We start from the raw sequence: 119181 nt of genomic DNA on the forward strand, positions 1-119181 counted from the left end.
CCACGCCAACTCCGAAGGCTTCAGCCATGTAGCCCAGCGTCAGCGAGCGGTAGGACTCCAACAGCTGACTGTACGCCTGGATCCGCATCTCCCGCACGTAGTAACGGTAATGAGGCGCAAACAGCCAGTCTTTTTTCATTTCCTGTTCAACAATTGCTAAAAAAAAAAAATGCAAATACAAATGCATTAACCCAAAATATCTCAAAATACGAGCCCTAAAGCCCATTTGAACAATAGCAGAAACCCGTAAATACCGGTGTACGTATCAGCGGTATCTATGATATCACTTTAGCGTCTGGCTCATCGCTGGGGTAAAGAAGGGTAATTAAAGGAAAGAAGGCCTGAGTATTATAGAAAAGTCAGGTAGAGCTTCTTACCCAGAGACTGGAAGAAAACCCCGTAGCGACATTCATACAGCGAGAAGAGATACTGGCGGACTGTGGGTAAACTGTGCAGAACTTCCAGGATTTCTGCACCTTTAATAACCTAAAAAAGCAAAATCATTTTACAAAAGAGAAAGAACCGAGGCTGGGGACCAGAAAGCCGAATTCCCCTCTAGCAACTGAATAAACTAAAGCGGTCCAATAATTACACTTGGTCACTTTAGTCACGGCGGCCCCTGTCTGAAATACACAACATCACAGATGTAACCGCCGATCAGGAGCACATCGCTAACAACGTCAGCCAGGAGAAAAAGCGTACCTTCTCCCTTAGGTCTGGCCGGTCGAGGGCAATCATGCTGACGTATACTGTATAAGTGACAAAGGTCTTATAATCCATCAGCTCGTAGGACGTAAACGTGGACACCGTATCGAGGAAGAGTTCGGCTGCTTGCTTGAAGTCTCTGATGGCCACGCAGTACAGGCCCTGGTACACTTTCAAGCGGTTCCTACGGTCCCAATCACCCCCTTCCTCGATGAGGCTTTGAAAATATCAAAATACAAGAGTTTGGTACCAAAAGCACACGGACTGCAGAAATGACAATAATAATAGTAATAATTTAAACATTCCGTAAGGCTACAGCTATTAACAGCTTTAAGCAGGATGATCCAAAAACACGCACATACCTCCTGGCTTTCTCCGTGTTCCGTGTAATGAGGTCACTGTCCATGTAAAATAATCCAATTCTCAACAGGTAGAAGACTATGTCCAGGCGGTGCCCCAGAGCCACGGTCTTATCGTAGGTCTTTCTGAAAGCTGTCAGCGCTCCCTCCTAAAAGACGATACCAGAACGTTTAATCGCGTGCTTGAGCTGTCAACCAGCAACTTGGAACATGACATCAAGGTTCATCAGATAATACCCCCCCCCCGGTGCAGGGGTACTTCATACAATAAAAACATTTTAAAATTCTAACACCCCTGCATACTATGCAACCCTTTAAAAAGAACCCTAACATAAGCCCATGCCTCCTGCTACGAGCTTTGGGTAAAAGTACCATTGTGCTAGATGGCAGCTAAGGTCTCTCCTCCCTCATCTCTAGACACCCTACTTACCGGTCTCTCCTCACTCACCTCTAAAGACCCTCCTAACCAGTCTCTCCTCGCTCATCTCTAAATATTCCTTTAGCTCACCTTTTCTAGTCCCTCTCCTGAGATACTTATACTAGAGTGTCTGCTCCATCCCTAACAGCAGCTCTTACCTCCTGTATAATATACCCCAACTCCCTCTAGACTGTAAGCTCCTACGACCACAACCCTCCACACCTGTAATTCTAGTAAGTTGAATTGTTGTTATTTAATATGCACAACAATAAACAACAGCCAACATTCGATGGAGGTGTCGAAATGACAAAAGGAGACGCCCCTACCCCCGTCCTCACCTTGTCACCGATCCTACAAAGGTACTCGGCCCGCGCCATCATGGCATCTCGGATCTCGCTCTCGCCCAAGTTCTTCTCAGCGTCCTCGAGTTCGTCGTCCAACCTCTTCAGCTCCTCCTCGTTGGCTTTCTTCATTTTGTTCAGTAAGTCCGTGTCTGTCTGCCAGTCGACCTGTTTGCAAAGACCCTCGTAATACGGCGCCATGTCTGCCGGCACAGAAAGAGGGGAGACGTTCAGAAACCTCCGGGGGCTCTGCTGTCATCAAAGCCTTTTATGTAAAAATATATATTATAATATAACAAAACTAAGCAACAACCGAAACCCAGGATTTTATGCCATGAATATTTATTAAAGAGCTTTCCAGGAGTTATTGGGGTCCGGCAACAATCTGCCCCTTCTCGCGGTCACTGGGGTATCACAATAACATGGTCCTTTGTGTAGCTACTGCGGCGTCAACAACCTGCCCCTTTCGTGTAGTTATTGGGGCATTTCAATAAACTGCCCCTCTTCTATAATGTCCCGGGTAACTTTACATAGTGTGGTTTGGGGGTGCATATAATTTGCCCCGGTATAACCGGTACTTAACCCCTCCCTTCACTCGTTACTCAGCAGTATCTGTCAGCTGGGCCCCTGTCACCGGGAATACCCCATAGCAGTGCCGCTGTCACCCCCTCCCTAAAGCTTGTCCTCCTCCAGCCGCCCCAGGAAGCTGCCAGCCCCTCCACCCATCTCCATGGCCCCTGGTGCCGGTGTTCTCACTGTTGCGGGTGATGGCCTCCATGAGCTCGGCCCGGATGTGGCTGTCCCCGCGGTGCTCGGGGTGGGTGAGAAGGAACTTAAGCTGCGCGATTCGGAGGTCGGGGTTCTTGGGCAAACCCTCCTCCTCCAGGTTCTCCAGCGGCATCTCGGCGGCGACAACGGCAGCAGCAACAGGGATCAAAAACCGGGTACCGGACACTGACTCAGACACTACTTCCGAGCTCTGCAGCGGAAACTGCAACCAACAATACGGGACCAGAGAGACGTCTGGGAGGACTGACTCATACACCGCAGGGAGATATCACAGCATCACCTGCTGGGCATTAGCCGGTACTGCACCCCATAGTGAGCTATCACCATCTTTCGGACACTAGCAGGTACTGTGTCCCATGTAGAGGTATCACAGCACCACCTCTTGGACAGTGATCGGTACTGCACCCTATAGAAACCTAGCATAGCACCACCTGCCTGGAGCTGACTCACACTGCATACAGCATAGCGCCACCCACTGGACATGGAAGTGATTGCCCCAAAAGCAGTGGGTCCACGACACACGCAGGTAACATATGTTTCGCAGCCCACATATTTCTAGAGTAACATGGGGAGTCACAGAAACATCCAAGGCTTCAGACGTATTTTAGCGTTATAGTCGCTATATAACGCTTATATGACTGACCAGGACAAGATAACTGAAGGTTCGTTCTACTTACACTCATACTGGAATGTAAAGGGCCCCTATTACCACCGTAAGGATACATATGTGTGTGTGTGTGTGGTAATGGTTAATACAGCGAGGGTATTAAACATGCATGGGATAGACATACGGCTCCTGAATCTAAGACGAGACCAACGACTGATTAAGGTTTGGGTCTTTACAGCAGGAGAAGCAGAAGACTAGACGGGGGCCGAATGGGGCCGATCCGAATGTGGGACGAATTCCCTGGCTGGACCGAATGAAGCGTCGCAGACAAAGATAGAAATAATAATAAATAAATAGCTGAACGGTACCCATGTTAATCCTACAGTAGATATTTATTATATGTAGAAAGTTGAGATTTTTCCCATTTTCAGATACAGACATTATGAAGAAGCGTCTTTCTATTTGTTCTGCATCACAGTTTGGCATTCAGATGGTTTGTATAAGGAGTTAAAACACAACAAAAAATATCTCCATAGTCGCTGTTTACCCCCCTGGATACGGAATAAGAGGCATTAGCGTAATCGCTGCGGTGAGGTAATAGCGGATGGCCAGCAGGTGGCAGCCTCACACCTTGTGGCAACCGCCTGTCTCATTCTCTGTCGTCATAAAACGTTCCTGATACTTTACCCCGCGGATTAGATCTGTAATGATTTGTTTTCGGGAAATGTCGTGTAAACCCTATTGCTTGGTCTTCATGAATTTTCACATACTTGACATGTAATTGGTGGCAGAAGAATACTCTGAACATTATTAATAATAAAAATATTTCATATTACCGCCCCCTGATGCCCCTCTTTCCTCCCCTGATGCCCCTCTTTTCCAGGAGGTCAGAATGTTTGCTGGGTATGAGGGGATCGCAGGGTTCTACAGCCCTAAAATCCCAGATAATGTGTATAGAAACAGCAGGGAACGGCTTTATAAATTAAATTACGATGTAAATAAAACAATGTTATTTATCTAAATGTCTCACAAATTGTTACACAAATACGGATCAATTTTGGGCAGTATGGGGACTTTCTGACTGCGCAGAGTCTCACCTAACTTACAAAAACCTAATAAATAGAGACCTCTCAGTTTTGTGTGAATATACAAATTATTAATAATAATAATAATAATAATAATAATGTTACACAATAATACAGAAGGTTTAGGCTAGTTTGTACCCATGGCGCGTCATCTGTCACCTCTTTGCAGACAGAGAGACGTTTATGTAAAATGAAAGATCAAATATTAGATAGATTTGTGCTGTTAATTTTAAGAACTTGATTTATTTCAAAATATATCTTACTAAAAAAACAGGAGTTGCAATGATGTCCCATAAAGGGTTAAAAGCATTGGTAAGTTAATAACAGTCTCTGGTTTATTAGTTATTGATCTCCGGGATTAACCTCGGGAAATGTGTGCCGGAGTCTCCGAGTTCATTGCTTATGAAACGTTCTTACAAGCGAAGCCCTCTGCGGGCCACCAAAACCTGCGCAAGTAGCGCCGACTCGCTGACATCACAACGCACACCACCATGCTTATTGTCATATAAATATCACGTTATCTTGCAGGTCAACGACCTAAACTTAGCTTCGGTAGAGGGACAGGTGGACGTGGCCGGGGCAAGAGCTGGACAAGAGGAACAAAGACCATGGAGAACCCTGAACCTTGACCCAAGACTTCCCCAAATGTTTAATCTTAAAACAAATAACAATGTTACCCCCTGTGATACATTTAAAACAATAAAACCTAAAATCAAAGTAAATGTTGCCAGTCGTATTGTCCCTTAGTCTCTTTAATAGACATTTCTTCAACCCCATCCCCCGAACATCTTGCAATCCAATGACAAGAGCTTTAAGGTCCTATTTGTCAAGAGCTGAGATGTCTCCTTTTTGTTTTTTTTGGGGGGGGGGATGACCATTCTTCTTCTGGTCTTGTAAACGGTATTTTTATTATTAATAATTATTATTATTATTATTATTATTATTATTTTAATCAGCGTTGCTCGATAAGGAGATCCCGTGACTCTGATCTCATGGATTCTGCAGATAATGAGTACTGTGTCGGTATAAAGATATTTGCCTCGCATTAAATAAAGATTTTTTTCTAGGGAAGCTCCGGGAAATCTTTTTTTTGTCATCAGTCTATTGTGAAAGGAAGATGTCACAACAAGACAGGATGAAGAGACCTTCTGCGGCTGATCGAGAGGGTTTCAGGAGGTCATTTAATGACAAAAGCAGCCGCCTTGGCTCTGGAGATGAGACGCATGCATCACTGTCTGGTGAACAGCTGGCGAGCCCCCCATACAAACGCCATTCCATACACCCAGAGACGTGCGAGCCACGGGGCTCTAATGTGGGATGAAAAATAATGTGATTTCCGCCTTAAATACAGTCTGTGGGGTATAAATAACAATTTTAGTACAAGAAACGTGAAATCACATTCTTAGATCCCATTGGGATTACATTTTTTTTTACCTTTATCTTTAAATTCCACAACTCTTTATAGAAATCAGGTTGTTTTTTTTTAATATAAAGCAATTAGTTAATTATTTCTACAGATATATAACGTTCCAACATCAACCCGGGTTTGGACTTAGAAAAATTGCTATAGTATTTTTTGTTTTTTTATGACTTTGGTGCAAAATGTTTCATCACCCAAGGTGGAATTGTTGTCCATTCTTCGTCAACATTCTACCCTCGTAATTTACCCGTCTTGAGAAGATTCTGCCATTGGTCGAGTAAACTCGACTGTTCCTTGGAATGTTTGGGAATCATTAACAGTTCCGTAATCACCAGGTTGGAACACGCGAACTGCAGTGCCCCCTACTGGCCAGAATCAGCCATGGTCGGACCTCACCCACTGCTTCTCTCTCATCTTTTAATGGATTTACAAATTTTATGTTATGGCTTCAGTACTTTAAATTGGTTTAAAGTCACCGTACCTAGACCTCTTACCTGAAAGACTAACTCAACGTCCAGGGGCCCCCATTTGTACGTAAGAGATAATATATTATCCATCAGCCATCGATTCCACGTTGTTTTCCGCTTCATGTGTTTTCAGCTAAAAAAATAAAAAAAATATTCAAAGTCAAAAAAATGACAAAGTGCATAATATATGGTTTGGCCCATAAGAAAAGACCTGGGGAGATGGAGCGGTGCTGTGACGGGTGGGAGCGGGGCGCGGGCTTGGGGTGGGTTGCCTTGGGTCAGCATGATGGATCATGTCGGTGGTGCTTAAATCCGTACAAATTGGAGCACAGGTGCACCGACACAGCGCATGTTGGTGATATTAAGGGAGCAGATTAAGGAACAACTGGACTCGAAGCTGGCGACCCGGGTCACGGAGACATTCCTTTGAAAATGAAACAATAATTCCTGGGGGTTTTTTTCTTTTTAACCCCCCCCCCCGTCTCTCTTTGGACTTTGACAATTTTTCTGGAATGTTTCCCAGAAACACAATGGCGTCCATGTTAATCGGCAAGCGATTACCGCTGTATAAATTATAGGATTCCGCCTGGCAGTTTGTGGATGATCTAGGATTTTAAACATTAGATAACTTAAAATATGAAATCTGATTTAGTCTGATCTCTCCAGACTGCGATGTTTTGGGTTTTTTTCTTCTCTTTTTTCCGTTACATTGCTTTGTGTCTATAAACCTTTGGAATGTTTCTGCGACATTCCGGAAATCTATTGCGTGAACGGTCAGTAATTGAAACATTTTAGAACAAATGTATCATATATATATATATATAAAATGCACAGCATTAATAATTCACATGGAAAATACAGAAACTGTAAAAGCAAAATTTGAAAAAAAATAATTTTCATTTATTTTAACCTGTAATTGGAGGATTTTGGTGAAGCGCTAAATAAATATGACATACGTCATACACAAAACCCATCAAAAAAGTATCACAAACAACCATGTCATGCATATCATCTTTTTTAAGGGGATCTATATCTTGCAGACTATGAAGCCTGTGCTGAGGATGATGGGAGTTAGTTACTCGGTAACTTTGTATCCGTTGGGTAAACTTAAAGTAGCCTTTTAGATATATTAACGTTTAGATGTTTAAGTAAAGTAAATCACTTCTGTGCATTTTATTATCATCCGTTTACTCGCGATTAGTTCTGCGACAATTAAAACAAAATGTCTCAGTCGGCAGGGTTAGTTTATCTGCGATTTTAAATAAATTGGTTAGATTTATTAAAAAAAAAGTACTGAATAAATCGAGATGCGATTTCCAATCCTGACAGGCCTAGGAGAAATCCCGATGAACGTAGTTTAGTAAATAAGCCAAAGAGTTATTCATTCTTGGGTCTTCTGTTTCGATCTACAACACAAAATGAATTCAAGATTTTTGTTACCAGGCATAGCGGATATAAATGGGTTAAAAAATACTTGATATTTTCATGGAAAAAACTCATAGAAACCTTCTTTCTCCCAATGGCGGCACTGGGTGTGGCCTAATTATGGCCCAGCCTACTTCAGCTTGTGCTCCTCCCATCTTTCTCCGCCAACTTCCTGTTTTCCTCCCGTCTTTTATTTTCATGGTGAGGTTGTCGGTGGCTCTTGTGCCTATAAATAAAACCAGAGACACAAAAACAGAAAAAAATATCAAATTCTAATTTTTTTATGTTTTTTTTTTTAATTTTCATCCATTTACATATTTTAAAGGCAGGAGCAGCTCTGGATCATTAGTATTCCGGGTTATTTGGTCTAATGATGTTTTTGGAAAACCTTTTTTTCTTTTTTTTAACTTCCATTCTCATTGTAAGGATATTGTTTGTGCAGCTTGAAAGGAAGAATTTTTAAAATCAAGGAGTTTCTTCCACATCTCCGTAGAAATGTTTTACAATAACAAACACTTTCTGGATCTTTGGAGGTCCGCGTTTCTACCAGGATAAACATCTGGTACATATCGGGGTTATACGGCTCCGAGTTCCAGTTTATCTGATAAAAGTTGGATGTATTATATGTTTTAATATATATTATAATATAAATTGTTTAACTTGAGTATTTGAATTAGTGTATGTGCCCGAGTTTGACCAACATCGACGTCTTTGCCACGAGTGAGAAGACTTCCGTTCAGTGTTTGAAGGTCGAGGAGTGTCTGGGTGGTCGTCGTTATTGACAGACCTACCTCTAAGGGTTTGTTCCTGGAATTTGGAGGCTGAAACAAAGAAATTGAAATCTAAATTACTTAAAAGTGCGCAAGAAACTAAGGAGAGAGGAAAACGACTGGAAAATGACAGTATACCAAGCAGAGAGCATTACGAGTGAGAGATAAGTATCAAGTGGATTTGGCCACTTTTTGTTTGCTTATGTTATTGTGGGCTTCAGTGAAACCCAAGCTACCCACTTTGTTATTTCATTTTTTATTAAATAAAAAGCAATCATCGAATATGATGAAAATACCCAAAACATATTATATTAATATTTAGTTTCACACATTATTTTAACCCACTATAGCTTAAAGGGTTAAGATCCCACAACACGCAGGCTTTGCACACTATGTTTGTCTCCACAAATTAGAGCGACGCAACCTGTTTCCTCTCTTCCAGAGATGTCTACTTTGGACTGGTTAATCGACCTTCTAAAATTTGAATTAGTGCACTGTCCGGAGAGAATTTGGACCCGTCCCTAAGCGTTCCGTCTTTGGAATCGACAGGAATGACATAAGCGTGTCCTCTTATTTATGGCGATGCGGCTGCCAAAGCCAGGAGCTTGAACACAAATGGAAATATTTATGCTAGTCCAGGAGAAGATTATAACGTAATCTGCGTAGACTTGTGATTCACTTCTCAGCCGTGATACAATGTAACACGAGGCAGATGTTCTTTAAGCCTCAGTGTGACAGAAGGCAAGCGACACCCGTAAGTCTTTCCCGTCCACTTCCAGTACGAAAAGGTTTTTCTAGGTATTATCTAGAACATCTGTACAGTGAGTAATCTCAAAACACAAGATCTGCTAATTTGATTTAACGGAAAAACTAATCCCCAGCCCTCATCATTGGGGGAGGATTTCAGGATCTCCTCAGATGAATGATCATTCACATCCTTGACTTCAATACATTCACCTTTGCAAGTGAAATCCTTCAGTGAGTAGGGAATTCTTAATTAAAGACACACATTTGATCATTTTGACCTACCATTCAGCAAATATTATCTTTTGTTTATTAGTCAGAGACAGGGTTGGACTGGTGACGACTGGGCGGCGCTGGCACTTTAAGGCCAGCGGCTCCTGATGGCAGTGTGGCCGATGGCCGGATACAAGCGGCTGCGTGCTATGGTATTATGCTCACTTAGCGTGCGCTTAATCCCAATTGTGGAGATCAGTAATGAGTATTTATGATCTTATTTTGCTTGTTGTGTCCTACTACAACCCCCCCATCCCATATAGCTAGGGGCAATAGATACATGGCGTGTGTTCTCTTGGAATTACCTCAATCTAATCACCCCAAATAAATTGCCCTAATAAGGAAAGAAATACAGAAAATTCTGCTGGCAAAATCCATGAGACCCGAGATTATATGACCCCCCCCCCGCAAGGTAAGAGACTTGGGCTGGATGAAAATATCCAGGACTTTTATTGCCTCAATTTACAGCCGGATTAAGAGGAACCCATTTTTCTATTAAAACAAATTCTATTAAAACAAATGGTTGAACCCGAAAAAAAGCGAGGAAAAAAACATTCACAGGATTAAAAAAAATAAATTGAAATATTCAGGACATCCCATTATTAATCTCTCCAACATCACAAAGAAATCCCCCCCCCCCCGAAGCTGTCTACTTTTACCATATTCTAATTTACTAGGACTTTGTCTGTTCGAGGAACAAATTTGGGCATTTTCCCATTGTAAAAAGAAGAAGAAGATAAAAAAAACTCCTTTCCTTTGTTGAGAAATCTAAATAAATACTTTCCACAAAAAAAAAAAAAAGGGATAAACTTTCTACTAAATCCAAAGAAAATGATTTTACGGGCCGGTTCCAACTCATTAAACCCTCTGCATGGGAGAACATTCGCTGCAGAAGGATTGCCCATAAATATTGTGGTTTTCTTTAAGGCTTTCCAAGTGCCACAAGGAGTTTAAAGTCTTTTTTCATTAAAGCTCTGGACCAAGGCTGCCTCTAAGAAAAAGGCACAATCACAACTGAGATTTACAATCAGTGTCCGTCACAAGAGAATCCCATTAAATAGAACACGATCTTCATGGTGATGCAACCAGATCTACGGAACAGAAACATTTTTACGGTTTCGGACCTCGAAGGAACACATGAGTAGCTCGGTACCCTCTCCCGGTCTTGGAAGAACCTTGGGAATCCTTAATTAACACGATGGATACCTCCTAACCCAACTGAGACAGGAAAGGGGTAGATGGACCATAAGTCAATAAGGTTGACTATTGGCTGATAGAATGTTGACTAAGAAAAAATAGTTTCAAAGGAAATCTTTATCCTTCAACAGACCCACCTCTGAAAGCCAAGTTAAAGGAATGACCTTGACTCATACCGAGTAAACCTCACATTATAGAAGAAAGAAGGACATGGAGGAAATGAGAAGGTAGGGATTGAACTGGTTTTGGAGAAACACCAGATCCTCACATTTCGAAGAGACGTTTGTAGTCACTAAATGTTGCAACCAACCCGCAGCTATGGCCTTAAATTGTCCATATTACCCCGACGACCATAAGCGTCTGTAACGCGATGTTCACGAATATACAACGAACCCGGATTCCGTTACCTCTTACATTTATTTACTGTTATCCGATACAAAAGAGAATTGAACGAGGCCTGAAAGCTCAGATTGTGTAAACACGCGGCAGACGCTCTTTGTGTTTCTAAATTTACGCAATGTTTTGGCCCAAATAGGCCACCTGCCCAAACGAGTGTTTTCCGTTGGCAACTGTCTCGGGGATATCGTTTTGCATTAGCGAGGGGACCATCTCTTCCTCTGCTTATTTTTTTGCACTTACTCTCTGTACAAACGAGGCTTTTCTTCTCTTTCATCAAAAATTGGCTCAGGGTAGGTGAAATAAATCAGTATAATCTGCTCAATATGTCCGAAGGGAGGCTAGGCGGAATGTTGTTTTTTTTTTATGTTTTTTGATGTGCCAACATGTTGGAAGCGATGAGATGGAAATTAATACACAAAAACAATTAACATTTACAACAACAAAAGGTATCGATGTCCCCGAAGTTCTGGAGTTGCATTTCCATGCATAACAATTGTTGAAACATTAATTTAGTCATTCAATTCGGCCCCCGTCTAGTCGCCCGTTTCTCCTGCTGTAGAGACTCAAACCTTAATCAGTCGTTGGTGTCGTCTTAGATTCAGGAGCCGGATGTCTACCCCATGCATGTTTACATTCCCTTACTGTATTAACCGCTACCATCTCTGCTGGGAGGCTGTTCCACTTATCTACCATGCTCTCGGTAAAGAAAAACTCCCTTCCATTCCATCTAAGCCTCTGACTCTTGTATTAGATTATGTATTAGTCTCTTGTTCTAACATTTTTGTCTTTGAAATAAATTTCTCTCCTGTACTTGCCTGTATCAGAGGGATGACCTCATACATTTTCAGCCCATGCAGAAATATTAATAATAATAATAATAATAAATGGTAATATATATTTTTTTTAATACCCGATTTAATAAAATCTTCAGTGTTTTTCTCATATGTTCAAGACGTCTCCCACGGATGTCTTTCGATCGCTCCTTTCCACTGCACCTTCTCGTTAGTCTATCGATCGAAGCTTTGATAAAAGTTATTAAAATGTGTTTCTGCTTTTTTTTTTTTTTTTTTTTTTTTTTTTTTTACACCCAACTAATATTGTTTTGGAAGCAAAGAAATGTTAACTCCTCAACGGATATATCTTCATCGGACTTTCTCCAGGCGCCGAACAGTGGAGACAACAGCTGATTATTATTATTTTATTATTATTTATTATTGGGTTTTATTTAGTTTTTTTTTTATTAAACTACATCTGTGTCTTAGCAAAAGTTTATTTTAAGCCTGGATTTCCTTTATAGGCTCAAAAGCAGGGGGGTACTTGGCCAAACTGGATGTATCGCAGGAGAAGCTGGAAGGGATACAATTATCCCCCCAACCCTTTGCCTCTCATATCACCCATAAAAAATGGCGTCCAAGACATACAACGCATCAACCTAATGAGAAATGTTCCTGGCCTATGCAGCTCGATCACAGAAGTCATTGGCTACCCCTGGGCTGGAGCCAAAAACTTTTTTGGAATTGGTTTCATGTACTCCAGCTCGTGGGGGCCAACAGCTGAATAAAAATAAATGAAAGCAGGATTTTAATTAGATTTTTTTTCCTTATTTTTGTTTCCCGGGGGATCTGCTTTGCAGAATTCATTTACGAGGCTTTATCCGTGGAGCCGGAATAGTTCTCGATTGTCTTCTAGTTAATGTAGAGCAATACGAGATACATTTTATTTAGCTGTAAAAATCAACATTCTAGAACAATACCTATTTTAGCTTTCTACGTGTGTTCAATCGGCGTCTTTTTTTTTTTGTTTTTTTTTATACGTCCTCGGAAAATCTACAATAAAAAAAAAGAAAGAAGCCACAATCGTCTGTTCCATTGGCCTTATAAGTATATTAAACGTCGAATATTTTCCAGACCAACGTGGTTTTCATTACCCTTAAACATTTGCTTCCTTAAGTGGGTGTTTTAGAAACATCTGATCGCGTTTTTGCCGAACTCGCATTTGAGTAACCTCATGAACTTTCTCAACTTTTGGGAAGTTCCGACGATCGACGCATCCTCGCCATAGCAGACATTTTTGAGGGCGCATTCATCACTCAAGACTCCTTCAGAACTTGTTCCAACCTCAGAATTAATCTCCCGCCGTGTCCCGAGCGTGTATTCCTTTAGTCATTTTTTATCAAACACGTTTCCAGCAGACCTCGAATCTCCCGTATCAATTATCTGTCTGAGCCGCGTCCCGCTCGGGATCTTCTTCACTGCCTTCATTAGATGTTCCTATCACCGATCAAGAATGATGGAGACACTTAATGGAATATTTCTCTTTCAACATGAAGACGCAACACGTCCAGGGGAGCTGATAATGTTTATCGTGTAAAAAAAATCTTAAAAACCTGTTGAAAGTCTACGGCGTTGCGTCAGATACCTCCTTACACCTGATCATAAGGTGAACCCTTGTCTCTATAGCACTACCTGGCCTCGCTTCTCGCTGAAGATCCTGGGATTTATCTATTCTGGGCACGGGGCAGACTGATAGTCGGTTATCACCAAGAAATTATATCTCACAATGTATATTTTAGAGATGGAGACCACGGGATTTTCTCAATTTTAATAAAATCTGACATATCCCAGTTCCATGCATATAGTCACACGGCGAAGGTCTCAAACATGGACGTCAGTGTGAAATCATTATCAATATCTAATGCGTTATAAATAGAGGAACGATCGTTGAAAATAATGACGCCTACGTTGAAAATAATCACTCGACATCGGTTCGCTTGTTATCAAGGACAATGAATATGCTTTAATAATTTCATCTGAACAGCAAATGATGTCGAACACCTTTCAGATACAAGATAACGCAGTTCAAGGCATTTAAAGCAAAATATAGAATTTTTTTTTGTTTGTTTTTAGTACAACCGGGTACGGTCCGCCCCCGACGCGAATCCGGTATCCTTTGTTCCGTCTGAGATGACCGGAGCGTTCCTTCACTCGCGCGTTAAATGAAAGCGGGTGGAATTGTCTCTAGTCACAGACGCGGATAACAATTCACAATATGATGCGGAAATAACACAACCGTCGGCATTTCCCGTTTTTTTTTTTCTTCTTCTATACAGTTATTAGAAATTTCACATCGTAACAATACTGTACAGAAATGAAATGAAATCCTAAACCGGGTTTTCGGGTTTTATCCCCATTTTTTCCCCCCGATACAGACCTGGTTTGGTATTTATGGGTTGGGGGAGGGGGGGTCACCAACGAAGACTATGTGTCCCCCCCACAATGAGAGATCAGTAAACGGAAATATGCCGGTATAACTTTCCGTTCATTAAAGCGACTTTAACATTCATGCCTTCTCGACCGAAGAAGGAAAAAGTCACTATTGATCATGACATCGGATCTGCGGGATCTAGAACGTCTGGTTCTTGTTCCTCAAGGAGCTACAGAATAAGAGAACGCTAAAAAAATAATTTTGTTTGTATATTTTGGTGCCTTCATTGAAGAATATTTAATTTAAAAGGGCATTTTTTTTGGGGGGGGGGGGGAAGCGGTATATCCTGTGGATTCCTGCTCGAGAACAGGCCTCCATCTGAACAGTCCTGAGTTAAAACGTCAAACTTTCAGTAAACTACGGCTGAATAAATGTAGGTACTTTGGTAAATTCGTTTTTTTTTTAATTTCTTGGGTTCTTGATGGCTTATGTTGCCGATAATGACCTTTTTTACAGGAGTACGAACACACATATATATATATATATATTTCTATAAGGTGCTAGACTCCATAAATCACACCTGCCAAGCAACGGTTTCTCCGGATGGCCTAGAAAATACTGTCATTTCATAGGTTGGTTTTTTTTGTTTGTTTGTCTGTCATATTGCTTAACCAATAAAAATAAAAACTAGCCACATACCCTAGTGTATAAATTACAAAATTTACAGGGAAAAAAAACAAAAACAAAAAAAAACACCAGCCAGGCATGCAGGTCCAATTACCGCTAAGATTCCTAGGACATAGAAACTCATTTCGATATTACAAAATACAAAAATAGTTTATCGGAACTTTCATTTACATTCAATTTACAAATGAGAGCATAAATAACTTAAAATACAGGGGAACATGAGCGTGAAATAATAATAATAAAAAATGAATAGGAGCGTAAATCGGGGTACGTGAGCAGCATATATATTGGGGTACGGCATACATTCCAAACCAGAACATACAGTATATTCTCATTTAGACAGAAGCATGGCAGTATTTTTTTTGTATTTTTTTTTTGGCGCACTGAACTACTGAGGTTTTTAAAGTGAAATGTGCAAAAAAAAAAAATAATTATTAAAATACAATATTCACTATATCAACCGATGTGACTGTTTATCTCACCTAATTACCATTGGATCATGAACTCTCGTTTGGGCTTGATGTACGCGTTACTTTAATACTCTTTCCGCTATAAAATAGGGGTGTTCAAAATAGAGACCAGTGCAAGTCCGTGGGTTATTCATTTGGATTTCCCGCCCGTGGATATTGCCGTGTTTGACGACCCCACTATGAAATGATACAGTTTTTGCTTTTTCGACGTTTCCTGCTGTGTAGTTGGCCCCGGCCACCCAAGGTGGAAGACTTGGGTATGCCGCCTGAACATTGGCCGTACTGATGTATAAGGTCCTCGCTGGTAACGTATCGGAGCCGGGTAGGTTGCGGGATTGGTTCTCCTAAGAAGTAGCCTTCGTTGTCTGATTCGGAAGAAGAGGAACACGTGGAGCACCAGTCGTACTCATTCATCTGAGGCCCCCATCTTTCACAAAGGTGGTTTTGTAAAGCAAGGTCTGACGCGGTTCTCTGATACCGGTTGTACATCTCCCGTCTGACGGCTTGATCCATTGGATCTCTTCCACCTCTTTGTTGCATGAATCGGTCGTAGTCCTCCCTGGTCCTCACCAATGGTTTCTCTTTAAGTTTACTGCACTGGTCGGTGGCCAAATGAAGGGCATTATCAGAACGAGAGCGCCTTGACCTCCTTTGACGATGGTGACGGTACTGCTGCTCATTATCACGAGTCTGGTTTCGTCTCCTGGTCCGCTCGCTCATTGGCGTCATTTTAACGTTCGGCTGAGCAGGCATTTCGTTCATGGACATACCCGCATCGAACGTGTATCCGTGATGCAGTCGCGCATGGGGTGGAAGATCCCTATACTTGCCCGGGTTCGTAAGACTGAGATTTTGGGCCATGTCTTGATACTGTTGTGCGGAGACTAAACTTCGGACCGACTCAACGCTTCGGAACTGAGAGGAAGAGTTCAATGTCCCCATGGTGCTGAGTTTTTCCGACACGTTCATCCCGGAATCTTTGCTCAAATCTGGCATTGAAAACCGAGACAAATGCTCTTGGCGTTTGGGTCCTCCATCCGCAGAAACACCTAGAGAAGAAAGAAAAACAGAACAGAAGTAAATTCATATCCTATGAGTCTTATAAAATTATAACCCCCAATAACCCCCCAAAAAATAGATCGCTCAATTAAATATTTAAAATTAAGCCGCTGTTTAAAATATAACCAATTTAAGCACTTGATTGCCACTTGAGTGGCCAACCCCGATGAGTGACACCTGGAGCCTACACAATGCAATTAAAGCATTCATGTTTAATCTCACCCAAAACTCATTGTTTAGTGAATAATCCCAAAAGGGGGGAGGAATTTGTATGTGATGAACTTCCCGGAGCGAAGGTCAACGATACCTAATGCTCCAAGAGCAGAAACCACAGAGTTCCTTTAATTAGAAGCCATTAACGCAACTCCCGCCATTGTGTCATCACGTCGAAACCCGACACTTTGCTTTTCTAAATATTTCTATCATGTGTCCCTGTCCTCGTTATCACGGTGCAGACAGAATGGATCAACCAGGAGCCCAAATTCTTACACCGTGAAACCATAACAGCCTATCCTCACATACACTGACATCCCTCATTATGGGTAACATGGTGTAAGTGCAGAGCTATGTTGACAGTGTACTCTGGACTTGGCATCTTTCATGACGTCTGCAGGGCTAACAACGGGTGCTGGTAAATTTTTGAAGCCCTTTAAATTAAGAGCTCCGTTCTTCTCCAAGGCACAGGGGAACAGGTGGGTTTTTTTGAACCTCCCTTGCTTCAACCGACACATAATATGGGGCATTAGGGGAGATGTTGGATGACCTCTGTGCTATGTTTATTTTATCTTTAAAGACTCTTAATGTAAATGAAATAGGAGGTATAATTGGGCTCTATCCCTCTCCAAAGTGAATTACCTCTATCACACATAATCCCCACTACGTTAACGTTATTTTTGCATAGACAAGAAGAATTTGACTAAAAAAATATTTTGCAAGTTGCAGGCGAGAACATGTGAGTTCCAATTCAAATGCCTAGCTCTCATCTGCAACTTACACATGTTAAGGTTGCGTGTATTTACGAGAATTAGTGAATTTGCCGGTTGCTTTGTGTTAGCACGCAAGGGAGGTTGACTGATGCCGACCCTGGTCAGCCGAGTTAACCCTGAATCGACTTCGACCCCAGGGAAACGTCTATTACAGGGGACCAACAGACAGAAGGATTTGTTTAATGATATTTTGTAATACAGCCAAATCACAAATGGAAGAAAGAAACAGATGTTTCTGATCTTAAAGCTGGTTCCAATTTTTCTATTTTCATGGTTGACGATGAAACATTTTAATGAAAAATGCCTGATCCCCAACAATGAAGGAAATACAACTTCCCTGCTCAGATATGATTTAAATACACATCGCAAATAAAGCGTGCTTTGCTACTTTGTAACAACTGTAAACTACAAACATAGCCCTGAACAAACACTTGTCCTAGGCTCAGTGGAATTGCCCCCTGTAATCATCATGGGAGGAATGTGGAGTAGCCTTTTTCTTTTGTTTTTCCCCATAATCGGTTTGTTCTACCCGTTTGCAGAGACGCGCAGACTTTAGTGACTAAACTAATACTAATCAGCAACCCGGTTCTTCAAAGGTTACTCTGAAGAGTCAAACAAAGTCTTATGGCTTTGACTAATCATCGTCCCTTTTAACTTCTGCAACATATTCTTCCTTGGCAGGGATTTATGAAGGGCCGGTCAACGATGCATATCCCCCAAAACAGTATCGACAAGCCAACAATTACTTCATTTTAGCTACTTAACAAGCTGAAGTGATGCTGTATAATTTTTTTTATCCAGAACATGCTTAGATAAACATAGAAACATGGACCCATCCGGCCCCCGTCTAGTCTGCCCGTTTCTCCTGCTGTAAAGACTCAATCAGTCGTTGGTCTCGTCTTAGATTCAGGAGCCATATGTCTATGCCATGTATGTTGAAATCCCCTCACTGTATTGACTACTTCTGCTGGGAGGCTGTTCTACTTGTCTACCACCCTCTCCGTAACATGAAATAAGTAACTTTTGGCATCCCTGTTTGGCCTGCATTCTCAGAAACTGCCTCATGTTTGGTCATATGGAATGCCAACTAAAATAGAATGTTTCGGCCATATCTCCCCTGGGTGCATTTTCCAACCAATAAGCAGTTCCTTGGGCTCCTCATCAGTCTACTTTGAGATGGTGACACGGATTCCATATTTAGCAGCATAACACTTCCAAAAAACATACCCTCCAACATTTCCAGTGGCCAAAGAGGGCCATTTTTGGGGAGGCATAACTGAATACAAGATGGCGGCCAGGGCTTTACTAAGACCTTTTAGGCATCTTAATGACTTATCGCTAACTATTTACGGAACTCGGCACCAAGTTTTTTTTTGACACATTTTACTTACTAATAACTAAGAAGGACACAAAGACAGGAGAGAAGGGACTCAACCTTTACGAGGCCGTACGGTACGCACGCACAGCTTACAAAGACTGATATAAGGATCCAGGGCGCTGAGACTTATTTTCCTTCCACAATAAAAATTCTTTCAGTTGGTTTTAAGCCAAAAATGTTCTTGCGGCGCGTCGGAGCATCAGGAATCATCTGATTTCAATCCAAAACAGAGATAAGTCATTCCTGATGCAGTTCAGCTCCTTGTTCTAAAGCCTCACGAACACGGCTGTGAATAAAATCTCTCGAGTCGCAAGAACCTCCTGATATCCCCCATCACGGGCTGCATTATTTTTCATCACAGATGTCCCACAAGTACCCCAAAACACTTTTACTTATGTCACAAAAATTTATTTATCCTCCAATCAGCATTTTAATAAATGTTATACTATGTGTTTTTTACTCAAGTGTATCAGAGGCCAATGAGGAAGACACATCATGTCTTCAGGATGATTCTAAAAACATCGGTCATTCACTCACAATGTCACTTGTTGGATTTAATGAAGATTTCTAGATCTCTGAAATGAGTATGTTCCTCGGGGGCTGAACTCTAAATTACCAATTCGGAGTTCCAAATCTCTTTGTCCCTCTTTTCTCCTCTTCCGTATCTACACCCTGGAATTCCACCGCACCAAGACGCACAATAACGGACCTCAATAACAATGGCAAAACACCGCGCAGATAGCTTATCGTGATTATCTTTTAGAGAGTTTTACTTAAAAAAAGCTGGAAATAACTCATAAAGTCACCTCTAATAGAATGTTTCGCCCCAGGTACAGCCAGTAACAAAGTATCCATCTTTGGCAGAAATGATGGATGGTTTAGGTGTTTCAATGTTCTAATCCACCAGCAACCTGTTAATGGTTATTAGTTGGTATGGGTTTCGCAGGGATGCCTTTTGAGGATTTTACGTACTCGGAAACGTCAAAAGAAATTAGTTGGGAAGCTCCGATCTCCACTTTGAACTTTTAAACGCTTAGAGAAAAAAAAGAACATTCTGTGAGGTCCAATTTTCCCGCTGGTTACACGAACAACTCATTGTTGTTCCAACTATTATTTATTAGGTGAAAGGGTTGGAATTCATTTAAAAAGCAGCCTCCAAGCGGGAACGCACGGTTCATCAAGACGAAATGAAAAAAACTTCTATGTTTCCAATCTATGAAGCGTGTCATCGGTTTGAGTTTTTTGGAAAATCAAAACTAAATCCTAGCAAATTAATAAAAAGTACATTATAGGAGCTCAACGACGTCAAGGAAAATGTTGCGTTGCTTATGGGGACGTATCCAACACACAAATATTTTTCTGCTGAAGGTTATTAGGGCTTTGTTGGTTGGGTTTGAAGCCAAAATGGCTCATTAATAAAAAATAAAAAAAATTGTGATTTTTCATCTGTACTTGTATGTTTTTTATTGTGTAACGTTAATAAAATCTAATAAATGCTATCGACAGACCATTAAATGCTGTTGCCAAGTTCTCCAGTGTTTCAGAGAGAGGCACTCTGTGTTACAGGGTCACCGTACCCAAGGCTGGGTCCCCTGTTTGAGGGCTGAGGAATCACCAGTCAGTCCCTCATACGGATAGCACTCAGCTATCCACGGATCATCCAGACCACCATTCGTAGTAAACCAAGAAGAACTCTCTTTATTACAAACACACAGAACTTTATACAATCTCAATGCAATGTGTACCGAACCCAACCCCCAATCCCATCAGCCACATCCCATCACAAATCCCATCAGTATACAGGGGATGTATCAGGTGAGGGGATTACAGAATACAATGAGTTCCCCCACCTGTGTTATCCCCCCTGTAGTGCGGGGGCCGTCTGGGCAGACAGGGCTGTGCTGGCTGATTAAGAGCCCCAGCCAGATTATAGGATCGTCTCTTTGAAGGCTGGGGCTGAATCCACATCAGTCTCTGGGCCGGTTACACAATAAACACAATATAATATATTACCGGGTCACGGTATACAGAACCGGACACAAAAGTGCTCCGTGACCCGGCTAAACTTCATATGAGCCAGCTAGCCTGGCCCTGTCACAGATCTCCCCCTTGACCAACGGTCCGGCAGACCAGGCAGATCCACACGGGTCTGCTGCAGGCTGTCCGAGTGGACAAAGTTCAAAGGTGCAGGACTTAGTTCATGGCGCCCTTTGTCAGAAGCATCCAGAGAAGGTGGGCCAGGGCCCTGGTTGCCCAAAAGGATAGTCAGTAGTCCTCTTTGAATTGGAGGACGGTCCCAGCTCAGCCGGGGGCACATGGCTATCCCCCTCACCGGGGTAACAGGGGCACGTGGAGACTCTTGCTCCCTAGTCTTGGGAACTGAGTCTGGGGCAGCTGCCAGGCCAGGGCGGTTGCATGGAAGGAAAGCCCTGCTGATCGGGCCGGGGGCACTCGGGGAACCAGGGAAACACGTAGAGGTAGTAAGCGAGGCCTCTACCGGGACACTGGAGTGACCTAGGGGACACTCTGGGACAGGAACAGGTGCCCTTACAGGGTTATTGGGCGAGCTAAGCAGCTCTGCGGGGTACTCAGGGGACCCAGGGGAATACTCCGGGGCAGGGACAGGTGCCAATACTGGACCACCGGGAGGGTTAAGCAGACCCTCAATCTTCCTCTCTGGGACAGGTGCCTCTGCCTGGGCACGGGGAGAGTCAGAGGAACACTCTGGGACAGTGACCTGGGCTTCTAGGAGGACACTTGGGGAACCAGGGATCACTTCGGAGAACACAGGGATAGGAACCAGGGCCTGCGCCAGGCTACTGAGAGGACCCAGGGAACTCGGCAGCCCCTCTGGCGTCCTCGCTAGGTTAGGGAACGGTGCCTCTACCGGGTCACCGGGGACTTCATAGGGAACCTCTGGGGCAGTGACCCGGGCTTCTTCCAGGACACTCGGGAAATCAGGGGGACAATCTGGGGCACTGACTTCTACGGGAATAGCTAGGGGTTTGGTGAGGGGGATTGTGCCACTTACTCGGGCGGTGGGGACAGTCATCTCTTCTGCCGGGGTAGAGCAGCCAGGGTTGTTGGTGGGGACATGGGTCGGAGCTTTTGGCTTCCTCCTCCGCTTCTTCTTGCTGGCGAGGACCTCGGTTCTTCTCGCCAGGGCAGGGGCCGCTGAGTAGGTGAAGAGAACCTCGGTCCCACTCCTGCAAGTTGTAGTACCATGCTCCCAGTCTCCTTGTAACTCCTGAAGCTCCACTCTCCGCAGCAATTCTTTATAGTCCCTCTCGAGCTGCCATTCCTCTTGGACCAGGCAATCCATAACAGCCTCCAGCTCGGGGGGAATAGCATAAACCAGGACTTCTGCACGGTTGTCCCAGATTGTATCCCTGCGGTACTGGCAGGGGCTTCCGAAGGACAAGTCAAATTGGAAGGCATCATATATCAGTCCTGGGTCGACGGGGCTATACAGCATCAGAGGGTCGCTGTGGTCTTCACCTGCTAACCGCTGGGAGAATCCCTGGTAGCGGCTCTGGAGGTCGAGCTCTGCATATATGAGACCCCTCAATTCGTCTTCCCACTCCGGCAACGGGTTCTCCCCCAGGAGTGGAACTCGTATATCCCACATTGTCCAGTACTGTGCCCAGTATGATTCGAAGTGGGGATGGGAGAAATCATCCCTCCAGTCTGCAGGCGCAGACTCTAACTGCCATTGCTGGTGTTCCAGCTCACACACCTCGGCTGTAACCCGGTCTGTCTCATCCTCTGGTTCTCGGAAGGGTTGGATATCCTGGTATGATATTTTGGTGTTCTGTTCCCCTAGTCTGGGAGATACAGACCCACTCTGGCTCAGTTCCTGGTGACACATTTTAATCACCGCCGTCACTTGCTCCGATGTAGCCCCTCCTGGGTACAGGGATAAGTGCCATAGAATGTTCTTTTGTAGAGCACTCAGTCCGAGGCTCTCCTCTGGGGCATCCTGGTGCCGGTCCATCTCTCTGCAGTCCGCAATCAGAGTGGCCTTTCCTTTGCTACAAACCTCCAGGAGCTCTCTCGGTGTCTCTCGTCTGCAGTCCCAGTTGGTGGTTTGGATTTCACCCAAGTCGTGGGATTCTTCCCACCGCTGCCAACCAATGTTACAGGGTCACCGTACCCAAGGCTGGGTCCCCTGTTTGAGGGCTGAGGAATCACCAGTCAGTCCCTCATATGGATAGCACTCAGCTATCCACGGATCATCCAGACCACCATTCGTAGTAAACCAAGAAGAACTCTCTTTATTACAAACACACAGAACTTTATACAATCTCAATGCAATGTGTACCGAACCCAACCCCCAATCCCATCAGCCACATCCCATCACAAATCCCATTAGTATACAGGAGATGTATCAGGTGAGGGGATTACAGAATACAATGGGTTCCCCCACCTGTGTTATCCCCCCTGTAGTGCGGGTGCCGTCTGGGCAGACAGGGCTGTGTTGGCTGATTAAGAGCCCCAGCCAGATTATAGGATCGTCTCTTTGAAGGCTGGGGCTGAATCCACATCAGTCTCTGGGCCGGTTACACAATAAACACAATATAATATATTACCGGGTCACAGTATACAGAACCGGACACAAAAGTGCTCCGTGACCCGGCTAAACTTCATATGACATATGAGCCAGCTAGCCTGGCCCTGTCACACTCTGCCTACACCATAGCTTGGAAAGTCGGACCATAATAAAACAATGATGTCATCTGGCGATTAAAACCTTATAAGTTAAGCTTATTGCTAAAGAACACCCAAGGTGGGCAAAATATGCCCCCTGCTTATGCAGCTACAATTATACTATAGGCGAGACTACACATATGTAACCTCTGATGCTATATATGGGGGGGGGGGATACAAAAACCTAGCCCTGCCAGGTTACGGACGGGTAAAGGAATGATGTAGAAACCTTTCAAAGTGACATATTCACTAAAGCTTCTTTTTAAATATTTTACGATAGGATTAACTGAAAACTAAAACACAAAGCCTTCTTCTAAGAAATGTAAGAAAAATGAGAAAAAAAACAAAAACCTTTCAATGAAAAAACAAGAACAAATGGAATGCCCTCAAAACGGACCTCAAGATATCGTCTTCAACCATTCAACATACCTGTGTGTCGCCCATCATGTTCAGACAGTTTATGTTTCATAGGACACACTTATAAAAATATATTTAAGGTTAAGATGGCTCTCTGGGATCGGATTGAGTAAAGCTAGAATAATTTGAAAAGTCTCATCAAGGAAGAGGAAGCCACCCCAAGAAAGGGGGCGTCACCTTCGCTACAAATAAATCTTTACATTAAGACCCAGGGGGTAGTAGAAGCATTATTATTATTATTAAACACTCATCCACAGACACCAGACAAGCCAGAAGTCTTGTTTTTCCCTCAGAAATCTCATGGTGCTGCCACAACCACAAGGGATTCTGGGTAGGCGCATGCAAATAAGGCCAACAATTATCACCATTAAGATCCAGAAAGAAAGGTTCTTCTATTCTGTTCAACAGATGTGTTTGAGGGAGGTCAGGGTCCTTTGTTACAATATTTCAGATTAGTTCGTGGAATTCCATTGGTTATTCCACAGACCAAGCCAATTTCTATCTTGGCGTCAATAAGGAATAATTCCCATTTTCAAAGACAATAAAGCACTTCAGAAAGGTTTTTGGATAAACATACTAACAGGGATGTGACACCTGGCCTTTTTCAGCATGGACTATATGGCCGCGTCATATCATTATATAAATGTGGAGATTCTGTACGGTTAATTCTTGACTCTCGCAGGGACAACACTCTAACGGTCTAATGTTTCTAATTAGCGGATACATTGTAGTACTAAGTCTATGTGCCTCCGAGAACCCGTTTTAAATTATATTCTTGGGTGTCCTCGTAGAACCGTTCTCCTGCTCGAGAAAATCGAATGCGATGGCTTTATTTTTCCATAAGCGACCGATCTGCACTCCGCTCTCCAAACAAAACTTGATTGCAAAGCAAAATAAAGGAAAGTAAATATCCACAGGAATTGAAACATACTTGGCACGTCTTTTCAAAAAGCGACCTTAAACCTTTTGTCTGCCTGAGTGTAACAGATGTACAGATGCTACACCAGACCATTCCTCCACTTTCATTATCTTCTAAAGTAGAAGATTTGCAATGGAGTCAAATTAGGACAGAAGTTCATTCCAGTTGAAAACGGCCAACTTACGACGAAAAGTACAGAAAATAAAGAGTTCTAAGTATGTTCCTAATGGCTTTTCTTTTTTTTTTTTTACGGGTTAAGAATAATTGTATCTATGGTAGAGATTCTATTACAGGCGATTGCTATTTTATTCTAGAAGAGAACTTGAAGAGCTCCAGGTTGTCGTCCGACTTGGTCATTGTTATACATATTTAAATGCAGAAAAGTGATGGACAATCCCTTCCCTGAGCAAAATTAGTACAATTACAATTATGAAGGAGCTTGAGACCAGCGTGCATATAACGTTTGATAAGAACATTTGCAAGTTATTGAGTGTTACCTGTGACGTTAGAGAGAGCAAGAGATTCCATCGAGCCTCTAGGTGTTTGTTCTGTTGGGGTTAATCCTTCGGGGAATTTAAGTGCGTTGATGGGATGCCTGCTTCGACATTGCTGGGCGTTCATTCCCTTCGCGTCTTCAAATTTTGGAACCCGGAGGCTTGATCTGGCCTCGTTGAAGCTGTGGTTGGACGCGTCGCTAAAGCTTTCCTGTTGCCTGAGCCGCCCTTGGTAATAATCCTCTCTGCCGTCCTGGGAGAAGCTCTCGCTCTGTCCCATCATCGACAAACTTCTTTTCTGGTTGTTGAAATGTTTTGCCCACATATCAGGTTGGGCGCCGGCTCCGTGTGGGCTGTTGTAAGAAGTCCTAATGTTACACTGGCTGAGTAGTTGCAAAGGGCTTTGTGACTGGCTTCTTTCAATCTTATTACCGTAATGGTAGAGTTCATCTCTGCTCCTCCATAACTGATCCCTGTTCAGGCTTGGGTTTTGACTCGAGACGCTTAGTAAATCCATCTGCAAAGACAGGGGATCCACGTCGGTGGAATGCCGATTGGCGGCTGCGTGTAACTGGCCGCACTGTTTCATGTTGCCCTCTTCCAACTTGGCCTTGTTCTTGCCAATTTTTGCGCTACGTCTAGATTCTTTCGCCCTCGCGTTCTGAAAGGCGGAATCAGAAGAGTCCGACCCGTTTGGATCGTCGCCTGAACTACACGCTCTGGAACAAAATATCTGCCCCTGCTTGGGTAAAAAGGGACGTCCCAGCAGAGACTTCTTACAATGAGCGCAGCAAAAACAGTTCTCGGTTGCGTGCCAGTGCTGGCCATCGTATGTCATCTGACCTTGGTCAATACCTGCGAGAGGGAGAAGGAAAGGTCATGCAAGAGACGCTTAAAATCACATTTAAAACCACAACACAAAAAGGTAATATCCAGAGTATTTGTAACAAAGAGCCCATTAGTTTCTGTTTAACGCACATTAGCTCGGTTATCTTGATTACGAACCCTCCAAAAAAAAAAACCCAACCAGAGATGGGTGACCGATCCCTCCGATTTATACTATGGCTTGTTAAAATTGGCTCATTCCTCGGCTGACCATATGTTCGGAGACACAAGTTCAAATTCTTTACCCCGCCAATAAATCCAAGCAAAGTTGGGACGTAAATGAGACTTCCAAAAACACATATGGCAAAGCGTCTCTTTTCAAATGAAAAGTCAACAACAGACCGTGCTGCGAGAACGGCCGGAGGTGGGAATCGCGAGAAGTTATTGTTTACGGGGAAAGACGCCGGATCAAAGAGCGTTTATACTCTCGGTAAGTGTGGGAAACGCTGGCTGGGTGGGCCACCCGATTTCTATTTGTCCTGCGAATATACATCGTACTCTCTCAACCTCCTTCCAAGGACAACACAAGTATACAAGACCAAAGGGTCCGTGATTACCGGTGTATTCCCCGCTTCCTGATGTCGAATGTATGTTATGATCATGGTTACATTGTTACTGTAAAAGAATGCATCACAATCATAATGTTGATAAATCATGGATATGGTCACGATCACCCAGCTTAGATATTTTTTTTTGTTCAATTTAAGCTCAGTTTATATGAAAGAAAACTTCAAACACGGAGATCTCTTTTATCATCGGTGTATTTCAGGGTCACAGATCAGATCTTCTATTTGTCTTCTGAAAACGCCAAACTTTCAACTTTTCTTCTGTGGCTCTCCAACACTCGTATTACCAACTTTCCATAAGATTCGTTGATGGCCCCTCAAAAAAGTTCCACTTTCAGGTCACCTACATGATTTAGCCCCGTTCGGCCCCGTCTAGTCCTGCTGTAAAGACTCAAAGCTTAATCAGTCATTGGTCTCGCCTTAGATTCACGAGCCACATGCCTATCCCATGCCTGTTTAATACCCCTCACTGTATTACCCTCTACCACCTCTGCTGGGAGGCCGTTCCATGTATCCACCACCTTTCTACAATCTTCTCTAAACCAAAAGGATGCATTGAGGCCCCTGAAAGAAAAGGGACTGGGGGCAACAATATATATTATTAAACCGCAATAAAGAATGAATCAGGCCAAAAGATTATGGACCTCATCGTTGCACCCCCCACAGATTTATACAATTTTATATCTGTTTAAGATGCAATGTTGCCTTAGCAACCAGCACATCACAATTTATTTATAGAACCTCCGAGCTGCGGAGAGTTATCCGGAACGATAATGTATTCAGTACGACATAATACTTTCCCCTGGCAACGAGGTAACTGCGGAGCAGTCAGTATTAATGATTTAAAAAGAGCCGGCTCTTATAAATCTCATTTATTCCGCGTTTACCACCTCCTTTGTTTTCAAGCATTCTATCGCGTCGTTGGACGCTCTGCCGGTTTCTACGGAGTTAAAATAACGGCGTGGTGATATTGGCTGTGATTCTTCTTTATTGGCTGGAGATTCGAAGGATCTGCGTTGTCTCCGGCTGGGGCAAACTTCCAGTTCAGTTTTTGGCTTCTGGGACATTTTTGGGTTATATGAAAAAAAAATACACTTTCGCAGCAATTCACGTGATTCTGCTAATAGCAGAGCTTGCGGAAAGTTGGATTTCAGATACAATTTAAAGATACGATAAAGGATAAAGATACATTTTATATTATATCCAGAACAACTTTTTACTTTACATTAATGGAAATATTTACTCAACATGCATCCCAACTGTCCCGCTTTGCGCAGACCAGTCCCGATTTCGCCATTCTATCCTGCTGTCCCACCGAGCTCAGACAGAGGTAGATTTGGTACCGGAATCCTGGGGGCCCCGATTTCATTCTCCGCTGTCTGGGTGAGGAATTGTATGCTGCCAGTTTGAGTGACATTGTACCCCCCCCCACGTCCCAATTCAGTAGGGGTATAAATTGGGAGATATGAGTTTATAATCTAATATCTAAACTGTAAGCAAAATGTTGCTAAATTTCTACTGAGACTAGAAAGATCCCTGTGGTCAACTGGCAATGGCGAGATAGTCCTGTGGCTTTAAGGCTGGTGGCCGGCTGTCCAGCGTGGCGTTTGCCTGGTGTGGGTGAGATGGCCACTCCGAGCCTAGCGGTCACATGATGACCTATGTCTAGAACGTGTTCTAGAACAGATGCATTTAGCACCTTGCGGGCTCCTGACTCAAAACACCCGGCCCCAAGCTTGGAGAACATGCACCAGATAAGAAGGACCGAAGGCTAGTTATAGGTTCCTTCTTTTCGTGTTGAGTTGGGACATTATCGCCATCTCTTGTTTTTAAGAAGACCAAGGACATTCCAGAAGATCTACGCCATATCTTCTCAGTCTAGAAGATTTAGGAATAATTTCTCGATTTCCTCCCATGATCCCAAGGTCCATTCTCCGTGAAGCTCTTTCATTGGCTGCCCAATGAGAGAAGCAACGCTTACCTATATGTTGGGCACACGTGTCGCAATACTCGGCGTACAACGATTCAAAGCAGTTACAGCAGTATGGCCGCCCTTCCTTCATAATGTAGCGCTGACCGCCGAGGACGGTTTCACATTCAAAACAACAGAAATGCTTCATGTGCCAATGTCTCCCCTCCGCCTCCGTGCACTCGTCTGCAAATATAATCTTACAGCAGAAAAAGGGGGTTTTAGTACAAATCTTTTCATGTATCCAAATAAATCAACAATATGGACCATATGTACAGAAGGTTCTAAATGGGAAGCGGTCGCCATGGAAACCAATGTTGCTTACTCCCTAGTGCTGCGAACTACGAATTCTCATTATAAAATAAGTCATGATTATATATTGTTTTTTTATGATCATATATATATATATATATATATATATATATATATATATATATATATATATATATTTATTTATTATTTTTTTTTAAATGTTATCTCAATTTTAAAGAAGTCATTTTTTTTTTACATTTGTGATTATTCCCACCTATTAACATTAAATTCTAAAATGTTTATTTTATATTTATGTTCACGTTCCGCTCGTACTCCCTAAAAAGATGGAGTCATTCTATTTTCTTAATAACCTGGCAAATTATATTACGACTTCCATGAAAGAAAATGTTTTCTAGGTCCCTGCGCGTAAAATCAGTCCGTGGAAAATACATTACACCCTCGCCCCCGAAGTTTTAAGATTAAACTGCAGAAAAGAAAAAAAAAAAACACATTCAATATGACACGTCTCCCCGAAGCCCGGCGTAATCTCGCTTTCCCATGATGTGGGATTCTTTGCACTACGGTTCCTTCCGTCTAGTTATAAAAAAAGGTGTGATGAGACGTCCGTTGCATCGCACCATATCAACAGGGCGCGTACCGACAGCGATATGTTCCAGAACACGTATGTAAACTGTGAACTCTGGGAATCCACGCAACACGGCAGTGTCTCAACTACTAATCCACCAATTAATATTGACGTGCACCACAAGATGTTTTAGCGCGTGGATAAACCTTAGAAATATGGCCGCAATGCTTCTGGTTGGGTCTCATTGGCTTCCGGCTGGGGTAGACTCCTTAGCTTACCAATACCATTCCAGGTAACAATTAATAGATAAAAGAGATCTATCTCTGCTCACGCCCAAGCGTCTGTATCCCCCTCAGTGTTACAGAGTAGAACACTGGGCAGCCAACGAGAACGTGGTATGGATTCCATCCGCCGTTGGCTGGCGACATTTAGGCAAACTAAAGACCCCAATCCAAATCAGGAGTCTTGCCTAGTATACCTTCCCTAGCTATAGGTTCCGTATAGGTGGCCTATCGAGATGTTACTCTACCTATAACCAATGTAGATAAGAAAAATGTAGCTAGAACATAGAAACTGTGTCTAAGAGATGTCAAAGTTGACCTACAAGAGGTTCAATCCACATTTAAACAGGTAAGGTTCCCACTGACTATCTGTTCGTCGCTATAAAGACCCCCCCCCATAGGAGCTGACAGTTTGAATCCTTTCCACGGCAGGGCTGTAGATTCACCGCGATTAGGCTAATCGGCTCTTACCTCGTCACATGCCGCGCAGCGAGGTTTCAGGCACTCAGCGTGGTGTCTGCCACAGTAAATCTTTCCATCTTGGTAGAAATAAATGAGGTCGACAAGGAGCTCGTTGCAAATGGTGCACACAAAACACTGAGGATGCCAGCAGACGCCATGCCCTGCTCGGGACGCAAAGACAGCAATGTCCCCTCCGTTGATCTGACCGCCACACTGTTATTTCATAAAAAAAAAAAAAAAAAGAAAATGTTACCTAGATATTCGAACGCCATACACACAATATCAATTTTTTTGCTACAATTACAAAAAACACACACATGCCCAGTAAGAAATAATCCTACGTAGGGTCTCGAATCGGTGGCTCTGTATAAACGTATCTACGGCCATCCAAAGAGTTCTATTTCTCCATCTTGGCTCGTACCGGACAGATAACTCGAGTCCGACCCAGGTTTGATAACTCAGGACAAAACATTAACATAATCTAACAAGTAGATGCTCCAGTGACTTCTCCTTTGGGTTGTGGTGGAAGTCCTACCAACTCACCAACGACTTGACATCAATGGTCAGAAGGTCCAGACAACCAAGACTGTTATTTTGTTTTTGTAACTCAACAAATATGAACAATATCGGACAAAATCTGACAGCTGTTACCCTTTTATATTTTACTGAACTCAACAAGATTCAAAAGGAAAATATAAAGCGTTCGATTAAAAGAAATCTTGTCTTCATCTGGGAAACCAAAATAAAACCTATGTAAAAATGGACCAAGATGCCCTGCACTTTTTGGTCTATGACAAACCACGATTCATTTCGGGAGTTTATTAAAGTGCAGCCATTGTGAATTTGCTTGCCATGCAATACGAAGAGGAAATTGTGATTGTGTTATGAAATAAAGATTTGGCGTGGAGTTGGGAGAACGCGGTGTTTCAAGTTCTGCTCTTAAAAATGAAAAAAAATAGAGATATTGCCGGCCACTTAACTGACAAATAATGCAGATTTAAGCACTTCTTCCTTTTCATGACTATGTCTAGACGGTGGTGGTTTAAGAGTTTAATATCTTATCCCGGATGTGCCAATGAAATAGTCACTTATTTCCAGATTAAACCACCATCCAAGACTGGCTTTCGTTTCGGCTATAAAAATCAGATCGTTCAACATTCTAAAGTTACCTGTTCGCAAATTGCCCCCGTCATTGTCACTGGAAAAGGTCTGACGTTTCCTCTTCCCAAATTCTCCCGTTTTCTTTGGTTGCTGAAGAGCTTTAACTCTCTTTTTTCTTCTTCGTCTAATGAATTGCAGTAACGAACCTAAACAAAAGAAAGCTCCGGTTCATTAAAAAAAAAAAGCTAAACATTTAGTGTATCGAACTTTAATTTTAATCCCCTTTTTTTTTTAAAATAATACCCAGATCGATAAGGTCAAGGTGGTCTTGGCTCTTTGGTTGAGCGATAAACCCGTAGATATTGTCGTTCTTACAAAGTTAAGCCTCGTTAAAAAAAAGTCTTGCACTTGATGAAGGACCAGCCAAGCTTGAGTGTTGAGTCCAAGAGAATTTTTTTTTTAGGCTAGAATGTCTGGGCTCATCATTGATGAATTGGTGGTTTCAATGTATAGCGTGGCAAGTAGGGTCAGGTTGTCTATAAAGACAAGAACTTAGAACGGAAACCCAAGTCGTCCACCATCATGAGATGCACCAAAACGATGAACACTCAATATCCGTAGTTCACAGAGACATCACTATTCCAATTATTATTTTAATTGGACCTTAAATTGATATCATATAAAGGTCCTTCAACCCTTTTACCGCCAGAAAGTAACATCTTAAAACGTGATACATCAATGGTATATGACAAATAGCGATGCTGTCCAACTACAGGTCTGACGAAGCCCCTACAGGTTCAAGGTCAACACCAAAATCTTAAAGTTCTAATGCTGTGGTCCATAGCAGGGGTATGGAAGCTCTTGAGGTCCTACACCTTTATAAAGACACAGATATTTGAGAAACGTCGTTCTTTTGGGTTAAGTCGATTACCTAATAAAGTCTGTCCCCCGGGGAAAGTTGGAAAGGAATGATTTAGAGCATATTTTTGTTTTACGCCGGATAACATGAGCGGTCATCTCCGGCAAATTAACATTCATTGAAAGATCGGATGTTCATATCCCACATTGACACTTTATTTTATCATCTGTTTTTTTAAACCACGCATAACTGATAGAGTGAAACCGTTGGAGCGCAAGAAAAACATAGTTCCTTAACGCGTAATTACTCCAGGATTACTTTAAGTGGTCTTTCCTGATCGTCGTTTGCATGCAGTTGAGGCTAATGCGCTCCTTCCGCCATGAATCAAAATAAACGGGTTGCTTTGGGCCAATTACTGCCCCTTTTGAATCTGACAGCTTAATTGTAGAGCGGGAACTCTAGGATTATTAAAAGTCCATTTGATGAATTGGCCTGGGATATTAAAGTAAACCAGCTAATCAGGGTTTTAGTTTTTTTATACAACACTTCGTCATTTGTACCGTACCTAAAATAATTAAAAGTATAACGTTCGCACGCGTCAGCATATCGGCTTGAATAAAATATACAGAGTAGGGTGTGCGGCGCATTTGGAAAGGTCTGTATATGACTTGCGATTGAATATTCCAGAAGGCGGTTTTGCAACTGGGTCTGTTCCATAAGCCCAAGTTTAAGCTACCAGGTTCTGCCCAAACATATGGTAACTCGTCTTGGCAGCAGAAGCTTGGCAAATGTATTATTTAGTGAGCTGTTGACTGCGCTCGGTTCTGCCAGGACTCGGCTTAAGGCAGAAGGAGTTGAGCTTTAAATGGTTCATGAAGATCCCCGCTGAATTCGGCAGCTCATCGCGGAACGCTGCCATTTACCACAAACCTCACAACAGAGGCCACCATTAACACGAAGCCTACTACGGTGCCTCATAAAGCTACCTACAGACCTCATAGTCAACTCTTCAGCTATCCACAAAGAGGGGGTTGACGATGGAGGTTGGGACCTGCAGACCTGAGGTCCGTAGTTACAATGTATCATAAACTGTTACACAATGAACTCTGCCTTTTACCGTAGACTTGGGACACTAAACATGGCAAGATCTACGATCCAAAAGAACCCTGCCAAGGATCAATTTAAGAGAAGAAGATGAAGTGAATACCAAATAGCCTACATTTATCTAGCTGGACCAGAACACAACGCAACTCAAAGTCTAGGAAACTCCTGGCTGGAATCAGTTATTAATTATTAGAACATCTGAAGTCACGCCAAAAGTAGCGATTTATATTTAAGGTCAGTTCTGCAAAATACCCATTTGTTTTGTAATCATTAATATTACCTTTTAATGTCAGAATAAATTGGGTTACTGAAGTTAAAGAGGTTTGTCTTGATGATAAAATCTAAACCGTTTCGTTATTGAAACAATTTACTTATTACTCTGAAATAATCGACGCTCGCCCGCTCGCTTTGGCGGTTCTCGAAAATATTTTAGTTTATTTATTCATTTTAAAATTCACAAAAGAAAGATGCTTCTCATTCCCAATGCGATTTCTAATCGATTGAACTAGAATGATACGTATAATAATACAATTCAAACGCTGGCATTCTAAGCGTATGGCATGAATAAATGATTTATATCTCGTCTCAAAAAAGAATGCACTGCAAGAAAAAAAATTCCATTTGGAAGCGCGGCTGGAGATGGTTTTTTTCGATTCTTCTTTCATTCTTTTTTATGTCAGCCCAAGTTTTACAGGAAGCTCCATCAATTATTTACATTGTTCTTGGGTGGGAAAAATAAAAAGTTTTCAGTTAGCTTGTCCAAAAATATACTGTTCCGAGTCTTTTATTTTTTTTTATTTTTTTTAATTTCTATTTGCCAAGTAAGACCACGGAATTTATTTGTGTCCACGCTGGGGAATTTATTAGCGGCCATGGAATTTAGTCAACGGGAAAAAAAAACCACGATCTGCCCTCCCAGCGATTCTGTTACTAAAATATTCACAACTAGAAGCACCGAGAGGTCTAGGTTACGGCGAAAACTAGAATGTCAGCATGGGATGTGACACACGAGGTCCGTGTTGACAGTTACAAAGAGCCGCGAGACTCAATACGCGTAGAAGCGAGTTCTCCAGCCAACGCGAAGAGTCGGCGCGAATGTTCTGACGTCACTTATTTTAAGGTTTACAAATGTAAAGTTATTTTTCTTACCGATTTTTTTTTTTTTTTGCATTTAACTACTCGACGTATACGTCCGCTCTGTTGGAGATCTATTTATAGGAGGACATTTGACCTAAAAATTCTACACGTACAATGGAAAAAAAAAAAAACCCAAAGAGTTTATTTACTACGGTGCGAGCTTTGCATTTGTTACAAAAAAAACCAAAAATCAAACTATGTTACTTATGTTACACTCGTGGGCAACAGTTGCGGGTGCTATATGTGGTACAGCTTGGAGAATACTTAGTTAAGCTTTTAGATTGTAAGCTTGCGAGCCAAGCACTCTTTACCAAATGTATGGGCTCGTCCATCTAGCGTCCAGTTATTGGCCATTCCAATGGGGAAGCACAAAACTCTAGCGATTGACAAGCAGCTCCCATGAGCTCATAAACCAATTATTATTTTTAATTATTGATTTATATAGCACCACCGTATTCCGCAGCGCTGTACAGCGGTGAGTTGAGCTACTGTCGGGAGTGGGGAGTTGAATTGGTATCTAAAACATCGGATTTCTGCTCTCAGTTTCTAAGGTTTGATTGAATTTTTGTGCCCTGTACGTTTCCCCCACACTTCACAACACCTGAAAGCCATTCTTGTTCAGATAAATGCAATTTAAGAGATAACGTCCGGGATTCGCTGATCGGAGATGACCTTCCGCCGACACAGAGTATTTATTATGCCTGAGGAATGAGCTGCTGTTCAGCCATAAAGTTTGACCTCCTGTTTGCCTGGGAAGTTGAAGAACACAAGCAAGAAGGCAACAATGTAACCGGAATACTCCGCAGCGCGCAAGATACATATTTTAAATTCTCCTTAAGAACTCACTTCGTTGTCATGCGGTGGCAGCTGGTGCAGGAGCTGCTTTATCCTGGATTTTTCGCCGGGGCTATTGACATATGGGACTTTGTCATCAGGTAGACAGCTGTAGTACTGATGGACCTAACAAAAAATAAAGAGCCGTTAATGGAAATGTTCTCTTTGCAAGGTCTTTGAGCGAAGTGAGACCAAATAACCAACAGAGAAGCAAACGGGAAAAACGTACAAAACTAAAGAAAAGAAAAAAAAAAGATATTCCTTTTAATGCAAACACAGAACATTCGGCCTATTCCTGCAAAACCACAAGAATGACGAGACAGCAGGAGGGTCTTCCAGGCCGGTTCTACATCTGGAAAAGGGATTGTTTAAACTCAATGAAACGAGCCATAATAATTATAAGGATTGGAAGGCAACTTCACGGATTACGTATGTTTATGAAGTGTCGGCCGCGTATGAAGTGTCTTGGAGAACAAATATTTTCAGAGTAAAGGAATGAATTTAGTGGAGGTACAGAAATATACATTCTTCCGGATTCAATTTGGAGATTATAGTACAAGAGAGATTAACGTGACCAGATCCAATAAGTTATTCCTAAATATATTTCACTGAGGAGCTCCAAAATCTTACGTGATACGGCAGACAAACAAAACTTCTGGAGAAAGTTCTATATTCTAGTTTTTTTTCTCAAAATGTATGTACTTTTTGTTTAATCGCATTTGGACTCTTGAGGGCTGTCAGTAGGTGTCAAAGACATATTAGCTCTTTTCCTATTCCCAAAACTAGAGGTCAAGGTTCTAAACCATCAATACTTTAAATATGACTGTAGACCCCTTTGGGAGGCTCGAATATCAGTTTGGAATTCATAGAGAGAAATAACTTTTTGTAAAAAAAAAAAAAAAAATCAAAAAAAAAAAAATCAATCAGTACATAACAGATTCTCGGCCATGAGCTAATTTTTGTTTTCTGCGCAAAATAGTTATTTTTTTTTTTAAAGGAATTACTCAAGAATTGATTAGAAGAGCCTATTTAGAATTATTGTGCCATTTTCTCTAAAATTAAAGAAAAATATCGGTTCGTACAAAAAAAACAAAACCCTATACAGTGCGTCACGTACTAGCAAAGCAAAGCAGTTCACTAAATCTAAATTAGAAATGACAGTCATATCCTGGATGAATAAATGGGAAACAGAACGAAACCAGGCAAAAAAAGCAAGTGATTGATTATCGAGCTATTTAAACTATTAAGCGGAGAAATTATTTTAGTAGAAGAGAATTAGAAGGAAATAATGAGCAAGTAAAAGAACATTTAGAAATCTAGTGCAAAGTAATGTCCTCAACTGTTCTGAACAACACAAAATATTGCCCAAGTGACCCTCTCTTTTCCTCTGCACCTCTTTTCTCCACTGATGCCCCACTCTCCTTCATTGTGTCCTTCATTCTTCCCTGCTGCCCCTCTTTCCTCCCATGTGCCCTTCTTCCCTCACTGCTGCCCCTCTTTCCTCTCACGTGGCCCTCTTTTCTCTCCTGAACGCCTCTTTTCTAGAAGCTCAGAATGTTTGCTGGGTATGAGGGTATCACAGGGTTCTACAGCCCTAAAACCCCCAATAATGTGTACAGAAACAGCAGGCTTTTAAAATTAAATGGGGTAAATAAAACCCATTATTCTTCTAAATGCCACACCCAGTATATATAATATATGTAAAAGAGATATCAGAAAGTCCCCATAGAGCTTTGCCCCAGATACATCTCTTGAAACAAAATAACCCCTATTTGCCGAGTACTTTGTATGATTAGATACATTCCAGATGAATCTAATACAATACATTTTCTGGACTTGTAGTAGTAATAATAATAATAATAATAATAAATAATAATAAATAGATTATAAAATCTGAAAACTGTAATATGCTTTCTTTCAACTTAAAGAATTTGTCAGCATCTACCCCCCTAACATCTGTTCGTTCTCGAGTTTGGCAAGGAACATGTTGTGGATGCCTCCACCCACACTACACGTTGTGAGCTTTCTGTAACAATTTAAGGAAATCTGTTCAAATGCTTGTTCTTGATGTACGAACCAAGAGAGAGGAAAGTTACATGAAAATGTTCATCAGTGGCTGGTATATTCTAGCTTCAAGTCCATCTTATTAAATCACCCCGGGAGGCCTTGCGCAATACATTGGTTAGACGTATAGTCATTAGGGACTCTCTAAAGGCCAAACAAGAAGCAAACACATAAATAAACCATGGATTTGTTTGGCCTTTATCTGAAATCTCTCATTCTTGTAGGTGTCATTTTCCAACAGCACCTACAACAGTGAAAATTGTAATAATATCCTTAACACATAGAATGTTCTATGATACACTATGTGTGATGAGAGGATTACTAACAAACACATCTGTTAATCGAGATCTTCACTGAGAACAACACAGTAATTTCCACAGCGTGCCCAAAAAATTCCTTCTTTACTCCAAAATCTCCGGCCGTATAACTAATCCCGTCCTTATAACCCGTTATATCCTGTATATGCCTCATATTATATATTATATACTCTCCGGCCGTATAACTAATCCCGTCCTTATAACCCGTTATATCCTGTATATTCCTCATATTATATATTATATACTCTCCCCCCGTATAACTAATCCCGTCCTTATAACTCATTATATCCCTGTATATTCCTCATATTATATATTATATATTATATACTCTCCGGCCGTATAACTAATCCCGTCCTTATAACCCGTTATATCCCTGTATATTCCTCATATTATATATTATATACTCTCTGGCCGTATAACTAATCCTGTCCTTATAACCCGTTATATCCCTGTATATTCCTCATATAATATATTATATACTCTCCGGCCGTATAACTAATCCCGTCCTTATAACCCGTTATATCCTGTATACTCCTCATATTATATATTATATACTCTCCGGCCGTATAACTAATCCCGTCCTTATAACCCGTTATATCCTGTATATTCCTCATATTATATATTATATACTCCCCCCCCCGTATAACTAATCCCGTCCTTATAACCCGTTATATCCCTGTATATTCCTCATATTATATATTATATACTCTCCGGCCGTATAACTAATCCCGTCCTTATAACCCGTTATATCCTGTATATTCCTCATATTATATATTATATACTCTCCGGCCGTATAACTAATCCTGTCCTTATAACCCGTTATATCTGTATATTCCTCATATTATATATTATATACTCTCCGGCCGTATAACTAATCCCGTCCTTATAACCTGTTATATCCTGTATATTCCTCATATTATATATTATATACTCTCCGGCCGTATAACTAATCCCGTCCTTATAACCCGTTATATCCTGTATATTCCTCATATTATATATTATATACTCTCCGGCCGTATAACTAATCCCGTCCTTATAACCCGTTATATCCTGTATATTCCTCATATTATATATTATATACTCTCCGGCCGTATAACTAATCCCGTCCTTATAACCCGTTATATCCTGTATATTCCTCATATTATATATTATATACTCTCCGGCCGTATAACTAATCCCGTCCTTATAACCCGTTATATCCCTGTATATTCCTCATATTATATATTATATACTCTCTGGCCGTATAACTAATCCTGTCCTTATAACCCGTTATATCCCTGTATATTCCTCATATTATATATTATATACTCTCCGGCCGTATAACTAATCCTGTCCTTATAACCCGTTATATCTGTATATTCCTCATATTATATATTATATACTCTCCGGCCGTATAACTAATCCCGTCCTTATAACCCGTTATATCTGTATATTCCTCATATTATATATTATATACTCTCTGGCCGTATAACTAATCCCCGTCCTTATAACCCGTTATACCCTGTATATTCCTCATATTATATATTATATACTCTCTAGCCACTTAAAGAAGACTTTCTACAAGTCTAAATGGACGACCTCTTGTTTTTTGCAGTCCTATTAATGAACAGGACAGGCGGGTATTGTTCCCGTAATATGATTGTATAATGACATCATACTACATCTTGGCCAAGACACAACCCATTGTCTAAAAAGACTCCATGTTAAGTCTACAGAGCCTTAAAATATTATATCTTATCAAATTATAAAACTGTGTATTTAACTAAGTTGTCCAGACAATAGTTTGGTAAAGGGCCAAATAACGCCGTTGGGTTATTTAAGTCAAGTTATGAGTACATCGTACACTAAGGAACAATCTAAAGTATTCTGGAAGAGCACAAAAACCCAACCAATAACCTCATTTCCGGAGTATTTCACATACATGCTCGGCATTTATACAAATTAAAAGATTACAAATATCTTAGGAAATTGGCTTTGAACAGCTCTGCCTTTAAGAAGCTATCGATGTTCTCACAAAGATCTTAATGCCCCGAGTACTTTTCAATGCCTGAGGCTATTTTTAATTTTTATCTCAGGTCCTTTGAAGGCGGGTAGAAAGTAGAAGCCATTTTTATCGAGCTGGAAGCTCTCTGGGGCCGAGCTGAAGATTCTAAAGCCAAATATGACATCACAAATGCGTAAAGAAATGATTAAACACGGCAGGATACCAACCGTTACTGTCCCAAGATACATCGTTCCCAAAATATAAGTCACGAGTCACCAATGGAGAAATGTTTGACGTCATTTGGACGTCTTTGTAAGACCCTCGTTCTGTGAGTCCACGGAGATTATTACAGATATTATGATGTATGGTGAGGATGGAGAGTTGGGTGGAAAAAGGTAAAAATGCATCAAAGACTTTAATTATTGACTTTAATCATTATACTTTTCTTAAACAACCCATCAGGATGACAATCGCCACCGCTGTTCAATCTGATTTGACAAGTACTTTTTTTGGTATAAATGATCCTTACTCAATGTCGAGTGGAGGGTGACAATATTAAGATGTATACCTCCCACAATTTTCAAACCAGCCAAAGAGGGGGACTTTTATAACTGGGGGTGTGGTTAGAGGTGGGACAGGGGCGGGCCTTTACTAAATTTTTATGTTATAAACTATTTTTCTGCTGTTTCTATACAGATTATTGGGGCTTTTAGGACTGTAGAACCTTCTGATACCCTCATACCCAGCAAACAGGAGACACATGTGAGGGCGACAACGATCAGAGACTCAAGAGTTCTCTCCCCTCTGTCTCAAAAAGAGTTAACAGGCATCTTATTATAATGCCCCATTTAGTTCACCCACCCCTGTGCATTTTATTTGACGCTGGAAACCCCGTATCTCACAGATTAACTTTTAATGGGAGACTCAGCTGCAGTAATGGCAGAATAATAGCGATATAATGGCTAAACCACTGCAAGCGCTCCTGCGATAGAAACACTTTTACAGCTGACTGGTTATACAGCTCGGAAACGCCAGTTCTATTTTTAATGTGCCGTGCCCCGTTCCTTTATATAGCCCTACCTAGAACATCCCCGTCTTCGTTTTAAAGAAACATTATCGGCTAAAAATAAAACCTGCATGGATACATTACATACATTCTACACGACTGCACATAAAAAGTAACGGTTTACATATATTCCTTTTTAAGTAATTGTTTTTAAATATCCTGGAGTGTGATCTTTGGGGTTTGTTACCCTATACAGCACTGGGGGTTATATTACTGTATACAGCGCTGGGGGTTATATTACTGTATACAGCGCTGGAGGTTATATTACTGTATACAGCACTGGAGGTTATATTACTGTATACAGCGCTGGGGGTTATATTACTGTATACAGTGCTGGGGGGTTATATTACTGTATACAGCACTGAGGGTTATATTACTGTATACAGCACTGAGGGTTATATTACTGTATACAGCACTGGGGGTTATATTACTGTATACAGCGCTGAGGGTTATATTACTGTATACAGCGCTGAGGGTTATATTACTGTATACAGAGCTGGGGGGGTTATATTACTGTATACAGTGCTGGGGGGTGATATTACTGTATACAGCGCGGGGGGATTATATTACTGTATACAGCGCTGAGGGTTATATTACTGTATACAGCACTGGGGGGTTATATTACTGTATACAGTGCTGGGGGTTATATTACTGTATACAGCGCTGGGGGGTTATATTACTGTATACAGCGCTGGGGGTTATATTACTGTATACAGCACTGGGGGGTTATATTACTGTATACAGCGCTGGGGGTTATATTACTGTATACAGCGCTGGGGGTTATATTACTGTATACAGTGCTGGGGGGTTATATTACTGTATACAGCGCTGGGGGTTATATTACTGTATACAGCGCTGGGGTTATATTACTGTATACAGTGCTGGGGGGTTATATTACTGTATACAGCGCTGGGGGGTTATATTACTGTATACAGTGCTTGGGGGTTATATTACTGTATACAGCACTGAGGGTTATATTACTGTATACAGCGCTGGGGGTTATATTACTGTATACAGCGCTGGGGGTTATATTACTGTATACAGCACTTGGGGTTATTACTGTATACAGCGCTGGGGGTTATATTACTGTATACAGCACTGGGGGGTTATATTACTGTATACAGCGCTGGGGGTTATATTACTGTATACAGCGCTGGGGGTTATATTACTGTATACAGTGCTGGGGGGTTATATTACTGTATACAGCGCTGGGGGTTATATTACTGTATACAGCGCTGGGGTTATATTACTGTATACAGTGCTGGGGGGTTATATTACTGTATACAGCTCTGGGGGGTTATATTACTGTATACAGTGCTGGGGGGTTATATTACTGTATACAGCGCTGGGGGTTATATTACTGTATACAGCGCTGGGGTTATATTACTGTATACAGCGCTGGGGGTTATATTACTGTATACAGTGCTGGGGGGTTATATTACTGTATACAGCGCTGGGGGTTATATTACTGTATACAGCGCTGGGGTTATATTACTGTATACAGCGCTGGGGGTTATATTACTGTATACAGTGCTGGGGGGTTATATTACTGTATACAGCGCTGGGGGGTTATATTACTGTATACAGCGCTGGGGGGTTATATTACTGTATACAGCGCTGGGGGGTATATTACTGTATACAGCGCTGGGGGGTATATTACTGTATACAGCGCTGGGGGTTATATTACTGTATACAGCTCTGGGGGTTATATTACTGCATACAGCGCTGGGGGTTATATTACTGTATACAGTGCTGGGGGTTATATTACTGTATACAGCGCTGGGGGTTATATTACTGTATACAGTGCTGGGGGTTATATTACTGTATACAGCGCTGGGGGTTATATTACTGTATACAGTGCTGGGGGTTATATTACTGTATACAGCGCTGGGGGGTTATATTACTGCATACAGCGCTGGGGGTTATATTACTGTATACAGCTCTGGGGGTTATATTACTGTATACAGCGCTGGGGGGTTATATTACTGTATACAGCGCTGGGGGTTATATTACTGTATACAGCGCTGGGGGGTATATTACTGTATACAGCACTGAGGGTTATATTACTGTATACAGCACTGAGGGTTATATTACTGTATACAGCGCTGAGGGTTATATTACTGTATACAGCACTGGGGGATTATATTACTGTATACAGCGCTGGGGGGTTATATTACTGTATACAGCGCTGGGGGTTATATTACTGTATACAGCGCTGGGGGGTTATATTACTGTATACAGCACTGAGGGTTATATTACTGTATACAGCGCTGAGGGTTATATTACAGTATACAGCGCTGGGGTGGGGTTATATTACTGTATACAGCGCTGGGGGTTATATTACTGTATACAGCGCTGGGGGGTTATATTACTGTATACAGCACTGAGGGTTATATTACTGTATACAGCACTGAGGGTTATATTACTGTATACAGCGCTGGGGTTATATTACTGTATACAGCGCTGGGGGTTATATTACTGTATACAGCACTGAGGGTTATATTACTGTATACAGCACTGAGGGTTATATTACTGTATACAGCGCTGGGGTTATATTACTGTATACAGCGCTGAGGGTTATATTACTGTATACAGCGCTGAGGGTTATATTACTGTATACAGAGCTGGGGGGGTTATATTACTGTATACAGTGCTGGGGGGTGATATTACTGTATACAGCGCGGGGGGATTATATTACTGTATACAGCGCTGAGGGTTATATTACTGTATACAGTGCTGGGGGGTTATATTACTGTATACAGCACTGGGGGGTTATATTACTGTATACAGTGCTGGGGGTTATATTACTGTATACAGCGCTGGGGGTTATATTACTGTATACAGCGCTTGGGGGTTATATTACTGTATACAGCACTGAGGGTTATATTACTGTATACAGCGCTGGGGGTTATATTACTGTATACAGCGCTGGGGGTTATATTACTGTATACAGCACTGGGGGGTTATATTACTGTATACAGCGCTGGGGGTTATATTACTGTATACAGCACTGGGGGGTTATATTACTGTATACAGCGCTGGGGGTTATATTACTGTATACAGCGCTGGGGGTTATATTACTGTATACAGTGCTGGGGGGTTATATTACTGTATACAGCGCTGGGGGTTATATTACTGTATACAGCGCTGGGGTTATATTACTGTATACAGTGCTGGGGGGTTATATTACTGTATACAGTGCTGGGGGGTTATATTACTGTATACAGCGCTGGGGGGATTATATTACTGTATACAGCGCTGGGGGGATTATATTACTGTATACAGCGCTGGGGGGATTATATTACTGTATACAGCGCTGGGGGTTATATTACTGTATACAGCGCTGGGGGTTATATTACTGTATACAGCGCTGGGGGTTATATTACTGTATACAGCTTTGGGGGTTATATTACTGTATACAGCACTGGGGGTTATTACTGTATACAGCGCTGGGGGTTATATTACTGTATACAGCGCTGGGGGTTATATTACTGTATACAGCGCTGGGGGTTATATTACTGTATACAGCACTTGGGGTTATTACTGTATACAGCGCTGGGGGTTATATTACTGTATACAGCACTGGGGGGTTATATTACTGTATACAGCGCTGGGGGTTATATTACTGTATACAGCGCTGGGGGTTATATTACTGTATACAGTGCTGGGGGGTTATATTACTGTATACAGCGCTGGGGGTTATATTACTGTATACAGCGCTGGGGTTATATTACTGTATACAGTGCTGGGGGGTTATATTACTGTATACAGTGCTGGGGGGTTATATTACTGTATACAGCGCTGGGGGGTTATATTACTGTATACAGCGCTGGGGGGATTATATTACTGTATACAGCGCTGGGGGGATTATATTACTGTATACAGCGCTGGGGGGATTATATTACTGTATACAGCGCTGGGGGTTATATTACTGTATACAGCGCTGGGGGTTATATTACTGTATACAGCGCTGGGGGTTATATTACTGTATACAGCGCTGGGGGTTATATTACTGTATACAGCTTTGGGGGTTATATTACTGTATACAGCACTGGGGGTTATTACTGTATACAGCGCTGGGGATGAAGTAAAATGATTGGCATACTTGTGCGGGAGACTTTTAGGGGATGCAGTCTAAATTTAAAAAGTACCTGTTCGGGTTTCAGCCCAGGAGGAATCCAGGCGTATTCTTCCAGAGCGCAGCCGGAGTCGTCATCGGATGTGGAATTCCTTTGAAAGTCAAACATCAGTTTGTTCATGGTCTTCTCCATCTCCAGTGGCATCGCTGTAGCGCTGTGGTCCTCCCGTGGGCACTTACAATGAAGACAAATCTTCCTGCGGAAAAAAAATGCCGTGTAAGTGTGGCCATTTCCCTTCATCCGCCGAAGCTTAGCTACCAGACTATAAACAAATTCTTTGGCACCGCGCCTCCGGCAAAGGACTAACATATTCCATGAAGTCCTTTTGTTTGCTTATGTCAATAGAACACATGGGGAAAGAGCTAGAAAAGACACACGTACAGAACAGAGCCCCCGATTAAGAACACACGATACGTTTTGGGATATTTATGCATGGACTGGGAATTTATAAATATAACATTTACAATATATATATATATATATTTATTTTTTTTTCTATTCACCTAGAAACCATCAAGTTTCTCATTGGGGGCAAAACATTCAAACACAGGGTTGAAGATACAGTCTGTCCGATCAGTAGCCCTGATTATATCTGTTGATCGTGAAATGGAAGGACGGATGGATGAATAGATGAATGGATACTTCAGCTACAGAATTCCGGATATGTTCTGAATTTCACTCCCACATCAGAGGGCAGATGTTGTTTCAGGCCGACTATCGAGGCAACCCCTAGGTTGTTGACTTTCTAGAGGGTTACACCAGGTTGTCCAACTGGTCCTTCTTAGGGCCAACTGGGCAAAACCTACAGCCGAGGAACATCGTTGTCTTTTTCTTGGTACCTGGACAATCTATACATTTGGTAGTACTTTGCAGAAGTGGTCGTCTATCCTATTTGCTGGTTTTTATGAATGTGACGTCCCATACATCACCTATATACCAGTCTTCTGAATTCAACCTTTACTTGGCAATAACCAGAACAAAAAGGCGAGCCGGTACATTAGGTAAAGAAGGCCCGGCTCGTAAGCTTACTATCTAGAGGAGTTTGCCATCTAGAATGCCCAATTCATCTGTTTCACTAAGCAGTGAAGCAACTTCCCTAGGGGTCGAGCTACCCCCTTCCGACAGACCAGTCTTCACGCCCAAAAGGCTTGATGTATATTATCAAACATCGCAGATGAAGCTCGACTCGTCTGTTCCAGATACAGCACTGAAACGGGACCGAGGAATTAAGTTACGCACCACTGGGTTTCAATTAAAGCTGGCTGCCTTACTTTGTAGGCTAACACATGCCGATTTAATCTCTCCCAACCAAAACATGATTCAGAATAAGAGAAAAACAAGGCATTCCCTAAAACAAATGTTTCCTGTTATCTACCGAATAAATACTCAAATCCGTCACGGGGCTTTTTCTGTGATACGTCTAATTCATCATTAAGTCCTCCAAGTCAACCAAAAGCTCTTATATCCCAATTAATGTAGAATTTCATTTTTCATATAGCAAAAAAAAAAAAAAAAAAATTCTATCTCCCACTGTAAGATAATGAATCTCTCCCCGCGGAGCGAGGCTTGCGCTATTAATTTTAATCTTTACCTTTAAAGGTTAACAATACTCGGTACATGAATTATTAATGAAGATCAATACATAGACAGCCAGAAGAGGAAACAGGGAAAAAATCCTAGAGAGACAGATTACGAAGACAAGATTCCTGCGATTTATAAAAAATAAACCGCAGAAGATAAAAAAATAAAAAAAATTATAGTATTAATATTACTACTACTAATAATAATATAAAAAATAATAATAATGCAAATATCCCCATTACTTTTATCTTTTAGATTTTCAATTGCAAATATATACAATTTTCAATAATAAATCCTACAGAAAATGTTACCTTTTTATACAAAACCATTCATAATAAAACCCAAAGCGGAATGTAGCAAGATTCTGAACAGATTCAAGGTTCTTATCCTAGAAAACCGGAACAAACTTTATTGAAAATCTTGAGTTATGGCTATTGACTTTTTAGAAATTTTGAAGGGATCTCAGGATTCCAAGGGACCAGAAGGATTAATCCCAACAGCTGACCCTCCAATCAGTAATTACGAGTACCTGGGGATGCTAATTGTTGAGGATTGCTATCGTGGTTCATCCACAGACCAACTAAGTCATTAAAACTCAGCTTTGCCAACTTGGCTACAACAGACATGAATGTGTCCTCTGGTGAGATGATTCATATTTTGAAGTTTGCTTTAGGTTAAAAATTAAAAAAAAAAATATAGAGTGTGGGATGAGAGAAGTCATTGGTATAACGGTGGATGAGTCTGGCTTGTACTAGTCTTTGTGCTCATCATTTTAGGATCTAGGGTATAACGAGATATATGTCGGAACAATTTGGCCTAAAGAGTCATAAAACCCTATGGTACGGTGGAGAGTTTGTTAAAATGGACTTATGGTCACCATGAGACGAATAATCAAACAAACAGGATCAAGGTTCGTAGTAGACCATGGCAATCTTTAGAACTCCTTTAATTATCAACTTGGATTTCCCGACTAACGCCCTAAAACCAAGAAATATTTCCCCAGAGAAAAGTCCTCAGAAGAAGTCACTCAATCTTAACAAGATCGAAATTGATTTTTAAATGAAATTTCCTAAATACATTTATAAACCCAACAAATTTATTTGATCAGAAAAAAATGAGATGCCCCGGATTTATACAGATCAGGGAAGGCCGGGCACTTTACATGATAAAACAAATAACAAAATACTGGATAGAATCAGAACCTGCATTAGAATAAACGCAGATGTTAGAGATGGAACAACGGCGGATTTTTGCAAAATGTTTTTATTTGATACCAAAACAATGACAAGATTATCGATGGACACAAATTAAGAATGTAGAATGTTGTCCTAATCATTAGCACTAGGTTACCTCATTTTAATATCGTTTTAGTAAAGAAAGGTTATGACCACGCATCAGAACTGTCCAGGTTTGACCCGGAGTCTCCAGATGAAGTCCTGATTTCCCAGATCTCTGGGTCACTTTCCTCTTTCTCCGGGCAGGGCAGAGATGTTTAGCCACGCCCACTTCCCCTCCTACTCCCAGACCATTTAAGGTGTGTGGGGCTGGCCCCACCCCCTGGCAGAGCTATTTCCACCTTCTCGCAAAGCCACTCCCCCTAGAAGTCAAAGGAACCAGGTAGTCTGCGTTGGGATGTCCCCAGGTATGGTAATGACTCTCTAATGGAAGCTTATAAAAAAAGTTTTTAAAAATTATAGGAATAAAGCACCAATGAGTAATATATGGCTGCTGTCGATGTGACGAGTATCATCACATTGGTGGAAAATAATATTTTTTGTCATTTCTATGTTGGAAAGATGACCACCGCACCATTGCAATTGTCGATGTGGGGGCCATTGTGTGTCTAGGTGATGCCACTGGTTTTGAATGGACCAGAATCTCATTTCCTGGACACATCAAAGGGAATTTTCAAAGACAAAGGTTCTCGGAAGAGTAATCTATCCCTCTCGTTTACTAGGAGGCGCGTATATGATTAAGCATACATACAGGCATACACGCAAGTCTCTCTCTTTGTGAATCACGTGTACTGGGAATACAGCCATTCGCTCAACTGATGAGACCATCAATGCGCATTTTGACGCCTTTCTGTGGCTAATCCATACGACAAAGCCTAGGGCACAAAAGGCCAGATTTGATGCTTGCGTATTAAATGAGTTAAGCAGACCTTGGGATAACAATGAGGTGTTATTACTGCAATCATTACATACACACGGTTGTATAATAAGATCCTCAGAAGTGTGTCTGTAAGAACTGTGACCGATTGCAATGACAGAAGGCTCTCGGTGCAGATGCATCATGGGAATACAGCGACAGGGTAATTGCCGGTCTGCCAAAAATTCAGGACATGCACTCAGATCAGGGCTCTTTGGAATCCTTGCTTATTTTACATTCACATGTCTTCTGCCAATAATGTTTCCGTCTTTTGGAAAGGGTCCATCGACGGAAACGCATCATAATAGAAGACACTAAATAAAATAATCAACGCGTAGAATACACGCAACCTCTTTTTAATAATAGAAAACCGGAAGTGGGGTCAAGGTTGGGTGATTGGCCACACATTCATAACATTTAGGTTAAAATCTAGTCCTGTAAATATTTTACATTTGGTCAAGTCTTCAAATTTATTGATTTAGCCTAGGGCTTTATTGAACTGGAATCTGCCTCATCTTTAATGGTCTATAATCCTTACCCATAGGGACCAATTGGGTCTTCATAAAACCTTCTGGTCTACCTCATTAATAAATCATTTCGTCTCCTGCCGGCTGGAATCTGTTGGCCATTGTCCGCTCTACCTATAGATCATAGTTAGAATATTCTACCCATCGTTTCTCTTTTTTAGGTGACCCTTTATTGTTAACATACTCTAATAAAATCAACAGCCCACCTTGTTTGTGACCGTAGATGACACGATCATTGAAGCTTTGTGGTTCTTTCAGATGTCCACAGAAGGTCTCCCGTTACCAAGCCCTCAAAATTGCCTCCAAGTCGTTACATTGTTAAGATAACATTTTATTTACGAATTCCTAGGTAGTCAGACGTCTCCTGTGATTCTGAGGGAGGGGGGGGCTGTTAATGAAATCTTCCAGATGTATTAATTAAAATGAAACAGTAACTGAGGCAAACATCTACAGGTGGAAACGTGGTATGTTACGTAGACAATATATTTTGACTTTAATCCAAGCACGTTTCACGACCCAAATCGATGTATCAATAGAATCTATTTATATCAAACCAATGATCATTTTCAGTATTAACTCAAGAATATTTCCATAATTCCTATGAGGATAAAATATATTTGAATGGAAGATTAAGCAGTAAAAAAGGAAGAGAATCACAAGGATGCCCAATGGCACCAAACAGAACCTAGAGGTGATGTCATCAACAGCTAATTAATGAAGTATATTCGGTCTATGTTTACTCAATGTCTTTTAAATCCCATAAAGGATAGAAACCTGCGTAGGATAACACGCAAATAACAAACATACGCAGAGCCGAATATCGGAACCTTTGGAAACATCTTACCCGGCTCAGGTCTTCATACAAGTCGCTGTTGGACCGAATGCAAATTTCAGGATATTATATAAACAAGGACCACATGTGGACTCGTTCCCCGTTAATGATATTCATTCAAAATCTGTCTCTTTGGGACATGCACAATCTGTGACTACCCGCAATTATTCATTGATCATAACCAGAGAAAGGCTGTAACAAAAGAAGTGCCTTAATGATATACAGTAGTTGCCGGATTAAAGGCGCCGGCCTGGGCTATAATGAGAGGCTCTATAATTGGCTAATTTGGAAGGTCATTGTTTTGACACATTGCCTTATTATTTTCTTGTTGTAACAAGGAATTGATTACTCAGAGAATGTATTTTATTTACTTATGCGACACCATTATTTACCCCGTATGTAATAAGAAGGGGACCCCAGCAAATCCAGCAAATCATTGCGACTTTTTCTCGGATGGAAAACTCGCCTCGCGTTTTTTCTCTTTTCTCTTCGCCAAGCGTTCTAGGACAAGATGATAGAATGGCTACAGGAAACATTCCATTTAGAACGTTTGTCATCTCCAGGTAATAAGATTGAGTGACGCAAGTAGAGTTTAGTGGTAACGAGGACATTTAATAAGCAAATAAAAGTTTGGACATGCGCAGACGTTGAAGGGAAATGTAATCATAAAAGCCAAGATGATGAATTATTGGATCTCGGAAGATTTGAAGCAGACAACACCAGACAAAACTATTTAAGATGCTCCTTGTATGTTCTCAGCAGGGGTTCCAAATGGTCACATAAGTGCAACCCTACAGAACAGGTTATCTTTTGATCAGTAAATTGTTCCATCTAATTGCTCACATATTATATCAAATAGTTGGCTTTTTTTTTTTTTAATCTCCCGAACACATGGAGTACATTTCCTCCATCCACGCAGAACTTTCTGGTGGCCATCTATGGTTAACGCATTCCTTCATACACAACAACATATGGTAAATGGACCTCGTCATTTATCTGCATTCTATCTGCGTGTGGGTGGATAAAAAACAAATCTCCGTCACCATAGAAATTTATCATCTTATGCTAGATGGGGGTAACACAGTAATGATTTATTATCATGTCAAGGGCAACACACGCCCCTCTGGCAATTAATGTGTTAAAAGAAAATTTTACAAAAATTATGAGCTGGTACTAAGAGAATATGGGGCTTGTCTATGTAATTTCTTATAGATGGTTCCCATACCACACTAGAGAACATATAGCATAATGTGTAGGCAGCATTAACCCTTAGTTACAACTATGGAGAACATATAGCATAATGTGTAGGCAGCATTAACCCTTAGTTACAACTATGGAGAATATAAAGTATAATATGTAGGCAACATTAACCCTTAGTTACAACTATGGAGAATATAAAGTATAATATGTAGGCAGCATTAACCCTTAGTTACAATTATGGAGAATATAAAGTATAATATGTAGGCAGCATTAACCCTTAGTCAATACTATTGAGAACATGTAGCATAATGTGTAGGCAGCATTAACCCTTAGTTACAACTATGGAGAATATAAAGTATAATATGTAGGCAGCATTAACCCTTAGTTACAATTATGGAGAATATAAAGTATAATATGTAGGCAGCATTAACCCTTAGTCAATACTATTGAGAACATGTAGCATAATGTGTAGGCAGCATTAACCCTTAGTTACAACTATGGAGAACATATAGCATAATCTATAGGTAGCATTAACCCATAGTTACAACAATGACGAGTGTATGGAACAATGTGTAGGCAGCATTAACCCTTGGTTATAATAGGTAACATACAGCATAATATGTATGCAGCATTAACCATGGTTTATAATGAAGAACAGGTAGTTTAATGTTTGTGCAGCATTAACCATGTACCAACAGAGAACATTTAGCATAACACATAGGCAGCATTAACCCTTGGTTAGAACAACAGAGTGCATACAGCATAACATGTAGGCAGCATTAACCCTTGGAGTACCATAGGAGAGAGTAACATGATGTTTCGCAAACCATACCGGTTCTCCAATGCCTTTCAGATATTTTTAGCTGAAAGATTATCAAAAGCTGATAATTAGTTTGTATTTGCAATTGGGTTCCCTTCAGACATTTATTAACTTTTAATCTTTAAATACATTATTTATGTATCAGCTCTCAGACACAAATAATGATTCAGTAAAGGATTTCATTCATTCCAGCTGTGAAAATGGCTTATTACTACCGCAGGGGAAGCTTTGTGACAAAAAAGGTAAAACTTTCCCAAAACGAGGGGGGTTTTGCAATTCAACCGAATCACCTTGCATTTGCCGAAAAACAAAAAGGGTTTGCTTGATTTTGGAATCAGATGCAAAAAAGTAATGAATTTCACTGATAAAAAAAAAATCAATAATTATGTTAATCGCATCAGCCAAGCTTTTAAGATAAAGAGAACCGATACAGGGAAGCCTCCTCTTCCATTGGGAGTCAAAGTGCTTTCAATCACAAGATTTAAATTGATGAAGCCGTGACAAATGACCCAAACCAACGTCTGAATGCTCGGGCATCAAGTCAAAGTGGACGGTAAATTAATTGAATATGCAAAGTTACCGAAACAGATATATAAAAAAAAAAAAAAAAAGGGACGACTTTGCATCTGGTGTGAATAATCATCCGGCCATTATTCTGCCCGGCATTATTCGTCCGTCTTTAATAACGATTCAGTTTGTCCTTGGCAAAGCCCCCAACACTGAACACAAAGCAAAAAGGCTAACAGTGTTAATACCCAAGCACGTCAACAGGACATCTCGCATACAGCTGCCTCTCGAAAGCAACCGACACCTTTATAACTGCACAAACCGTGCCTGAAAATAGCAAATCGACCCAGAAAAGCATCATCGATATATCGGCAAGCCTTATAAGCCTTATCTTCTCTCTTTATTCAATCTGTCCTATCCTCATAGGAGACCACCCAGTTCTGTATAACGACATAGACTCTTCTTCGCCATCAGTGAGCATAAGCGTTAATTTCCCAAATTTTGCAAAAATAAAAACGCTCATAATAGATTCTCTTATTAAAAAAAAATAAAAAATCACTAAGACAATGCGCAATAATACATGTAGGACCATATGTATTGACATATATATATATACTGTATATATTGTCACACATGCATATATAGACATTTAAGATCCTGATAGAATGTCACATATAACCCCTTTGATAATGTTATTTTAAGCCAGATTTCTCTATATTTGGTAAAATCTGTACTACACCTACTTCCCGGCAATGCGGAGAATCCAGGGCCGTTGGCAATCACTGCTAGATCCTTACGGCGAAGGTGATTTTTTCACAGTTGGTGTCTTCGCTCCACACACTTTGCCGAAGCACAAACATCACCGCAGAGCTCAGATACATAATGGTCTGCCTGCTCTCCCAGTTTGACAGAGACTGGGAGCCCCCCCCCCCCCCTCAAAAGAGCAGCAGGGCTTTTGTCAGAAGCGAACACCGCTGGATAGGAGAGTATGTGCTTCGCGAGCCATCAGCGAAGCTTAAATGCTTCCTTCGCCAAAGCCAAGCATTGCTTACTTACTTTGTAAGCAACTCCAGCAGACCCTCTCCTCCCTCTCTACCTTTTAAATGACTCTACTGGAGAAGGCAATGTTTTGGCCAATTTTGCCTCCTGTAAAGGAAATATTAAACCCTTCCCTTCAGAGCAGGAATCACTGCTTTCCCCAAACGGTCTCGTCATCTCAGTGCTAACGAAGCCTTGTGATGTCATCGAGTCACATTCTGCACCGGGACAACTTTGAATGGTCACTGGCCGGACGCAAACCGTTCATTGACGCGTAAATAAGACTTATCCTCTAGATTGTAAGCTTGCGAGCAGGGCTCTCTCCACCAAATGTATCGGTTTGTCTTAGTCTGTCAATTCTTGTCTTGTCATATCCCTTGAATTTATGTATTGTATTAAGCGCTGCGTAAACTGTTGGCGCTATATAAATAAAGGACAATAATAATAATAATAATAATAATAATTTTCAACCAAAATCAATAACCCTAGAGGGTGTTTTGGAACAAACAAAACATTTTTTACCCCTTCCAAGTTGCCAGGTCAGGCTGTATGTTCTAGACAACTGGAAATGTCTACAGGAACCCAACAGAGGAAAAAGCCCTCCAACAAAACATTAACCCCTTGGCGCCAGAGGAAACGCACAAAGTGTTAAGGATCCTAATTCTCCAATCTTATTGGTAGCGGACCAAATATGAGCATACTTTCCACATTAAGTTACTGTTTTATATCAAACATATGTTCCAAGTTTGTTTTTTTTTTAAATCTTTTTAAACATCACCCTAGGTTATTTAAGGCAGCTAGCGATATAATTTAACATTCTTCTCATAATGAATTCTTAGAAGGATCTTAGAGGATCAAACCACATTCTGCCATCCTCTCTAATGGCAAGATTTTTTATTTTTTTTTCAAGTACATATATTCCTTAAAAAAATGTAAAAAAAACCCCAATATTTGCATTTTAGATGCCTTGAATGGGCTTAGAAAAAGGCAGTCTTTGGCCGCAGCTTGTTTATTAATAGTAAAAAGAAAAAAAAATATGACAGACATACCAAGCTCAAAAGGAAGACAAGGACTCGCAGCAGCTGCCTCCAAGCAATCCCTGTGCTGGTGGCTGGCAGAGGCTTAACAGAGGGAAGGGGGGGGGGGGATTTAACCCATTGAGTGCTGGAGGGAGGTTTTGTCCTCCTTTTCAGATTTTTTTTTTTATTTTTTTTTTTAAGACAAAATAGTGGGTGGAAAGCCTGCCTTTGTTTTAAAGCGGGGATGGACAAAACAAGAAAATATACCCCCCCCACCACCAAATTAATTGCAACATTGTATTCAATATGGGAATAACATAGTTACGCCTCCTAAACAAGGGTGTATGCCTCGTCTCTCTGCAACTCGAGAGTTTATAAAGAAAACGTATTACTCACTCGAGTTAATGTAAATTGTTATAAAGTCACTGAATGCTTTAACCCCTTCAGTGCGTTACTTGAGTCTAGGTCTTAAATGGTTAAACATGAAGGAGGCACAGAGAGGGCTGTACTTGGCCTTTGATCTGCATCTAAGCAGGATGCCTCATGCTGATAGACAGAGAGGAAACAAGAGACCCCCAGAGCTGGGGGGTCCCATTTAGTGCCATTATTCACTATTTTAACAAATAGTTGAACTTCTTTATCCTGTATAAAGTACCTTTTAAATCTTTGGCGACAATCCCATAACAGGGACTTAACATCTCCAGACTAAGGGGGTTGGAGGTTTAGGGTCTATTACTTGAGGGGTCTATTAAAATGGATGATAATTAGATAAGGCGCACAATTTCACACATCTAAAACTAAGGCTTTATAATTAAATTCAAACTCATTTTACCATATGTGTAAGTAGATGCCCGAGTACTGGTAACAATTTAAAATTTTTACTTATTTAAGTAATTCCGCCTTTCACCTCGTTTTATCACGAGGGACTATGTGATGTCACCAGACTGACCTCATATCAATACTGTATAATACAGTCATAGCTCTGACATCATCAGAACAAACGTACAACCAACTGGTGGCAATAGACCAATAGGGTATGTTAAGCCTGCAAGTTGGAGCACGATTAGGAGCAATATAGGTGATCTCTGCTGTTACCAGGATGTTTTAACCCAATACATACACTCTTGATGGTAAGAATCAGTTTTCTGAAGCTTTAAACCGGTTATTGGAAAGTTCTCCGTGTAGACAGACAAATCCCAGGAATTAAAGCCTTAGAGAAAACCTTAATTAATATTAATAACACGTCTCCGCTTCTGTCTGCATTTACACGGCTTGTCCAATAAAATAAACAAATTCTAATTGAGAATATGCAAAACCGATGAAATAAAAAATCACCACTAATTAAATTACATAAAATAGGGGAGTACATATATTTTTTTTACACCTATGCTGTTTATTCCATATACTTTACAAGCGTCTCACACCTTTTCCAAGTTTATAAACTTGTGGTTTGCCCACACCCGGTTACATTATACTTTACAAGCTTAAAATGTTGCCTAATGTGACTCTTAAAACTGAAACCTTGACCAAAATATACATGGAGGGTTGAGATTTTGAATAAGAGGGGGCATTCAAATGCATTAACTCTTTGAGTGCCAAAGTCACAGACGCTGGTCGCTACATGCCACCATTCCAAGCATCAGGCTACCATTGGCACCGACTAAATGCAGTCCGACCTATAAAAAAAATACTACATTAATCTTCAAAAAAATCTAATTTAAAATTGTAATTGTATTAAATGCAGAGAGGAGGGTCACTTAAAGATATACTATATATATATATAAAACATGTATAACTGGTGCAGGACTCAGGATGAGGCTCAGTAATTACTTAAACAAAAGGCTTATAGAGGAATGAGAGCTATCTGCTGGCTACCTCTGCCTTAGCATATACACACATTCACACGCACACACACATGCACACACGCTTACACTCGGAGCTGTATGTATTTATCTATTCACTCGCCATATCCTCTCATTGTCAAACGGCCAATTAGAAATATACGAATATTTTTTGTTCTCGGGATGAATCCTGCCCAGCGTGATTAATTATTAAACGTCGTATATTACTCATAAATCGCCTGATTGATGTGCACTGTGAATTATTCATACATTTTGAATATTAAACTCAATAAAAGAAATAAACCTTTTGCTCCTCGCCCCAAATACAAAGCGCCCCGGAGGCTGGAAGAGGCAGCGATACCGAACAGCAAAATGATTTTAATCAGTTAATGAAATTTTAGATGGATTTTTGGTTTTCTTGCCGTGTTTTTATGACCACGTAGTGCCAGAATGTTAGCAAATCCACTCCTAGGCAATTTAATGGGGGAAATAACCATTATTTAAGGATTTTACCCCAAACATGGCATTCAGTTCCCGCCGGTCTGCCAATAACCAGTATCTCATTTCTCCAAAGTGTCTTTCTTTGGTCTTTCCAGTCCCTCTTTGGTCCCCAAATCCCTATGCCCCTCAGTGGCGTATTCGCTCTTAGGCCGACTAGTCCAACTAGACGTTTTAAGCAATCAGGCTCCCTGTAGCGCCACTGATCACTGGGCCGGAAGAGATAACTGACCTCTCCGGGCCTTCTAACACTATGGAGGACTGCACCATACATTGATCTAGCCGCCATATTAAGGATGGGTTGGAGCGGTGACAGGCGGGGGAGGGGAGACCAGTTCATAGGGAGCTGCAATAGTCCAGGCGGGATATCACAAGGAAGCGGATTAGTATCTTGGTCGTTTCTTGTGTGAGGAACGGGCGGATTTGGGAGATGTTTTTCTGGTGAAGGCGACAAGATTCGGTGAGAGACTGTATACGAGAGATGAAGGAGAGAGCAGAGTCAATTGTGACGCCAAGGCAGCGAACTCGGTCTGTCGGTTGGATGGCGGACTTGTCAACGGTAATAGAGACGTATATTTGGTTGGCCACATTTATCCCGGGACAGGAACAAACGTTAGGACGGAGGCTGCCATCACAGAACTATTTATAATTTAAACGATAACAAACCATGCGGGAGGGTAAGAGATTTAATCTCAAACCCAACGTCAATTTTCTCAACTTTAACCCTTTTAAGAAGCGCAATCTAGACAGACAAAACTTCTGTGGGCTTAATAACAAGACATCATTTTGGAAATCTGCCAACGATACCAAGCTAATGTTGACATTATCCAGTTCCCTGCGGTATATACACAACAAGGCAAGATGGAGAACCGACTTTGCTCCTCGACCACGAACCCCAATGAATGCGACGGGTGCAGCCCAATCCGTAACAAAGTAATCAGCCTTATCAGACCCATCCATGTCTAGATTCTATCACGGAATTCCAATGGTTTTAATTTACGTGATGACTTTCTCTCTCTCTATCGGAATACAGCTGTTCTGTGAAATCTCCTTGTCTATCCTGATGGAGCGGTAACAGCTTTTTGGCTCTGGGTTCTAAAAATGCCTGGAATTGTGGTTTTCTAAAACTAAAAAAAAAAATCGAGAGTTTTTCGCTGTGATCTCTGAGCTGGAAATACCGATGTTTTCCTTATTTAAAAAGAACATACATCACAAATCCCACAGGGGTGTTTAGACGATGGGGCATTTATCATAGATCCTACTTTAAATTGTAGAGAAATTTAAAAAAAAAATAAAAAAAAAAAAAAAAAAAAATAAAGCTTGTTACAAGAAATGGGGAAATAAAAGGTTTTTCTGGTGCAAAAGCTGAAGGAATGAAAAAATATTTGCGTTGCTGGCAACAACAGCAGAAAAGTGTTGTACAGTAAACCAATTAGATTTTATTGGATTTTCAAGAAAAAAAACAACAAAAAAACTCAGAAATATTACTGAAACCAGTTAAAAAAATGTAATGGAACCAGGTTAAAAAAATGTTTTTAAGGTAGACTCTACCTAGACACCTAATTCTAAGAACAGATTAAAAATGTATATAAAAATTGTATATTTTTTGTTGAAGAAAAAGTACAAGCTACATTTAGATGTACTGTAAGGAAGTGTTAGCACCTCAGAGAGGGTGGTAGATAAGTGGAACAGCCTCCCAGCAGAAGTGGTAGAGGGTAATACAGTGAGGGTATTAAACATCCATGGGATAGAAATACGGCTCCTGAATCTAAGACGAGACCAACGACTGATTAAGGTTTTTCAACCACAGACTGCAAGATCTACTTATTGACACTAATTGGCCACGTGTCTTAAACCATAGGAAGAACCGAGTCATCGATCGCAGGCACAGGTTTTTGTATCAATTACTATGTATGTGCAAATAAAATGCTTTACTGATTATTGATTTTTAAAAAATGACTTTTTAGGCAGCCAATCACAGCCTACCTGAAAAGTCATTTTTTTCCCATTAAAAATGCACATTTTTAATCATATTATAGCTTTTCAACAGTTCTAATGTATGTGGTTATTTCAATTGATACATTGTTTTTCTAGATCACCTTGTCCATCCTGATTGAACGATAACAGTTTTTAACCCCCGAGTCTTTGCAAATGCTGAATGTATACGTTCTGACCTCAAGGACTGACATCAGCAACGTTGTGGTGGGCTCAGCTGACTTCCTGTGACGTCATAGTTCACGGGAACTTAAGAGGTGAAAACGCCAACAAGGGTTCATCAAAATGAAAGATTGGAAAAAGGCCAGCAAACATCCAGATGTGGACAAAAAAACCCTAAAATTTGGACCACATAAGATCAGAGCAATGGAAATGATTAACAGCTGTTTTGGCCAGAGATACATCAAAAGAGATACATGCTCACTGTACCCCCCTCGCCCACCATTAAATATATGTTACAAATAACGGAGGGCCCTTTGAAGGCAGCCGATCATGTTGCATTATTTAAAAGAGGAACGTTTCCAGACTGTGGAGCGCTGAGCGTCATGAATTATACAAAAAGCGTCCAGGGTCTGGGTGAGGATGACTTTAAAGGAACATCTTATCTTTTTATAAATTCGCCATCAACATTTAAACCCAGCAATTCCGGCTGACGCAACACTTCACTAAACAACATTATAATATGTATAAAATAAAAAAAGTCCTATCTTATAATATTTGTGCTGATTTAACCAAATTACATATGATGGATTTTACATGGAAGGCTGTAAAAAAAAATCTATTGAGCTTCTGTTGTGGCAGAGCCAACCAGCTGCTTTTACATAGAAAACCATTTCTCCTCCATTGAGTGTTGCCCGGCTGGGATATCCAGGTGGATACTACTACTCCTCTCTCCACAAAGATACACTATATGGGCAAAAGTACTGGGAATAGAGATTGTGAGCCGGGCGTCTCGTCCAACATCAGCGCCTGACCTCACAAACGCTCTACTGGATGAGCGGGCAGAAATTCACATACAAACTCCCCAAAATCTTGTGGGAAGCCTTCCCAGATGAGTGGAAGCCGTTATAGCTGCGGGGGGGGGGGGGCGGGCAATTTCAAATTAATGTCTATGAATTTAGAATGTGATGTCATCAAAGTCCCTGATGATGTAATGGCCAGGTGTCCCAATACTGTTGTCCATATAGTGCAGCTCTGAACTTCGTCCCTGTTTTCGGCGCTTTGCTGATTAACGCAACTTTAGTAACAAAGTATCCTCAAACCAAAGCACCCAACGAGGCGGCTCCACGAACCACAAAAACTTTTCGCAGGTGCTATCATTTCATTTCTGATGGCCCCCAGACAGCACAAAGCATCTTTCATTCTGTAGACCACGAGCCACAAACTGATGGATTAAAAACATAACATTAAATATTATGAAGATTTTATAATATTAGCTTCCTTAAATAAAGAATATATTCAAGCAAAATGCTGGAGAATAAAGCCTATTTGATCAATTTTAACATGATTTTTTTTTTATTTTAAAAATTCTTAAAAAAAAATAATTCTAGAATTTGCGTTATCTACAGAATATTATATAGTCCTACTGGCTCAATTTATATTTTTAGAGAAAGGAGAGAGTTCTAGGTCTCTTATTAGCATTTATTCTGAGGGTCTCCTGGGGGGGGTTAAATGGTACATTATTAATCCGAACCAGTGAATACAGTCTGATATTATTACATTCTAAGATACAGAAATACTTTCAATAAAATGGGTACATTTACTTAAAAAAAGAGAAAAAGTCGTACATCAAAGCGTACCGGTACCTAATAAACAGTACCATCTGGTTCTTTAAACGTTCCTTACGACTCAGAATGATGCCGTGCCAGAAGGCTTGCAAACATCAATTAGGCAAAAAAAACAAAATAGCACTGGAGATAAACCAATATGGGCATTTTTAATAAGAAATTTGGGCGAACTTGGCAAAAAAAAAATACAATGAGAAGGTGAAGAGCGCAAACTATTGGGACTCGGAATTCTTCTTAGCCAAAATAATAAAATTAATCTAGAACGTGCCAAACAATAACAGAATGTACCGGGGAGTCGTCTGGGATGCTAAGGGTTAATGACAGAGTTTTACTGTACTGAGAGGGTGGTAGATAAGTGGAACAGCCTCCCAGCAGAGGTGGTAGAGGGTAATACAGTGAGGGTATTAAACACGCATGGGATAGACATACGGCTCCTGAATCTAAGACGAGACCAGCGACGGATTGAGGTTTGAGTCTTTACAGCAGGAGAAAAGGGCGATCAGACGGGGGCCGAATGGGGCCGATCTGCCGGGAAAGGTTTCTATGCGCCGTTAAACTGGTTAAATCAGGGGCTTTTTTTTTTTAATGGGAATCGGGCCGCATACTGGTAGTTACCAAACAAATGTTCTGTTACTGACAAATTTCAACATTTTCATAAATCACTCTTGTATTTGTTCCATTGGAATATCAAACCCTTCTGTCCTCTTAATAGCGTCTGGTAATTATTAGAGCGATATTTTATTTGGCGCGTTCTTAGAAAACGCAGAAGCCTCCGGGGAATTTATTTAGACCGAAAAAGACTCAAACTTTGACATTAATCACATTTTTGGGGGTTTATACAGTCAGCCAGTAATCAATTAGAAACATTCAAAGTTTGAGGAAGTTACAGAGAAACAACTTTAAACAAAGTAACAATAACCACTACAGGGGTAAATCACAAGACAATTATATCAATTTGCCCCTTTAACTCACATGCCCCCCCAACTAGTTGCCATGCAGGGGCCTCCAGTCAGCTTCAGCGCTGGCACTGGTATCACTGCAAAGCGTGGGGGGGGGGGGGTCTGTCAAGACCCCTGCGCGGATAGCACTACCATTAATTTCAATTGAAGCACCAATCAGTGGCAAGGAATATCAGACCGCACACAGAGGAGGAGGGCAGCTGCAGGAACAGGGCTGCAGCTACAATAACAGGTAAACGTGCATTCGCTTTTACCGGGGGCCGCCATGGAAAGGCATTTCGCTCTGTAAAGCGGTTATTAAACGGTTGGTACGGTTACCGTTGCTTTAGATTTTGCCATTAATTAAGCACAGATTCCACGATTCTGCTTTCGTAAACATGATTTATTAGAAGCATGTGGACTAAATGGAGTATCCTTAAGTGTTTAACCCAAAAGTTTCATGTATATTTTTTTCTTTTTAATATATTTGATTTCTCAGTTGGGACATAAATGTCAGATTTAATAGTAATTATTTGCCATATCCCTCCTTACCATTTAAAGTGTATACCCCCCCCCCGTGCCTAATGGTTAGGGACTTAGGCACCTAGGAGACGACACATGACTCATGGGCACATCTACTACAGACAGCTAAAAAGAGAGGGTTACAGAGAGCCACAAAGCTTTTAGAACACTGTGAGTGTTAGGTGTAAGCATGAGTGTGTGGCAACTGATGGTGTGAGTGTGTATATGTCAGTGAATGGTGTTAGCATGAATGTATGTGTTTGTATTTGGGGTCTGCATGTGTGTATGTGTGTCAATGTATGGTGTTAGAGCGTCAAGGGTGAGGCTAAGAGTAGTGGTGCAGGGGGGGTAGAGGAAGAGAGATGGTGTGTATGTGTATGGTGGTTAAAGGAGTTTGTGTGTTAGTGTGTGTGGTTTTTTTTAGATGCGAGGGGGCTAAAGAAACATTGCACCCAGGTAACACTAACCTCAGGTCCACCTCTTTATAATATCCTAAGCCAAGACAATGAGGCGTGTGTCACATCATAGACAGTACATGTGTGTCACTCATTGCCCATGTTTAAGTGGGTTGAATAGTGACATCACTGCCTTTTCCTAAATCTTTTAAGGGGATCTCAACTCAATTTAAGTTTTCTCATTCACGGCTTTTTGCTGCAAGGGGCGCGTTACCCCAAAGTCATAATGGATGGCTTGGGGAGGGGGGAGCATAATTTAGCAATAAATACACAAATATACAGTATGGGGCAATGCTTCCCTAAAATTGCCCCTTTTCTACCTAAATCACACGTATAGAAACCAGCTTTACATATAAATTTTTCCGAGGTTCTCCGGGCCGGCAGAAGACCGAGGTTTGGCTGACGCAGTGAATGCCGGGCCTTCTGAGACATATTTATTTTCGATGCAAGCGTTTCAAAGGCATTTAAATTCTGCTTCATCTCATCCAATTTAAACAGAACGCGGCCGGTGCTCTCCATGGGGGATACACTCTGCAGACCTCAGTGAAATTCTGCCCCTCTACCCCCCATCAAGATAGACATCCTGACGTTAGCTGCAGGTAGCTGCCAATAACAGAATGGCATAGTCAGTCACTGTATTAGCCTCTACTATCTCTGCCTGGAGGCTTTTCCACTTATCTACAACCAGCTCGGCCTCTGAGATAATCGAGCCGGTTAACCGAAGAGAAGAAAAACGAGGGTCGCGTTAAGGGCTGCACTCAACACCCACCTTGGTTTCTTGTTTCCAGAAAGCTGGGCAGATCATTAAAATGTACTCAATGGGTTTAAGGGGAACGGAAATGAGGGGGCAGGACAGAAAGAGCCAAAAAAATCAGCTCAACAGGACATGTAGTCATACGGCAGAGAGGGAATTTGGAATGAGTCGCGCTCTGGAGTGCTTCCTGCGGACGTGGGAGAAGATTAGTAGGACAGACCCCAAGCTGTGATGAACATACAAGGCAGCTAAAAGGTTAGAAGTATGGAAAAGGAGAAGAAGCTGTAGAACCTTCAAAGGGCCTTCAAAAACATTTCAATTCTAAAACATAGATTTTATGGCTAAATATGAGAACCGGCTCATTAAACTCTAGAAACTGTCCTCCTTCCTCTTCCTTTCCGTAAGTCCGAGGCATTCTAGAACTCATTTAAAAGATCTACTACATCTGCTTGAAGACCATTGCATGAACCTACTACCCTTTGGGTGTTAAGTATTATCTGCCATGAAGATGGGATTCTGTTAAATCCCTTGAAGAAGAAGAAAAAAACAAAAACATGTTCTTGTCATGGTTCCATTTATTGTTCCGGATCAGACATAGAATGGCCATCTGGCACATCGGGCAAATGTCCACAGGGTCGCTGGCCGACAACTCCCGATACGCGCCCGTAAGAACGTTAACACGCGGCCTGTCGTTGGCTACATTTACATCAGGAGGCCACCGGCCTTAAAGCGCCAGCGCCGTCTCGTTATCCCCGGCCCGTCCCGAGTTACAAAAAGGTTTATTTTTATTTTTTTTCTATCAACGTTAAAGAGTTACGATGTAACCAGGACACCTTTGTTTTCCATTCTGTTATCTCCCGTATAAACCAAACAAATGCCCTGGGGCCATCGCTAAATGAACCCCACTGGAGCCCCAGAGGCCAGTTCTACCGACTATCAACGTAAGGGTTATCGTGGAGAATAGGAAAATCACTTCGCTTGGATTCTAGAAGCATTTTGTTCTCGGTATCCCGCGGATAGAACAATCCAAATATAAGAGCAAGCTGTGACGGGACGTGGGAGTCATCGTAGCCTGTAAGCAAACGATTGCTTACGAAGCCAACGGAGAAACGTGAGCCTGCAAACAGAACGTGATCACATTTGAATTCATCTTCTTCTGATGTTCCGTGTCTTTGTCTCCTGCGTTCTTCGGAGTGAGTCATACCATGTACTCCAAGCACACGGCAACGAGCCGACTCCATGCTGAGAAAAACACATCTCTTTCTTTAACTCTTCTCGTCGCGAGCATCTGCCGGCTTCAGCAAGGAGGACGGTTACCTCCAAGGATCTATTTATCTTTGCCCGGCTCAGCCCCCTGCAGGACCCATTCGGAATTTGAAAACACAACAAATATAATTTTAATATATATTATACGGAAATATTAAACAACCCAAAAACCCCATTGCATTGGTTCTAAGCTTGGTTTTGATGGCTCTAAAGACTTCTCTGGAGAACTCGGGGAAACTTTTGGGATTATGATTGAGTGTTGACTATACCAAGAACTTATTAAAAAGTGAGGTTTCACTCAAGACCCACCAAGTTTCCAGCTAAGTTAGCTATGTAAGGATAGACATATCCAAGGATATGAGTGCTTGGGGTTTATTACTCGCACTGAGACATTTGTACAGATGGATTTCAACTTTATTCTAGAAATTCAAGTTGACCTTAAAATGAAAGATGAGGAGAAGACTAGTTTGGGTTTGTTTCCTTCTGGAAAACATTTGGATTTGATATATCTGGAACATTGCTGGGTGTCCGGAGACAGACCCATCTCCCGGTTCTGCACCCTTCTAGAACCTTAACCATTACTGCCTAAAATCATATGTCTAAGAGGACAAGCCCCAAATAAGAAGAATCCATCATAAAAGCCGATGCTCCGGGAGGTCTAATGATACCCTAGTGTTCACTCCTGTGTTCCAAGGGCCCTTTATCACTCCCATCACTCCTGTGTTCCAATGGCCCTTTATCACTCCCATCACTCCTGTGTTCCAATGGCCCTTTATCACTCCCATCACTCCTGTGTTCCAATGGCCCTTTATCACTCCCATCACTCCTGTGTTCCAATGGCCCTTTATCACTCCCATCACTCCTGTGTTCCAATGGCCCTTTATCACTCCCATCACTCCTGTGTTCCAAGGGCCCTTTATCACTCCCATCACTCCTGTGTTCCAATGGCCCTTTACCACTCCCATCACTCCTGTGTTCCAAGGGCCCTTTATCACTCCCATCACTCCTGTGTTCCAATGGCCCTTTATCACTCCCATCACTCCTGTGTTCCAATGGCCCTTTATCACTCCCATCGCTCCTGGGTTCCAATGGCCCTTTATCACTCCCATCACTCCTGTGTTCCAATGGCACGTTGTGTTCGCTGATCCAAGTTTAAGTTTAAAAGACTAATTGAAGGTTAGAAACCCTTTTTGTGATTATGTTACAGCCAAAAATGTCCTCATTTTCCATGAAAACAGCCGACTGACCCCAAAACCTTTGGAAGGTAGTGGATGTTATCGTAAAACCAGTTTATTATTTTATACGAAGGTCCTTTTAATTTAATCTTGGAACCGAGGAACCTTCTCATGGGCATTGAAATGGATATCCCGTAAATAGCTGTAACATTTGTTACGCATAAAATATTAAAGTAAAGAGGTTTGAAAACATATCTTGGATCGGCATTTTAACCGCCAGAAACGGCGATCCGCGGAGTCCAGGGAAATGAGGCTTTTATGCGGAATGCATCATTTGAACAAGAAATAACCTTATTTTACATAAAATAAATCTCCGCAAGTTTTGCTCTTTGAGATGCGAGAATTATTCCTGATTAAAGCTGCTGTTCCACTTAAACAACATGAATTCACCTCTCGTACCTTCAGCAAATCAAACTTAACAGCTTTTATCATTTCCCCTAAAAGGGGCGCAGAGACTTTTACGAAGCAACAACCAATCAATGGCTGATTTTCTACCACATGACAAAAAGGAATTCCCTGGAAAAAAAGTTTGCGACATTCTGAAAAAACTCATTTACAGAACGGATTGTCGTAAAATATATTCATTTTCCACCCCGGATGATACCGCAGGCTGCACCCGGCGAAATCGCCTTATCTGTAGAGGGACGCGGTTAAAGATTTTAAGTCGGTAAGAATGCTGATTTCCTCGGTGCCGTTAACAGAACGTAGTGCATTTCACTTAACGACCTCAAGCTGTTTAATAATACCCCCCCACACTAAGACAGGGCCCACCTGCATTCAAGCAGGAATATCAACCATAACATACGGGGATCAAAAGCACCAACTGGAAGTCTTATATATATGATTACAGCAGGGAGAATAGGAAGAGGTCAGATCCAGACTGCGTGACCCGGAGAATCTGCCCCTGACAGCTCGTGGGTATGATGGTCACTCCTCTACTAAATGCTATTCTCAGAGTAGACGCATTCATGATGTCATGTGATCACATGACAGCCACAATCTGTTGCAGACTCATTTTTACAACAACAAGGGCAATTAAAAAGCAAGGGGAATTGGGATTACTGACCATCGGAGACCCCCCCCCCAGGGGTAACTGATGCTGAGCCGAGTCAGAAGGACCGACAAACATCGAAACCTCTTTGGAACACAAAGAGTTAAAAAAATAAAAAAAAAAAGTTTCCATTCAACTTCCAATAATATCATCCAAAGAAAAAAAAAAAGTGGAAAAATACATACAGTTCTAGCGCATGCAGGCAAAAGCACAGTGTACAGCGCAGTGGAATATGCTGGCGCTATATAATTCAATAATAAATAAAACTTGTATACATAAAATAAAAAAATAAATTTCACATTTCTTGGTTTATAGCAGAAAACCAAATATATTTCAGCAAAATAAAAACAAAAAAAACAACAAACAAAAGGCGTGAAGAATTTATACGGAGACAGAAATGCCGCTATTAACCCTTTGCTCGACAACGTATTGCATAGCATCCAGACAATCCCTCTATGTTTTGATAGTCAATATTTTTCTCCATAAGGAGAAATGTTAGAACATGAGGCTGTAATCTAAAACTAGAGGGTCAGAGCTTTAGACGGAATGTAAGGAAGGTTTACTTTACTGAGAGGGTAGTAGATTGGTGGAACGGCCACTCAGCAGAAGCGGTAGAGGGTAATACAGTGAGGGTGTTAAGCACGCATGGGATAGGCATCCGACTCCTGAATCTAAGACGAGACCAAAGACTGACTAAGGTTTGAGTCTTTACAGCAGGAGAAACGGGCGACTGGACGGGGGCCGAATGGGGCCGATCTGCCGGCAGCTTCTATATGTCGCGAGAGAGGATACGGAGTGTTTCTGCCGCCGGTTGTCACTCAGTAAAATGACCTTTTATTCGGCGTAGTTAATGTGCGCCTGCAGCTGACACTCCGTGTGAATCTCAGCAGAGGTTCCTGCTCAAAAAAAAAGTTAAAAATAACGTTATTGGAAACAGCTGCGAACGTTTAGGATTTTCGTTTTTAAACCTCAGAACAGCTGAGAGGGAACGTGTCACATTCCAAGCGTCCACGAACAGTCCTCTCCCGCAGAACTCCAGAACCGGGTTCCGGAGCAGAACACGAAGATCAAACAAACCCAGAACCTGCCGGCAGATAGGCCCCATCCGGCCCCCGTCTAGTCTCCCGTTTCTCCTGCTATAAAGAGGTTTGGCCTCGTCTTAGATTCAGGAGCCGTATGTCTATCCCATGCATGTTTACATTCCCTCACTGTATTACCCTCTACCACTTCTGCTGGGAGGCTGTTCCACAATAAACAAGATAAACAGGTCTGTCTTGAATAACAAAATCCCAGCTACTTACCAAAGTTTGTATTAAGAGCTTGGATCTAAAATGGATTTGTATGTTATCTCCGAGTACAAGAAGAAACGTTAGAAAGAAACAAGGTAACTTTTTTCCCCCCCGTCTTCCTAATGGAAGCAGCGTGATGTGTGTCGGGAGCGTTGAGGCCCTCGGAGGTGCTCGGCGAGAGCTGGACGCGCATACTTCCATAGGCTACGCCGCTGACATTTGGACTGGCTTCCCGGTTTCAGGAAAGTTTTCAGTGAAAAAAGGAAAAGTGGGTTCTCACTAGTGACAATTCCCAGGATCCGCCCACACCGGCTGGAACCAATAGGGGAAGACCTACAAACCGACAACCCCAGTCCATGTCTGCCAGCCAAACTTAACCGGTTAATGTACGAAGATTAAAACGCTTTTGCACGAAAAGCAAATTAATAAATATTAAAATGTAAATAATCATTAATGTAAATATATAAATACAAAATATATAAAAAATATATATAAATAATAATAATAATAATAATAATATATATATATATATATAGATACAAAATATATAAAAAATATATATTAATAAAATAATAATAATAATAATATATATATATATATAGATAGATACAAAATATAAATATAATATATATATAAATAATATTTATATTATAAATATAAATAAATAGTGTTTCTATTTTTATTTTTTTTTTAGGTCATTTTTTTCCGTTTGTTTTCTTACCCGTTTGTGTTCTGCATTAAATTTGTATACTTGGATTTTGATATTATTTTGCCCCATGTATAGCCCCATAACACTCTACTAGGACATGGCGGGGTGGGATGTGGCGGGACACATGCTGCCCGTTTGACAGCCATGTTGGTAGATTTTATTGGGGTTCGTTTGTCGCCTATACACCGGCTATCACAGCGCTTACACAATGTGTAGGTCAAACGCCACGCGCGAAGAAGTGTCTTCTTATCCAGACCCGGTTTATCCGTTCTCTGCCAGGAACAAACTGCCCCGGTGACTCTTAATAACCGATCCCCGTGATTTTATAACATGTGGTTTACGTTTTAGTTAAACGAATTTCGCAGGAAAAAAAAATAAATCAGTTTACAGCGTTTGATGCTGATTATGTGAAATGTATACTTTCCTTGGCTTTTTTCCCCCCTTAATCGGATAAAGCCTCTTATTACAGATTGGAAGCTGATTTATTTGTTACATTATTTTTTTTTGTTAATTTGAGAAAAGGCTGAACAGAAGGTCAAAAAGTAACCAGAATCCATAAATCTCTATCAGAACACAGCAAAACTAATGATTTTCAGCTTTGTTATTGGCTGTCATTACATAAATATTTTAGGAGTATTTTTTTCTATTTTTTGAGAAAATATTGCCATAAAAAAGTCAAAATAATTTTTTTTTTCTATTTCCTAAAAGGGGCAGCATGATATCCCAAGCGGCCCCGTGAAAAGTAATGCAGATGAAATTACTTTATGTACCTTAATATGCACGGTTTAAAATGAAAAGAAAGCACTTGTCTTTGAGAGAAGCTGCAGCTCCAGAGCTCTTAGTTTCCTCCATTGTCATCCGACTCTAGCCACTGATTGGCTGCTTCAAGGTACAGGAATGCGCTCTCTCTTCAATAGCTCAATTGCTGGGGACTACTGACAATAATTATATCGTATGGCTGAAGAGCAAATAGATGAGAGATAGGAAGAGGGGCAAATAGATAAAGAGGATTTAGCATGGATTGGAAGAGGAACACATGATCATTTAAAGAGACCTCTTAACTACCATGTGCATCAAAATGCATAAAGTGCATACGACGGCTGGAGTGTCCCTTTAAGAATCAAAGTCAGCCCACGATGTTTATTCCTTTGTCTAAACGGTACATTGTAACATATTCTCTTTGTTCTAGAGGTTCTAGATGTATCTTAATACATTGTTGCAACTGTTATCCGACCATTAACAAGTTCCGCTATGAAAATTTGTGGCCAAACATGCCAGATCTTTTCCAAATCCCCTTCTAAAAAAAAACTACATAAGCATGTTAGGTAAAATCTGCCCCCTATACTGCAACTTGGGTATGACTGAGGGTAGCCAAAGCCCCAGCGGTAACAATTCTGGTCTTGGGAATCCGAAGACAGTCGAGAGCCTTCCTAAAGGGATGCCTTAAATCAATTATTGATGCATTTCCAATCTAGAATGTCATTTTATATCAAGATGCCACCAGGGAATGATGTTTAGGATGTGGTCCTAGATATAAAAATCAAAAGCAATAATGCATCTGACCCACAGAGCTTACAATCTAATTTATATGCGTGATTATTTTGCACGTCCTCTCTTTTTTGACGCCATCCCACCTTATCTGTAGCGAACGCGGCTTGCTGTTTTAATGAAAAGACTCAATGAATCAGCTCATGGAGAGACGACAGTCCATGGAAACTGCCCCGAACCCCACAGACCGGAGACTGCTCACTTGTAATACTCCTTTTCATTCCTTTGAAGATTAAAGTGGTCAATTTTCACACCCCTGACAGGAGAAGAGGTCCTGAGAGGGCAAATACATTAAAACAAATATTGAGGTCCAAGGGAGAGCGATTACACCAGCATGTTCTCCACAATACAATTATCAAGAGGAACCCTGCTGACTTTCGTCGTAGCGTTACAAAGGCCTTCTGCTGAAGAGACTGGGATTAATACCTTCTATGCTCAACCTTATGGCACCTCTTACTCCAAAAGCTTTTATCCAACAATGTCTCAGCTTTATCTTCTCTCTGCTCGGGTCACTAAGCCTATTAGCTTCTGGTCAATAAGACTTTTTTTTTTAATGCCTCCACCTCCGGAATATAGATTTAACCCTGAGCACCCAACAGACATACTAAAGAACCACGACCAGACCCAACATGTAAATTGGCGTATTTAACAGAAGAATGTCATTTTTAAAAACAATGTAACACTCTAAGTATTTTAGTCTCATTGTTGAAGTGTTCACTTTTAACCCCAACTACCCCATAATTCCATTTTTTACAGAGAGAGGTTTTACTGAAGGCTCTGTTGTGGGGAGAAGACAGACAACATCGAGATATTTCTACGGAATGACATTATATGACAATATGGTTTTGAACAGTAAAGTGTCTTTAGATGGGAACGCTATATAAACGATAACAATAATAATAATAATATTAATAATAATAATCTTAATTATGTATTAGGGGATCTTGGACATAAAAATCACTAAATGTTACTACGTTGAGAAAGTGTTTTATGATGATGTGGTGGGACGTGGGTAAAGTTGGGCAGAGGTCCTACTAAACCTTTCGGCAAGACCTCTAGGAAACTACTTTTTTGCCTCCAAAGACTTACATGTAGTGCTTTCCCATTGTACAACACCACAGAATATGTTGGCTCTTTATACATTAACTAATAATAACAGAGAGAGATAAGATGTAACAGAGAGAGATAAGAAGAGGGGAAAATGTAAAAAAGGATTCAGCAGAAGCCCCCCCATTGGATTTGGAAGAACATGATAATTTAATGAGACCTCTCAACTACCATATGTATCAAAATGCATAAAGTGCATACGCCGGCTAATGGCCTATAAAAGTCAGCCCACGATGTTTATTCCTTTGTCTAAATGATACTTTGTCTCTGTTCTAGAGGTTCTAGATGTCTCTTAATACCTTGTTGCAACTGTTATCCGTTAACACCACAGAATATGTTGGCTCTTTATACTAATAATAACAGAGCGATGTAAAAGAAAACCCAACCTGCTTACCGGGCAAGACTTGAATTAAGTAAAAGGACTAATGATAAACGTGCATTTGAGAATATTGATTTCCACGAGATCCTTCCTGCCACGAGCTCTTTAGTAGTTTGATTAATTATCCATTCTCTATAGATATTTTACAGAATACAGCGCTATGGAATATGATGGTGCTATATAAAAGGAATTAATACAATTGTTCTTTTGTATATTACCTTTATTTTTACATTTTTTTTTTATTCTGCAGAGGAAGATGCCAGATGATTCTTCATTAAACTGCTTTTAAGCTCTTTTAATAGTTTGGCCGCATTCGTCTTTCCCCAACGAAACCTCCCAAAATCCGTCCTGCCTTTTCTCCACCTCGTAGAGGGAAAGAGAGGTAAATAAAAAAATATGTGCGGATTATTCCAATCCAGTGAGAGGCTGCAAACAATTTAGACAATTCTGCAGACCATTTTTCACTTTCCTGCTGACCTAAAGACGTGGCCAAATCGATCCTCCACCACATCCGCTCAACAATGCTCTGCTATTATAGTTCTCTATAGCGTACCACCACCCAGATCACTCAATAGATTGTAAGCTCCAGTGGCCAAGGTTCTCTTGTTCCTCTGCTTTGCTATTAGAACACCCAAATTACTCATTAGATCGTAAACTCTAGTGGCCACGGCTCTTTTCTCTCTGGACTTCCTGATTTGTACCCGTAACAGACCTACATTATCATTATTTATGAAATGATTTGTATAGCGCCATCATATTCTGCAACGCAGTACAATGGGTACATTATATATATTTTTTTCTCTATGTTCTTTATAATATTTTATGGCTTCTGCTGGGTGTCTGCCTTTACAGGTGGGAGAACAGCCAGTTACAAATATGGAATAAATTATCGAAAACAATAAAAATAATAAAATAAATTAAACTAGCTTTGCCTACCACCCAAGTCTGTCCGCTTCTCGGTAAACCGCAGGAAAATTAACGAAAATTAAGATCATTCTTTATTTCTAAATAAGGAACTTTTGCGCATATAAAATATTTGTAATCGTTAAATTCTAGTTAATGGAATCCATGTGTTGCAACACATTCGGAAGTTCAAGAAAAGTATAACCAAAACGGCAAAAGATTCATGAGACTTAAGAAGTTTAGTCAATATATTTGTGAAAATATTAGACGGAAAGTATGTTTCCGAGATCAAAATTGATCATCAGAAAAGAAGGAGCCGCAGGGACAGACTGGGAAGGACTAAGCGAACCTGTTGCTTTAAGGCCAGCAGCCGCTAAATGGTGTACATGTGGCCGTCGGCTTGGCATGCTAGATTGTTACACTCCAGTATCCTGCTGGACCCTATCTGCCACATGAGCGGCAGTAAGGGCAAGTAGAACCATTTTCCCAGTGTGCCGGAAGGCGAGTTTGGGTCTGGAGATCCAAGGGATATCGGCATTGGGTTGAGATTCTATTATTTATGGTAAATATAGGCAAACATTCTAAATATACCATAAAAAAGTACTTGTCCTTCCCAACAATGGACAACCAAGCCCCAGGTTAGTTGTAAAGAGCCACGGGGCAATAACAAGGTAAAGACATGGATGAGATATGAAGAGGATGATGAGGACGCTGCGCAAGACACTGACGGAATAGAGGGCAGCCATTAAACTGGCAGGTCGAAGGATGTAACAGCCAAAGAGGTTCCAGAACCCTCTTATAGATCATAAGAAGTAATTGGTCTGTCGTGGAGACCACATAGACCGATACATTCGCCTCCGAGCCCCTCTAGATATAAATGACTCGCTCTGACCTTTCAGAATGATGAAGTGCAAGCGAAGAGCCACGAGCGAGAAGAGTTAACTTATAGGACAGAAAGGTCATACTCCGAGGACATCGTTAAGATAAAAGTCATCGGATCTTTCCTATGGATTCCCCGGGAAGATTTGTTATTTGGAGATGCAGCCAAAACATCAGCAAATCGGTAAAAAAAAGGATTGGAGATGAAAATTTTAGATTTTAGACTAATTCTCTCATTTGTGTGAAGTCAGAACCAACGTGATTTATTGCGCAGAAACACACAGTGTGTGATATGAGAGATAGAACACAAAGGAACATTCTCTCGCTTAAGCTATTGTATAGGACAAAGTCAAAGACGGTCCACAGTGAGAAGGATTGAGCCATACGTACCTGAAGCGGTTCCAAGAATGGGCGGATTGTAGTGTTGCCAAAAAAAAAAATATTAAGGGTTAACACTAGGTGCATTATTTGCCCAGTAGCCTACCTACTGTTGTATCCTATTTTGACTATTTTTTACCTATTTTGGATGAAAGTCCATTATTTTTTTTCTGGGTACCATAATCAGGGTTTCCTCTACGTCCCCAAACTCTCTATGTTCTAAAACTCACTTTTACTTAACTGAGAGGGTGGTAGATAAGTGAAACAGCCTCCCAGCAGAGTAGGTAGAGGCTAATACAAGGAGGGGATTTAAACACGGGTGGGATAGGCACATGGCTCCTGAATCTAAGACGAGACCAACGGGCAGACTAGATGATCCCGATGGGTCTGATCTGGATTCTACGTTTCTGTGTCTAATGTCCGTAAACACAAATTATACCTCTCCTGGCAAGGAAGGGGTTAAAAAATGGTTACGGGGGGGCCTCGGAGCCCCTCACGCCAGCTGTTGAATATTTGAACTCGGCTGAAGCTGGAGGTCGGGAGGAGATAAAGGCGTCCGCGTGTTTGTTTTACCTGCATCTGTTTGAAAAGCTCCTGATGAGCGTCTCATCTCCGCGAGTCTATTAAGCGCTTTTCATTTGCTGCGTTTTATCTGCACAACGCGGTTACCAGGATACCAAAAAAAAAAAAAAGAGAAAAAAAAAGAAAAAAAGAACAGAACAGGCCATGGAAGGATATTTATAGAGAGGAGAAAAAAAAAACAAAAACTGGCAATTGAAACAGCGTGAAAAGTCATCCGAAAGTACAAGTCATTAGCAACACGTCGTCAGAGAGAAACAATTTCAGCATCGATTCTCCGTGCCGGCTGCGTGCGGACGCAAATTAATTCAGCCGCTAGCAAAAGCTTTCTGCAAATAACAGCGTCTTCTAAATCCATTGTTTTCTTACAAAAATCATGTCCAGATTTTATTCCCTTTTTTTTTTTTTTTTTTTTAACATTCGGCATTCATATCTGGGAACTGTCAAGGTTTGCCTCCGAGTCTCAAGGTTTTTACCCCAACCTTGGGGTGGATGAGAAGAGTCCCAATCTCTGATTGCCCCAAATGGAACTTCATTCGGAATTGCGTCACCTCCAGAAAAAGCATGGCTTTTTTTTCCCCATAAGCGCCATCATTAGAACTACGTGGCTGGCATAAGCGAATCACTAATCTCTGTGATGGGCTAATAAAGGGTTAATACTTGGAAGTCGACTCATTTAGAAAAGTTCCCAGGTATAATTAAACTTTGTTACAGAGATGTGTCAACCACCCAACCATTGACATCGCAGGACATCGTCGCCCATAATCTGGGCCAAAAACAACAAATGTGAATTTATAGGATTATAGAATTGTTGAAGAACGCTGCACAGGATTATTGATTAAGCCCAAATTTAGGATCGGCCAACCAAGAAAAATATTTTCCATCCTAAATACCAAATACTTAAGTAGCTCCAAAAAGAAAGATCTCCATCTTGTGAACGCTGGTCCTCTCAAAGTTGAAAGATCTGTCCGCATAAAGTAACAACTACAAAATAATGTTTTTCTATTAGTTCTTAAACAGAATTCTGTGGAATAAAAATAATATAACTATAACCAACTTAATTTTCAGGCTACCTGAGATACAAGTCTCCAGTTCCCATGACCCAGGAGCCTGTACTCGCGATTAGTCATTGGTTCTGAGTACGGGGGGGGGGGGGGGGGAGGCCTTTCTGAAGAATCCGACCCCGGCTCCTCAATATGTACAATAAGTCAAAGACCACCAAAAAAAATGACTAACAGACGAGAAGCCCTTCAACAAAAGCCAGAAGGAAAATCGCAAGCAGTCGATGTGTCGAGAAATATCTGGTAGCAAAAAGACAAATCACCTCTCCGTGACAAATCATCCTCCGAAAATGACATCCCTCCGTGATAAAATACTGCGAGGAATCTAAACGTAAACTTGCTGAGCCAAGCAGTCCCGAGAATATTAAACTCTTTAATATTTATAGTTACTGTCTATCCAGATTAAACAGAAAATATGTTGGCTGAAAGCCTGAGCACACAAAAGGTTTGGCTGAAGGAACATGGGACTTTTATGATGCGTTTCGTTAAGCCTTGCGTTAAGGTTCATCCTGGAGGGAGTTAGTCTTAGTAAATGGTATTGTCACGTTAGACGAGTTAATAATAGAGTAAGTAACCCCTGAAAATACTCAAACTATGAAAATATATACGTTAAAGTGTCCTTGTAAACCATAAAACCAAGCAAACCAAGAATTATTGGTTGATATATTGGGTGATCGAAGACGTTTGGCCGTTAATTATCACCCGGCTTTCCGTGCTGGAACCCCAAGCAGTTGCTGGAAAATGCAACAAGGAAAACCAATTTGCCATCAAATTCTAAACCTTTCTTTTCACGTATTACTTTCTGTAACAAGGCTGGTCCATTTCCACCGATGCAGCAGATGCTGAAATATACCTTCGTCATGAAGCCACCTTAAATCCAACACCTGGAGGGCTCAAGCCTGGAACACGACGACATGGAAGTACATGCAACTGATGAATGAACCATAGCATGGAGGAGGAATTCCTTGGAGCCAGCTACGTAGGAGACTATGTACAAAGAGGTCCATCATCTTCTGCACCAGCAGACTGGAATCTGTAGGAGCCCCGTAGCTTCTCAATATCTTCCTTTAACCGGGTAAGTGCTGTCCTGCCGTATCACGTTCCTCGTTATTGTTGTTTCATTTTTGGTTCTCCAATTATGAGGTTACTTTTCATGGTTTGGGTTAACAGCACATCTAGAAAAGCCCCCCTGGTTAACACCGGACTCATTTACAGTGGCCTTGCAGCGCATATCCAAAGTCCGGTGACATTCCAACCAGTTTGGAGTGCGTTCTGGGCAAAAGCAGCCGATGAGGTCCATAACCGCTCCCAGGAGCCCACGGCACCACCTGACCATACTGTCTTTTAAAGTAACTTTGAACATTCTACAAAACATATCATTGAAATGTTAGATTGTCCTTCGCCTTGTTAATGTCAACAACAACTTTTTACTCACAAAAGGGGACGCCATTAGTAGTTTGTCCAGAACCCAATTCACGTTAAATGCAATCGGTACGGAGGGGACGGAAAATCTAGAAATCTCAGCTTGGCCCTGATCTGCGGACGTCAAAATCAATGCTTCTATTTTGAAATCGACTAAATTATCACACATACATTGAAATAAAAGATTAAGGCAGCAACGGAAGCTTTTAATGATAATAAATGTATTTATAGGCAGACATGAACGCTCAGTGTAAGTAAACGTTCAGGAGCGGAAAGGATTAAATACAGTTTGCGCAAAATTCTCGAGCGTTCACCCACACTGGATCAGCCTATGAGTCAAACGCGCACTAATTCTTACCATCTGGCGATATCACACCGTCGTATCATCTTTTTTTTCTTTTAAAAGAGGCCAATTTGAAGACGCACAACCCAACGCGGAACATACACAGCGCTGCCAATTTTATAGAAGTGATTGATGACAGAAACATTTAAACACATAAAGGGATTTAACAAAAAGTACAGGATGGACGTTCATTTCAAAGGAGGACAAACGTTACAAGAAGAGGACGTAATCTAGAACTTGAGGCTCGGATGGAATGGAAGGATGTTTTACTTCATTGAGAGGGTGGTAGAACAGTGGAACAGACTCCCAGCAGAAGTGGTAGAGGGTAATACAGCGAGGGTATTAAACATGCATGGGATAGACATACGGCTCCTGAATCTAAGACGAGACCAGCGACTGATTGAGGTTTGAGTCAGGAAAAACAGGCAGGCAAGATGGGGCTGATCTGATGAAAAATTCTATGTTTCTATGATCCTATCACTATGATAAGTTGGGGGGGGTCAGAATATTTCCAGTAAGAGTTAGTTCTGACTCGCATTTTTAACCCTTTCTGGAGTAACAATGTAGCAGGGAAAATTAGAGACGCGTGTGGTGCAAATGGGCGAGGAAACGCTGCAGGACTGCAGGAGCTTCCTCAGGCAGGAAAGTGGAACATTTCGCTCATATCTAGTAAAAAAACAGGGAATAAATGCTTAATCAAGTACAAGGGAATCTGAAACGGGGCAGATAGTTGGAAATAAAAGACATTAATCACAATGAGATTGCACGCTAATGTTACTAAATAATAAATCCTCAAAACAAGGTCAATCTGACCCAAGGTTCATGAAAACAAGGATTTTTTTTCTCTAACATTTGTTCTCGCATGAATCTGGAAAAACATCTATTCACTGACTTTCATACGGAAGTAATTTGTTAGATATATTTCATACCTTATTGTAGCTTTCCTGCCTTTTCTGTAAGAGCAGAATACAGAATTGGCTTATTTTATTCCCTCCAGTAGAGTTTCTGGCAGGAGCGTCCCTCAAACATTGGAAAACAGACGGGTTTTGTCGAGTATCCATAAAGTATCCGCTAAAAGATAGATTTTCCCGTTGCTTTACGGAATACGCTCTACATTTTGTAGCTTACAAGTCCGTTTTGAGCCTCTTGAGCCACCATCAAATGGAAATTTTGAATTTACATTTTGTATTACAAGAGATATTTCAAATTTGGAATAAAATCCATTATAATCAAATTATCATTTTACCCTAAAGTAACTCTTACATTTATTTTCGGTCTCAATGTATATATAATCCAGAAATAAAAGCAATAAATATAATGAATAACATATTTGCCCACAATGTACTAATTTGGGTCAAAAAAATGATATATCTTATATCTCAAAGGCCTTCTTTAGTCTTTCTATCCCTTCAAAAAAAATTAGTTTTGAAAAATGTAAAATAAAATTTGTGTACAGTATCAAACCCAACAGTGATTTAATTAAAATATATATTAGATTATATTAAATTATTATTAATCTTATATATCTATTATTGTTTTAATATAGTGTTCTATTTTTCCTTTTTTTTTTTTATATATGCATATTTTTTTTTATTGGTTCATCAAAAGCTTTTTGACGGGTTTAATAAAGCTAATTTTTCATTGGGGCGAACTTACTCCGTTGTGCCGCCCGCGGATTTTGTATTTGGATATCATTAGAAGGAATTTGTCTGAACGTTAAGCATAAGCCCGCGGAAAGACTATTTATTCGACAGCTTAAATCTTTTGAGTAAGTATACAATCTTAAAAGCCTGATTAGAAATGTACTTTATATCACACGCAGACCACCAGAGCCCTCCTGGGAGCTTCAAAGAATTAAGCATGAAGCGCTGTAGAGGAGAATTACATCTCATGGCCACAGCGCAGCCTGAAGAAGAGAAATAATGGGGACTCTGTATGAACTGCGCATGATGTGTAAACCAGCTGAATAACGTCAACCACACACACATGGATATTTGGACTTTAAGGAGCTAAAAAGCCTCGGTCGTTGACGACATTAACAGGACTAATCATGAGTTTAAGTTGATACGTCTCATATTCGGAGAACTGTGCTTTCTTCACGCTCGATTGCTTGTTATCGGAGTACAAGCACCAGGATCCGCCATTTTTGTTCCATCAGCTGTTGGTGTAGCGCTCCTTCAGAGAGGAAAGCGTGGCGACTAGCGATGGTTAATCCCACATACCGCGTCCTCCATGCTTATTCTTCATAGTCCAAACATATAGCAATTTCTTTATTAATCAGTAACTGTTGGATTAGCTGCCATGACCTTCTCAGGGAGTGAATTCCTGAACTTTACTGCCCTCACTGCAAAGAATCGGTTTCTTTATTAATATTCTTATTTCTTATGTTTAATCGTCTTTATTTTCATTTTTCTTTATTAATCATTGACTGCTTGATTAGGTGTCATAACCTTCTCAAGCAGCAAATTCCAGAACTTTACTGCCCTCACTGCAAAGAATCAGTTTCTTTATTCATGTTCTTATTTCTGTATGTTTATTAATATTTTGTTAATCTTTTTCATTACTAATTATTAAAATTCGATTAACTGTCACATCCTTTTCAGACTCACTGCAAAGAATCTGCTCCTTTTTTCATTTTCTTATTTCTTATCGTTATACTCTTTATTTTTCATTTTTATTTATTAAATAAAAACTGTTGGATTAACTGTCACAAACTTCTCAGACAGTGGATTCCTGAACTTTACCACCTTCACTGCAAATAATCTATTTATTTATTTAATTTTCTTATCTCCATTAATATTTGGTTTTCTTTACTAATTATTCTTATTTCTTATCTTTAATATTCTTTATTTTAATTTAATAATCATTAATTGTGGGATTCACTGCCACAACCTTCTCAGACAGTGGATTCCTGAACTTTACTGCCCTCACTGCAAACAATATGTATCTTTATTTAAGAAGAAACATCTGCTCAAATTCACTAACACAGAAGGTTTTTTTTGGCATAGCCGATATATTAATTTAAATACAACAGGTATGAAAAGTACATTTAGATGTCAAGGAAAGTCAAGTGTCCGGTGGACATCTGTCAATACAACAAGGCTGTAGAATCTTCTATTTACCTCAACCACAATTATAGGGAAATGTACTTAAACAGAGAAAATTTCCCCTAATATCTACATTCTGGATAACGACAAACAAAAGAGAGTGTAGTTTTTTTTTCACTTATATATATATTTTAGTCAACCTCAAAACACTATTAACCACTATTTCAATCCAAAACTCATCCAGGAAGTAATGGGGCAGTTCTGCTACATTTTGCAAATGACATTACACTTTAAAAATAGAGTCCTATTTTTGCATTTAATTACCAGGAAACTAAATGAAAGCTTTTTGCCTGATGAATGAATTACTGCTATTAAAAGATCTCTTAGCAAAGTGCTGGCAAAGGATTTCTTTAAAAAGACATTTAACGCTATTTAAAAATGTGGCTTTATAGGTAAAAAGAAAGGAAATAGATTGTTGTCTCCAAAATTAAAGATCGATAAAGAAATTGGAAGAAATCTTCAACATTTGAGTAATTTAGGATGGATTTAAAGGGCAAACATTCAGGCTACTGAATAAGATGAGTGATGTCATGCATGTTTTCTATTACTTAAAGGGACACTCCAGTCATCATGTGCATTTCAATATATATGATGGATGAGTGGTCCCTCAGGGAGGGGTGGTAGTTCCAATGAGATCGGCTGTGTGCATACTCAGAAAGTTCTTCCACTGATTTCAAAAGGGAGCATTGTTCCTGCCACCGATTGGTTGCTTCAAACAACCAATCGTATGAATCGTTGGATCATCGAGGAAGCAAGGAGCTGCAGCTTCACCTTAAAGTATTTTTTTTAATGTTAATAATATAATGAAGTTCTAATAAAGTACTTTAATATGCATTCTTCTTTGGCGAGGCTGCCCATGACATTAAACTGTCCTTTTAATTTACTGAAGTCTATATCTGATGAAGGCCATCAAGAAAAAAAAATAACCTTTCTTCTATATTTAAGGAAAAACCATTGATATTCAGCAATTTCACTTAGTGCCATTATACATACAGCATTGTCTTCTATCTGCCTCTCACTAACTATCCAAAACTCTACGCACCGAATGCCAGTCAGACCTGTTTTCCAAACACAGCTCAATGAGTCTTTCAGAATACAAATATGGGAAAGGTTGTCAGATTTAAACGCATTCACCGCATGTATTACCGACCGCAGGAAAATAGGTCAACGACATGAGAATGGGAATGTCTCGCTCATCTAGGGCGAACATCAAAGTGTCCTTCTAGAAATCAGATGGGTTTGTGATGCAGAAAGAAAACTGGACAGATCTTTGAGCCTGAAAAGGTCTAAAGATGAATTCATGAATATTCAGGAACTCAAAGATTAAAGCGCACCTGCTACTGAAAAAAATAAGAGAATTACCATTAACACACATTTTTTGATCTATACCTCTTTCCACGCATACTTTTATGTCTCTTCAAAGGTGGATAGAGATAGGACATGAAGACCAAGAAGAGAGAGAATGGAATCACGAAACATCTGTCCCATCAGTAGGAAAGGGCATCAGAGACACAACGATGTGTATTTCAACTGGAAATCCCCCTGTTAAGGCTACGTTTCCTTAAATAAAGCTTAGTTCTAGGTGTTTTGACTCATTAATTACAATTTCTCTTGGCTCCTAGCGTTTAAATAACCGGCAGGCGTTATATAAGATCGAGCCGGTAGGCTGGCCTACGGCGCAGGCATTCGTTCAGTTATTGGAGTTGGAAAGTAGGAATTCTGTGTTTTTTTTAACTCCTCCCCCCTGCTGCTTATGCCGAAAACAGGAAGTGTTCATAAGTACACTTCCTGCACATGCTCAGTAGCACTCCTGTTGAAGTCTCATTTTCTAACTTAATTAACTAAAGAATGCCTTTACCGATTTGCATGCAGTAAAATGCACCAGAGACCATGAAAAATCAACTCCTATATGAATTTATCATGGAAAGAGGGCTGAAGCGCTTCTTAAATTATTTCAATTATGCTAAAAGCTGTAAAATGGATGGTCCTGGAGGACCTTAAATTACTTAAAACGACAACAATGACACGTTAGCCAATAATCAGGGAGTTTTTATACCGCAAAGGTAATTCAAGAAAAATATAATTTAAGACAAAAATCTCAAACATACTATGAAAACATAAGAATCAATAAACAGTATGATTTACAATTAATGCATTCTAATTATTTACAATAACAATTATTAGGGAAAAGGTACAAAAAAAATAAAATAAAGGGTATTTATGAAAAATATTCTGAAATGTAATTTTCTGACACCAGCTGGAGAAAAGGGCCAAACAGATTTTCACTTGAAAACAGGAAGCACAATGACAAATTTAGATTAATTAAAATGTAAGCGCATCATCTGATACCGCCTGCACACCCACTAAAATTCTTATTTTTCTCCAAACTGTGATTCATAGTCATGTTGGAAGCAGCGTATCAATTAACCATTTTAGCACCAGAGCAGTAAACAATATTATTACAATAATTTTGGAAATAATAAAAAAAAACAAAAACAGCCTCCACAGCGATACAATCAGTGCTCCGCATCCATCAAATGTACTGCGCTGGAATATGATGTCATAGCTCAACGGCAACCGTGGATGTAGGGGGTGGGCTGAGCCGCTGCCGTGGGTCAGGCCAAGGACAGGGCCCAATGACCACCCAAAAACACCCCTCACCTTGAATTCTACTTTTCATTATTGGGTCTTCATTATGCTAGAATGTCTGGCTTTTTGAACTTTTTTTTGGCAAAACGTAAAAATGTATTTCGACGACATAAAAGCCACCCAAAAAAAACCGTTTCCAAGCCATCGTAGGTTTGGTTTTAAATTATAGATTTTTTGCCTGAAGAAGGCCTTTGAAATCCTTTGTGACCTATTACGTTCCACCGTCTCAAGGATGTTGGCATCTGTTTCAGGTTTTTCTTCAATTCTACATTCACCAAGTATCCCAGGCCTTAGTCGGTTGAGCCTGACTCGATACATGGAAAACTTTCAACCTAAAGTTGGCGGTCTGGGTATCGGTCGGAAAAACCCTAGGCCAGAAAGGAAAGGCAACCAAACATATGGCGGATAACCCTTGTTTTAATGGAACAATGGAATTAATTTAACTTCTAAATACTAATGCTTTAGATAATATCTCCTGGACATTACGGCATCTCCCGATAGCCTGAACCAGCTTGGATTCTTACATTAGACTGAAATATATTACCCTTTAACCAACAAAATACAGGGTCCTGGGCCTTATTATTATCAATTCCGCATAATGGACGCTTTGTTTTAAACGTTTGAAGTTGAACGGGACATCCGAGAAGATACTACACGCTTTGAGACCCGGGACAGATACACAATCTTTCCTCCTACTCCTTCCTAACATAAAAACATCGCTTGTTTTCTAAAGAGAAAAGAAAAACTGATAATTTTCTGCACCCTTGTGACGGACGTCCAGCTGCACAAACTCTACTCCAGAAATCAAACCCTTCGCTGTTATTTTGGAACGGGGATAAAAGCGTTTTACGCGCCGACTGCTCCTTAATTGTTACAAGAAAAACTGATGTTAAGATACAAGTATCTTCTGTATCAAATGATGGGGGGGGGGGAATACAAACTTTGCTTTAGATTTACAAGGTAGTAGTGACAGAGTCTGATTGAAACACTAAACAAAAGTATATAATTGTTGGTATAGTCACTATATTTTGTTTTAAAGGCTGCCAGCACATCTCAGCAATGAAAATCAGAGACCCGGCTTCTAATGGGGAGCTAAACCTGGTCTTCAAAAACAGAATATATTCTTCTATCCGTTTCATAAGTGTCATGGAAAAACCTTTTTCTCCTTGAGCATAAACTCAAGTGATCTAATTTTGTTGCAATTAACCCCCTTTATCTGCAGACCTGGAGGCCGCCATTGCTGTCAATCATGTGATATTTTGGATGACTTTCCCGGCTCAAACGCCATCCTGAGCTGATGCTTTATGGCAATGCTAATGAAGTCCGTTCCTCCATAGACTTCCATTAGTCAGAGAGTCCAGCTGGGTGATTAAGACCGAGCCATTCTACGGTTCCCCACAGGCAGTATGATAAGGAGTCGGGGTGTTTAGTAGATGGGGGGTCAGATAACAGAGCGAGAACTCATACAAATGGCTCATATGCAGCATTATATTACGGGGCAAAAACTAGAACTGTTTTGACAAAGAAAACCAAAACGAAAGAAGCCTAATATTTATGAGAACCTTTTTAAAAAAAAAAATCTAATATTAGCAATAATATTTAAAAAAAAGATATAACAGCCACCTGGCATGATCATTAAAATACATCCGTACACATGGTGTCTTCAAAAACATGTCTGAGAAATATACCGGATATCTGACTTTTAGGTAATTACAGAAGGGTCGACTCGCAGAGAACCGATCGTTGCTCCAATCTCGGGCTGTTTTCTGTTTTTAAACAATGTAGCAAGCACGCAATTTGTATTCTATGCACTGAATTAGTAACAATCATGCGATCAGCCTGATCTTGTGTGGGTTTCACCATCCCTGAGCGAGCCGCGCCGACGTCATCGCTGCAAAGTACGGCAGGTGTCAGCTGGTGACACCCACGACGCGCCGCTGCCAAGCTATTCCAAGACTACCGCGTCGCCGAAAATGGAAGAACTCCGCGTGAAATCAATTCGGTGTCGCCAAAAGCATCAACGAAAGCAAGAAAGAAATCCATTTTTCGAAGACTGATCTGTGGCTAAACCTTCCTTATTTTACGCCAGCGACAGAAAGCTTGCTTTAAACCTGAAATCTAATGTGCCGACTTCCCCGTCATTTGGATTAGCGGTAGTTTCCATGGTTACAAAGAGCTTTCGCTGTATCCTACGCGGGGGTAAAAATAGTTACTTCGGTCATGTCGACGTTACTCGCGATGAACTTTAAAAAACAACGTTCCGGATCTGACTGCCTTTTATAATGGGAACAGTTTAACAATAAACAATTGTGTGACGATGTATCAAGTGGCTATAGGTAGCATTCTTTGTAACACTTTCAGTGCCAGAAAGGTGACATGCTCCAGCGCAAAGAGCCGATTGGACATTAGGAATTGTTTAGCGTATAAAATGCAAAGGGGGTAAAAAGCAGAGCAATAACCATGGCAACAACACTGAATAAACATGTTCTTTTTATCCTTGACATGTTTAAGATATTCCTTATTATATATTCTTAGAGACAGCAAATCTCAATGCATTCTTTTAAGAGTATAGGATATTCGGGGAATGCGTTCAGGTGTTCATCATTGGCTCGGATGATCAAAACCAAAAGGAGCTTGGTGTTTTCGCAATCAGTCACAAGTACCATTTGCAATTTAAACTATGAAACCCGACGCGCGCGCCCCCCGTGCCCTCCCCCTGTCAGCCTTCCCTGCGGAGATGGGCTGGAAGAGGAAATCAGTCTGATTAAAGAAAATGGAAATTCTAAATTACATCCCACTTGACCTCGGGGAAACCCCGTCGATAATTTGGTGCCGTAGGCTCTAGAATGTGAGCTGCTCGAGGCAGAATTCTGCGTAACCCGCGGAATAAGAATCTTCGTACGGCCGGCGCATCCCCGCTACATGAACGGCACACCGCCGCGTTTAAAGGCTCTGCAGGGGTGGGGCTGCCCAGGCGGGCAATCTGTACAGATCCACTTAGAAGAATGAAAAGTAGGGGGTTAGGTCTTGGTCCGACAGAAACCCACCGGACGGGACTCTCAACTAGATGTCGTATGGAAAAACTCAATTGGCGTCATGTCAAATATGTATCCATAATTCAGTCTCTTGCATGCCCCCTGGGTTCAGTATTAGAAACGGCCCTCAAATCAGCATAGAATATATGGGAGCCCCCTGCGGACCGTGTTGCCCCAAGAACCTCATCATTTACACCAAGAAACTGGAGGAGAAAACTTAAAATCTGCCAAACCTTTAGAAGCTCCTATGTATAACGATAAGAAGGCACTTGGTTGATTGGTGGATAATACTGTATATAAGCAATTTTAGCTGCCAAGAATTTTCCACATTTGACCCATCAAGACTCAAACCTTAATCCGTCGTTGGTCTCGTCCTAGATTCAGGAGCCGTATGTCTATCCCATGCATGTTTAATACCCTCACTTTATTAGCCTATACCACTTCTGCTGGGAGGCTGCTCCACTTATCTACCACCCTCTCAGTAAAGTAAACCTTCCTTACGTTACATGTAAACCTCATGACAATTCTGCTGGCACAGTAGACATAATTTTTAGTGTTCCATATACAAAGCGCACCGCACTGTTTAGATGAATCTGTACCTTTAATTTCCAAACTTGTCCTTCACAGGACTGTTTCAGTTATCTACTGCCGTCACGGTTAAGTCTTCTCACCCCGATGTGCCAAACAAAACACACACACACACACACATATATACACATATATATATTGAGCTCTACAGTCAAAAAAACAGCAACGTTGCAAGTTCCCAATGCCGCTTCAGATTTATCCGTCGTGGGGGGGGGGGGGATAAAAAGATTTCATTCATCCAATATACAGAATAATTACTGGTGTCAAGGATTTTACCGAATTGGAGTGAAACCTTTCATGTTGACATGAAATGCGATATTCATACATAGCTGTAAATGTACCCTGGAGTTCCAGAGCTGTCTGGATACTCGGCTCAGGAACCAAGCAAACGCCGTTAAAAGGTCTGCTGAAATCATTGCCTCGTCCTCAATTATTTTTGCAGGTTGCTTTCTTTCTTTTTTTTCTCACCGTTTCCTTCCGTTGGGATACATTTCACTTTCCTTTCGGCTTCTGGAAAGTCTCTTAGACGACTCTATGGCTTATATCGTTCACAAGTATTTCACTTTCATTCTAGAACTTAATAAACTCCGTTGGTTCTCGTCACCGAGCTGATCTTATTAGCCTCTAAACCCCATGATATCTGGACTACAACAGATAAACCGCCGCGCGAAGCTGGTCGAAGTTTTATTTCCCATCCCATACAGAAGAGCCAACTTTAATATTTTTGGTGAGGTTTTTAATGGCTGGCTAAGAAGTTTGGGAGAAGTGGAAACCCTGCTGCTCCGAATGTGTCCTCGATAAATACCACATGGGGTTTAGGCTGAGCTGTCTCATTACTCAAGAGCTGACAGCTTAACTGGTGACGAGAGGATATAGTTATTCAATTAAAGGAGCAGTCCCACCTAGCGCTGCATTGTGACGTGTAATTAGACACTGCCTGTAAAGTACTTAGATGTTCTGGAGCATTCTTCTCTCGGAAAAATAATGTCTACATGACACCTCTCCGGTAACTGAGTATCTACAAATCCCATTATGCCCAGGCTTTTACTGACCCACATACAGTATTTTTCATGAACTAAAGTGAGCATCATAGGTTTGTAGGTCTACAATAGCTGTTGGCCACCATGAGCTTGGAAGGACCTTTGGAAGGATCATTAGAGGTGGTTAAAGGTATCATCTTTCCAGGGTTACCACTCAGGAGCATCTGTGATGTCATATGCAACGCCACATTAAATTTGAGCATTCTTATTAAGCCACCAGTGGTCCCAATTCATGAACCTTTAGTGACATCAGTACAGGAGCTCAAGTGCCAGGAGAGTTAGAAGCTATGGGTGGAGGTAACTAGAGATATAACTGCAGATTATCACCAATTTTTTAAATTATTTCTGACTATGGGATCTCTCTGACCCAATCCAGTTCTGGTTCTCCTTCCATCAATAACCGTCTTCTCCTCCCCTAAAAATAAAAGCATTTCTATCTCCCCGCTATATATTCTAGAAGCGCTCGCACCGACACCAAAACGGCTCTATTCAAAACACTTAAAGCCTTTCATTCATCCGAGAAGCTTTCTTGGCCAACTTAAATCCACAAACATAAAGAACCATGCAGAAAAGATACCAAAATAATTCCAACGTACAAAAGGCAAGGAGAAAATCATATCCCACCTCATTTAGAAAACGAAATATACAGAACTGTCAAATAAGACAAAAGAAAGCGAGTCGAAGGTAGTAATTTGCCGGTCTCAACTGAGTCACCCTCGACAATCAAAACCGAGAGTGAATGAATCAGACCATTCAATACATTCGTCACAGCAGCGAGCTTCATGGAAGCCGTTACCATAGGGAACAGCAACGAGGAGTTACATTAACGCCACCGACACATCAGCAACTCCCACCGCAAAAAACGGACCGACGAGTGGAAGAGGTGAAGCTGCCGCAGAGAAACCTTTCATCTTTTTATTGCTGTGACATCCGGGGCAGTTGGGCGGATCGTGAATGAATGCAACCTCCTCGTTTATTCCTCTGAAATAATATTTGCTTTTACTGTTGAGGTGAAGAGCCAAACTTTTTCCCCAGGGTCAAAAAAAAAGGGAGACTAAGTCAAAGCGATTAAATTAAAATCAGCCAGCGCATCCGTGTCCTTCATACTGGTCTCAAAAGCAGAAAAGGATGCACAAAACCGTCAGACGGGGGGGGGGGGTGTAATCGGTCGATGTAGTTGTGGCCCATTTACCCAAAGGATCCACGAAGACAGAAGCTGTTGGATGCCAGTGGGTGTAAAATAAGGTGTTTTAACAACATTCTGTTTTAGAAACATAGAGTTAGCCGGCAGGTCGGCCCCATTCGGCCCCCCGTCTAGTCGCCAGTTTCTCCTGCTGTTACGACACAAACCTTAATCAGTCGCTGGTCTCGTCTTAGATTCAGGAGCCGTATGTCTATCCCATGCATGTTTAATACCCTCGATGTATTACCCTCTACCACTTTTGGGTGCTCTATATAGTGTCATGAACCAACGTTAATATTATTAAGTAGTGTTTTATATAGCGCCATCAGAGGGTAGAGAAGACATGACAATTAGTATACGACATAACAAGATGACTTACAGAAACAACAGGTGAGGAAGGCCCCGCTCATAAGTTTGTACAATTCATTCGCTTCAACACCACATAGGCAAAGTATTAGTTAGTAGGGTGTGTGCGCGTGAATGAAAGCATAAATGTCGATCGATACACGCACATATACAAGAATCTTCCAAATACATTTCAGAGACACTCACACAGCTGCTGCAATTAAGAGCCGAGATGAGTTGCCATCATTTAAGAAACAAGGACACCCAACAATCGCCGTGCCGCATATTGTGTTCCTCAGCACGACCGATACGTTCGTTTTGCACGTTTTTCTCGCCCCCACATGCAGGTTATGTTCACATATTCAGTTTGCGGCTCCTATAATCAGACTAGAAGACACCTGGCATTTTTCCCCCCACTGTTGCCATGGAAGCCGCTACTTCCATATCACATAAAACAACAGCTTCTGTCTGTTCCAAGTTCTTTTTTTTTTTTTAGCCGACCTCTCACCTCTTAATTACTGAAGTTCTCCTAAAATTAACAGGATAACAATTGAAGCTGAAATACAGGGGAGGCCAATGTCATTTATTAGAATTAAGTGGGGATTTGACTATTGATGCTCTTTGACTACAACGGAAATTTCACTTTGGAATTAGAAAGATAAGAATAGGGTCCTAGGCTTATCAAGGACTCTCGTGATGCTTCCCAGGGGCAAAAATAATAAACAGATAAAAGAACCAAGTTATTTGGTGAATTATATATGATTCTTTTTTATTTATTTGTTTTTTTACTTTTTTTTTTTTAAACAGTTTGAATATTGGTGGTAAATCATTGGTTGGAATAAAAATTAAAACAAATAAGGCACAATTGTTATTTAATATAATAGAAATAACCTTAGTTTAAGTAAAATTGTTATTTTCCTGTCCCCGGGGTACTAGATGTAACTTGAACAGTAGGTCTTTATATATATACTGTAATACGAACTTTGGAAGTCAACCTTGTTGAGTTTTGAGTATTTCTTTGATCTCCTTTGACAATCCCGAGGAGTGTATCAGTGGCCTCCACCGTCAGCAGAAATAATTGGAAGAATATACCAGGTTCCGAGAATTTCTATAATAAGGTAAGACTTTAAACATTAGCAGCTCCCAAGATCCCAAGGACTTACTAAAGAAGAAGCTTCTGGAAGGAACGTCAAGAGAAAAAGTTGGGATTTTTCAACTAAAAGGACAAATTTGTATTTAATGCAGATTCTAATTGTTGTTCTCATGTTTAGGATTTAACGCAGACTCAGACGTAACAAATTCAACGGAACAATTAGATGGGATCCATCATTCCATCACAAATGGTGACTAACCTTGAGATGCTAAAATCCCATGAAACATTTTCTGCACAGCTCCAGTGATGCACTCCTATGATGTCAAACCTCAAGGACTTCATTCATGAAGGAAGCCAGAGATCCCATAAGTTCCTTCATTATTAGCTCATTCAGGACAGGACTGGCCATATGGCACATTGGGCGAATGTCCGTGGGCCTCTGGCCAGCATAGCCCCATATTCACCGCAGTGTGTGGCCACCGGCCCAACCACACAACGCTTGAGCATAACTTAAAGTGCCCCCTCTTACATTCAGCTGTCGGCCACACTTACTTCAATGGTTTCCTAGGGCCTCCTCATCAGCCTCAGTATGGCCCTAATCTAATCTAATTCTACTGCGGTCACAAGCTTAGCATTTTTGATGTGGTCTAGGTCTCTTTTTGTGCAAATTCTGAACCTTGGAATGCAAATTTGTTCTATGAGTTCTATGTTCTATGCACAATGGACACGCCAACACGAGTACTTCATTTGACGTTGGGCACCAATCAGCATGGGAGTAAGAAGGTTGATTGCACATCCGACGAAAAAATACCGCGGAACTTTCAGCTACGCGGCTGATTGATGCAAATGAGTATCGATCGTCAGCTCAAGTACTCGAGAAAATCTTGAGCTGGAATGATTGCAATGAAAGAATCAGCCAGCCACCTCGCACGTTGGTCGGTAATGAGATACATCATTCAGAATTATCGTTTTAGGCTGTAATTTGCTAAACTCAGATACTTTTGGCAGGAAGACAAGATGGGGCGAGCTCTGAAGTATCTCAGAATAAGAGCAAAAATTGGCAAAAGCGAGTGTTTGAATTAGAATGCGCGTGTTGTCCTAAAAAAGAAAACCCTGTCTTGTAAAGTTGACCTGATTGAAGGTCCAGGCTTTATTAAGGTGGGAAAATGTGAACATCTGGATTGGATATATTTAAAAAAAAAATAAAAAATGTATTTCTAGTATTTATATTTTTTATCAGATTATCTAAATCGTCATATATTAATAATTTAAAAATGCGATTTCAAAATGAACTCAGGTAACCGGGAGAAAGTACGTAGCCAAAAGTCAGCGACGACTAGGCGGATATAACTATCGCCATGTACTTCCATCGCGCATGTACGTATTCCGACAGAATGAAATTCTGATGTGTTAAATGAGCAGAAACTTGGCACGTCTGAATAATATAACCCGGGGTTGGCTTCCGGCCAAGCCACATAACTTAACTTCGTCTGCGCAGAATATTTGTTGGATTCTAAAGAAATTAAATGATTCAACAAGAATTCCGTCTCGGCATCTGTAAAGCCGTAAAAAAAAAAAAAAAAGCTCTCGGGAAACGTAGCCGAAGATCAGCATATTGCTGCATGGAGAATATTTATATGTACGTAATCAATTTCCATTGTCCTCACTATCAGACGGTTCAAGGCTTCTGTCGAATGGCCTCTAGTTCTGCCGCACCGGAGACTTTAGATCTATTCCTAAAAGCCAAGGGTTCAACCAACCCTGGGAGGACATCTTCACGCGAACAGAAAAAAATCATCGTTGTTTAGTTGTTTTTCAAAGCATAAAAGAACTGGCTGTGCTGGAAGACACAATCCACGAAGTCCATAACGCAAGCCTGATATGGAACATGGTGTAGGAGACACGTTGTTGACTCATCTGGGGCACCTTTACATCATTCATAAAATAGCAACACATTGCCCAAACCCCTTTTATTTTTTGATTAAACCTGACCCTTCCAACTGCTAACCCCAGGATACTATCCTAATCCACCTCAACAGTATCCTATCCTTTGATGTCACCAACAGATGTAAGAAGGAACTCAAGGTCCATCAAGGACACATCGTTACTTTGTTACAGAGATATATCAGCGGTACTGAAAGATGGCCCACAGTAGCATGGAGCTCAATGCTCGTCTGGTTTAAAGAAGGCTACAAAACGGGGAGAACACTCTGGAATGACTAAAACCGTCCACAGCATTTAAAAAAAATGGCTACTGAGATATCCACAATTGTACCATGGGGCTCTCTCATTAAAAGCATTAAACCGCCCTACCTATTCACTAGGTCAAAGCCTGTGGTCAGCCCGCTAAATTACTACATAAATAAAATTTAAAAAAACATTAAAAACCATAATTTTGTGCCTAATGCTTATCCCATGCAGGCTTATAAATGAACCTCTACCACTTATGCTGGAAGGCAGTTCCACTCATCCACCACACCTGTGAACTTCAAGTGATTTTTAGGTGAAATAAGATATACAATCTAGATTATCTTCATCTATTTTACATTAACAACATAGCAGTGAAATGCGAGGACATGTGGCCATTAAATGCTGCCCTCTGCTGCCATTACACAGTAATGCCCATCGACTGGAAATAAAAAGGTGGAAGAAACTCGTCATTTTTAAAAGTTTTTATAGAATTATGATTTTGCAATCAATGTAAGGAGTAGCTACCCATTTAACACAGAACTTTCTACTTTGCCGAGAAGGTGGTAGATAAGTGGAACAGCCTCCCAGCAGAGGTGGTAGAGGGTAATACAGTGAGGGGATTAAACACGCATTGGGATAGACATACGGCTCCTGAATCTAAGACGAGACCGACGACTGATTAAGGTTTGGCTCTTTATAGCAGGAGAAACGGGCAGCGACGGGTATGGAGTATCTAGGAACAACGAGCAAATTACATTTAGAGTCCGGTGCAAGGAATGGTGCAAGATTAACCCTTTCACTGCTGGGGATCCTGGAATCTTTCAGTCCCAGTACCCACTGGGCTGTGTTTCTTTGCAAGCCTGAAAGTTAAAAATCTCCAATTGCCAGGAACGACTTCGCCGTATTAGCCTCTGCCCCTTCTGCTGAGATGACGTTCCGTTTATCTACCGCCCTCTAGGTAAAAGTAAAAAGTACAAGGATAATTGTACTCGACAATTACTGAACTCTCGTGGCATCGTCTAATCCACCGGGCGAAGAGAATGGATTTGCCGCTTTGCCCGGAATGTCCGCAGGTCACGCCAGAGAGAAATTCCTCCCCTCCAGTCAAATCATTCTTGATCTGCTGGACAAGATTAAGAGGTGCCTGCTACGACCCAACGCCTCCAAAGGCTTTTCCATCAGCCGCCGGATTACGGACATCAGCGCTGAATAGAAAAAGAAAAATAACTCTACTGGAAAGATGTCGGCTTCTCCGTTACCGCCACTGAACTTGGTCAAGGTTAAAGAGGGCAAATGTCCTCAGGGTACCCCTTCTCGTTCTAATTCAAAACCAGCAAGCCGTCGGGTCACATCAGTATTTAATAATATTTGTTTGCTTCGTTTTTTTTTTTTTTTGTTTGTTTTTTAAGTAGTATAATAATTATTCTTGGCCATTGAGCTATTAAAAATATTTTTATTATATTTAAAATATAGTAATAATCTAGAACAACCAATTTTATATTAGATTAATAAAATAAACTATAAATTGTATTTAGTATTGTGTAATTATATATATATCTATATATATATATATATATATATATATATATATATATATATATATATATATATATATATATATATTTATTACACAATACTAAATATATACAGTTTTTAGGCAAGTATGGCTGTTCCAAAAAATAGACATGTTAATTGTTTATTTTTATCAGGCCAGTTTGGGGCCACACCGTCATTTCCAGGACTCCTTGTTCTTCGTTACGTCGACGATATCTCTGAATAGTTCAGTCGTTTGGCATTGTTCTATATCGGAGGACTGGGTTTTTGGCCGCAAGAAGACCCCTTCTGACCACACATCTCCAGACGGTAGATGGGTGTACCAGGGTCTCAGTGTTTTCTGCCAGTGCCGAGCTGATGGCACCGCTGGACAGCTTACAATTGCGAAGAGAAGCCCGATGCGTCTTTCATCTGCTGTTCTATGTTTCCTTGGCTCACCGCTGCATCTTGGACAGGACATCTGGAAACCCCTGACATTTCTGCCTGGGAGACAGTGTAGCGACCTTGGGGGTTGTTGCTGTGCTCAGTCTTGCCATGGCGAATGACTTTTGACATTAAACGGTCTTCAGCAACCTCACCTTGTTAGTGAATTCGGCTGATCTTCCTCCAGTTTTATTCTCTTTCTACAGCTGTTTGTTTTAATTAATGATTGTGTTTCAACCTACATATTAAATGGATTAATTTTCAGCACCTGTTTGGTATAAAGGTTTAATCAAACACCTAACTATACGCTTACAACATTCCCGACTGTGTTCCAGGATTAATAAATATATTATGTTCCAGTGCACCTAGAAGAAGCGATGCAAATATCGATTCGATTTTTCTTCTGTTCAACCACTTTGCATTTGGTTAAATGATAAAGTATTAATGTGTCGATTTTTGAATGCATTCTTACCTGTCAGCATTTTTCATACCTGCCTAAAAACTTCTTCACGGTAATATAATTTATTTATTAATATAAAATATAATTAAATCAAAAAAGAAAAAAAATACCTTCTCTATAGACAAGTATTCTTACAGAAAGCATATAAAAATAATACCCCCCCCCCCCCCCAAATAGTGTTTAAGTATAAGTAGGGAAAAATATTTTTGTTTGGATGATATTGTATTGGGCATAGAAGGGTTAATCTTTCTTTTTTGCACACCCCCCCCCCCTCTACCCACCAAGGGTGGTCTTTGCGTGATCTCTTTATTAATTGACTCCAAACGGCATTCCTGTTGCCAAGTTATAACCCCGCTTGCCAACTTTAACTACTGTGTGTTTCACGGCTCCCCAGTTCCGGCAACCACAATAACCAAAACGGGGCCGCCAGCGCGCACAATCCGAGCCCAACACCAAATACGCCGCACCTGCGTGATCTTAAAATTGCGTGCATGGTAGGGATAGCTTTTTCATGAGTGAGCAAATAAAAGCCCTTACGATGCCGTTCCAGCGAGCACTGAATAAACTCCTACAGCTTTTATAAGCTCCTATTCCCTTTACAGCTGCCGCATGTGAAATGCATACAATTTCTACACTGATTTTTTTCTCATATGCCCCCCCCATTGTAATCTGCCATTATCATTACCGCAATCTTAATTAGAACTAAAATAGCACAATTTCTGATTATGCAGATAGTTGTGCCTAAAACGGATTTGTGTTAGATAAGTATAAGATAACCGCCTTCCAGCAGAGGTGGTAGAGGGTAATAGAGTGAGGTTTTTTTTTTTTTTAAACATGCATGGGATAGATATCCGGCTCCTGAATCTAAGACGAGACCGACGACTGATTAAGGTTTGAGTCTTAACAGCAGGAAAAACCAGCAACTAGATGGGGCCGAATGGGGGCCGATCTACTGGCAGGCTCTATGAAACGTTGATTTAGTTAAAAGGAACTTTAACTATTTGCTGGTGGATTAACTCAGAATGAAAAGCAGTTGCAGCTCTTCCAACATCACAAGATCAGCCCCTCTTTACGACGCTCGGAATTTTGGGGCTTCCTACGTTCTTTCCAAGGCATTTCGGTTTATAGAAACGTATCGTTTGCGATGGGTTCCGTTCCCTTGTGCTATTTGGTGACGATATCTTGTGAAAATATTCTATCCTTTTTTTCCTCCAATAAATCATTTCCTTTTGGAAAATTCTAGAATTTATCTCCGTGGTGACATCAGAGCCGACATTCAGGGGGCTTCTACGCGCTATTTTCTACGTATTGATTTTCCAACATGCCGACACAAAGTTCAAACATCTGAATGGTTTTTATGCATGCGGAAAGAACATTTCGTCGTCAGGGTAATAAAAGTGGAGGTCTGCACGCATTACCCGCCATTCATGCTTACGTACCGGCATTCATCTCACTAATTAAGCCAATTTGACGGTCCGTATGGATATTTTCTCCTGATTAGCAGCGAAATGTCTCAAGAAATTTCATGATTAATAAGCACATGGACCTGTGATGCTAAGATCTACATCAGGTTAACGCAAACATCTCAGACACAGAAGAATTATAACTACGAATCGAATATTCAAATTCTCGTTAGTTATAAGCAAATGTAACATTCGGAGATTTATATATTTCCAGAATATTTTTTTATTTTTTTTATTGCATTTGTAGCCTTTGACTGGGTTCTAGGAATCAACGTTCTTCACGTTTAGTCTCCCCAACAAATAAAAAAACCTTTTTTAAAAGCAAAAATGTATGATTTACCTTATTTTGCACCATTTTCAACGCTAATTTACAGAAATAATATAGACATCCGGAGTCAATAGAATGACACCGAAGACACAAGTAGCACTTGCCAATTTATGACACTTGGCAACTATGATTTTACAATGTACCTTTTTTGGCACCATTTCATAAAAGGACACAAACCACCGCAGTCGGGATCTATAAAGGTCAATCATCTCCAGCAGATGGACGTGGGGTGTCAGGAGCCAACGCATGAAAACACAAGAAGAACGGGACAATTTGGGCAACTATTTTGAATGTATAATGACCATTTTCTGGGCCTTTTTTCGATGCGAACGCGAATTCAGAAAAGAAAACAAAGCACTTGAGTCTGTAAAGGACAACCATCACCGGTAGAAGGACACGGAATGTAAGACGTCAACAAAACGACATTGGAAACTCAAGAAGAACCTTCCAATGTAGGACACTTGGTGACTATGAATTCACGTCACACACGAGAGGGATAAGGAGAGCTTCGTTCTCAACCATTACATTAGAGGATTGTTTGCAACCGATCTCAGGTTCATTTTAGGGACGGGAGCTACGAAATTAGGAACAAGAGCGGGTATACGATCCTCCCCTCCGGCCTCCAACGATACTGGATACGGTTGAAATATCCTCATATCTCGTCTCAGAAGTAACTCTTAGGTCACAGATCTGGGTCGATAAGACGTTTTATTCTTACAATAAAGGAATCTAAATCACGGCCACGAGTCGGGAGGATTTCTTTAGTTTTAATCCCTGAACCATCTGGAGATTATTAAATAAAACCGAAAGGTAAACCCGCGCAGCTCCATAAATGACGTAATTTGACAAAACCAGCGTCTCCCGTTGTTCTTTTAGGGTTTATCTTTGACAATCGGCCAGACAAGGTACGCGCGCCAAGTAGATTGCTCCACGCTTTGGAGTCCAACCTCGAATCGCAGCGGTTGCGTCACTAATTATGGAAAATTAAGCAAAACGCCAAATTCTTCTTATCGGGAGAAAAATCGGATCGAGTTAAATAATTTTTAAAACTTTTAATCAGCTGTAAAAACCGAACGTTGGCATTTTTTTTTTTTTTTTTTTTCTTCTTTCAGATTTAATCGACGCTTCCTGTTTGAAGAAGAACGCGTTACGAATTCCGAAGGCCGGAACTTGTTTGCTAAGCTACGAGGAAGCACCGCACCCAACCTTTTGTATAAGAATAATAGTTTAAAAAAAAAAAAAAAAAAAAAAAAAAAAAAAAAGGACTTTTAGGCAAAAAGCCAAGAACAACAATCAAAGCACTCGGTTAGGCCGCTTTCAGAGAGCTGCACCTGTCAGAACGCACAAGGAACGATACAGGAGCTCGCGTAAGGATACAATCTCCATCTCTTATGTTACTGATACTTTATTCCGGGCTCTCTCTAGAAACAACGATTGTAACAATTTCTAACCTTTAAAGCAGGTTTCCGGCATTAACATTTCACCCGTTTTATAATTACGCAACGCACTTTGTGTAATGAGGCGTGGAATTCCGCACAAAGAAAACGTTTTGTAAATTAGTATGTTTGTGGGGAAAAAAAATCTGAACATTTGTAATGTTTTAATTCATAAAATAGTAGTGAGACTTGAGAGGCGCGGTAGAAAAAAAAATAAAAATTTAAAATACATACCACCCAAGTGTCACGGGTTAGGTGGAACAGTCCCTCTTTGGGGGATTCTACACCTCTAATAGTTACAACAGAAACAGAAAATTGAGTGTTTATGTATCATATTGTGTAAATAAAATACATTTTTCTAAATGTCTCGTTCTGCTGCACAGATGGATAGAGCATAAAGTCACCTAAAAAGGTCTCAATAAAAGCCCAAACCACCCCTCTAACCACCCCTCTAACCACACCCACTAAAAAGAAACATGTCTGCCGCGGCCCTCTAAAATGTTTAGCGGTATGAAAAGATCCATAAGAAGTGTCAGATGATGGATCAATGAGGATGCTTCCTTTGGAACAAATTTTTTGTAAATGTACTCAAACCGTACAAAATGTTTAAAGAGTCAAAAAAAAAAAAAAGGGGGGAAATTGTTAACATTTTTATTCAGCTCCAGTTGTGTAAACAGTAGAGGCTTTTCCCAATAACACAATAGGAGTTGAGGACAAAGCCCCCCATTCACGATCTGATCCTGGACCTTAATTCATGCATCTAGAATTCTTTTGAGTTTCTCTTTAGGAGATTAGTAAACCATTACAAGAGACTCACTCCAAAAAAACAAACTTTCAGCTAATCCCAGGCTCTTTACAAGGTCTCGGTTATGTTGATCCCGCGCGGTTAACGGTCCGTTTGTAACGAAGGACTTTATTTCCTCTGCCTACCGGTGCAGAGAAATACTTCATACCGGAAAGCAAAAGTAAAGTCTTCATTTACAGCTGTAGCAAATCTACACGAAAGTACCACGGACCCTCAACAATTCTGGACCGTCAGCACTCTGGAATGTTACACGCACCCCTCGTTTTTATAAAAAGGTCCAAGTTTGGCCGTTTGCCCTGACACCGATTCATCGTATTTTACGGCTCGTGTATTATAGTAATTGCATTAGAAAGAGGTCATAAATTCTCTCGCCCATTCATTGGAGAAGCCAACACTTTTACTGGTGTCTACCCTGGTCTAAGGTATGTAAGACACACACTTTATGTCTTTACATTAAGCCGCCAGCGCTCTGAATTTAACTAATGTCTGTGTTTGTGTAACAACAATGTAACAAGATTAGTTTTAAATAAAACAAAAAAGGAGGCACCACTCTATAGATGTATAAGATTCCGAGTGTGTATCCAATACAAGCAGCAAAAACCCAATACCACTGCTAGTATCTTTAATGGTGGCCACCAATGACATGAGTGTAAACCAACTACTGGTTGGCCGTGATGGCATGGGGCCAATACTAGCCAGCCGGTGGCCATCCCAGTATGGAGCAATGTTGGCCAGCTGCCTACTGAGCATTTGAGGCTCGTTAAAGTGTAAAGTCTAATGCATAGCAGCCAATACTAAATGTACTTCTTTGGAACTGCCATGCATTACAACCAAACCATTCTTAAACTATCAACACAAACGGTTTTGCATTTGAGTTTTAAGATAGAATGATTTTGTTGGATCTGAGAGACCAGCAATGTGGCGCTTCCCTCGAGTTGGCGAATCATAAATGTGTCTTTTTTGTTACTTTGGTAGAAGTTGTAGGTGGTGGCCTTTTGTTAACTAGTAGGTTTATTACCATTGTTAAAGACAAGAGCCCCAAGCCAACCTCTTAAAACAAGTATCTGCCATCTAAGCCAATATCACCAGAAGTTATCAATTTCACCCCAAAAAATGTTATGAAATGACTAAGATAATTTTTTTGGTTCTCCAGATTAACAGACAGCAGAAGATCGAAACGGTAAATTGGAAATAAAGTGCTTTGGAACTTTACAGCTCACGAGAGACACAACTAACCAGTAGAAGAATGCTAATAAAGACGGACTTCCCATCAGTAACATAAATTTTTTCTAGGAATGCCGAGGATAAAATGTTTTGGGGTTTTTTGACAATGAATTACTCCAAAAGCTCTGAAAAGGAGAAGAATGCGCACTCCAAGTTTTATAGGACCAACAGGGGGAAAAGGCTAGAGTTAAAACAGATGGCATCCAAGGCTATTATTCTGGCATTCGGATGCTAATGACTTCATCCTTCAAGAGGAAATAAAAAAGCACTGGACAGTTTAACCAGCCTTAAAACAATAATCTCAGACTTTTGCTCACAACTGCAAGTTGGTCAGGATAATTCCTGCTTTACAACTCCAAGAATAAAAGGCTTTAGCTGAAGGCATGGCTTGTTTACAAATGCATTTTTCTGGAGAACCCAGATAAAGCCTTAGATGACACCTTCTCTAGATCTAGATATGTAGCATCTATCCTGCCTCCCTTCTTCTGTTGGCCAACAAACTACTGGAACCATTAATCCTACAACCTCCAAACCCATTGTATTTCTTCAAATTCTCTGCTTGAGTCTTCCCAATGGCCTTTTCACAACATTCTACTGAGATAACCCTCAACCAAACCACTAATGATCTCTTTATCGATTAAGCAAAAAGCCACCTCTCCTTAGCCCTCCCCTTGGAACTCTCTGTAGCCTTTGGAGCGGTTGACCATCCTCTCCACCTGCAAACCTTTTATTCTTATGACATCAGGAACACAACTCAAGGCTCAAGTCCTACCGATACGACCATACCTTTATGTTATACTTTTACACTCTGTATAATTCCATAATCCGTGTCATAGGTCTACCTAGGCCATGATATTTAGAAGGCCATAATCAATAACAGTGAACTAATAGTGATATCTAATGGCTTTTTTAAATTAATTCTAGGAACATCAAAGTATTCTTTTAACTTCCACATGCCACAAGCTCATAACCATCATTACAAACTCATTAACCAAAAAAAAAAAAGGTTCTGCATAGACAGAAACAAAGAACTCTGCTGGTGTCAGCAGCATAGAATGTTTTTACAACGCGTGCAAGTGGTAACATTTGTATCTGCCTGAAATCGCTCTAATTAGTAGGTGTGTTGTGTTCCGCAGAGATAATGTTTCCAGGCCAGGTGTAGGATCAGGAAATTTACACTCGAACAGGTACCCAGCCTTTCTCTAACCCCTAAAGAGTCTTACCCCTGATCTGCCATGTGACTTCCATGCGGCTAATTTAACTGATCAATAGTACTGTGACCTTATATCCTGTATAGTATCTTATGAAAAGATACATACATCTTATATACAAGATTATGTCATAGAAAGCTTCCCATTTAAAGGGTGCATTCGCTGAGCTGCGAGCTTGCAAGAGAGCAGGAGCTAAGTTGGGTTGGCCTTTTATAATGCAGAGTAATGTCGGGGAGGTGAAGTATCTATACCTGGGAATTTTCTAGAGTTGGCTACTCTGAGCTCCCCATTACCTGGTGGTATGGCTGCGATAAGGGTCTGGCAATGCAAAGGGGCGGGTCTAGCCACAATTAGACTTTAAGGGGCGGAGAGTAGGCTGGGAGTGGGTGTGGCCAAACACTGATACTCTCCCTGAAGAAGCAGCAATTCCCCTGGAGAGGGCAGCTTTTAGGTACGGAGTTGGCCAACATCCACGATGTTAAGGAACATCGCCAAAAGTCCCCTTCTTCAACGACAAAAGAAAGTGCAGATGTGACACACACCATTGTGTGCGATGGTATAGAGTTTTAAATAGAATATATCAGACTGAAACAAAAAAAGAAGTTTGTAATCTCTGTCAATTATCCATCTTAGAGAGCATTACTCAAGAAAACTCATTACAGGTCTGTGCAAGCAGCATGGACGACCTGCGTGTCTGCCTGTACATGCGCGACTTCCAACAGGTTTATCCACAGATTAAAGAGCTTCTGCTACATTATTTTCTTTACTTTAATGCCAAACAGGATAATTACATTACACGTTCCCCCTTTAGAGGTTTTAGATATTAACTACAAACCGCGCATGTATACTAGTAATAATTAAACGGGAACCGCCACAGCTTTTAGCACTTCCAACTGGTTTAATAAAACTACCTATAGCCTTTACTGTTTGTCCATAAATGTAGCTTTTTTGGAGTAATTTCTTGGAAAATCTCACCCAATAGAACCTGAGATCGGGGCATCTAATTAGTTAATTCAGGTTGTCTGAACCAATCAATAACAAGAGAGACAGAGACAGCCTATTGGGTAGAAATAACCACGCAGGACAAATGTTTCATCTGCCGGCTCCAGCCCTCTTTCAGAATAAACCTATTTTTAAACCTATGATGTCATTTTTTTAACTGCTATGTTTCTATTACTGAAATCTTACATTATTTTGGCCTCATTTTCCATCAGAATACAAATAAAAAAAATAACAAACATACATATATATATATATATATTAAATCAATAATTCAATCATTCTGCTAAAGAATCCGGAGCTCTGAAACATTCTATTCTTTCATGACGGAATTATTAACCCTCTTATCTCCCATCAGGCGTATTCCTATTTACTAAAAACACAACATGTATTCTCACGAAATCATGTTTTTGGAGACGTAAAGTAAAATTATCCGATTAAACTGTGAAAAAAAAAAAAATCACAATCCCCCAAAACGCACTAAATATGTCAATCTGTAGTTTACAAGTTGACTCCCAACTCAAAATTAGTGTTTACTACAATGTAAATGTTTATAATAATGACATTGAACCAATTAGAGAGGATACCAAGATCCTGACGAACAAGCTTTAAATCCCAGCGACGGATTTAACTCGTTAGATACCGAAAGGAGCTTTTTTGAAGAATCTGGGTAATTTTATTTCTTGACACAGTATGGATTATGGCAAAAAAAGTTATAATTCATGAAGCGATGCTACAGAAGGAGAAGAAATGCCAGAGCAAGACGTTGTAGCCTAAGACTAGAGGGTCAGAGGCTTAGATGATATATAAGGAAATTTAAGTTTATTGAAAGGGTGGCAGATAAGTGGAACCGCCTCCCAGTAGAAGTAGAAGAGGCTAATACAATTAGGGAACTGAAGCATGGGATAGGCGTTTGGCCTCTGAATTTATGACTAGATGAGCGAATGGGTCTGATCTGCCGGCAAATTGTTATGTTTCTATGCCGAGAATTTGGCGTCTTCCTGAAAAGTGGATCCTCTCCAATCTTCGCGGAGACCGTCGAGGTTGTACCTACTTCTTCGAAAGAGCAGAATTCCAAACTCAGAGATGAGGGAAACTTTATCATAATAAGACAAGTCATAAACATAACACCGTCTGCGATTTGGCAACTTCATGAGTCGCAACGTTACTCCTCGCAAGGTCTGAACACAAATCAGGTTCTAAACTCTTGGCAAAAGATTCTCTTAAGGAAGTAAGGAAATTCTGTTAGTATTGTTCTCCATTACTCCTGAATGGGCTCATTCCAGCCGCTGCCTGAACCTCTTCCCACTCAAAAAGCACCACTCAGAATTTGCAGCCTCCATCGTTTTTCCCTGGATCCCGTTTTAGATCCTGTTCGCTTCTGAGCTTTGGAACTCTTCATGGGTTTTGCATCACAATACAAAGTACTACTTGCAAGTAATTCTTCATATTTTACAGTTCTTGAAACTTAGAGTGTAATTCATCCCAATCCAATCCCCGGCTAAGGGCCACTTTGTTCCTGAATATTATCAGTGGAGATCATGGATCCATCAAAAATGACCAATCTGAACCCTTCAATGAGTTTCTGATGGGTTGACCACGCAAGTTACCTTCTGAGCTCTTTTATACTCAAGGAGACTTTAGGTTTAGCTCACAGTATAGTTAAACTTTGGTTCCATAAGAACCATAGGTTCTAAAACAAATGTCTCCACGGTTACCTAGTTTTATGGAGTACTTCATTTCGGACTCCACTGATATATCCATGCTCCTGATAAAACCTATTTCTAAACATTTTCTGAGCACCAGTTAGAACCCCAATGGACATTTTGTTGGAGTCTTAAACTTATCTTTTATTTTTACAGATATAACAGACTTTTTCTTCCTAGCCTGGGAACATGTCATTTCCCAATTATATCCACCGTGAGTTTGCTTAAAAGTTCCCTTTTTTACAGAACGTCTAAGGTTGAGTAACTACAGCTAATCAGAAAGTAAATTGGCTTCTCCGAGAATAAAACGGATCCCTTGACCCGCGGAAATCAGGTCCCACTGGATGCTTCCCATAGCAGCAGGTTATGTGTGATGTCACGGAAAGGTTTCAGGAAGATGATCTACGGGGGGGTGAGGGCGGTTAGGGAAATTAAAAACAACAAAGGCTATTGTAATGCCGGCGGCTTCGCCAGTTTTATTGTTCTGAAAAGGAAATTATCAGCTAATCAGAGAGTTTAAAGGTTTATTAGACCTACGGAAAAAATAATAAAATGATGTCTGACGTACCCCGGGGGGCGAGGCATGGACCAATCGCAGATCTTACCAGGTTCTATGATAATATTCATTTAATATAGTAATTATTAATAATATTACTCTCTGGAAAGATTCTACATTATTTACGCTTCCTACTGACAAACTCACTATAGATTCCGAAACAGGAGGCGCTTACAAGGTTTATGTTTCAGAAGATCCGACGATATTTTTTTTTGGTCTTACCGTAAAAACACAACTTGATGGACATTTATATTCTCAAAATACCGAAACCCAAAATATTTGGTAGTGATGTTAGAAGCCAAGCTGATGTATTAAGGGGCCACCAACATCCCTTGTTGAATGCGATTTTCTCCTTCGGGAATCTCTTGGGGTTCGCGTGACTTCAGACATGGACCTCTTTTCTCACTAGAGGGATACCCACCGCACCCTACTGAGGAGGCCCATGAAGGCTGAAACGTATGTTGGTTCTCTTCTACGGAGAAAAGTTGAATTTAGGTTCTGGAGTCTCCTTGTAGACGAGATACATCACCCACACCGCCACCGGCACCGGGGGGACGGGGGGGGGACGCACCGTAGCGCAGGCGATGAAGTTGCTGTCTGCTTTCAGTTGAGTTCTTCTCATCCCTTGTCTTATTCCACATTATATTCAGAGCCAACAAAAGAAGTATCTCCATTCGATTCTACACAGGGTCCGTTTTCTTGAACTAAAGAAGCCCGTCGCCTGATTTTGGGCTGACGTCCAGCCTTGCGTACGAATAAACGCGCACCGCGATAACTTATACAAAAGCATATGGGAATCTCTAGATAGTCTGCCAGGAAAGAGATTAATTTCCTTTACATATAACCTTAAATATAACAAAAGAAGGTTGTTGGAACCAGGCTATCGATGTGGCACCATCAATCCGGCCTCTTTACAAAATACTGAAAATGAACTTTTTTAAGAAAACCTAAAACCTTTTTCTTCCAAAATTAACAAGTGGGACCTCATTTCCTTTCCAAACACCCCACACAATGCAAACACAATTCATAAGAGTCTACCAAATCCCCCGCTTGTAGAAGATCATTGAAAACAATGCTCTTCTTAATGACATCGTGCTTATACATGCAACAAAATCTCATCATAATCCTTTGCTTCCAGGGCAAAGCTGAAAAAAATGACAGCTAACAAATATATTATTTTCCATAATAGAAAAATTAAATCATTAGAACGATGCGCGGAATAATCCTCTTAAAGCAAAATCTTTTTTTTCCTAGTATTATTATTATTTTATTTTTTTAAGTTACAATTTTTTGTTAAATATTCTTAAAAATTTACCGAAGCAAACAATGCGCTCATCTTTTATTGTAGCGATCATAGAAAGGGCGTAATAATGATTCCATAATGCATGAATGATAAGAACGTGGTTAACAAAATAACATTTTTCGTCAATAAAACTAAAGCTGTAGTTATAATAAATAAGAGACAAAAGAGTCAAACTTCATAGATTAAAATAACTCGCGGCCGGAAGTGACACATTTTATAAAGACAATAATCGCCGATTTATTTTTGAGCTATAATGACCTTTTAACCATTCGCAAATCCGCTTAAGCAAAGCGAGTGAAGTCATTCATGCGATTCTGCGTTCAGCCCACTTCATTCAATTCCCACGCTGTTGCTATGGAAACACACTTAAATAACTGATTATTATACAGTCACCACCAAACAGTATATCAGAGAGACACCTTCAGTACACGGCAGGGGAGCACAGCGAGGGAGGACTGCTTGCGTATACACAGTTTTGGGGGTCGGGAGATTTTTGAAAAACATTTCTGAATATTGACCTAAATGCTGAAATTGACCTTTCATTAAATGTATTTAACCCTACAAGAAACTAACACACTAGTTTTTTTCACATTTTTTTTTTTTTATTCCTAACACACACATTATTAAATTTTTTTTCATTTTTTTTTTAAACTTTGACGTTTTTCCCTTAAAATTTAAATTAAAAGGGAGTAAAAAAAAAAGTTCCACGGTTTCCAGTATTCTCACTCGCTTCAATAACCGGAATGATTTAGGGCATTTCATTCTTTGCTCCAAGCATAATAGTTCATCCACTAGAACGTCCATATATCAAGATACCCTCTAGATTCCATTTTTAATTTACACTAAAATAAGAATTTTTTTATTTTTTTTTTAAATAAAAGGAATTTTCTTAAAAGGGCTCCAAAACCAAAAAAAAATTCATTTTATATTAACATAAAGGGAAAAATTCTTACCTCCACTGATGCAAAGCCAAGCCTGGGCAACGGTCTCCGCACGCATTGCAAGGCTGGCCCCGTTCGGGTTCAGCAAACGCTGTAATCTGATAATAAATGTAAAAAATAAAATAAAAATTAGAATGACGCAGGAAAGAGTTTTTATTGCAATTATCCAAAAAAATGATGTTGGATTTTATCAACCAACATTTAATAATTGGAATTTCGTTGGGTCATCTGTCTGGAATTTCTAGTAACATAATCTGCAGCCACTTAGCCACCTGCCCCGATCATTTAGAGCCCGAAGTGAAGCTTTTTGGTTAAATAGGTTAATTGAATGCGTTTCAGTTTCCTGTAAGGTATTTCGCTCGCACTCTCGATCGTTCCTCCTACCATCTTTGCTCTTAAAATGAAATACTTAATCATGGAACAAGGAATTCATGGAACCAAGATGGCGGTATTTGTTGCAATCAACGTTGGATGCTTCCTTTGGATTTATAATTGGGTTTTACGGCACAAGAGACCTTCATGAAGCAGTCTGCCTGGGGCAAAACCAAAAGGGCCGATTGCCCTCCTCAGCATGCTGGTGCTCAATGGAAGACACAAAGTGCCGGGATATGACGTCATATCCCAGCGGCCCTGTAGCAAAGATGGCGGCCACGGACGGGGGACACTGCCTAGGGTCCAACCTAGGGCAGCTCCAAAAGGGAAATACACTGATTACAAAGGGCAACCAAGGTCTTCTTGCAGGGGAAGCTCACTGGAACCCTGGAGCATGTTATAATCATATAATAACACAGCATTGCAGGCAGAGGGTGAAACAAACTCTATTGGATTAGTTCAGTCTAACTTCCCCCAGCCGAGCTGTTATGTAGTAAAAAAAAAAACAAAAAACTTTTAATGCACCGGAATCAGGAGGGAAAAAAATCTAATATCTACAAATGAAGAAGAATTTGCATACGGTTCCGAGCGGTGATGTCATAGAGACAAATACTTACAGATTAAAGACCTTTTCTCCCTCTTAATTTCTATACTTTCATTCACTAGAATATACTTTATGCAGCAGGGGCCCTTCCGCTCGTTTGGTCTCTTATACATTATAACCGGGGTCATGCAGACTGATCTGGTGGTGAAGGAGTTAAAATGTAAATTCAATGCATTTGGTGATAATCTCGCTGCTGCCTGTGCTGGGTCACAAAGAGGTGATAAGAGCCCCCCAAACAGGAGAAAGCCACAATAAACAAACCATTTACACATTCAACTGTGTCCCCTGCCATGTGTAAATCACAATGACAATCCTGCCCGCCTCCTGGGGCAATAAAGAACTCGGTTCCTATAGAAACCTACAATTTCCTAGCAGATCAGCCCCATTCGGCCCGTCTAGTGGCCCGTTCTTTTTCTGCTGTAAAGACTTAATCAGTCCTCCTAGATTCTGGAGCCATGTGCCTATCCCATGCATGTTTAAATTCCCTTACTGTATTAGCATCCACCACCTCTGCTGATCGGCTGTTCCACGTATCTACCATCCTCTCAGTAAAGTACCATTTCCTTACATTACATTTGACCTTCTAATTTCTAAAATTTCTACTCCGCACAATAACAACAACATCGGTATTTTGGCCCCCTTTAAATCCATAAATTAACCCTACGGGTGCTTTATTATACCAGAATCCCAGTCAGTCTAGGATACATTTACCAGTTCCCCAGTCTACGTAGAAACTCCCAGCCCTGATTAAGATGCAAATGATCGAGTTAAATAGGTAAAGAAACTCAAACAAGCCCCCCCCCAGAGACTCCTAGAATCCTGAAACCGGGGGAAAGTTTAAGAAAAGGCAATTTAGGTGAACTTTCCACCAATTCCTGTCTGAAAATATACAGAGAACTATCTGCCTAATGAAGGAAAGCCTCGCATTTTTTCTCAGTGATGTAAGATCGAGTACCCTATCCGTATATACAGTGTATATATATATATATATATATATATATATATATATATATAAATAAATAAAAATATATATACAGCCTCTACAGACTTGGTAAGCCGAGCCCACATAAGATTTAGAAAGCGTTTCTTCATTTCCTTGGCTCTGTATTCTGCCAAATCCCTCGGCCCCTATAGCAGGGAAATCGCTGGGTGTTGCTGAGTTATTTCAAGGTTGTGGACAGACTATAAGATCAGTATTATTATATTCCTTACAGCAGAAAACCCATTGTACAGCGCTGTGGCATATGATGGTGCTATAGTAATCAATAAATAATAATAGTAATATAATGCCATATAGGATACTGTATATGACCTTCCCAGGGACCAAGCGAGGGTATCGGGTATCTAAGAACAATGAGGAGGCGACATTGAAACTCAGGGAGCCAAGGGTGCAGAATTAACCCATTCACTGCCAGAGTTTAACGTCCTTTACTCTGGGCTGTGTTACTTTGTAAAATTAACTCTCCAAGTGCCAGGAGTGCACACAACCTAACCCAAACTTAAACACATACAATTTACCGGCAGAGCAGACCCGTTTGGCCCCATATAGTCTCAAAACTTCACTGTATTAGCTTCTACCACTTCTGCTGCAAGGATATTCTACTTATCCACCACCCTTCCTTACATTCCATCAAAGCCTCTAACATTTCTCCTGCTTCCGCACACAAGGGGTTAAACCCACACACCATAGCCTTGCCTTTTCCCCCATGACTTGACCCCAGTTTCTTTTTTGTCTGCTTATGTACTGGTTTGTACTGGGTAGTGGGTTCTGTCATCTGAGTTATTCACATACGTTGTTAAATATGCATAAGAGTGTATATATATATATATATAGTGAAATCACCATGGAAACCATATTGATCAAAATGACATCACAAAACACTTCTATTCACCTCCTGCATCTACTGTCTTTATTTTGAAGACCCTTTTTTTCTAAAATTTCAACAAAAAAATGATTGCAACCGAAAACACCCAGAAACCCCACAAAAACAAATGTTACGTATAAAGTCAGGTAATCAGCATCTTTAATAAGATCCTACAGGATAGAGTAACTAATGAGTGTCACCAACTTCCTTCACATTAAATCATTTATCAGCTGCAAGAAAATGACTCCATTTGGGGTAAATGCTGATCCCCCCCTGAGAATTTTCAATGAATGGAACCTTCTGATATTTGTAAACAGAAAGAGTAAATATTTGGATTCATACTTTGATACATTGTATCCAGGGTGTCTTCTCTATTATAAAGGGGGTTTATGAGGCTTCGCAGATGAATTATTGAGAGGTCTGGCATTGTGCTTGTTGTTAATGACACAAGGTGATCCTGGGAGCCGGGAACAGGTGCAAATTAACCCCTTCCTGCCTCCTAATATACCCACTGCTGCTGGAGGGCAGGGGCATTTATCAGAGTATTAAAACTGCAGGAAAGTTTGCAGCTGCTGCAGAGCCTCTTGGTTTAAAAGACCATTCATGTCTAATGTGTGATTTGATGTGCAGGAGAAGCAGCAAGGCATGCATGAAACTTATCCAGCCAAGAGGTGCTGCAGCAGCTGGTGCATTTCAGTTTATCATCCTCTGCAATACGAGTCTATAAGTTTCACATATAGCCCCCTAAAGACATCACATCATCCAGGCTGAGTGTGATGAGAGTTGCAGGCAGCCCAGCGCAGCGCCGAAGCTTTAGAGCAGCAGATTAAGAGTCAGATTTGCTCTGGGGAGACCCCCGGGTGACCCCAATACTCACTGATCTGCCGGAATGCCTCCTCCAGGGGCTCCTGTTGAACATGACCTGGGCTCTGTGGCCCTGGGGGGCCCCGGGTTTGCTGGCTGCTCCGGATCTGTTACTCCGGATCGCTGGTCTCTCTGGCTGCTTCTCATGAATGAAGAGTTGGAGCTTCCCTTCCCGAGCAGCTCCGCCCAGAGCCGGGGAGGGGAGGCTGAAGGTGGGCAAGTAGGGATTCGGAGCACTCCTGCCCACACCTGGGGCAAGTAATCAGGGGCACCAAGGGATAGGGCTGTCTGTAGCCCACCCCACTGCAAATAAGGGGATCCAGACCCCTCCTGAACAGCACAGGACCCCCTGGCAATAAAGTCATGGGGTATCAGGGGTATCCTTATTATGTGTAAGGGGCATAAGTGCCCCCCTCTCACTGTGTGTAAGGGGTATGAGTGCCCCCCTCTCACTGTGTGTAGGGGGTATGAGTGCCCCCCCTCTTACTGTGTGTAAGGGGTATGAGTGCCCCCCTCTCACTGTGTGTAAGGGGTATGAGTGCCCCCCTCTCACTGTGTGTAAGGGGTATGAGTGCCCCCCTCTCACTGTGTGTAAGGGGTATGAGTGCCCCCTCTCTTTGCACATGAGGGTCTCACTCCAGCACCCCCGTCTATATGGTCTCATTCATGCCTCACACTGCAGATAGGGGGTATCTTTCACCATTGATGAGGAATTTCAGTGCTCCCCACTCTCTATACATAAAACTCTGTAGGGTCCAAATACCCACACAGAAGCAGGTAAGGGTTCCAGTGCCCCCTGGCAATGCTGGGGGTTTCAGAGTCAGTGTGAGGGGTTTCATCGCATGGGGCATGAGTGTCAGTTGCCCTTTTCTGTTGCAGGTAAATCAGACTGGGGGTCATTCCCGCACCCAGAGCCTGTAAGCGATGCCTGTGCCCACCTTCTAGCACAGGTTGGGTAAAACAGCCATTGAATTATAATTCAGAAGTAAGTTAAATCATTGACGGCTCCAATAACCAAAACTCTCCTAGTGTTTACCCGATTCCAAGATGTATGGGGACCTGGGCAAGCAGGGGGACTCAGTCCCCATAATCTGCCATGAGTTCCACCATTGGCCATTGTGGCCCACAACCTAGGCCCCTGCAGCCTGTTGTTGACTTTCTGGACACTTCAAGCTTTAGTGCCTAATGGCCTCATTACGAGCATGGGGCAGGGGAGACGATAGGGCAGGGTGGTGAAAGGGGCATGGGGTGCATAGAGTGAAGCGCATTAGGTAGGCTGGTGGGTGGTCATGGGGTGAGACAGGCCAGGGGCTCTGCCTTTGTACTGGACCCCAATATTTCTGATGGTGACTTAGTATCCACCAGTCATCAACACAAGACACTTATTCTCTTGCACTGGATACCCCTGTATTTCACCCAACTAAACCATCCTATCCAACCTTTTACCATTAACAGAAATATTAGAATATTCTTTAATTTATAATAACGTAAATGGCTGGGTTTTTTTTCACCAACCTTCCTTAAAACCTTCCATTGGCTCCCAAGCGCATGCGCCTGCGCACTACCAACATCTCCACCACTATCACCTGTTCCGAGCTGAAAAAATAGATGCAAATATAAGGCAAAGCTAAAGAAAATATTTACAGTAATAAAGCAATTGGCGAAACGCGGCGGTCGTCCTGCGCATTCACAATCTTTCAACCGAATTCATGCGTCGGGAAAGCAAGAATGTGTCCAAAAACAGAAAGTTCTCAATACTTGTGAAAGTTATTCGAGGCATAAAAATATTGGAATGTAATCCACGTCTGATGGATTCTAAAGAAGGACATAATTTGGAGGCGAGCAGAATTCAGCTTTTAACGAAAAAGTAGATATTTTCGTGGCTCGAAACGCGTCGTCGGAATAATGTTAGGATTGAAAGCCTCGGTTTCTGAGTCACCGTGTTCTTAATAAGCTGCGTTTCCATAACAGCAGCAACTGTGGTATTTAAAAAAAAAGAAAAAAAAAAGGCAACATTACCTTGTTCTGGTTGCGCAATAACCCTTCTTTGTGTCCCGCTAATAATAACGATACGCGGGTTTTTCATGTTGCTTTTTGGTAAGGTACATCAGAGGCGCGTAGCGACATTGTTCTCAGAATAAAAGGCCACGAAGAAAGTACCCGTTACAGCTGATTTTAGGAACAAAAAAAATTCCACCTGAGTGTAAATTATTGGAACCGAAGCACATTGTAACAGATTGTCAGTGGGAGAGAACTCCGAGGAGAGCGATTTCTCAAACGTGGTGAATAAATAATTAGCATTTTAATGACCACATATGTGAGCGATTAATCTTTTTTTTTTTTTTGTCCATATTAATTAAACATTTAACCATTGGAAAGTTATTCTAAACTGAAACGTAGAATTTCCCAGCGGGTCGGCCCTATTCGGCCCCTGTCTAATCTGCCTGTTTCTCCTTCTGTAAAGACTCAATGAAGTCGCTGGTCTCGTCTTAGATTCAGGAGCCGTATATCTATCCCATGTATGTTTAATACCCTCTACCACTTCTGCTGGGAGGCCGTTCCACGTATTTCTCAGTAAAGTAATGACAATTATATATTTTGAAGGTTATGCGAATGTAAATGTGAATTGGAAATGGGGACCGATTTTCACAATCATGTTAATGTCTTTAGGATCAGCTACTGTATCAAGATAACATTGTATGTGTCACCCACGCTCTAAGATGCTCGTGTATCTATATATATATATATATATATATATATATATATATATATATATATATATATATAGGAAAGTGTTGGGGCTGGTACATATCAGAGGACGGAGGGGACCAAGGTCAGGGCAGGCTGCAAACAAAGACAGTCCAAGAAAAAAAAAAAGGATAAAAAAATTATATGAAAAACTATTTGATGGAAAACAGTTTTGATAATAATCATAAACTCTAATCCTGAAACTATTTTTTCAGATACAAACCCTTCCTTTTTCTTGATTCCTGCGAAGAACCCTGAAGAAGGGAAGTTAAACATGGGAAAATAAAATGATAAATTAAATATATTGCTTTAAAATAAGTTTAAATCCATATTCCAAAGTATTTAAAGCAGCATAGTGATGATGGGAATGTACACATTTGCCCATCCCCCCCCCCGTCCATTTTTGAACTACGTTTTTGGGTTGGCTTAACCCAAGATTTCCCCAATTTTTTCTGGTTCATTAAGTTGACCATAACTTGCATTTCATTTGTTATTTTTTCTAATATATATTTATGTAAAGAAGTTGTAACATAGATTTGTTTTTGCTTCTCTTGGTTGGAAACGTTATCTGGAAAAGCTGGTCCCACACATTGTGGATAAAAAGTACGACAAAAGCCTTTTCCTAGATGTCATAGAACGTCAAAGTCTGAGACTCGTCAGGGCCGACCTGAACCCCCCCCCCAGATAAGATTAATGTCCTTCTTTTGTTCCCTTTGTGGAAGAGAGATGTTTGTGTCAGTTAGAGCTCCGCGAGACCCTTGAAGGATATGAGATCTTTGCCTTACAGGTTGAAACTTTTAGCCCCAGAAAGTGGTCTCGGAAAATGTTTATTGAAACTTGAAAGACGTTCCATGAACAGATCAATGAATTTGCCTAAAGGGCATGAGCTTTAATATCATAAAAAAAGATGATTGTTTCTAATAGACCAGCGTTTCAAACGGCCGGAGGGAGACTATTGTTTTAGGGAGTACGAGGTGGTTAGAGGTGGGGTTCAGACAAAGATTTACTTATGAAACTCTGTGACATATCAGTAACTGTTTATGTGGCATTTAGAAGAATAATGGGGTTTTATTTAACATTTTAATTTATAAAGCAATTTCCTCCTTTTTCTATACACATTATCGGGGCTTTTAGGGCTGTAGAGCCCTGCGATCCCCTCATACCCAGCAAACATTCTGAGCTCCTAGAAAAGAGGGGCATCAGGGATTTGGGACCCTAAAAGGTCATGTATCCAAGACAGAGCCATTTCAATTGGCCATATCCGCACTGGTTGAGGGTTCTAGGAATTGTAGTCCATCAAGTCTAAGGTTCTAGACCCTCTAGACTGCTCCAGAACAATACCACTAGTATTTAAACAAAGCATTGTAATATTTTAAGGTGTCTGTCCCCTAACTTCTATTATGATTTGGGAAGAGCATTTGGTTCACCCAAAAGATCTAAAATACTTTAGATGGACAATCCTAAAGCACTTAGTAAGTGAACCCAGAAGTCAGCTTCTGTTCTAGATATGTAGAATGCATGGGGGTAATAATAGAGCTGGCTACTACTAACCAAATCTGAAATCCAATAAATCACCGTAATTTAAACCAGAGAGAAGAATAAATATTTTGTTTTAACAAGAACACTCTAATCTACAATCCTTTTGGGACATTGTATTGCTGTAATGCGCAATATTACTTTGTAATAAACAGCCAATTATAAGATAATTAGCATAGGAAATTTGCGTTTTATATCTCCTTTCCATTTTTGTCGGCAGAAGACTGCGGTTATCAGAATGTAATTAAGTTTATTCCAGAGTAGCGGGATTTCCGAAGGCAAGACATACAGTTTTTGACAGCGTGGTGATTGGGACCTCTACCCGCCATTGGAATAATCTCTTGCCAGCATGCACTTTGCCTGAAGCCACCTACAGTTAGCAGGTATTACGACGTTATATTGGTTTATGTTAAATTATTACATTTTTTTAAATTGGCAGGAGTGGAACTGATTATGTTCGGACCCTCATAGTCAATTAATTTAGTTACCATGGATAGACGGCTAAAAAAAGATACTTTCCAGCATTGTGCATACAAATTTAAATGTGTCTGGGGATGCTGGGTGTTTGTACATGGTGGTCAATGGTCATGGTGGTTGGTGTTTCAAGAGCTGATTGGTGAATCAAGCAGTAAATTCAAGAAGAGCACGAGTTGACTTTGACCACATAGTTCAAGTTATCAAAGGTTTTTGTCGTGGATGTTGACCACGCTGATCACTTTAGGGTAAGACCTTCCTCATCACCCCAACAAGCTTCCCGAAGAGGACTTCAGAGATGTAATATGATGAAACAAGACCCATTAAACAGCCACAGGAACCACTAAATGCATGGGTTTTCCGTCTTGAGGGGTTAACAATATCTACAGCAACTCCTGATGTCATAAATATATTTACTAAAATAGAAGTCACAGAACTAAAAGTATGTAAAAAAAGTACTAATATTTATTTCATTGTCTCATAATAACAGGTAACACAAGCAAAGTTGGGATTTCATATGGTGGCTTGAAGTCAACAATGTACGACACGTGGACACGTTTACAGAGGTATCAATTGTTTCCCATAAACCAGACCATCAATGAACCCATGACGATATGTGAGGAACAGGAGCCCACGCAACGTCTAGATCAGGGGTTCTCAAACTGCGGCCCTCCAGCTGCTGCAGGACTTCATCTCCCATAATGCTCCTTCAGCTAAGGGGCTGGCTGAGGAGTATAGGAGATTTAGTCTTGCAGCAGCTGGAGGGCCGCAGTTTGAGAACCCCTGGTCTAGATCGTCATAATGAGATAAATGTCACCCCCTGGGTATTTTTTATTTGCTCTCTTGGTTTCAGAGCCTCGATTAATGATGAAGGTGGTGGCACCGGCACGTAGACACATGAGTCAATATTCATTAGGTGTCTCTGCCCGAGGCCCATCATGGGACAATCAACTTTGATCATATCATGCTTATTCCAACAAGAAGAACAGGTACGGTTCCGGATAATGTTCTTTTATAAACTCTATAAATAGTTCTTGACGTTCTACATACAAGTGTATGCCAGGAACATATTAATACCAGCCTATACGCTTAAAAAAATCTTCAAACAAATCCAGGTTATTTCCCCTGTTTTGCATATCCATGAAATGTTAAAAGAAGACAGGGGGTAAAGTGATTGACCACCTTGCGGAAATGTATTAGATACATTGAAACATTTATATACGAAGCATAAAAAAGGGAGAAAAAAACCCCATATACTCCCTCTGTATTTCCTATTACCATTTCTTGCCTCCAGGGTTTCCATAATCACTTACCAATTTAAGGTATTTAACATAAAATATTCCCCTGTATTCCGGGCCTAATAGATATCATAAATATTTATTAGAAGCTGCCGGGGTCGGTAACTAAGCAGCCTATCATTTCAGGAAAAAGTGTATTTTTTTTTCTTTTTTTTAGCCTATTTTTATTCTTTTTCTGATTCCCACACTCACTAGGTGAACTCTTAATACCATTTTTTCCCCCTAAAGAGTAAAAATAGTGTATAGTTGGAAAGGAAAATGTGATGTCTTAACCCACAAGGTGGGAGTAGAATATGCAAAGGTCAAAAGCAAAAGACTTAAGTCTCATTAATTAAAGTCTTAGGTCACGGCATATGATGAAGGCGCGTCTTTAAAAACTATTCCTGATGTTGTTGAGTGTTTTTCTCCAAGGACTTTGTATCCATTTATTAATTATTCATTTATATAGCACCTTCATATTCCGCAGGGCTGTAGAATGGTTATTGGGGAGTCCGTCTTTTGGATGGTGGATACTGATTGGACCTCTTGTGGTAGTCTCTGTCTACTGGGACCACGTCTTCATACCTTCTTCAAAGCTATAGGTCTATTTCAACTCTCAAATGAAGCAAAGCAAGAAATGCCAAATCAGTGGCGCATGCAGGGACCCCGTGTGCGACGGGAGGGGTGTAAGGCCGTATCCACAAAAATGCACACCTGGGTCTGGCGTTATGAGACAACCGGCTGCTCGTCCAGATGTTATGCTCAGACTCGGCCTCCCCAAAAGAAGGTTTTCAGAGTCTCCCGACTGGTTAATTAGTCATTTGCTCACCAATGCATCACGAACCCACCTGTCCTAACGAAAACCTTAGATCATATCAGAATATTTAAACCTCTGTCTTGCCTGTTGCGGGATTCTTGAGGAACCACTGAGGATATACGCTAAACCAAATCTCATCGAGGCATGACCTTCAAGAAGCCTTGGTAGATGTCAGTTCTACTCCCTGTCCAAATACTTACCATGTGTGAGGATTTTGTTTAAAAAAATATATAGTTTTATAGGTTTTAAAGCTGCGGAAATAAGATTATTCTCCTTTTAAAAAAAAATAAACCCTATGGAGGACTGGAGTCGGAGGAGGAAACCCTTTGACCCAAGAGATACAAATATTACTGTGCGTGTCCGGTACTGGGGCGATCACCTATCTCCAAAAAGCTAAAACAATTTGTCTGCAAAATTGTAAAATATTCAGCAATTAATAGAATTTCTGGCTTCCAAAAACATTTAATTTGATAAATATGGATTCATGATTTTGGTGTATAGACTTAATATCCTTTCTGGATTAAAAAAAAAAGAACTACATTTTGCAATGTACTCACCAGACACGATATATCAAAACCTTATCATGAGTTTCCAAACGTACCATGATTTATATTGAAAGAAAATCATATCATAAATAATATAATATCCTCCAGATTTATAGAGATCTCGGACTCAATAAAATCTATTTGGATTTGATGGAAAATATTTTACTTTGCGACTAATACAAAAAATGAACCTAATATATCATATGCTTGCTTCGAGTGACTACTAACCATTTTTTTTATTATAACTAATATCAGATGGAGGAGTATTTAATAATGCCAACTGCCGTCATTCCGCTCATAGAAATCACATTTTTCTACAATGGCAGATGGCATCCCAATTAAATCTCCTTGTAATAATTTGTAATGGCTTTTTGGCTTGTCATTTCCAAGCAATTGTAAACTAGCTGTTGTACACAAAAACACTCACTCACTTGTTAACCTTTACGTTGTACATTAGTTGCTAGGCAGCCGATTAAGATTAATAGAAACCTATTGTTCGTTCCCGAGACTGTTTTTTTTTTTCTTCTTGAGAAAGGGAATGAAACCATTAAAAAAAACTATAATCAGTTCCGCCATATTGTGGAGTCTTTTCACTCGAAACAAAAACATTTAAACGTAAAAAAAAAAAAGGATATATTGTTTCAACCAAGGCAGCACAAAAAACGTAACTGGGAGTTCAAGAGTTATTTTAAGAAAAAAGGAATTCGCAAAAAGAAAATCATCAGCGCCCTCTGGTGTTCACTAAGAGTATTGCAGCCCATAGAAGATAAACCATCGAAAAGTGTTTGTTATAAATAAAAACCTTTTAATTCAAGAATTTTAATTAAAAAAAACACAGAACAAGACACATTTTGTTATTTATATGAAAGTTCTTCTTTTTCTGGACTTGACGTATGGAAT

General features: G+C 40.7%; 2 protein-coding genes across 3 annotated transcripts in view; both read right to left on the reverse strand.

The window, feature by feature from the left end:
* PSMD6 (proteasome 26S subunit, non-ATPase 6) overlaps window positions 1-2724 on the reverse strand; it is a 3129-nt gene extending 405 nt beyond the window's left edge. The window contains exons 1-6 of one of the 2 annotated variants that reach the window (XM_089501837.1): window positions 2697-2724; window positions 1821-2026; window positions 1068-1213; window positions 703-922; window positions 378-486; window positions 1-156 (exon numbers count right to left, since the gene is read on the reverse strand). The exon at window positions 1-156 is cut by the window's left edge and continues 13 nt beyond it. In XM_089501837.1, the coding sequence (XP_089357963.1) occupies window positions 1-156; window positions 378-486; window positions 703-922; window positions 1068-1213; window positions 1821-2026; window positions 2697-2724 (865 nt within the window). Of the gene's footprint in view, window positions 157-377; window positions 487-702; window positions 923-1067; window positions 1214-1820; window positions 2027-2579 lie in introns of both variants that reach the window. The other variant, XM_089501836.1, reaches the window with a different exon arrangement.
* Window positions 2725-15537: 12813 nt separating this feature from the next.
* Window positions 15538-110939, reverse strand: LOC149278703 (prickle-like protein 2). The gene is made up of 9 exons (XM_089501838.1): window positions 110898-110939; window positions 107192-107277; window positions 44939-45122; window positions 35369-35482; window positions 31491-31628; window positions 30331-30534; window positions 28753-28939; window positions 25324-26175; window positions 15538-16409 (listed from the first exon to the last, which is right to left on the reverse strand). Exons 1-9 carry the CDS (start codon window positions 110937-110939, stop codon window positions 15538-15540), a joined length of 2679 nt encoding a protein of 892 aa, XP_089357964.1.
* Window positions 110940-119181: the final 8242 nt, after the last annotated feature.

Source organism: Sceloporus occidentalis, unplaced genomic scaffold (assembly GCF_023333645.1).
Source record: "Sceloporus occidentalis isolate IW3139 unplaced genomic scaffold, rSceOcc1.0.p SCAF_183, whole genome shotgun sequence".
NCBI lineage: Eukaryota > Metazoa > Chordata > Lepidosauria > Squamata > Phrynosomatidae > Sceloporus > Sceloporus occidentalis.

What these genes read in the sequence shown, in the direction of transcription:
- LOC149278703 (XM_089501838.1), bottom strand. Translation starts at nt 110,939, where the DNA reads ATGTTCAACAGGAGCCCCTGGAGGAGGCATTCCGGCAGATCA. An exon ending in TGCCACCGCATGACAACGAA is followed by an intron (nt 31,629 to 35,368) that starts GTGAGTTCTTAA and finishes TCTTTTGTTTAG; the next exon opens with GTTCGTTACTGCAATTCATT. An exon ending in TGCTCTCTCTAACGTCACAG is followed by an intron (nt 16,410 to 25,323) that starts GTAACACTCAAT and finishes TTTCTTCTCTAG; the next exon opens with GTGTTTCTGCGGATGGAGGA.